The sequence below is a fragment of the Ictidomys tridecemlineatus genome, chromosome 1, assembly GCF_052094955.1.
Source record: "Ictidomys tridecemlineatus isolate mIctTri1 chromosome 1, mIctTri1.hap1, whole genome shotgun sequence".
Classification (NCBI taxonomy): domain Eukaryota; kingdom Metazoa; phylum Chordata; class Mammalia; order Rodentia; family Sciuridae; genus Ictidomys; species Ictidomys tridecemlineatus.
Genome location: NC_135477.1, coordinates 3,881,660 through 4,023,734, shown reverse-complemented (window position 1 = coordinate 4,023,734; position 142,075 = coordinate 3,881,660). Strand labels below are relative to the sequence as shown.

Sequence of the window (142,075 nt, the reverse complement as noted above, 5' to 3'; positions counted from 1 at the left end):
TTTCATTATCGCATAAATTCCATGTGGTTATGGCATATTCTTTATTTTAAATGTTGCTGATATTCTGTTGGGGATACTGTTCAAGTTTTCTTTTCTTGTGCTTTGGACTAGTTATCAGGATAAGTACAATCACTGGATCCTATGTCTGTATTGAATCAATCACCAGATCCTATGTGTATTGAATGTCACCAGATCCTTATCATCCTATGATAAGGATGGCCTCCTAAGACATGTGTTGAGATGTATTCCTTCTCTTTCATTTCTGGGAGAGATCATGTAGAATTGGAGTTATCTTTTTAAATTATTTAGTGGAGATCACCCATAAAACCATCTGGGCCTTGAAGTTCCTTTTATGAAAAAGTTTGAAATATAAATTCAAATTATTTAACTTTACAGAACTGTTTAGACTACCTATTTCATCTTGTGTGAGTTTGGGCAGTTAATTTTCAAGATTTGATTCATTTCATCTGAACTGTTGAATGCATGCCCATAGAATGATCCTCAGCCTTCCTTTTCTGTGCCTTTGATCTCTGACAGTGGTCTCTTTTCTTGTCAGTCTGGCTCAAAGATGAACAGTATTTTTTTTTTAAAAAAAATTTTATTATTGGTTGTTCAAAACATTACATAGTTCTTGACATATCGTATTTCATACATTTGATTCAAGTGGGTTATGAACTCCCATTTTTACCCCGTATACAGATTGCAGAATCACATCTCTTCATTGACTTTTTCCTATTATTTTCATGTTTTTGATTTTAATATCTATTCTTACATTTATTATTTCCTTCTGCTTGCTTTAGATTAATTTTTCTAGTTTTTTTCCTGACTTTTTAAAGTGGAATCTTAGATTATTGACCCAGGGACTTAAAACATTTTTTTAATGTATTTAATGCTCTGCATTTCCCTCAGAGCTACAACTTTGGCTTTATAAAAATGGGTAAGCAAATTCCAGGCTGTCTTCTTCATCCCATGAAGTTAAAAGCACTGCTGTGTGCCTACAGAGTTGGGCTGGGGAAGGGCCCAGAGTCTGCAGATGTCCTGCACCATTTATTTCTCTTCCTGTGGCATAATTGTGATATTGAGTGTTGAAGAAAAAGTGAAATTATATCCCGCACACTCTGTTTATTATGCCGTGGAATAAATGCATGTGTATTTTGGAATGACAGCTGTAAAGTACTGCAGTTTGACCACTGCCTTTGTTTACTCAGAACCTCTCATGGCTGGATGAGGGGGTGCTGCCTCAGTGCTGGTAGAACGAGTTTCTGACTCCCGCGAGCTTCCAAGGAGCTCCCGAGGGCGCTCAGTGGTTGTGAGACCCTCCTCTGAGACAAGTCCAAACTATGCAAAAAATCATACTTGATAATGATGTTAGGAAGAGCTAGTGCAACAATTTGTCCTTGGTTCTCTTGAATGAATTCTTGAATGAATGGAGGCTTCTTTGGAGTACCCCAGTTCTCCTGGGCTGTGCTCATGCTGTGAACTCCGAGATGGGGCAGTGGTCAACAACCAATCACCAGTGGCCTCTTCACCACTATCTAATTTGTGGGTGGATTTCTTTTTCACTGTGGTAAAATATACATGACAGAGAGTGACCATCTCAACTGTTTTTAAGGGTAGAGTTCAGTGGCACTGAGAGCATTCATATCCTTATATGTTTATCACCACTGTCCATCTCCAGAGCCTGCTCATCCTATCAAACTGAAGCTCTGTACCTATTATACACTAATTAGCCATTTATTTTTCTCCCCAAGCCCTTAAAACCACCACTATACTTTCTGTTTCTATGAATCTGAATACTCCAGGCACCACTTACATGTAAAATGGCACTAGATAATATTTGCCATTTGTGTTGGCTTATTTGACTTAGCATATGTTTTCAAGATTCATCTGTGTTTTGTCATCTTTTGGAACTTCCCTCCTTTTTATGATGGAAGAGAATTCTATCATATGTCTATCCATTCTCCATCAATGGCATGTGGCTATTTTTCTTCTTGCTCGTTGACATCAAATCATCTAATTTCTTTCCAGCTATAGACATGTAGCAAAAGGTGCTTCTGTGGCCTTTTAGCTTGTGTGAGAGCTTGGATCCTACTCTCAAGTGCACTGAGCACACTTCTGCATGTCACCACGCATGTCACCATTGCATGCCTGTGCTCCAGAGTCGTGAGTCTTGATGGACATGATGGAGCCATTGGCACCACTGGGGACTCGCCCTCTCTCTTCCAAGATGCCTTACTGTTGGGAACGGGCCATACGTCTTAGATGTGTTGGGTGGGGTAGTTTTGAAAGCAACTGTACAGACTTAGGGTTCCTAAGTTGGTTCCTTTCATTAACACTTGGAGTTTTGATAAAAGAGTGTTTATATTGGCTGGAAATATCCAAGTTTGCTCATTTCATAGCCACTCTGAGGATTCTTTGGCTTCTCCATACTTTGTTTAGTGCACACTACCAACTATCCTTCATGTGGTTCTGTTTGTGTGTATCTTTTTCTTCAGAGTGGAGGTTATGGGTTATTTTGAGTTTTTATTGAATCCCCAGCACAATATCAGTGCTACCTCATTGCAGCAGCAGGAGAGCCAGGAGGACGTTGACCACTATGGTGGAGGTGGCAGGCCTTTCCATTGAGCAGTTGAGATGAGCACAGTACAGGAGTTGAAAGGCTTAGAGCTGTGCAGGGTTCCCAGAAAGAGGATGAGCTAGAGGAGAAAGAGAAAGCATTCTATTTTCTAGAAATTTCCCTTTTCTCTGGCATGTCAGCCCTTCCATCTAAACTCAGGGGAAGGTCATAGTCCTCCCCAAACATCTCCACAAAGTTTGTCCAACACTTGCCAGAGCCTCAGGGCATCCTGTGCCATGGGCAGGGGAATGAATCTTTCCCTTCTGTCTTTTGAGCCAGAGTGGGACATTCCTGCCTTTCCCCGGGAGTCTCTGGTTCTTCACTTCTTTTCTTCGTGGTTTTTGTAGAGCCTAACAAGGTTCTCTTTCACTTTGGAGAAGTTTGAAAGATTCTTAACTGACTGGTGAATGAAAGCACTGGACAACAGTTTGAGATGTGCAGCCATTAAACAGGCCTTGCAGGCTGGAGTGTCGCTCAGAGGTAGAGCTTGCTGAGCATGCGTGGGGCCAGGGCTCAATCTCAGCACCACAAAGACACAAGAAGGCTCTTGTAGATGAATGCTTAATGAAACAAAGCAAATAGTATTCCCTAAGAAAACAGGCTCTACCCCTGGATGCATGGTTTTTAACCTTTGTAGCCACCATTAGCCTCCTGTGTTTACGTTCAGAAAACATGGAAAGAATCTTTACCAAAATGTAATTGCTATTATTAACTTCTTAAGGAAAATTCTAGATGATTAGATTTTTTTGACTTGATCTTTTGAGACACTCTGCTTTGTTCCTACCCCTCTGTAACAGGCCCTGCTTTAGGAAGCAGGCTCCATGTCTTTTTGATATCTGGGGTGGCGCAGAGGCCTGACCTTGGTTGGTGGTTATTGAAGGGTGAGCGAGTAACTAAGTTAGCAATGGTGGAAAATGACTCATTAAGGTTTAAAATTCAGGGAGGGGGCTCACGGCCCATGAGAGGCCATGGCAGGCCTTACAGCTCACACCGGGTGACAAAGGTAAATATGATCTCACTCCTGTCATCCTGGGGAGGGGCCACCCACTCTGTTCTTGAACGCTCCTTGCTGGTGAGATGAGCCCCTTCCAAATATCCCCGTGCACCCACCTCTTTCTGGAAGTCTGGGGCAGGTAACTTGAGCTCACGCTTGACCCAGGTTTATTTTACATTAAGTTGTTCTCTTTTAGAGCTAATTTAGCAACACATATGCCCTTTCTCAAGATTTTTATCAAGTGGTGGTGAACTTTTAACAAATATAATAAGAAACATTTCCCTACCTGGAGACCGAGGGAGCTTGCCTTGCAGTTTGACCCTGGGACGTCTTTCATCTGGTGGCTGTTATGAGCTTTATGAAAAGCACATGGCTGCCCTGCTCTACCTTGGTAAAGAACAGACTTTGTGTTCCATTAAAAAAATTGTTGGAGAACCACTTTCAACCTCGAGAGACGGTGGGGGTGCCATGGAGGGTGACGTTTGGGGGACAGGGAGTGGAGTGGATGTCCCCTCTCACAGTCATGCCCCTTCCCTCCGTGGGGCTGGAAGCCGTCCAGAGAGGGTCTGGGGCCCATCTCCATGAGGGTTTTGAAGAGTCCATGCCTTAAGTCCAAGGAGACCCAGGGGTCATGGTGAGGCGGCAGCAGCACCTGAAAGAAAGACATTTGTCCTTATGGGAATGGCCAAGGGGAGGTGAGGACGGGTCCTGAAAGTGTTGTCAGAGTTTTCCAAATGCTAGAAGCTTTGGGTAAGGGGCGTCCGCCCAGCCGGCTCCTAAGGGTCTTGACTGTGTCCTCCGTCATATTGTAGCTTTTCAACAGATGTTCATGGTGTGTCCTGGGGTCCCCGCCTTGTTCAGAGTTTGCCCATGGACAGAATGAGAGGGAGGCCCCACCTCACGTAGTGACACTGCAACACAGTGCCCCACAGTCCTGGGAAGGGACGCAGCCAGGGCCTGGTAGAAGGCCACAGAAGGGAAAACCGGCGGAGGGGCTCAGGAGCACCAGGGAGGGAGGCGCCGGGAAGCCTCTAAGAGCTCAGATGGGCCTTTTGGAAAAGTTGCGATTTAAGCTGGAAACAAAGACAAAGCATCCCGACTATGTGACAGGCACCATCCTAAGGTGTGTGTGATGGCTTCCACCTCTCTAAGGATGAGCAGTTGGGAAGAGTGAGCTCACTCGGGTTCTGGGTGGCACCCAGTCACAGCGGGTTCTTCGGCACACGCGGGCTTGGCCCAACCCAAGGGCTAGCTCTTGTCCTATCTTTCTTCCTCAACTCCTTTGTCTTGCTCTTTCCTTTTCCCCATCTCCTCATCATTCTCTCCTGGGCTTCTTCTCTTTCACCCTGTTCTTTCCATGTTGCTTTCTCCAACATTCCCTCAGATAACCTGGCATCTTCTGGCTGCTTCGACATTGTCTCTCTGATGCCCAGACCTGGTCTCTGAGCTGCTCCCTTTCCCCAGCTTCAGTCCTGTCCACCAGACACCTCGGCAAGTCTAGAACTCACCTCCTCAAGCCGAGTCCCCTGGAGACCTTTACATTTTGGGAAGCAGCTCTGCTCTCCGGCTAATGACAAAATCACAAGCTCAGAAGCTGTTCTGTGTGATTGGTCCTTGTCCTTACCGACAATTGTCAATGTGCTGGGGCTTACAGAGTAGGGTGGCAAACCTTGGCTGTATGCTTACCCAGTGCCAGGCACTGTTCGCGAGCTTTGCCTGAGGCAGGTTCAGAATGAGCAACAGAGGGTCAGAGAAGGTGAGGAAACAGCCATATCCACTGTGGGTTTGGGGTGGTCACCTTTACCCACACCTGGGATGGGTCACAGCTGTGGATGGGGTCAGAACCTCCCTCCTGGGACTGTGCTGTGGCAGGTGTGCTTGGCACAATAGGGCATGTGCTGTAGTGTCGGGGGAGATGCCAGGGGCAGCAGGTAGCCAGGAGGCCCGTCTGCCCTCGTGCCCTGTTGAATTTCTTAGAAAAACAACTCCTCCTTATAAAAGTACATGTTTATTATAAAATATAGAATGTAGGAAAAGAAGAGGCAATAAAAATAAGTTAATTAATCATTCACTGAGATTATTAATAAACATATAGTAATATAGCCTTATAATATGTATATAGTATATATTATGTTTGTATCAAAATAGATATTTATTACATATACAGTAATATTTATAGGTGCATACATGACATATATGATATTTATACATATGTAACACATATGTATAAATTTATCTATAGTCTATCTTCTTGAGATATATTTTATGAAAATAAGGTTACAGTTTACATATATAAATATACATAAGCTTTTACAAATATAGTTTTTTTCTAAAAAGTAACATCAATATCTAGATCATTTAAAGTTCCCTTAGACATTGTTTTAGTAGGTAAAACGTTGTACATTTACAATAGGTCTTTCTCATATTTACTCAGCTCTTTAATGCTGAAAATCTAAGTTGCTTCTGAATTTAGCTTCCATACCTTCTGCCATAAATGGTCTTTTTCAAGTATTTAAGTCTTTGCATTTTTTTAAGCTCAGGTTTGGTTCATAATAGTATCACTGTAGAACTGCTTTATTATTTCCTTAAGATAAACTCTCAGAAATGAATTCAAAGTGTCTAAGATGTGAAAAATCTTAAGATCTTGTTACATGTTTCCAGATTGCACCTTTTCCATGACCAGTAAATGACATTTTCCTAGTTTACAAATCTGCCAAAATTTTGTTTCCTGGATTTTGAGTGAGGGTGTGTGGTTTTCATATGGTAATGGGCTGGGAGTATTCTTTTGTGAGTTGCTTGTTCATGACTTTTGTCCATTTTTCTATTGGGGTGTTTTCCTTTTTTGACTGTTTTTTAAGGGAATCATTTTAATTAAGACTTTCGGGAGGCGAGAGACAAACAGGCTCAAAGGATGCGCGGGGGAGATGGGCGTGAGGAGGGTGAGGTCTCAGAGAGCCCACGAGGAGGCGGCAGGGCTTCCTGGGAGCAGCCGGGTCGTTCTGCAATCTGTCGCTCTTCTCCTGCTCTGCAGGCACCCCGGGCCCTCTTCCTATTATTCTCTGATGCTGCTCCCTCCCCTGGTTGCCTCTGCCTTCACCCTTGGTAGCCACCAGCCCACCTTGTCTTCCCTGCAACCTCTCAGCTCCAGTGCCCTCCAAGGCCCTGGGTCTCCAGGACAGACACAGTATCCTGTGCCATCCTGTCTTTCCCTCTTCTAGATGGGACGGCCATCAGGATCAGTGACCACCTTTCTGTTCCTCAAGCACCAGGAAGTGGGCTGGGATGAATGTTGGCATGTGAATGGACAAGGGTGGACACTGGGCAGTCACAGCTGATGGGAAGCCTGGTTATCATAGTTCTAAAAACACTAATTACCATTTTCATATTTAAAGAAAACAAATCCTCAGTCTAATCCACCCTCTGATGATGTGCGGGGACCCCAGGCGTGTGCCGTGGTAGACGGGCTGGGCAGTGCAGAGCTGGGCAGAGGGGCTGTGAGTCCTGCAGTGCATGCGTGAACTCTGGCTCCCCCCTCACTGTGTGATGGCAGCTCGTGAGCTGCCCTTGGCTGGAGGCTCCTCTCTGTGAAGCGGGGCTGATGGAGCATGGTCTCTTGGGATTATGAGGACGCATGAGACCTGCCAGGCGGGGGCTTCTCATGGGTGAGACAAGGCTGGCGCAGGTTAGAGGCTCTTAGCTCGAACATGCTGGTGCTGTAGACGCTGCTCAGGGCGGGGAGCCCCCATGCGTGGCAGACCCAGGAGAAAAACACGGTCATGTCCATATTCTGGCTGTCTCAATTCTGGACAGAAAGCAACTTGATCAGCTCTAGAACCAACCGCCCTGCTACGTAACGTTCGCCTGGCTTCCAAGGGCAGCCCCTGTCATCACAGCACGGTGGGACACGACAGGTTCCCTTTCCCTTCTTGGCGCTTTCAGAAGATTCCGGCCGCTACCATCTGAGTAGGAAGCAGAACTTGAAACTCACTGTATCCTCTTAGGTTGGTCACAGCGAGTAGGACCTTCTGTGGGGTTTTGGCAATTGTGTTCTGTCACTGCCGAGTGTGGTAAGCTCGGCCCTGTCTGCCACACCTGTGGCCACCAACCCCACATAAGAGAGAGTGGAAGTGAGATTGTCCAGCCTGCGCTCTGAGAAGGGTGGCTGCCCAGCATCTGCTCAGAGAGCAGCCCTGGTGACAGATGCTCTTGGAAGTTGGGAGCTGGCTTGTCCAATCAGCCAAGCTGGGAGGGAGACTTCCACGTGGACACACTCATGGGACAGTCCCAAAGGCTGACGTCCACATTGCACGTGCAGGAAGCTCGCTTGTGCAGCCTGCTGTGGGCTGGCATAGAGGCATTCGTCCCTCTCTTCCTAGAATCCAGCCTCTGCTGCATCATTCTGAACGTCAGCTGATGTCCAAGATCCCTCCCAGCTCTGTTGGGATTGAGATGTTCCTTCTTGAAGCAAGGGGCCAAACAAATTGCCGCTGGGGCCAAATCTAGCTTTCTGGGCTTGCTGTACTGCTCATGATCTAAGAATAGTTTTAAAATTGTTGGGAAAAGGAGAGTCCAAGAATAATAACTTGTGACACATGATACTCATACGTGACATGTTGCCGTCAGCATGTTGCAATGACAGATAAGTGGCTGGATGGACATCTTGCACCCCAACCTTGAAGACATGTAGTATCTGACCTTTCCCAGAGAGCTTGCCCACCTGTTTTAAACTAGGAACAATTCTTTGAAAATGTATTTTTGTCTTTGAAATCGACAATGGCTAGTCAGCTTTTTATTCATCTTATAAAAAGGTTGAAAAATGGTTTGGGGCCACAAGAGACCTGGTGGATAAGTGTATGCTCAATACTGGTGACGAGGGGGTCTGGGTCTGTTGTTGTATTCGGTTATCTTTTTGGCAGCACCGCGGGCTTTGCTCCTCAGATTTCGGGGCTCTGTGTGCCTCTCAGGGCCAACCGTGCTGTGGAACTTTGTAAGGCCTGCTGATGTGCAGGCAGGTGTGTGTAAAACTGCTCCTGATTCTTGGTTGTTCTCCAGCAAGGCTGGGAACACATGCTGAGCCCCTGGAGCAGAACTGCCCTAGAAGGGACCGTTATGGGGGGCTCTTGTCCTGCAGAGTGAGTCTGACCACACAGGAAAGAGTGTGGGCTATGGAACTTGGAAACTCCAAGTACAGGGCAGGCTCTCAAGGAGCACGTGCGGGTGTTACGGAACGGGAACTCTGGGCATTCTCTAGAAGCTCTAACAGGTTCTAGGGAGGGAATTTGGCAAGGATCCTCCAGGGACTGTTAGCGCCACACTCCTCTCAAACAGACCCCAGAGGGAGAACTGACTCATCTTTAAAGGTTGGCTTGGAAGCTCAAGTGGGGTCACTTCCAAGGAGCTTCTTATATGCTGTGCACAGAGATACCTGCACTACATAAACAGACAACAACCCTCCCCTTTTGTTGAGAACAATTTTTAACTCAGAAAACTTGCAAAGCTAATACAAGGATCCCTTTACCCAGAATCCCCAAAGGTTAATATTTGAGTACATTTGCTTATTATGCTCTTCTTCTCTAAAATATTACTATTTTTACCGCTTGAGGATAAAGTGCAGACACGATGTCTCTTTTTCTCTAAATGCTTCAGTGTGTGTGGTGTACGAGAACTCTCACATGCCCACGGTGCAATGATCCACGCAGAGAACTCAGCACTGATGGAATAATGTGGTCTAATCTATGGGCCCTGCTCAGATTGCACCCATTCCTCTGCCGATGTCCTCTACGGCCGACTCCTCTCCTTCTCATGAGCTGGTCCAGAAGCCACGCCGTACTCCGCTGTCCTATCTCCTGGGCCTCCTTTCACCTGGAACTCTCCCTCGTGTTTCTAGGTCTCTCATGACTTTGACAGCTTTGCAGAGCACAGGTCAGTAAGTGTGCAGAAGTCCCTCTTCTGGTCAGCCTGCGACCTCCTATGGCTCAGTTCAGGTTCTGTGTTATTGGGGCACTCTAGGCAAGGAAAGTGACGCATGGCCCCGGGGCATCTCAGCAGGAGAGGATGTCTCTGTCCACTACTGGTTATGGGAATGTCCACTTGGCTAGGCGGATCTGCTGGATTTCCCTACTGCACAGCTATTTTTATTTAGCTGTTCTAGTTATTAAGTATCTTGGGGGTGGTTCTTTGAAACACTATAATCATCTCTTACTCCTGGAATTTTCCCCACTAGTCTTAGCACACAGGCAGGCTTCTCGCCTGAAATGATCATTCTGTTGGCCACCCAATGTATGATTTTTAAAAACCCCATGCACATTCCCTCTGCATTTAGCTAGAATTCTATATTCAGGAAGAGGTTTTCTTTCCCAGAATCTGTTCTTTTTGATCCATCTGTATTTGTTCTGACTGATGGCTGCTTGGTCTGTTGTGTGGGCTATTATCATGGATCCTGTGCTCCAGGGGTCCTGGGTTTGGCCTCTGGCACCCTCTTCCCACAGGCTCTGCTGTCCTTTTGATATTCTTCCTCATTCTCTGGACGCTTCCTAATTTCTGACACAACATGACATTCTGCGCTTATCTTGCTCTTTCCCTCACCAGCCTGGAAACCAGTTGTTTCTCCAAGAGAACTGGTGTATTTTACTGGAAACAAACAGTTAGAAACAAACATCTGGGCTCTGGGTGTGCCAATCACAAACATTCAAGACCTTTTCATAAGCAGATAGAGATAGGAAACCTGTGTGCTTGTCTGCTACTTACTTACCAATCTATCTGTCCATCTGACATTCATCTCTGTCCATCTATCAATCCCCTGTATATCTCTACCACCTGTTATCCATCCATCCATCCACCATTTATCTCTGTCCATCTGTCAATCATCCATCCACCCACACATCTCTCTCTCTCTACCATCTGTTCTCCATTCATCTACCCATCCATCTATCCATCTAAGCATTCATCTGTCATCTATTTCTGCCATCTAACAACCTATCAATCACCTATATGTTTATCATCTATTTATCTATACATTGATTATCTAGACATCTGTCCATACATACTAATACCTCCAAACTCCAATTCACTCCCACAAAGTCCCTTCTAACCTTCCTCCTTTCCACTTTTATGAATTTATGGAGCAGTGAAAAGCCTGGCTGTCATTATTCACTATCAGTTTACCTATTTTCTCAATCCGAAGATACACAAAAAGTAAGTAGTTTTAGAATTGCAAACCCACACCACCATGAAAAACAAAGTGACTAATTAGAATTCAAAAATTTTTACAATATTTTTTCTGGTTTGATTTTAGTCCAACATGCCAAAGTATGAACCCAAGGCCTAGTTCAAAGTTACTTTGGGTTAGTTCTTCTCTTTTTCTTTCTTCAGATGTTATGTCATTTACTTGTAATGTGTTTAGATTAATTTGTTTCTGTTTATATTTATATGTATTTATACTATATTCGTGTTTTTCTTCCCTTTCTTGTTCATTATTTTTTTCCTGAGTGTGAATTCACACTTTTATAAGAGCCAGAACTACAAAAACGTTATTCTTTCTACCTCCTTCCTTCCTACCCCAGGGCAGGCCAGTCCCACCAGTTAATGGCTTATCCTTCCTGTCTCTGTGCAAATGAGTAAACAGTGAATTTTATTAGAGTTCCCTTTTCTTGAACAAATCATATATATACACACACACATATATATATTTTGTTGTTGTTGTTGTTTGTTTTGGTACCAGTGATTGAATCCAGGGGTGCTTAACCACTGAACCACATCCCCAGCCCTTTTTAAAAAATATATTTTATTTTGAGCCAGGGTCTCACTAAGTGGCTTAGAGCCTCTCTAAGTTGCCGATGCGATGCTGGCTTTAAAACAGCCATCCTTCTGCCTCAGCCTCCCGAGTCACAGGAATGACAGGCGTGTGCCGCTGCACCCAGCACATATGTACCCTTTTTGTCCATTCTTTTTCCTCTTGACAGGGCCCCTTGAGCCTCCCCAGCAGGCACAGGGAGCTTGCCTCTGTGCAGCCGCACAGCTGTCTGTCAAGTGCACAAGCTGCAGTCCAGTCAGCCGCTCTTTTCCACATGGCCATTGGGTGCTGTCTAATACTTTGAATGCTGCGATCAATAGCCTTGTCTATTTCTCTTTTCATACTGCTGAAGGGGTATCTCTAGGGTACCTTCCAGAAGCTGGATAGTGGGAGCAGAGGGTGAGCATGGGAAGCTTTGCTAGCTGCTGCCCCATTCCTCCTGCATGTGCATGTCCACCAGCAATGCATGAGGGTGACCTTCCTAGTGTCCCCCACAGAACACATCATACTCCCAGCTCTCATCTTGGATGGCCGAGGGCTGCCCCAGGTGTGTTGTCAGTGGCTGGGAAATGCATCCTGGACGTGCTATTGTGCCCTCCTTTTCTGTGCTGTTTGCACTCAAACTTGGACACAGGGGCTGTGCTGACCACTAGTGCTCAGGACACTCAGCCACAGTCCCCAGACAGCTCCAGATGGACATGCCTCCTATCTGCTGCTGGGCTCTCCCTCCCCAGAGACAGGCCTTTCCAGCCTAGGCAGATGGAGGGGATGGGCAAGCCCACAGCCTGCTGGCTGGGTCGGTTCCCCAAGGAAAACCTTCTGCAGAAGCAGAGATGGGCAGAGAGCTGGAAGCATGCAGCCAGGTGGACCATTCTCCTAGGTCCTGCCTGGTCTGAGGGGTAGGTAAGCTGCATCCTCTCAAGCCTGCTGTGTGGACCTCATAGACATTCTGGACAGCTCTCCCAGTAGGAGCCCAGCAGTTTGTGCTGAAGCACTCACCTTCCCATGTAGACAGGAGCCTAGAGGGCCTGCTGCCACCAGGGAGCTAGAGGAAGGACCAGCTGATGGGATGCATGTCCAGCGGTGGACAGAACTGTCCCCACCTAGGAAAAAGGAAGAAAAATGGAACAAGTGAGGCCATTTGAACATCTCTGCAGTGCGAGGCTCCAGGACGTCTTACAGGAAGAGCTTCCTCTTATAGGCATGTCCAGTCAGAAGCAGGTGTAGACCTCTAACACTATTGTCTTAGGAAAGTTGTAAAAGACCACGGCCTCCATGCAGCGGGTGCCAGCTGGTCTAACCCAGAGGAGGAGAACAGGAGGAATGGAGAAAAGATTGCAGCTGCTTCGTGTCTGTGGTCTATGGGAGAACAAGTAGGAGAGAAATGGACTAACTGCAGACATTCAGATGATCTAATTAGTCAGGAGGCATGACGTGGCTGCTGCCGTGGCTGACAGAGTGTGTCCCATCTTCCAGGAGGCACTAACACACACGGCTCCATGCAAACCCCCGCCAGGGACTCTCAGGGTGCTCCCAGAGGGAGACCTTGACCAGGAGGTATTCCCAGGTTAGTTTCAAATGAAATCAGAAACTTATGAATATGGGTTTGAACAAACAAAAAATTCCAACTTGTTAATTAATCAGAACATTAAAAAGGTCACTCTCTCAAATAAAATTGTCAAAGAGAAAATAAAAAAGTTAAACATGGAAATTATATAAAATAATTGGATGATATTCTTCTGCATTAAAAAGGTATCACCAAGGCTAGGTTGTGGCTCAGTGGTAGAGTGCTTGCCCAGCATGTGGGAGGCACTGGGTTCAATTCTCAGCACTGCATATAAATAAATGAATAAAATAAAGGTCTATCAACATCTAAAAAATATTTTAAAAAAGACATCACCAAAGTAGAGACAATTTTCATTAACTAATGTGAGAGGAGAAAAGGTATTTTTTTTTTAAACTAACAATCATAACTACCCTTGTACAGCTGGTTTCTCTCCCTCTTCCCCTCTCTACTCACGCTAAGCACTGTATGCATGCCGTTCTTTTTTAGGGCAATTGGAAATCCCTATTCCTTTACTAGTAGCAGAACATTCTGAAGCATATGGTGCTCTAGGTTGTTTTAACCACCCCCACTAATGCACATTTAAGTCTTTCCCATGTTTTTATAATCAACAAGTAGTGCTGCAGTAGGAATCCTGTTTAGATATTTGTTTTGCAATGTGCAGATATTTCAATAGAAATGTTATCTAGTTCTGTGATTATTGGGTCAAAGGATGTCTGCATTTAAATTATTAATAGTGAATGCAGATGCCTATAAAAAGATGATGTTGCTTTAAATTCTCACCAGCATCCTGTGAGTGTACCTGTTCCTTTATAAAGTCACCCACAAAATAGGTTCTGTTTTTATTCCAACTGATATATGAAAAAATGTCAGTATATTATTGTTTAAAATTGCATTTTTCCTGATTAACTCATATGACTAAACATTTTTTGATTAATTTTTTTCTGTGAATTATCTGTTTATATTTTTTACTCATTTATGTTTCTTTCTTATTGACTCATAAAAATGTTTTATTAAGAATAAGTATTAACTCATTCTTGGTGATATATGTAGATAAGAGTCTCAACCTTTAGAGATTTGTGTGGTCTAGTATATATTTTTTTTCTACTTGAATTTTTATTTATTTTGAATGCTCTTTATTTTGACAGGACCTTCCCCAACTCCAGGCAATATAAATGTTTCCCTGGTTTTCTGTTTTTTCTTTTTTTTTAAAAAACTAGATTATTAATCCCCTTACAATGTATATGGTATTAGGGAGGGATTTGAACTTTATTATACTTTTCCCAAAGGAGAGTTGACTTTCTTTGCAATTAAAAAAAAGCTGCATAAATAGAAAGATCAATAGTAGCCAAGAAAATTTAAAAACTTTTATGCCTCAAGAACAACCAGAAAAATTAGAGTGAAAATCAGAAGCATGAAAACACCCTTGCTATAAATTCAAGTTACTACCATGAGCGATCAGGAAAGGCCAACCCAGGATGGGCTGGCATGACAGGCCTGAGGACAGCAAGGGCCCCGCCCAGGCCCAGGTGGCCCCCATGAGGGTCTGCCAGGCACTGGGAGGGGAGCTGCCTCTGCCTTCCCATGGGCCTCTCTTCCGGGCCTCCTGGATTCTGTGCAAAAGCAAACGCCCCACAGTCTCCACGCCACGTTGAGAACTTGGACCTGCAGGCAGAGGGGCGAGTTAAAGGACTCTCTGAGGGACCCCAGAAGCATGAGAGGACACAGAGGTGGGCAGACGTCAGGAGTCTGCAGAGCTCTCGCTGCTCGCACGGAGACGTCCTGCAGAGGGACAGGGCCTCAGGCAGCCGGTGCCCACTCAGGTGCACATCCCCGGTGTGCACAGGCCAGTCCTCCAAAGCTGTCCTTCACTCCACATGGTCAGCTCAGGGCCTCCTCTGGCTAAGGGTCCTGCAGACCCCATCTCAGGAGTGGGCCCCCAGGTCAGGTGGGTGCTCATCTGACCCTCCATTGGCTCAGGGATCACTCTTGCTCCCATCTGTGAATCAAGGGCGGTGTGGGATGGACACCCTGGGGTTGCACACTCACTTTTGCTTCCCAGCAGGTCCCCACGAGTTACCCCAGCCCAGCACAGAACATCCTTACAGTCTCCATATCCTGGGGCCCCCACTGACTTCCCTGGCTGCAGCTTGGGAGAGGGCCTGAGCCCAGGCCAGCACAGGGGCGGGGGGCTGCTGGCTGGGCCTGAGCCAGGGGGACACTTACTTCCAGGTCTGGCCTCTCTCAGTGCCTCCTCCTCCCTAGGCCCGGCCAACAGGAGTGGGCGAGGAGACCTGGCCACAGGCTCTCTCCCTGCATGTGGGTTGGGGCCGAGGGCTCAGGGCTGAGGGCAGGGCAGGGTGAAGGCGGGCATGGAGCAGGGCAGCCCTCCCCTGAACACCACTGGGTGTTGACTTGGAATTTGTGAGTCAGGAGGACCCCAGGAGTTCCAAAATGGAGCTGGTGGGAGGGCCACGAGGAAGAGGGACAGGACAGAGAACTCAACTCAGGTGATGGTCAGTGAGAGATGATGGAGCGCGGCCCTCTAAGTCCGAGGACAAAGTACGCATTTCTGTAAGTGCCAGCATTTTAGTGCTCTTCCCTCAGTTTAAAGGAGGTTATTGAGCATCTACTCTGCTCCCTCAGGTACTGGTCAACAAAGGAGCTGTGAATCCCGTGCTCACGGAGGGTCAGTAGTCCCCCCATGTGTCTGTCAGTCCCCAAAGATCACTGACCCCACCACTCACCAGGGCCAGCAGGTGCAGGCAGGCTGGGGAAGCAGACAGACTGACCTGCCACTGCCCAGGGACAGGGCTGTCCCCAGGCCTGCCTGCTGTTTCAGAAGGTGCAGTGGGACCTTCATCCATGGCCGCAAGCTCCTTTCTTCCTGTGGCTCCTAATCTTTTAAGACATTGCCAAGCATTGAGACAAACATATCTTAGACAATGTAGGTAAGCACAAACATTTAAATAAAAAATAAAAATTCCTCTGGAGCACCACGCAGAGATAAGGAGAGTTGGCATCACGGTGTGCACACATCATTCCAGACACAGGTTACGTCCACAGAGGACTGTGGGTGGGGTCGAGCAGCTCACGCCATGGTTGAGCTTGCTTCTTTCACGTAATGGCTTAGCGATGATAATGCACACTCATGCTCCTCTGTGGGGCCATTTTTAAAGCCACTCTATGGTACCCCTTGCCTGTGGGCATCCATCAGGCCCTCCTCACAGTGGAGCATAATTCCTCACAAATGCATCTTTGCCCCAGCTGTGAGTTCACTGAGAACGATGCCCTACTCTGCTGTGCCCCCGACCTTCACCCAACGTCGACTGGGCAATGATATCAACAGCCAGCAATCATTGAGCAGCTCCTGGGTGCTGGATTCCTAAGGTGCCCCTTAAACCAGTAACCCCAAGAGCAACCAGAGTGCCCTGGGTCCGCATCGGGGATTCCAACACCCAGAGCTCCTCAGAGCATCGGGTGGCTCCAGGGCTGGGCAGGAAATGAGTGAGATGAGCCCAGGACTTCCTGTCGTGCCAGGAGGGAGGCAGTGTTCAGAAGGCAAAGGGAGAGGGCAAGTTAGAGAGCCCGGGGGCCCACTCAAAGAGCCCCAGTGGCCAAAGCGGGACCAGTTTGAACCAGAGATAACATGGGACTTACAGCTCAGGGTGTCAAAGAAGCCTCTGCGAGTCCAGGCTGACACTAATAACTGGTCTAATGCACAAGTCGGGGAGAACCCCAAATAATGCACATTGATATTCTGCCCTTCAGAAGGCGTGTAGCTGCCCACTCTGGAAGTGCGGCCGATGTCACGGAGCAGGTGCCCTCCACCAATACAGAATGGAAAGGGGGGAAGGAGTTTCACAGCACTATCTCCACCAGATCATCAAGGCCAACGCCGAAAGTCAGCAAGCCCTTCTCAAGTGCCATGTCATGACCACGGTAGCCCAAAGCCCATAACCAATCTAATAATAGAAACCTATCAGACCACTGCGAATGGAGAGTCTTTCTGCAGAGTATCTGGCCAGCCCTCCTCAACACTGTCAGTCTCCGAGATCAAGGAAAGTCGGAGCCATGGCCCTGCTGTGGGGAGCCGAGCAGGCACAAGGCTAAACATAGTGAATCCTGGACAGAAAAGGGAATCAGGAAGAGGCGAAGGGATGCGGGGAAGCGTGGGCTTTGCTCAGTGACTCTGCATCATCACTACGCCAAACGTGCCACCCCCTGGGAGATGCCGGCCAGCGGGCAACCGAGCGGCAGTCCCTCTGTGTACTGGTGACTTTCCCATAGGACACATCTAGGCAGAAGTTTTAAATGAAGATTCCCAAAGGTGCCCTTCATCTATTCCTCACATAATTGGCCCCAGTGTCCCGTGACTTGTGCTTATGAGGATGTGAGCTCCGAGGGCTTCCAGGCCAGCAGAGGGCTGAGCCAGGACTGAGCCGGCGGCCTGGCTCCAGAACCGTCCCCCAAAGGTAACCGCTCAAGACGTGTTTGGGGAATGAGCAGTGGGGGGGATAGGAGCCCCTCACACCCAGTTTATCACACCCAGAGCTGCCTGGGCTGCCCACATTAGCCTACTGGGAGCTCCAGTTGGAAGAAAGCTAAGCTAAAAATATGTGCACCAGAAAATACGGGCATGTGAAAAAGTGGAAATGAAGTTGTTTTCCTTCCCGAATTAATATGGAACAATGAGCAGATTAATCATACTTTTGGTTTAACAATTTTTCCAGTTGCCATAGTAACCCAGAAGAGGCATTTAAAAATACTTTCCATTTGACCTTGTTCTGTTTGATTGATGGGTGTGGAGAAGTCTGGGCCAGGCAGTGTGGATGGGTCCATCCCGGGGCTGGCCACCAGAGGGCGAGCAGCGCCCTTCGCTGCAGGCAGGCGGTGTGGGGAGCAGGGGTGTTGCCAGGGCCTGGACTCTGGCTCTTCTCTGTCCTCCTTCTTCTAGAGCAGGGCACTCCCTCTTGGTGTCCCAAGCACACGGTGGGTCACTTCTGCAGGCCATTAGCTCTCTGCCTTTGCTGGCATGGTGGCAAGGCCTGCTGTGAGTGGGATGTAGGACAGTTAGGGCCACCAGGCTCCTCTGCTCTGACAAACCCTGCCTTGGAGAGCTGGCCTGTGTCCCTGGGCCCAGGACCTCCATTGTCACTCAAGCTGGGCTGACAGCTGGCCTGCCTACGCTGAGGGTGGCCATGGACTTCCAGGCGTGGTGGAGGGCACAGAGGATCCAGCAGGTCTGGGGGGGCTGCGGTCACTGCTTTCCTCCAGGCACAGGTTGGCCCTCGGCCTCCATCTCTGGCCTGCAGCAGGAGGGGAGTCTGTGCAGCCTCTCTCCTGGCAGAACTGCCTGGAAAGGAGCACTCTCGGCCCCTTGGCCACTGGTTCTCATGGCTGCTTTGTAGCTCCCTTGTGGGGCTAATGTGCCTCGACACACCTGTCTTCCTCTGTCCCCATGAAGGGTGGCGTCAGTGGCACTCTGCACACAGTCCTGACCTTCCACAAAGCATTTTAATGGATAGTTTCCACCCGGAAGCCATAGTTATACCACTTATCACATTTGTTGTGACCTATGACTTGGGATTTCCTATAGTCAAATGTCTTGTCCCCCCGACAGGGGCCTTGTCCCAATGATCAACAGCCCTTCTGGTCCCTGCTCCTCAGCTCGCCTCTTTCCAGACCCGACACTGACCTGCCCCTCCCTGAGCCCCAGCCTGGGCCAGAGGGCCCTGCTCCCCTAGCAGTCCCATACACTCAGCTTGTGCCACTGCAGCCTTGGGACACGAGGACCTGGGTGGGAGCACAAAATATGACCCAGAGCGGGTCCCACCTGCTCACCTTGCCTCCCCAGGTCTGTGTGGCCCAGGTGGCCCTGGGGTGGTGGCAACATGAGTCTTCTGTAGCTGCAGGATGCAGGGTCCCCAGCCCCAGTCTGCCCACCTGGCTCTCCCGCTCTGCAGAGCACATGCTCCTCCTTCCTGCTCTGGCACTCTCCACCTTGCTCCCCAGCTCCCGTGGGAGAAGGCAGGACACTCAAGGTCTGGGGAGAGGAGACAAGTATCCCCCCTTCAGAATCGGTCCTTAGAAACGTTTCCTTCCAGCGGCTGCACTGTAGCTCAGTGGTGGAGCGCTTGCCTAGCATGTGTGAGGCACTGGGTTCCATCCTCAGCACCACATAAAATTTATATATATATAAACAAAATAAAGACATTGGGTCTATCTACAACTAAAAAATAAAACTAGTTTCTTTCCAAGGACTGATGCCAGCCTAGTTAGGCCTCCCTAGAAGCTTTATATTTTGGTGTTTAGTATTATTATTCACTCATCAATATCAACAGTCGGGGTCACTAGATAGGTGGTAGGTGTGGGTGGCGGCCAGTATCAGACAACGTACTTTAGTTATGTATGGTAAATATTTAAAGACTCCCCTGTGTTTTGATTGGAAAATGGGTATTACTGGGCAATTTAGTTTCAAAGGTTTCTCTCTAACGTAAGACTTATTAAGATTTATGAGGTAGCTGCCGTGGCCTAAGTGAAAGTTCAGAACAATAAAACCCTGGCACTGCCCAGTGATTCCGCCATCACCATCCCATTAGTGAACAGGGGCTCTTCTCAGTCTGTTATTAAGATTCTCTCTGCATGAATTAACAGCTGGGCAACACTGCCGGAGAGGCACGGGTGCTAGCTGAAAAGTCAGTTTGCGGGTTTCTTTTGCTGCAGTGGTGGCGGAATATTTCTCCAGGCCACAGAGGAAAGAGCTGAGGCCAGTTCCGCTGTGCATGAGTCGCGCTTCCCAGCAGGGCCACTAGATGGTGCACTCTGAAGTTGCAGGGACGCCCAGAGGGCCTTGGGAGTGCCCTGGAGAAAGCTCATCTGGCCTGTGATGGAAGCCTGCTTTGGTTTGGTAGTAATTTCAGGCAGGGTGGTGAGGACCTGCATCTTGGAAGATTTGCTTTCATTTTCACTCTGCAAGGCCTTTTGCCCCAGCACTTGCAGGCAGCTCCCCCGGGGTGCTGGAATTCTGTCTAGAACTCTGAAGGGCATCCTTTCAGGAGGTAGCTTGCATGAAAAGATGGAGCACGTACATGGAGGGGGGTGTGGGACAGGAATCAAGGGAGGAAAGAAAGAGATGCATTCAACTAGAGCTCAGCTGCTCTGCAATGGTCCAACTGTATCTCTTCCTCCCCCAAAACCTTGTCTGAGTCCTAAGACCAGCATCCCGGAGCATGGCCTCATTTGGAGATGGCATTTCTGTGGATGTGATAACTGGTCGAGAGGACAGCATGCTGACCGACGCCCTCTTAGGAAGATGGCTGCGTGAACTCAGACTCACAGGAGACTTGGGGACTTGGCCACAAGCCAAGGACCTGGGGGGCCAAAGAAGCTAGAAGATTTGAGGAAGGAGCCTCCTCTAGAGGATTTGGAGAGAGTGTGGCCCTGCAGACGCCCTGGTGCCAGGCTCCCAGCCCCTGGACTCTGAGAGCATAAGCTTCTCTTTCAAGTACCGGTTTGCGGACCTTGTTCTGACAACCTCAGGAAGGGAATGTAGGCACAGAAGAAAGTGACAACAGCAGCCTGCAACTGGGAAAAACACTGACTGTGTGGCCCGCTGGAGACACCAGTGGCTTTCAGGAGTTGGGGTCTGGCTTACCTTCTGTGCCAGTTGTAGTGATAGGAGAAACTGTGGTTCCTGCACACAGTGGTGGCTCTGGGTTGGCCCAGCTGGGCTGGTGGTGGGGGGAGCCGCTGAGACGCCTCATCCTGCAGGGTGGGGTTGAAGAATGAGCCACCTCCAGTGCCCCTTCCATGGCCCGCACCCTCTCTTTATTTATGGTTTTCAGAATGATTTCCTTGAAGCAGGGATGTCATTGATCAATGGGAGAGCAAGAGGAACTTATTTCAAATGCCTTTTAAATTCAGCCCAGAATTTGGGAGCCCGGGAACTAACGACTTAATGCTGTGTGTTAGGAGAGTGGCGGGAATGCACGGATGCCTGGCCAGTTCTGCAACTTGTCCTGGCAGATCATGCCCCTGACCTGTCCCGGGCCTGCCTGGAGTCCCACGTTCAAGAACAGGAGGAAAGGATGCAGGTTTTGAGCATTGTCCCTAGCCCAGAGAGCGGTGGTCCCACCCGCCCTGCACTGTCCCCACCTCAAGCAACTGATGAGGGCACCTGGGAGCCTCGCCTTCTTGGAGGTGGTGGTGGGCAGAACAGGGCTCACTCTGCGGCAGGCGCTGTCACCTAACTTCACCTGCTGTACCAGGTGGTGGGAGGGCAGGGGATGATGGTCTGGTCTGGGTCTCTTCTTTTCCTTTTCCACATTCCAGGGGGGTCCTGGCCCACTTTCAATACGCCATCTCCTCTGGGAGGCGGCAGCAGGCCCCTGTGGCTCATCTCCGATGGGCTGAAGACTATTCACCACCAGGCATTCGACATTCTCGTGGAAGACAAAGCAGGGCATTCAGGTGCACCTCTAGACCTCAGCAAAGCAGCACTGGGTTCCTTCCTCCAGGGGGGAGTGGCCACCGAAGTCAGCGGGTCAGAGGAAAGTGGCCATCTGCTGCCCCAAGCCCCCACCTGAAACCGTGGGACAGTGGTGGACTGGCTGGTCTTTGCATTGTTCTGGCTTCCGGTAAATATTAATGGGTGGCTTTTTATTCATTTAGCTTATGTTTTTGAAAGATGGCCTCAAACAAAAAGATCATATCTGTATGTTGTGCTTTAATTTATTTTCACCTTTTTTTCTCCTCTGGAGACCCCTAGTGTATCCGCACTTTGTTTACCACAAATTAAGCCGGGGCTGATTGTTTACCAGGCTGCAGGCCCCTGTGCATTGCTCCGCACTTTCCTCCTTCTTCTTTTTTTTTTAATAATCACAACCTGGGATTCATTTGCAAGAGGCCCTAATCTGCATGAGAATTATACAATTAACTTTTGATTAACCACCTAGTTCTTTTTGAAACCACAGTGTATAGGATACTCTGCATTTAAATAATTTTCCTTAAATTGGGAGCAGGCCTTTCATTAAGCTGGTGAGTTTGACTAAACAACAACATTTGGAGATAATCGGGGTCAAAACAATAGGCGGGGAGGCAGGGCTAGAATGTCATCTTTAAATATAACAGTGGAGATAAAGGCTCCCAGATTGTGCCTTATCAAAACACAAAAAATCAAAGCCCTCTCTTGTCTACGGGAAAATGCAGAGGCCCCAGCGATGTCGGCCACCATTGTGTAGCCCAGGCCGCAGCAGGATTTGCATTCAGGGGGCCCCGTCTAACACACATTACATCACGTCGCGCACTTATCTCCGAGTCTGACAATAATTATCGGGAAGAATATACTCAGAATGACTTTTTTGTGATTTTTATGCTTCCTCAACACAAGGAAGGGGAGATAACAGCATTAGGAGGGCCCGAGCCTCTCGGAAGACTCTCCCAGGAGCTGGGTCTTCGATTAAATTCGCTATGCCACTCCGGTGCCGCTGAACAAGTGGAAGAAAGCCGGGAGCCTTTTATATAGGGTAATAATAGTCCGGAACACAGCCCTCACCCAAAGATAAGATCCATTGTCGAACAAACAAAGGAGCTGATTCCACATCGCCCGAAGAATATCTATGAGCAAAGTTTTAAATCCTCTGTCTCTGCTCCTCTCCTTGCGTGCACCTTGCCCCTGCTTCTGCAAGATGGCCCCTCTGAGGGGCTGGGGAGGGTGCTCTGGGAGCCTCCGCCACACAGGGGCCTGGGAACGGCGGGTCATTCAGTCTTGGAGGTCGTTGAGGGTCGAGTTAGGACTTTCTGAGGCCAAGGTCACACCTGTGAGTCTCATATTCATTTCTTTCCCAGAGTCCACCAGCAGAGACCTTGATCTCGGATGCTGAAGTCCCGGGAGACTTGGCCAAGGCGGGAATTAGAAAGAAGCAGTCCAGAAAGGGACTGTGTCTTTGATCCCAAGCTTTCTGGGTCTTCAAAGTCCTCAGGTATTTATTTTTTCCTGAATAAAAAAAAAAAAATTATTCTGCTTCCTTCTCCTTACAGGAAATGATAGGCGACCAGTGTTAAGGATCCAACGACAATCCAAATTGAATTTAAATACTGATGGAATGCCCCTTATGAAAATCAAGTTCAGTACTGCCAAGGAGCTATTTTTCCAAATTTGTTGGCTCTCAGAATTGATGAGATCATAAAGCAAATTCAACACCATACCTGTTTTCCTGAACCTGGGGTGGGTGTGGAATCATATCCCCAGAGGGAGCGAGATATGGGATACTAGGAGTGAGTTTTCTATGATTTAGAGCAGAAAGCTCGGTAGGATTTTTGTTCCTCCCACCAAACTGAATTAGACTGGTTCAGGTCTGGTCCATGTGAGTCCTGTTCTACCTGCTCAGCTCTCCTGTTTCATCCACCCAAGTCAGGCCTTTCCTGTGGTGCGGGCTGGGCTCCTGTGGAGGCTTTTCCTTGCAGGCAGGCTCTGACTGCTATGTTAGAGCAGGGGTGAGGCAGGGGTTGGGGCAGGGTTCTCAGGCATGCATGGATTGGGAGCGGGGCCCAAACCCACGGAACAAAGCCACCATTCTGCCTGGAAGCAGCAGAGTCCTTGGTCCTGAGCATGCACAGTGGGGGATGGGGCAGCAGAGGGCCCTGCTAAACCCACGGTGTCCCTGGGAGACCTGCAGGAAGTCAGGAGGGGAGAAGCGAAGGCCTGTCTTTTCAGGAACTGCTGTGTGGCCTCTGGCCCTTTTCTTCCCTGAGCCCCAGTTTCTCCTTGTGGCTCACAGGGTTTCTCATGGCAAGTGTATCGGTTGGCCCTAAAATCCACCTAGGCAGCACTGAGAGGTCTTTGTGGAACTGCTTCTGTGCAGTGAATTGGTGCCCTAGTGGTTTGGGGTGGGAGGAGTGGGGTGCACTGTGGAAACCTTGCCTAACCTGTTGGCCAGTCAGAAGGCTAACCAGCCAAGAGGCAGCAAAGGGCGGCTCACCATGGGACACGGGGTGGAGGCCTGAGTGACACTGGACCCTGGCCGGGCTGGTTGAGGCCCCAGTGAGGCCTGGAGGCTGTCTTCCTCTGCAGGCACGAGGAGCTGGGCGGAGCTCCACTGCTCAGCTGCCCATCTCGGCCTGCTGCAGTGGCTCACGTTAGAAGCCCAGGCTAAATGTCTTTTCCATCAGAGCTGGAGGAAGATGGGCAGAGGCCCAGTGGAGGGCCAGTGTGCCCCTCGGCCTGCTTTTGTCCTACCTGCAGTCTGATTTCCATAGACCCACAGAAGGACATTCAATGGGAAGGGCTCTCTGAAGCCATCTGCACCCATGCCCCCCCCCCCCCCCCCGCTCAGGGACTGTGTCCCCAAGGGACTGCCAGTCCTTCCAAGCTGCTATAACAGAATGCCACATACCAAGTGGGGTATAGACAAAAGCAGCTCATTTGTCACAGTTCTGGAGGCTGGAAGTCAGGGTGGAGAGGCAGCAGGTTTGGTGTCTGGGGAAGACCTGCCTCTGGGGCACAGGTGGGACACTCTGCTCCATGCTCTTGTGAGGGTGGGATGAGAAGCCTGGGGCTGTTTTATAGGAGGACTAGTCCTGTCCAGGTGCATCTACCTCACACCCCAACCACGTCCGGGGGGGCCCCACCTCCCAATGCCATCTCATTGAGTTTAGGGGACCCAGACATTCAGGCCACGGCGGGGGGCCTCCGTATGACCAGGCTGGTCAGTCAAGCCCCCGGGGGGGTGGCCCGAGGCTGCCAACTCCATCTTTTCTGTGTGCAGACACAGGGCCTCCACTGCAGAGGTGATTTGTGGCCACACTTCAAAAGAAAATGAGGTGAGCACTAAAGTCTGATTTTCAAAACCTTCTTGCTTCATCTCGCTGATGTCATTTTTTCAAACAGCGAAATGCAACAAACTCAGTGTGTGACTCTGGATTCTCTGTTACTTGGTATTGGGATTAATCATGGGCGGGGAAAGTGAAGTTGTTATTTTCGGGCTTGACCATGGCGTGCACTCTGGTCTCTGTGCACGGGAGGCTGTGTTGCTGGTCTGGTGTTTGATACTGGGGTGCTGTAGATAGAGATGCCAGGGCAGCTGGGCACGTGGCTTTGACCTCCCTGCTAGGGGCGGGGCTCCCATCCCCTGGAGGATGGAAACCCAGCAGAGGGTGTGGCCCGTGCTGAGCCTGTGATTTAAAAAAGGCTTTGCAGATGGTCCTTTAACTAGTCTCCATCTTACATTATAAAAAGCGAAAAAATATAGGAAGGGTAAACTAGAGATAGGAAGATTACAGTAATATAGCTTCTCAGCAAATTGATTAGCAATTATGGCTGGTGATATTGTTCATTTTAATTGTGTTTAATCTCTATTTTGGTAATAAAGATTATTGTTTTGGATTATGACTTTATCCTACTATACTAATTACTAACTTGTGAAATTAAAGTGTATATTTTCACATCCTGAAAAGAATTCACAACATGCCCTTATATAATAGCTTCCTTTGCTGGGCAGCTGGTTGTTTGGGGTTGTTTCACCCTTGACATCCTAGAAGGGCTCAATTTTAGCAAGGAGAGTAATGATGTTGGGTCTATTTACTAGGAAATATAGGTTTTTTTAAGTTTTTTTTTAAAGTTGTGTTTTTCAGGGAATGAAAGAAAACAGAAGATATTGCCAGAAATAAATCTGAGAAGCAAGAGAACCAAAGTGTGATTTGCATGGAGGATGGGTTTTTAATTTTAAAGGGGCTTGCACCCTGGAGTCACCTCTGCCAGTGTTGACCAGGCTGCATCAGGCAACCCCCTTCCCCCAAGCTGGTGAGCTTCACTGGTTTGCTCTCCTACCTGCGGCAGGTGCCTGCTCTCCTCCCTCCAGAGACAAACTTCCCAGGGCTCATCTATTAGTTCTGCTTACATTTTCCCCACCAGCTTCTTGTATGCAGGAGCCTACAGGTGGAGCCCCCTCCCCACCTTCTCCTCTGGCCCCTGAGAACATCCCTACTCAGGAAAGTCTCCAGGGACCAAGATCCCACAGAGCTGTTTTTTCAGACCTCACCCAGGGTCTCTGCAAGCTCTTGACGTCTCCTTTCTCTGTCCTTAAATACCTGAATTCCCGGAGTTTCCTTCTGGCCCTGCACACGGCCCCATCCCCACACAACTTTCTAACCTGTGCATGTTTTAAGGATGTCACGTGCTGAAACCACTGTAAACAAACAGGAGTATTTCCCAGTCTTTTTTTCTTGATTGATAAAGACCAAGTGTTGGGAAACTTTTGAGACGTGAACCAGGTATTCAATGCTTCAAGCTTTGCAGATCTCTGGGGCCACTATGCCACCCAAATGTCTCTGTCTTATGAAGAAATCAGCTGTGGGCAGTATGTGAATGAGCAAGGGTGGCCCATGCCCACAGAACTGTGCAGGCAGGCAGTAGGGAGGATTTGGTCCTCGGGCTGTAGCTTGTGATTAATTTAATGTCATAATGGAGAAGCTTCCCTTTGTCAAGCGAGTTTACTTTTGACTAGAACATCAACAGCTGTCTAATACTCGAGTCCAAGCCTTTCTTACTTCATTTCCAGTGAGATTGCGCCCATTTATAACTTCACTCATTCACGAGAGGGCTGTCCTACTCAAGGACATCGTTAAGAAGTAAAATGCTTTGCTAACTAGAATATCAGGTCTTACGGAATTGGGCTGGTGGTTTTGCTGGTCTGGGTGTTTCATCAGCATGTGGATGACATTGCCTGGGAGTTAGTTGGTGTGTTCTGAGATGTAGAGTTCTCTGTGGATTAGAGAGTGTCCCCTTGTCCCTTGGCCACCTGGCACCCACTTCCCTCCTGAAACTGTGAATCAGACTCATCCTCAGTTTCTAACCAGGGTGGGTCCCCCATCAAAGTCTCAGATGCAGAGGCTGGGGAATGGCCAACCCTGAAGCTTGCCCTGTATTTCACAGCCAACCTGAGGTCGTCTGGCGAATCGCCCACCAGAGTGACTTTCTTTACACCCACACCCAGTCTGCTTGCCCAGGGCACCCTGCAGCCAGGACATGTGCTGAAGACCCCAGGATCATTGCCACACCCGCCACGGAGCTTTCTCTTATTAATGGTAGTTCTGTTAGTTTCTTGCCATGTGCCTCCCCTGGGTGGGTCTAGAGAGTACACTCTTAAATGTCCCAAAGACTGATTTCATCATCTGCCATATTACCGTCCAACACAGTGTCAGTACTGGGCTCACCTGTCTGCTCCCTGTCCCCCTGTGTTTCTTGGTATTTCTCAGAATTTGAAACAGGTATCACAGTCACTGACCCAAGAACTTGTACTTAGACCCTTTGGGGTAGGCTGAGAAGGTTAAGCAGCGGGGGCTTCGTGCAGCCCCTATCCCCACAGTGCATCAGAAGGTTTCTTCTTTGCACCATGCCACTTAGTAAGCACCTTGCCAATGGTCTCTGGAGGCCAGGCTGGTGCCAGAACTCCAGGGAAGGGAGCAGAATGCTCTGCCCCAGCCATCCTCTGACTGTGGAATTACAAAGCGTCACATTCCTAGTAAGTGTAATCCTACAAATTCTCTGAATGAAGAGCACTGAGCACAGGGGCTGGCAGCAGCGGGTGCTGAGCAGGAGCTCTGCCCAGGGCTTCTGCAGCCAAGACTCCCCTCCTCCCTGAACCCGCACACGTGGTGGGCGCTTGGGCTGATGTCCTTGGAAAGCCCTGCATGGCCCCTTTGTTTGGGCAATTTGCATTTGCTAGACAGTGGCTAAATGTGTGGAATCCAGGTCCTAAACACATTTTGGAGACATCTTTGGAGGACATGGCTTTTCAATGGGCTTTTGTGCTAATGGCCCTAAGCTAAGGGCTGTGGCCTCTCCAAATATGGTGGTCAGGGACTCACCACTATTTGGGAGAATCCTTTGATTTATTTTTCTCAGCACTTGTGCCAGAACCAACTGCACTACAGGCCATCTAATTGAGACTTGGCAGCAGACAGCCCGGATCAAAGGCAGCCCAAGCCCAGACCTTGGATCCCAGGCCAGTGGGCACTTAGTGCATCTCAGGAGCAAAGCGCCCCGTCGGCTTTCCAGGGGTTCCTGCCAGCGCTGCTGCCTCCGCACCCCCACTGGCTGCTCCACGGGCTGCTTCACCACCAGTTCCAGAAGGAGCCACTTGTGAGCTATTGAAGACAGCCGTGAAGTGCCCTGGTGAGTACAGTGATCCGGGGAAGAAGGAGGCACCAGCGGGGAGGGCGGGCACTCTTCTGCACCGCGAGTCCATCAGCAGAGCACCCAGCCTTCCAGAAGTGGGCGGGGGGGGGGAGGGCTGGGTGGCACAGGCTGAGGAGTCCCCCAGGGAAAAGAGCATAAAAGGAACATTTCATAAGTTCACAGGCAATGACTCTCGGATGTTTACTAACCCAAGAACCCGATTTCCAGGGAGATCAAAAAGGGGGGCTAACAGAAGTGCAAGGTCATCAAGAGATGCTTTGCAGATTAAATTTGTCAAGTACTTCAGTTGGACTCTTTTTATTCGGTTTGGACTCTCAAGCTCCTTGTGTACACAGAGCAACACACACCACCCCACGCTCCTGTCAGGTACACGGAGAGGATGCCCGTCCACAACCTTGAGCAGACATGGACTGGGCTGGGCAGGGGCAGCCTTGAGGATGAGAGAGTCAGAGGTGGCTCTGGGAGGCTGGTGGGGGTGCTGTCCCCAGGTGAAGATGAGTGGACACAGTCTGCTGCCCTAGTAGGTGCTGCCTAGGGAGCCCAGGCTCGGCTGGGGAGAGGGCAGGGAGCTGCCTGGGAGCGCCTCAAAGGTCTGGTGTTCGCAGCTCCCCAAGGGATTGAGCAGGTAGGTGGCCTTGGGAAGCTTTTCATCAGCAAAGAGTTGGATGCTTCAGAGGGAGAAAGGGTTCGGTGCCACCTGACTATGCTGGGGCTTATCCTGCCTGTGGGTGACCCCAAGAGCAAGCACCTCAGCCGTCCCCTCCGGCTCTCCATGGAAACCGAACAAAAGCCAGCTTCTCTTGGATCCTTTCCTAAGGCCACGGCGAGTTCTCTCCGCACCCAGGTGGGGACGCGAGGGGCAGCTCTTCTTCTCTTGTCCATTGGAGTCTTCATTTGATCTCTCTTGCTTTTCCTGGCCATACCCACGGCCTGACTGTGACCCGGTGTTCTCTCTGCAGAACACTCCAGCCACCAGCTGCCCGTGCAGGGCTGCAGCATTTCCAGTCACCACCCTCTCAAGCGCCCCTGCTTCCCCAGGCCTCCCCCGCCTCCAGGGCAGGTGCAGCGACACATGCCACTCAGAGCAGATTCTGGTGGCTGCGTACCCAACTGTATGTCTTGCTTGTCCTATGTTCACGAAAATCTAATGTTCTCAGGTTTCCCCTGTGCTACCCCACCTGGTTGGTGCCCATCCACCTCCAGCTGCAAAGGTGGCCTTGATTGATCAAGGGCGATCCTGTCCCTCTCATGCCTGACGGGCTGGTATGGTCATGTGACCCGAGCCAGACCTGGGAAAGGCTTGTTGGAGACTTCTGGGAAGGCTTTTATGCTCTCCTGGAAAAACCTTTAGAAGTGACCTTCTCTCTCTTCCTTTGGGTTTTTGGTAATAGCTTTATTAAGGTATACTTTCCACACCATAAAGTTCACTGGCTTTAAGGGTATAATGCAATGAGTTTTAATAAGTTTGCAGACTTGTGCAACCACCACCGTAATCTAATTTTTAAAGCACTTTCATCAGCCCCCACAGAACGCTGGGTCCGTGTGCAGTGCCCTTTCCCTCCCAGCCCCAGCAAGCACTCATCTGCACCCTGTCCGTAGATCTGCCTATCGAGGACTGTTCTCACAAATGGGGCCCTGCTCACGTGCTTGTGTGTTTGGCCTGCTCACCTGGCAAGCTTTTGAGGATATTGCTGTTATACCATGCACATGTGTTGGTTCATTTCCCCGCAAGGTTCAGGAACAGCACATTTTGTCTATCCACTCATTTGTTGACGAACATTTAGGTTGCTTTCCTTTTCGGCTATTAGGAGCATTACTGTGAACATTTGTTAGGCAGTTCTTTTTGTGGATATGGCTTTTCACTTCCTCTGAGAAGGCATCTAGGAGTGGAACTGCTGAGCTCCTCCAGAGCAGCTGCACCTTTCACTCTCCCATCAACAAAGGGGAGGGCTCGGGGTGTCAGCCCCTCCCGAGGCTTGTGGTTGTCTTTTGGATCATGTCTATCTATGTGGGTGTGAAGTGATGTCCCACTGTGTTTTTAATTTGCATTTCACAAGTGAACAATGATTTTTAGCATCTTTTTTGATTTTCTAATTTGGAAAATTGGGTTATTTGCCTTATTGTATTAAATGAATTTCTTATAAATCATAAGTCCCTTATTGAACTTATTATTTAATATATGTTCAAATTTCTTTGAGTCAGGGCCTCAGTTTCTTGGTTTGTTTTCTGCCTTTTCACTTTCTTATTGGTGACTTTTTTTTTTCAAATATTTATTTTTTAGTTGTAGTTGGACACAATACACTTATTTTATTTATTTGTACGTGGTGCTGAGGATCAAACCCAGGGCCTTGCACATGTGAGGCCAGCCACAACCTCAGCCCCTTATTGGTGACTTTTGAAATGCAAAAATTTTACTTTTATCAATCGTGCTACTGATGCATATCTAAAACAAGACAAGACATTCTGCTGAACTCGAGGTCACAGACATTTACTCCTCGGATTTCTTCTAGGAGTTTTCTACGTGATTCATCCATTTTGAACTCATTATCTTTTTGTATGTGTTTAATTATTCCAGTACCACTTTTTATAAAAATATTCTCTCCTTCACTGAATAATATAGAATCTATATGACAAATAAGTTGGCTGTAAACCAAGGATTTAATCTTGGTTTCTCAGTTTTGTTCTGTTTATCTATAGGCCCATCCTAATGCCAGGATCAAACCATGTTGCTTACTGTCTCATGTAGTGAATTTTGAAATGCAGAATTGTGGATTGGTTCAGCTCAGCTTTTTTCTTTTCAAGATTGTTGGGCTATCCTGGGTCCTTTACACTTCCTTATGAACTTTGGGGTCAGCTTGTCAGTTTCTTGGAGGGATGATGGGGAAGACACCTGAAACTTTGATACATGTTGCATGGAATCTGTACAGAGCTCTTTCTTCTTCTTATCACTTCAAACCCTTTTTCTTGGGAGGGCACACCAGGGATTGAACTCATGGGCACTCACCCACTGAGCCACATCCCCACTGAGCCACATTTGTATTTTATTTAGAGACAGGGTCACACTGAGTTGCTTATCACCTGGCTTTTGCTGAGGCTGGCTTTGAACTCGTGATCCTCCTGTCTCAGCCTCCCGAGCCGCTGGCATTATGGGCGTGTACCACTGCGCCTGGCTCAGTGTTTTCTCATTTTGAGTTTTAAGAACTCTTTGTAAGTTATGGGAACAAATACTCTATAATAAAGGCATTTTGAAAATCTTTTCCCCCAGTATGGGGCTCGCGCTTTTATTTTCTTTGCAGTGTCTCTCACAGAGCAGGAAACCACGCATCGTATTTTTCTGTAATGGAGTGCACGTTGGTGTGGTAGCTACACAGCCATCGCAAACCCACAGTCACTTAGGTCTTCTGCTGTCTGCCCTCCGGAAGCTTCACGGCTTTGCAGTTGACGTCAGCTTTGGTCCATGGTGAGCTTGCTCTTGTGGAAGGTGTAAGGCTGTGTCTATTCACTGTTTTTATTGAGTGTGTATGTTGCTACACTTCAGCACGTTGGATAAAGACTACTCTTCTTGCACTGAGTCCCCTTTGCTCCCAGAAGGTTCCCTTTTATGTTCCCGTGGATCTGTTCCAGCCACCTGTCTTGTCACGTGGATACACTTACCTGTCACTTCGCCTTCACTGTCACTCTGCCGAGCCTGATGGTGAGTCTCCTGGTCCCTTGGTGGGAGTCCCCCACCTTTGTTCTTCTATAGTATTGTGCTGGCTCTTCTGGGTTTTTTGCCTTTTCATATACACTTTTAGAATCAGTCTGTCATCAGTATTCACCAAATAATTCCCTGTGATCTTGAGTGGGCTTGCTTTGGGTCTATAGATTAAATTAGGAAGAATCGACATTTTAGCACCATGGGTTTTTTTCCTATCCATGAACATGGAAAACCTCCCCATTTATTTATGTAGTTGGATTTTTTAATGAGTTTTGTAGTTATCCTCACACAGATCTTCTATGCACTTTGTTAGATTTACACCTAAGTACTTCATTTCTTTGTGTGCTAATACAAATGGAGTTGTGTTTTTAAGTTTAAATTCCAATGTCCTTTGCTGGCCTATAAGAAATTAATTGTATGTCAATCTTGTGCCATGCAACTTAGCTATAAGCACTTCCAGTTCCAGGATGCGTTTGGTTGCTTTATTGGGATTTTCCACATGCCCTCACTTCCCATAGCTCTGTAGCCCTGTCCTTGCACGATAGTTGCCTGCTCTGGTTGCTCCTTGTCTGTGTTCTGCATCACTTGCTAGCCTTTGGGGGCCAGGGCTTAGCTGCTTCTGTGTCTGACTCTCTCACAACCCCTGGCATTGTTTTTGCAAGGAGAAGTTCATATTTTACATACAAATGCAAAATTACTTGAGTGATTACTACAAAAACTGGATTAGATACTCTAATTTTTTCTTTCAGAAGACTCAGAGTCAAGACTCTGAGACCAAATCAGTTGCCCATTTTTTTTTTTTAAGCCTTGGAACTTTTTGCTCAGTGAGTCCACAGAGGATTCCTTTGAATGGTGTGAGATGGAAGGACCCAGAAACTGCCTTCCTCGGGAAGGCCTCTCCTTTCCATCCCCCAGCCCTAACTCTGTGCAGCAACACTGAGAGCCAATGCCTCTGTTTCACAGATTGGACCTACTGAGACCACCAGACTTGTCTAGGTTCACATGGCTAGTCAGAACAGGGTCAAGACTGGAACCCACTGTCCTGAATCGCAGGTCAGGATTAATTTCTGTGTGGAAATCAACCCCTAGCTATCGTAGTTATCCTAACTGCATGCATAAACTTACGCCCCCTCTCCTGTGTGTCTTGACCTAAACTATATTCATAGCGCCTTATGGTGAGAGTCATGAGAACCTTAGAGGTCAGTGTGACATCGTAATTTTGTACTTGAGCACCCAAAGATGACCCTTTTGGAGAAATATTCACAGGGAGGAGGTGGTCTGAGTCCTTGTCGGGGTGGCTGCAACACAGGAGTTGAGGGAGACCAGCTTCTCCCTCAAGTAAAGAGCGTGGGGAGGGCACGCCCCTCTTTCAGGCGCAGGGGACCTGGAAGAGATCTCTGGAGGGCACGAGCCTGAGCCTGGTGCTGTGTCCCGCCAACAAACGGCTCACGCTCAGCTCTGGGTGTGGGCGGTGTTTGGACTCCACATTTCAGTCACCGTAAAAAGTCAACGGGTCTCTGCTCATCGGGAGAGATGTCTTCCCTTTGACCCAAAAGACCAGGGATGGGATTCGCGGCAGAAGGGACTTCGCTGTCAAGCAGTTTCCCCTCAGTGTGTGGAGATGCTCCGGACTCCCGCTGTCTTCCCTGAGAGTTTCCAGCTATGGGCCCTCAGGGGGAGATTGGGGCGCATCTGCCCTCACAGGAGCAGCTGACTCCCGCCCTGGAGGTTAGGTAGGAATGGAAAACAACTGGCAGAGGGGAGGAACCCGGGGTGGGCGTGGGGAGCGAGACTCTCGAAGCATCTGGTACATAGTAGGTTCTCAAAATCATGTTTGTTAAAGGGAAGCTTGAAGGGGAATGTCCAGCTGGGCTGTCACCCTCGAGGAAGGAGCCCGTGTTCTCCTTTTGCCCCGTTTGTCATGCCAAGGAGTGTGGCGGACATTTGTCAGGGTTTCAAGTGTACCTTGCATTCTGGGCTGGATTAAGTGATACTGTACTCTTCTGAGAAGTCTATTAGGGCATGCCACATCACCCAGAACTTAAATGGCTTCAAACACCTGTTTCATTATCTCTCTCATGCTAGGCACGACTTTGTTCAGCCAGGCAGTTCTTCTACTGGTCTCACTTGGGATGTTTCATGCAGATGCATGGGGATCATGATGGGAAGGGGCTCTCTGGAGGCTCGGTGGGGCCCCTGACCTGGCTGGGCCTCCCTGCTCTTCATATAAATGCGAACATCATCTTTCCACCAGCTTCCTGGGGAGGCTTCTTCTGTGGTCTCTCCAGCAGGGCGGCTGGATTCTTTATATGGAAGCCCTGGACTTCACTTACTTAGACTCTATTGTGTTTATCTTTCTGATGTCCCACAGGCCAAAGCAACTCATGTGACCAAGCCCAGAGTCTGTGTGGGAGGAGACTACAAAATGTCAGGCCTACCAAGAGGCAGGTACAGGGCGGCGTAGGAGGCGGGCAGTGGAACAGCCTGCCGAGGCAGGGCAGGAGGGGATTGCTGGGGTGAGGTGAGAGGGTGCTGCAGTTTCCCTGGGGCTCTGGGCTGGGGAGAATGGACTTGGGGAATGGGGAGAGGCGAGGCTGGAATGGTGCTGTCGGCAGTTGGAGAAGGCCTTCCTCTGCACGTGATGCTCTAGATGGAAACCAGTGGAGGTGTCCAGGCAGGGCCACTCAGCCCGGCATGTGTGTTTGGGCTTGCTCATGAAGATGTGGATGGAGAGAGATTCCAGGGGAGACTGGGACATGTTGGGAGTGGTGGCAGAGATCTATGAGTAGAAAGATGAGTGCAGACCTGGGGCATAATGGGGATGAGCTTCTGGTTTAAAGACAATTTTGGAAAAGCATCTACAGGACTTGCAACTGACTTGCTGGAGGAGCTGCAGGATGGACTGTGCGCCTGTGGGCTGGGTCTGGACACCAGCGTCTGCTTGCTGGCAGGTAAATGCACATGGGTGAGCTCAGGTTCCAGGGAGAAGTCATGGGTATGATAAAATACAGATCTTCAAAATGAGAAAATTATTCCTAGTGGTTGTACCAGGTTAAAAGCCTGGTGAATGCAACTTAATGAGAACCCTAAAACAAGAAGAGACAAAATGGAAATTTGAAAATTAAAAAAACCCCACAATTTTAATAGCAGCCCAACAGGCCCGGCATGGTAAATGCCAGGTCCCTGGGGATCATCCAGTGTCGATGGGGTGATGGAGACCAGTCTTGCCCATGCTTCTTTCTCCCTAGTAGAGAAGCCACAGAAACGAGGACCACGGTATTTAAAGGATGCCTGTGAGTGGTCAGCCTGCGGTGGGGGTGGGAGGGAGGACAGTGGTTGGGGCAGAGGCCATACAGTTGTGGGGATGGCAGGCCACGCCATAGATCTGCTGGGGGACAGAAATAGCAGGGGGCTGGGGGAGTGGGGGTCTTTCTCTTGGATCCTGATCTGCTTTGTTGATGAGGCTGGACGGAGGAGGGCCTGACTTCAGGCCTGTGCCCTAGGGAGCCTCTGGTTTCACCCTTTGTTTCCCTCCCTCCTGAGGAAGGGGGGTCGCCTGGATCTGCGGGGTCAGGGGCCAAGGCTCTGATTACTCTTCTTACTCAAGTTGCTGGGAAGGGCCTTGGGAAAGTGGCCCAAGGCCTGCCTGTTGTCTGTTGTAGCTGAAAGCTTGTGCCTGGTTCCCGAAGCCGCTGCTCACCCCAGCAGCAGGGTCCAGGCCCCAGGGGTCCTGGGCTGTGACGTAACCAGATCTTTCTGGGGGAGATGAAGGCTGATTTGCAGGCTTGGAGAATGAATGTTTAGGAAGGGCATTGCCAACGACCTCTAGACCCATCGAGGGCTGATCTGGAAAACAAGAACAAACCATGGGAGTGCTGTGCACGGGACAAGGGGGCACCCCACTGTGTGGTCATGGAAGGAGTGCACCCTCCCAGGGGTTGCTTTGGAGCACCAGGGGCTTCTTGCCCAGCAAGCTTGCGTACCAGCCCTAGTCCAACACAACTCATCCACAATGCCAACTTGTTGCTGATCATCTGTGTTTCCAGGACTCTGTTACTGCTAATGCTATGACTCTCTGTCTTTGGAAATTTTAATTGATAATTCTAAAAGTTACTCTTAAGATTGGCTCATTTTAGGCAACATTAAATAATTGTAACTTTATACGACAGGAAGAGCTCAGCTCATGCTGCATTTGTTCTAAGGACCACCAGCATTGCTTTGTCCTTAGTCTTTAGGTATTTGGTACCATTGTCCCATTTTACAGATGAGGAAAAGGAGGCTCAAAGAGGTTAAGTTATTTACCCCTGGTAACGTAGTAAGGAAGGAGCTTGCATGGAACTAGGAACTCTGAACACAAAATGGGCCCTTTCTTCTAAAATTATGGTTGGTTTGGTTTCTGGTATTCAGAAGTAAAAGTGGGAAATAAACCTCTGAAGGTGAGAATAGCAGTGTCTCTGCTGGAACCCAGGGTCTCTTTGGCACATACTGAGGTGAGGCCCAGTGGTGAGGTGTGTCCACGTCCAGCAGGTCCCCAGCCTCAGTGCTGGGTCGGGTGTGTGGGTTTGGAAAGAGGGCTGTTCCTGAGGTGCTGTCCTTTGGTTTGGCTGCACCTCCTGTCCTCTTCTAAACCAGCTGTGGTGGTATAGGATTTCTAGGTACCATGCCAGTTGTATCGTAGCATCTGCCTGCCTCCTCTTCCCTTGTCTCTGCCCAGCCCCGTGGAGCAGAAAGTGGCCTCAGAGAGGCAGCTGGCCACCCCGAGCCTGGGAGTGCTCAGTACCCTTTCCTGTTCTTGGCAATTCTGAGCATCCCCGCCCAGGTCTGAAGGTAAGACCGTGGCTCTCAGCCTGGGCACACTGCCTCTCATGTAGGAGGAGAGAAAAGCCTGGCAGGGGTTGGGGGACTGAGTCTGGTTTTAACAGCAGGGTCACTTTACAGAAGTGACCGGAAGGTGCAGGAGGCGTGTGCTGCATAGAGAGGAGGGAGAGACGACCCATGTATGTACCTGTGTGGCCAGGCATGCATGCATGAATACACGTGCACACAGGCACACATGTGCCCATGTTGCAGTGGAGGAAGAGGGGATGAGAATCGGAACCTTGGAGGTGACGAGAAGCCAAGTGGCCCTGGGATTGTCCAATGAGCAGAGGACTTGTGGTGAGCGGGGATTTGGAGGTCAGCTAGGGCGGCAGGAGGTGGACTTGCAAGCAGGAACACTTGGATGATAGGGAAAGGCATTGCCAATGACCTTTAAACCCAGTATTTGGGTGGAAAGTGTAGAGTTCCCAGGTGTTCCCGCCTAGAGGAGCAAGCACTCTGTGCTGTGAATTTTAAGTTGCACTGTATGTTGTAATTGCTAAGGCAGCCTAAATACACTTCTCGGTGTGTCATAAATATTCAATATGGGGTATGATTATTTGAACTTTATAAAATAGTTATTTATGTTTAAACCTGTAGTCAAATGTACAGAAAACACAAGCTTTTGAGAAATCAGAAACAAAAAAATTTCTTAATGGTTTTTCACTGTTTTCCAGAATGTTTCCAGTAAGTCCTGATAACTCTTAACATTTTTTTGGGGGGGGGGTGGGGAGCAGAGGAAAACATGTCTCTGGCATCCGTGGTTTGTCTGATGAGAGGCCTGAGGGGGCCTGTTGTGATCGACTCTTGCAGGAAATGGCCTGTTCCTATACCTGTGTCACAAACACTGGATGCAAATCTGGGATAATACTGCGCTGCTCTGACTCCAAACCAGCACTGAATCCGGGTAGTACTCTGAAGCAGTTCGGCACTCAGTAAGTCAGACATCCCGCAAGAGATCTTATTTCACTCTGTGCATCACGGTGTTAAGTTCCAGACAGTCAGATGACCTTTCTCCTGGATCCTCCATGGAAGCAACAACATTAGATTTGACTGTTTTGGAGGAGGAAACATGTAACGGAACCATGCTGACAAGAACTCTCATTTGGATATAGAACTAGGCACACTGCTTCCAATGAATGTGAAATAAATCCCAATGTGGCACGTGCGTAAATATGGAGCAGACAAAGCCTTCTGAATGGAGGCTGCAAACAGGACAGTGCCTGTCGTTAATGGCCGGCCACATGAAATGCTCTTTGAGAACACATTTGCACAGGCACAGACTCGCGAAGGTCTGATTCTAACTCCTCTTGCCACCTGTAAGGCTTGGCCAAATTAAATGAATACATGGGAGACCTGTTCTGCTCAGCGCCGGCAGTAACTGCCTCCGCTGGATTTTGCGGCTTCCTTTTCTGAAAAGGTTTGCTGTGTCTTCATGCAAGTGGTTGTCACGCTTTAGAAAAATCACAAGCAGCAAAAAAGTCAGAATTGTCAGTTCAGAAGACGCTGCTTGTTCCACTGGGTACGACCGGGCAAGCCGTGCTGGCAAATGATCTTCAGAAAAAACCAGAGGCGGGGAGCGGCGGCGGAATGAAGATGAAAGGGGTTGCCGGCTCCGTTCCCACTGAAGGCTGGCCGCGGAGCCTGCAGGAGGGTGCCGTCTATCAGATAGGTCATCTGTTGTGTAATGAAGAAGAGAAGGCAGCGACAGGCGGGAGGGCAGGTGGGGCTCCCTCTCCAAGGGGCAGAGAGAGAAACAGAAAGCATGCCCCTTGTGAACTGCCCACCTTTAATTTACTACCCGCAGCTCCGTAGGCTGGGCAGACTCAGCCAGGGGAGGGCGTTCGTGGATCGGGCTGTAGGTGCCCCTGAAAATCTGCTTCTCCTTTCTCTATGCTTTGATTCACTAGGAATTTGTTTCTCTTGGTGCAGGACATCTTATTAAAAATGACTGACATGCCAAAAAATGTCCTAATCTCGTGATATTTATGTTATCTTCTCCTGTATCTTAGTCTCTGTGTGTCGTGTGGTTTGAGGAGGAGGAGGGGAATGGTGGCAATACGTAGCAGCACTGTTCGGTGTATGTCTTTGTCAGGGAATTTCTGTCTCGTGTGGCTCTGCTTACAATGCATAGTGCTCTGGTTTCAAAAAATATTCCAAAGCTGCGGGCTCTATGGAAGCTGATTTATGAATATCCAATTTAAAACCTACGTGGCCTCATTGATCTGTTATGCTTTAGTTCCTACAAGGAGGTTCAGGTGGCGTCCTGATTTTACCTACCGCCAGCCTCTGCTTGGAACTGCTGGTCAGAGCAGCCCAATGGGGCTTCTTCAGGGTTGGGTGGAACCTGGGGCACTGCTGACACTAGCATGAGCCCCAGGAAAGGGACCAGGAACGTCCATTCACAGGGGAACTGAACCTCGCTCTCCTACCTGGTGTGCCAGTTAGGGATACACAGTAGCAGCCTTTAAGCCAAATACACTTTGGCAAAATGCCCCTCAATGAGGAATTGTTAAATCAGATCTTTTAAGGAACACACAGCGATTGAATGAGCCAGGCTGTGGCTCCCAGGGGGTTCTGCTCCTCCAGCCAGCCTGCTGGAATCAATAATGACCGTTTGTGCTCAGTGAGAGACCAGGAGTCATCCTTCCTGTATTGACTGCTGGGGTGTACACCACCTCGCCACTGCCGCTGGGTAATCAGTGTCCCCGAGCCGTGGGCTGGAGAGCCATGGAGCAGCACCTGGGCGCGGGCCTTGCCATTCGTCAGGGGCCTGAGCCCTGGGGTGGCCGGTGCCGTGCACACACACGCACATCATTCATCACGTCTGCTCTCCTTCACAAGCAATCTCCTGGAGTATGATTCTTTCCTTTCTGCTTTCTGACATGCAGGCCTGGCCACGGCACCCAGCAGTAAATATCTATCTTAAACAAATTGCTGTCAGTGCTAAGTCACCAGGGACGTTTAAGAGGGAATTAGGAATTAAGAATTTGTGGTGATGGGTAATAAAAAATGGATTGGTTTATTTGTGTGGCTCTGCAAATGTGTGCACTAAAATGGGTGGAAAAGGCTAAAATAAGACAACAATTATGCTTCTGAATAGGTCATACCCAATTATCTGGCAATTAACTTGCTTTTTAAAATGGTGTGTGTGTGTGTGTGTGTGTGTGTGTGTGTGTGTGTATTATCTGTGTGTGTTACTAAGTGTCCTATATTATATGTAGCAACACATTCACATATTTATATACCATGTGTATATATTAGAGTTGGAAAGTTAAAGTATATAGATTCTGTAAGTTTCAGTGGCAATAATTTGATTATCCAGTGGTTTTGCTAGGTAAAAGTGGCCCATCAAAATGCCTACTGGTTAAATATGCTGGGTGGTAGCTTAGGTTTGAATAATTAAAAATTCAAATTGAAAAAGTCAGATATCCACATTTTAGGATTTAATCTTTTTGGCAATCTAAGAGGAAAAAAAAAGTTAACAGAGGCTAAATAGTTTGGTTATCCCTACTGTCGATGCCCTGAAATAAGAAGATTACGATGTTTAAAATCAGGCTTACAGATGTATTTCTACTTTTTAAGCCAGAAAACCCTCTAAATTGTTAGGCCTAAATTCTTTAATCTCCCTGCTTAAGCCAAAAGGTGAGCTCAGGAAAAAAAATCCACTATTTTCAACCCTAAAGAGGAGCTTAGCGATGCTCCAGGAATCGATAGCCTGGTTCCACTGCTCACACGGGTGAGGGGAGCTCCGGGTCCTGGGGCTGTGGTGGGCCCCTCTCAAATGCATTTCCTGAAGCAGCTCGCAAAGCTGCGCAGACGTTGGCCTGGCTCTGGTTTATGTCGAGGAAGTCCAGGGGCAGTGGGCTGTGAGCCCTCTTTTACCCACAGGGACAGTCAGGGCTTGTGTGACACTGCCATTGTGCAGCACCTTGGGGCTCCCAGGACCCGTTGGCATTGCAGGCCAAACCGTCCCTCCTCTCTGTGCCAGGCACCCCGCTGACAAACTTATTCAAAACTATTCATGAGGACAGCCTCTTTTTTTTTTTTTTTAAACTATGTTTGCAGCTTAATGGGAAGCCTTTGATGTTTTGACCAGATGGGTTAAAGAACTGTGGGAATCCCAGTCCCTGAGGAAGGGCTGATTAGAAAAATGTCCTTGGGGCAGCAGAGGCCCCTGGCGTATGTCTAGTTCTGTACCAGCTGCCCTGGGGGAGAAGCCAGGGGTGACCGGCAGTGCTTCTGGGAGTCTGGGGGCTGCTGCTCTTCCCAAGGCCCCTGGGCTGGGTTTTTCCTGCCCCAGAGCAGCTCACTTCCTGGGGGAAGGTGGTAGTTAGGACCCATTCTAGGCGTTCACCATGACAAGGGTCTGGACTGGGTCTCCCTGATGCCCCTGAAGGAAGAGTCTTAGAGTGTTTGTGTAGTGACCTAAGAGCCGACAGACTGGGCCCAGATTCTGTCCACACCTTAGTGACCTGTGTGGCTTGTAAAGAGGGGGCAACCAGACACCACCTGGATGTCCTGTCCTGGTCACTGTGGAGAGCTCCGTTCTGGTCTCTGACTCCCAGGGATCCTGGGGCAGCAGGCCAGCCAGGGGAACAGGGATGGACTCTGGAAATCTCGAAGGAAGAACATTCAGTTTCTTTTGGGGATTTTGTCAAACCCCCGGAAGTCTTCTCTGGGATGAGTGAGTGAGCTTTCCCGGGAAACGGGAGCCAGAGAGCCATGTGTCACGGTCTGCATCCCAGCAGACGTAGCCTGTCGGATACACTCAGGGAAGCTCCCTGGGGCTGCTTCCCCAAGTTCTGGAGGCCAGAACAAGATGAGGGTCCTGGTGAGGGCCCACTTCCAGGCCCACAGCGGCCTCTGCAGGTGTCTTCAGGGGGCAGGGGGAGGAGAACAATGGCCGGGCGGCAGAGACAGGGCAACAGGAGGGCCATCGAGAGACAGTGGAGGTGGAGAGGGAACATGCTCGCTGGTGTCCTCAGAGGGACACGGAGCCAGCCGGAGGGGAGAGAGTCCATCCTCATGAGCTCATCTAACCAAGATGGCCCTACAGTGGCCTCGCCTCCTAATACCACCACGTCCTGTTAGGGTTTCAACATGTCAGTTCTGGGGGACAAAGACACGGAGTCCTCAGACCTCACCCCCAGAGAAACTGAAAGGACAAGGACAGTGGTGCAGCCACCCCACGGGCTCAGACCCACACTCTCGGGGTCCCTCCCACTCCAGCCTGGTACACACGGTGCAGAGCTGCTTGTGTCACAGCCTGACGTCCTCTGGGTACCTCCATTTTCCTCCCCTCTGCCACAGTTACATCCAGTCAAAATGCTATCTTCTAGTCCCTCAGCCCCTGGCCACCCCAGAGTCCTGCATGCTCACCTCTTCCTGGACTCTGGAAGCGCCTCCCACAGCCTCCCAGCTCCACCTCCCACCCCCATAGTCCTGTTCCCACAGTGCAGCCAGGGTGAAGGTGGCCGGTCACTCCCCTGCGACAAGCCTTGTTTTAGGGGTGTCCTTGTGTCTGTGTAACACCAGGCTACACGTGGCCCCGAGGCTGCTGGCCAGCTCTCTCCTCCTTGCCTCGACATCCCCATCTCCCGAATGTCCTGGGCATCTTCTGGCTGCTGCTGGGCCCTCTGCCTCCTTGCCCTGGCTAATGCAACCTTGAGGTCTCCAGCAGCCTCACCTGCTCTGGGGAGCCCTCTTGCAGCCCCTGCACTGGCTGGATCTGTGGCCATCCCAACTCTGTCCTGACCACAGATTGCATATTTTTGCTTTATCCTTCCTGCAACCAGCTGCCCTGGCCTATCCTGGCCACTTTTGAAGTGTTAGTGCCCAACAGTGCCCAGGACACCCCAAGCTGCTGAGCCGATTACTGCCAGAGTTCATTCCAGCCTCAACACTCTGGAGTCACTGGGAAAGAGTCTTTCACTCAAAGTTTCTTGGAGAAGTCATTTTTGAATGACAATAACTGTCATAAAATCAGTTATTTGTGAAAATAACTTTAAAAACTAAAATTCTTCACTGGAGAAGAAAGTGAAACTGGGCAGTTTAGGAGTTGAAGTTGGTGCACTGGTTAATCTCTTCATTCATGATTGGAATCCAGAGCATGAGTCCTCATCCCACAGGAGTAGCTGGAGAGCCCCTGGCCTCTGGCCCTCTGGGGAGGGGAAGCTGTGAGCCTCTGTGACTCCGCCTTGGTTCCCACATCTGTAGAAAGGAGGACAGAGTGTTAGAGGGTCCCTTGGTGCTCTTCAACCCTGTTTCTGTGTTTTTATGCTGTTCCAAAACAGAACAAGTATTTCCATGACCTGGGTAGTGTCCCATGTTCTAAATCAAAATACCACCAGGCCCTTGAGAAGCGGAGGCGCTCCTCTGTGTCGTCTTCCACCAGGGCTCTGCTGGGCCATGTGCCATACAGACGGTTTTTCTTCATGGAGTGACCACTCAACTGCCTATCAGGCGGTTTATCCCCTCATCACAGATGAGGAGTCTGGGGCTCAGAGAAGTTTCACTGCCTGCCCATGTCTCTGTAGGACTCAAATGGTGGGACTGCCATCCTACTGGTTGGCTCCAAAGCTCTGGTCCCAAGGAACAGGATTCTGTCACCCCCACATATCTGGGGTTCACTGGCTAGGCGTTTTCTGAAAGGAGGTGCACCTTTGGTCACATCTTCCATGATTGTGGCCAAGTACCCCCACCGGGAGCTGGCGTGGGACTGGGGAGAGGAGATGAGGCTTGCTCTGCATGTCCCAGGAGCTCACCCGTGGGAGGGAATGGCGGACAGGTGGACTTCGACAGTTCCAGGAGTTCAGAGGGGCCAGGACCAGCACAGGTTTGGTGGGGCCCCAGGGCAGGGGAGGTTCACCTGGGCAGCAGGGAAGGCTTTGTGGGAGACAGAGAGATGAAGAAAGATTGGGGAGGATAGGTGGACCAGGGAGAGAGCTTCCTGCATCTGGGTAGGAGAAATAGTGTGCCAAGGCCACCAAGAGGGGCAGTGACAGTGACTGACAGCCCTGTGCTTGGCTAGAGAAAGCTGCTGACTGATCCTGCTTCCCTGGTCCTAGGAAGCCCCGGAGCACCTGTCCTGTGTGTGAGGTCTGTCGTGGGTCAGCCTCAGGCAGGGCAAGGACACGGTTCTTATGCTGCAGGAGTGCAGACCTCTGTCACCCGGGAGCCATCCCCAGCACAGAGTCCTGGGCCCCTCCTGAGTTTCCAGCCCACAGTCTGCTCTTGAACCACCTCTGAGGAGAAGGGATGCAGGAAGTCCATAGGACTCAGGATGAGCACCGGGCACCATGTGTGACTCAAGGTTCCAGGGGACACGGGGCCCATGGTTGCCTTCCCCGCTGCTGCACTGCTTCTCCCCAGCACAGACGCCTGTCTATTTGTGTGGAGAGCCTCCTCCCTTTTCTACTGCCTGGGAGAGATAATACTATTTATGTAACAGAATAACAATATTAGTACAATATTAATAAATTCACAGATTAATTTTATGGATCTTATACATAATACAAATACTATTACAGATGGTAATAAGATTTCACGCCCACAGGTAAGGGGGTGGCCAGAGAGCTGTGGAAGGCGGCTTCTTAGTTGTCCCTCATGGGGATGGGATGTGCCCAGGGTGAGGGGCTGGAAACACAGGGCTTGCCTGTATTTGGGATTGCAGGGAGCAGGCCCCATTCACGCTGGAGAAGGAGCTGGTACACCAGGAGCCCTTTCTTGCTGGGGCTGTCCTACTGCTGGCTCTGGGTGGCAGTGACAGTGCAGTGACCCAGCTGCTTTCCTTGAGCAGATCACTAGCAGGGCCAGGGGGAGGTCGAGACCCACCCCACTCCTGGGCAGGCTGTGGCCCTGGGGCAGGGGCCTGGGAAGCCTGTCTCTGGCTTGGCTATCCTAACTCCTGTCAAGGGGACCAGCTGGGCATCCTTCTCCAGTGCCCCAGAGCCACAGAATGCAGCCGGCAGCCCAGCTCTGGAAGGCCGCTCCCTGCCACATGCTGCTCTTGCCCCTCACACCCCATGGGGGCACCTGCATCTCTGGTTGGGCTCCTCGACACCCTGCTGGGCCTGGGGACGGGCACACTTGCAGTCAGTGTGCCTTTCTGCAGGCCCAAGGGATCCACAGAGCTGGGCTGAGCCCCAGAGGGTAGAGGAACATGGCCGTGCTCACGGGCCACCACTGGGACAGGGAAACCTGGGGGTGTGTAGGGGATGGGGTGCCAGGAATTTGGCAAGTCAGCTCTGTCATGGTGAGCGGGGAGGCTGGTGACTTTGGGGTTGGACCTGCCTCCCTCAAGTGTGGAGAGGAGACGTGCCAGCTTTGGGAAGGGAGCTGGAATATCTCAGCTGTGTGCGAGGGGACAACTGTCCTCCTCCTAGGACCTCACATGACCTGAGAGTGAAGCTCTGGCCTCTGACCCTGGGGGCTTGGCAACCCCTGGCTTACTGTATGTGGCAGGGGTGACAGTCAGAAGTGTCCTTGGACTGGGCACTTACCCCCCTGTCAGGTTTCCTGTCTCCAAAAGGGATCACAGGTGTCCCCAGACTCAGAGGCCCCTGAGAGGCAGTCTGCCCAGGCTCAGGCTCCGGGTAGCTGAGCTTCCCCCCGGTGTCTGTCTGTGTGGCGCTCCAGGGTCATCTCGACTCACCCAACTCTCCACACTCCCCGCGGGGAAGATTTTGGATCAAATGTGTGCATCTCTCACAAAATACTGAATTACAAGTGCTGAGTTTTGTGTTACGCTATGTGTATCTTTTATTTAAGTATCGCCTCATGGAAAATACAAGTGCTGTTTGTGTGACCAGATAACCAACAGTGTTGGGAAAATGCTAACAAATTATATACGGTCAGGACCGACCCAGAGAAAAGAAGAAATGTTTATAAAATTTAATAGACTGTTTCCACTGGAAAGGTGTTCCAAATAACCTCGTCGTTGCCCCCAAGTCACTGTCACGATTCATGGCCTATCAGACAGCTTCAAGGCTTGGATCCCAGGAAGATCCACCTGAGTGAAGTACTACCAAAGATGAGAGTGGCTGTTCAGAAGAGCCCTTGGATATGTCAAGGGTTTAGTTAATGCAAATCAAGCCAGGCTGGTGATTGTGGCATCATGGAACCAAGATGCCCACGGCCTGGACTTGCGGGATGCTGCTTCCCACAGTGGACTGCCATTTTCTGTTCTGGACTCATCTCCCCTCTGGGCTCAGCACAGATGCTCCTGGTGGCTCCACGGAAAGAAGAGACATTCTTAGACCCTGTTGCCTGTGGGAGGAGCAAAGTTCTGGACAAGGTGGTTCTTCAAAGTTCATCTGCCTGGGTGCAGAGACGGGCACAGTGCTGCTCATTGGCCCTGTCTGCCTTGCCCAGGCTTCAGTCTGGGCTCAGGAACCAACATGCGTGCTCTTTACGGGGAGCTTCATGCTGTGGTGGCTTGTCCCTTGCTCCCCAGTCCCTCTGACCAACTACCACTGATCTTCTTAGCCTCAGCTCAAAAGTCCCGTTGTTTGGGACTTTTTGACAGTGTCCTGCCCCCACCGAGCACACTCATGCCTCTGCTCATGGTGTACAGTTGCTGGTCCTCTGACCCCTGGCCAGGCAACTCTTCAACTAGCTGAGACTTTGGGGCTCTTTGTGGGCTTCGAAAGCCAGCTGCGGTCTCTGGGGGAGCCATCTCCAGGACCACAGCAGATTCCAGAGAACAGCGCAGGGTCCTGGGCTCCTGGGCACTGCACGGTACCCTCTGTCAGGTCTCAGGCTCACCCAAAAGGAGAGGCAGAACTTAAGGCAGGACTTTTTATTTTTTTAAACTTACATAAACTGTGAAAGTTTTTTATACAACAAAATGAAAATAAAGGGTAAGTTATAAATGCCACCCCCTAATAGGACAGCAGTTAAATTGGAGTTGTACATCATTGACCACCATGAGAAACTACTTTCATAATTGTTTTAATTTTCTCTCTTGGTGTTATGAAGACCTTTATTACACACAGTTCTGTATTAGCACCTTTATTTGTAATGAAACAAAAGTTGGAAGGAAATTGAGGTTAAAACATGGCCAAGCTTCTGACGGCAGTGAGTGAAGTAATAGCTTGAACCACAAGAATTCAGCCCAGCCCCGGGCTCTCACAGGCAGATCCTGGGCATCCGCCTTCCTTCCCTGGGAGCCCTCATCTGCCAAGGAGAGGCTTCGTGCACACGGGACGCGCCCAGGCAGTTGTGGTGAACATTCAGAAAGGTGGACCTGAAAGTTCAGTCAGTGATGCTTCCATTTCTAGGCCAGGTGATTGCTGGTGAAGATCTCCTGGATATCTTTTCCTCTTATGATAGAGAAGACCAGCTCTTTACTACAAGACAAAAGAATGTCCTTTGGTAAAACTGAAGTTTCAAAGATATTTTTTTTTTCTTTTAGCAATCAAAATGAGCAGTCAGATTTTCAAAATAAAAAAAAAAAATCTTGCTTTCCTTCATTTTCAGTAGAAAGATTTTTATGACATCACATTTTTCTTTGAGACTCTTTTGCAGTGGAGGACAGGGCAGCGCATGTCAAGTGTGAGTGTGGTGGAAGGGGACCTGGTTGTTCATTATCACAGCGAGCCTCTCGGAATGAATTCAAGGGAGACATTATTGAGGAACTTCTCCCTCCTCACCAGGAATTAGGTGGGGTTGTCATTTATAAGCTATTGTGTGACAGCTTTAGAGAACTTGTTTTTATGTTTCATGGAATCTTCTCGGATGCCTGTTCCTGAAGACTGAACAGCGGGAAGCCTCTGTGGCGAAGGTTTCAAACAGAAACCACCTCTGTGTCCCCCAAATGGAGTGGATGAGTATCGGAGCCGCCGAGAAACTAAGACACTCGAGATTATTACTTGAGGTCAGGAGGTTTCCTGCTAAAAATCTCCCACTTAACCCCGAGGGGACTGGACTCAAAGCATTTTTATCAGAAGGCTCTGGAGTCAGGGATCCGCTTTGACTGCTGGCGCAAGGCTTCTGACCTGTGAAATTCCAGAGCCGCGTCTGAAGGAGGCTTTGCTGAGCCATGCCAGCCCGCACCGGGCCTAGGGACCTGAAAAGGCAGTTTGTGTATTTTAAGGGCCTCGTAGAGCGGGCTCCTGGCGCTGATAAACCATGTGATGTTTGGGGCGGGGGCATCATTAGCCTTCCTTCTGACAAACTTGAGCTAGAGAGGCACTGTTGTTCTTGTTTAGCAGCCAAACTGCAGTCGGGTGATGACATTGTTTATGAATCAAAAGCCGAGGTGTGACCTGGGTGTCTTGGGACTTGTCAATGGATTCTGACCCAGTTCCGGGGGAGGGTCTGAAGATGGCTCAAAGCCGAGAGAGCCCCTGTGGAGCAAAGGGCTAGCAAGGAGGCGGCTCTCAAAAGGAAAGACAATTATTTAGATGTAAAAGCTTTTGTAAATATTTTTAAAAAATCAAACTCTCATGACTTTGGAGCCAGGCCTCAGACAATTCAGCTCCCATTTGGTGTCTACATTCCTAATGCAAATAACTGCCACACGTCATTCTCAGATTTGTGAATTAACAGGATTGCAGTTCCGTTATGAATGGAGGAAACGGCGATTGATTGGACTTTGGATCAAAAACTGGATCAACGGCTTGTTTGCTTCCCAGTATAGACCTGGCTGGTTGCAGGGGTCAGGGTGAGTTTCATCCCCCGGCTGCCACCTGGTAAGCCATGGCTTAGGCAGGGGAGAGGTTGCACCCTTGTCATGCCGCGGGTCCCGTCCCTGGTGACCTTTCTCTCATTCTTAGCGTTAGGAGACAGTTCCTATCTTGCAGAAAGCCTGACTCCAGATTCAGGACATGGAATTTTGCCTCAAAGTGGACAATGACAGAATGATCCTGAGCAACTTCCACTACACCCCTGCTCAGGTGTAGTGGGGAGGGGTGATATGTAGTGGGGCTCAGCGAGGGTGCGGCTGTGCAGAGCATGCTCCTCGGTTCTAGAAGACGGCCTCTCAGCTGACGTGCCAACAACTGGCCCGGAGGCCGGCCAGGTGGGGAGCTGCCTGCAGTCAACTTTAGTTTGCTAAGTGATCTTCATCTTTCACTGCATCTTTTACTCCAGGGCAGTTGCAGAAATCAGACAGCCTGTTGTGATGTGTGTGTGTGTGTGTGTGTGTGTGTGTGTGTGTGTGTGATAAAAACAGGAAGCCTTTCTTTTTACTTTTATTTATCAATTATCTCAACATCTCAGATATTTATGAGCTTTTCACTATTTCAGGAGATCTGCACTGACCAAGGATGGCATAGTAGGCTCGACTGGCCTTCTTGTGGCCAGTGGGTTGTGGGGTTATAAGTGAAGGCTCTGGTCAGGGTTTGCGCTGCACCGCCATCTTCCTGGCACTTTTTTGCTGACCATTCAATGGGACAAGGAAAGACAGGATGAGCCCTGAGTGGCAGCTGCCCAGCTGATGCCGTAGATTTGGTTTGAACCAAGCATCAGACAGAGCGAGAAGGTGGGGAAGCCTCTGGAGGAATTTGAGCACATCCTGCAACTCGGCGTTAGTTGGTGTGGTCTAACTGAGTGCGCTGGAGGAATTTACTGCATCATGGAAAGTTCTGAGGTCTCATGAGCAGGATAGGGGTGTGGATCTGGAGTTTTCTCTCTGACCCAATTTTGCCCTGCTGTGTGCATCTTTGTGCCGAAAATCACCATGTCCCGGGCCTCCAGGATTTCACCTTTTTGTCCTCAACAGTTTGATCCACAAAATTGCACCATTGTGTGGGCATTTGTCTGTTTACCATAATGAAGGCAACTGGATTTGTAATTGTCTATTAAATGGTCTATTAAATAGTGTCATAGCTAGAGGGACCTCAGCAAAAATAATTCAGCTTTCAATGCTTCACAAACTCCCTCCTCTCACACTGTTTCATGGCCCTTTTTTGGGAAGATAGCTTCCAGCATTTTCTTCTTTTAGAAAAAAATCTCTTAACCTGAAGCTATTCTGGTGACTTTCCCTCCCCCTGAGCTCGGCTCAGCCTCTCATGTCACTCTTGCCTTCCCACTGGACGGCACCCCCAGATGCACCTTCCACCTCCGTCTGTTGACCGCGGCTTTTCCTTTCTGCCATGCTTAACTCCACTTGCCATGGACAACCTCTTAGGATTGGTTGATGGGTCAAGTTCTCCTCGGCTCCACTCCGCACGGTCCCTGCTCTCAGCTGAACCAGCAAGTTTTCTTAGAGGCCCATTTTACATTTGTATAATCCCCAAATATGAGTATTAGAGGGATCTGAAGTGGCTGCTTGTCTGGCCTGTCCCCACTGAGGCAGGAGCTCCATTAGTAAACTCAATATGCTTTTAGGTGACATGCAGATGTACATTAAAACCAAAATCAGGCTGGGCATGGGAGGCTGAGGCAGGAGGATTGTGAGTTCAAAGCCAGCCTCAGCAACTTCGTGAGGCTGTTAGAGAGCAACTAAGTAAGCAGCTTAGTGAATTCTGTCTCTAAATAAAAATAGAAATAAAATGGGCTGGAGAAGTGGCTCAGTGGTCAAGTGCTGCTGGGTTCAATCCCCAGGACCACCACCACCACCACCAAACAGTCATTAGGAACTCGTCATTCACTGTTTACACGTAACTATAGCCCATCACATCCATGGTTTCACACCTGAAAACAGAGGATGAAACTAAAATAGAATTTTTATTTAAAAAAAAGTCTAGTACATTTAGTGTGGGACCTTCAGTAACTACTGTGAAGTTGATTCACAGAACACTCTGAAGGGACGAGAGGGACCACGTAGGACCCCACTTAAGATGAGGGCTGCTGCATCTTATGACCCTGGAGAGCACTAGGTCACTGGTTTTCGAGGTCAAGGGACTACCTAGAGCTGTCAACGTGTGGCCCCTAGAGGACAGCTGGGCTTCCTGTGGGCACAGGGGACGCTGAGCAACCTCCCGAGGCCCAGCAGCCCTCCTGGGCCTCCAGACATCCTCCTGCGTGGTGAGTGAGGGTGGTGAAGGGGGTGGCTCTGGACTCCCTGCTGGGCTGGCCGCGTTCACCGTGGTCCTGAGTGACCCATTGCTCAGGCTCTCCCCCGGATTTCCTGCTTCTCCACCGGGCAGGGCCGTCCGTCTGCTCCGGGACAGGATGGCTCATGGGGACACTCGTCTGCGTTGGCATACATTTCCCCCTTCTGATGCGCTCCTCCACTAAATCAGCCAGGGCTCGCCAGACCCTGTGGGGGACCTGAGAGCCAGCTTCCTCCTGGCAAACAGGACCCCAGCTTTTGGGAGGACAATTTCAGAACACCAACATATCTGCAGGAGCTTTTCCCTGGTAATTCTTTCCTCCTTCTCTCATGATGGGGGGGGGGATGTGATCCTGTCATGTGATGCTGTTTGGGCCAATCAGACGGCGAGGAGTCCCCCAGGCGTTCTGGAACCTTGGCGCTTGGTAAAAAGCAAGAATGAAGAGAGAGGCCCTGCTACTCGGGATGCTATTTGGCACTGCGCCTGCCATTTCCACCAGGAGGGAAGACCTGGCCCGCGCCCTGAAGGTGAAGGAGGAGTACTGCGAAGCCTGGCTCTCCACACACCGTGGAGTCCCGTCTCTGGGAATTCCTGTGTCTGGAGATCTTGTTAGACAGGCCATCAGGGCCCTTATGACTTGCACCCCTTTTTATTTTTATTTTTTGGGAGCTAAAAGTCTTTTTTTTGTACCAGGGATTGAATACAGGGGTGCTTTACCACTGAGCCACAATCGCAGCTCTTTTTTTGTGTATTTTTTAGAGACAGGTTCCACCGGGTGCCTGGCTTAAAGTCTTTTTAATAAAGCCTGGGCCCTGTTCTCGCCTGTGTCCTGGAAGTTGCTGTGTTCTGTCTAGGGGAAATGTTGGCTGCCGCTCTACGCTTCCTTGTTTTCATTTCAAAACTTGCAGACCTGAAGGGTGTACACAGTGGGGAGGGAAGGTCCCGGACTTTCTGACAAAGATGCCCTTCTTCAGAGGTGGAGGTCTTAGGAAGGTTGGCTCCCCACCCTGGGGCTCCCAGTGAGGCCAGGATTCCTGTCCCCAACCTGCCTACAAGGGAACCCCTGCTTCTCTGTGACCCCTGGGATGGCTGGGGATGCCTGTTTTCTGGTCACCCCCGAAGCTCCGTCCTCTGATGTGCACTGCCAGGAGGGTAGGAGCACGCAAGTAACGGCTGTCCTAGAGGCCTGCCGGCCTAGCAGGAGGGACACCTGGAGTTGGGAAATCCTGAGTCCACGGAGCAGGATCTACTCCTGTCACACCATCCTGTGCAGCGTGCCACCGTCTTTGTCTAAAACTCGGCTGGCCTTGGAGCTGGGTTCCCCTCAGAGTATCCTTAGATGGGGGCAGAGTCAAGCCGCACTCAACAAAGACAACCTAGGATCTGAGTGGCGGCTCCACATTTGTGACCATTGACCAGCCTCAGCCTCCTCGAGCAGCCATGAGGTTTGCCCAGGTCATGCAACATTAGGAGCCTCCTTCCGGAAAGATCTTCAATGGTGATGTCGCCACCTGCCTCTTGCTTGGTGTTGCAAGACACCACTCATTACCAGCTGGGCCTGGGTGGCCTAACTCAGCATTTCAGACGCTGCTTTCTGGAACCCTCTCGTGACTGAGCAGCTGGGGGGTGACAGCCGTCGCTCTCCTCATCCCATGCTGCAGTGTCTGTCCGACAGTGTACTCATCAGAATTTATGGTATAAATTTGTCCCCAAATTATGTTTTTCCCCTACTGAAGAGTTCCAGCAATGGCATGGATTTTCCTTTCCTCCATCACATTTTTGAAAATAAAACTTTTACTTACTTTGGAATACTTTTCAATATGCAGAAAATTTATAAAAATAGTACAGGGAAAGTCCTGTTGCCCTTCACCCAGCTCCCCCTGTGCTCCCATCTCACGTGACCCTGGTGCGTTTGCTGAAACCAAGATGGTAAACTCTGGCAGAGGGACTCCTCATCAAGCTACAGGCTTCATTTTGGATTTGCCCAGTTCTTTTCTCACAAACCTTCTTTTTCTTCCAGAATTCAACCTAAGCTCCCAGGTTGCCTTTAGACTAAGTCACATTTAATTTTATTTTTGAGACAGTTCCTTTTTCCCATCCTGTCTTGAGCACACAGTTTTCAGTCCTGTATCACATTCGCCTTGTGGCCTTCTAGCCACGAAAATGTCATTCTTGTCATTGAATGGAGAAATCGTCTCAGATAACGTGTCTTTAATGAAGTTCCCAACTTCTATACGTATCTGCAGTGCTGGTGAAACTTTGACAAAATTTGAAGACAGTCTGGGCCATGTGCCAGATCTTCAGTTCAGTTTCAAAATAAAATTTGGTGAAAAATTTTCCCTAGAGAGCAGTGTGTATAAATCCTCATGAGTTAAAATACTTTCTCTTTGCATGCAAATTTAAAAATTTCCATATTCCTTCTTGTTTATGGGCTGAAAGGTTATGAGGGAAATGGATTTGTATTTTTATCCGTTCTGTGAAAAGATTAACATATGCTGTCTTTAAAATGCTCTTAATAGTTTTTAATATCCGTAGACTTTCCTATATGATTGTCTAAGTAATCCAATTGGGAAATTAATTGCTTGAGCTCATAGGTTTCCATTTCCAAGTCCTGGGCGGGATATCAGCATGTAGCTCTGCCTGATGGCATCTGGAGACAGACCTCTTCTTGGAACTGAATTTTGGGACCACAGGCTCCCGCTGTGATGTCCTGTGCCCTGGGTGGAGGCCGGCCTTGACCTTTGATAGTGTGTATCCCTATTTATGCTATGTCCACATCTGGCTTTGTAAAATCATAGGATGAAATAACAAAATGAAAGGGAGGTCTGTTGTGGATCGTTTTGTTTTGGTGACAACGCATTAGACCTGGCAGATTGGTTTCTCACCAAATCATTGGCCCTTTTGTAGGGTCCCATGTATGTCAGTACTTCATGTCGCACAGAACCGCTGCAGATGACACTTGATAACGGGATCCTGGTTGATCTAGTCCCGATGGGTACAAATTAATGCAGCAGCCGTGGGCACAGCGGAGCCTCCCAGCGCTATTTTAAAGTACATGCATACATGCACTGCCCCTGCTTTGTGTGTTTTTTCTCCCAGTGGAAATTCCCTTAAGACACGGCACACGGGTGTTTGACTCTGGGGCAGGGTAGCTTCTTTCTCTGTGGACCCCTAACTGAAAACCCACTTCCGCTTTGGGCTTTCTCGGACTCCCCTTTTGATACAACTTCTTTCTCCTCAACCTCCTCTCAGCACCCAGACCCTTACCTGCTGGCTTCTGGCACACGGCAGATGGTTCCCTTGTTCCCCACCATCTTCTAAGCAAGGGCCCTCCCTCGAGCCCCTTGGGGCTAAGCCCCTTGTGGCTAAGGCCAGTGCATCCTGTGCACAAGCCCCTTGACTAGAGTAGAGGCACGTTTCTGGAGGGTCTGCCCTGGGCCGGATGCCCCACACTCCCTCCGGGATCTCAAGGATCCTCTGCACAACTTTATGAGGCCTCGATCACTGTTCCCATTCTGCATGGGAGGAAACAGGCTCGGTGAGAAATTGAACAGCTGGGTCACATGGCTCGTCGTGGGTGAGCCAGAGTAGACCCCACAGTTGTTAGGATTCCAGAGTCTTAACTTCATTTCCTCTTCCAGGACCAGACCTGCGGCCAGACAATCAATGTGGCCCAGTGAGCCCACAATAAATATTTTTCACTCATCAATCTAATGCTGTTTCTTAAGCAAGGAGGAATCTACTCTTTTAAAGTACATTGTGAGTGCATAATGCAGTCTCCCAGTCTATTGTTTAACTGCCCCATGATCTTTGAATGACTTTATTGTATTACCTACTGTCATTCTTACATTCTGAAATTGATTCTGGAGCAGCTAAATCTTCCTTTGAATGGAATAATATTATGTTCCACTGTTGCCAATCTCTCTCGGTCCTGCACAGGCAAAGAGGAAGTGTTCTCAGCCCCTGGAAGTGACTGATCATTTTCACTAGTTCATCAGGGACCTGGACCACCCTCTGTGTCCCCCGCCCCCCAGGTTGTAACTTGCCCCGCTGCAGCAAAGCTGCTGTGGAATTCTTGGGTTTCCCAGGACTGAGTTACTGCATCCAAATCAGGCTGTGGTTTGGGGCATCATGATTTTGCAGGGTTAATGGGGCATTCCTGGGGACGGTGGGAGGGGAGAAGGAGGAAGAGTGACTAACCAGGCTGAGGGTGCCGTGGTCTCCAGGCCTCTGACTCTCGGGTGGCTCTCTCAGTGGGTTAGTGGGCTTGAGCTGGGGTCCTTCCGTTCTTGACTGTTTTTATCTTTCTTTACTCATACCTGGCTGTCTCTTGGTGATGGTACTTGGCTGGCTGACCCTCCGTGGGATGTGCCTTGCTAGCACCTGGCAGGAAAGTACAGGAACAGGAGTTGGAGGACTTGGCAGGGCCCTGGCTGGGTCACAGGAGGCTTAGGGGTAGCCAAAGCTAGGACAATGTCCAGGAGTCCTGACCCTTCCAATGTTGAGGCTCAGCAGGTCTTGGTAGTGGAATTAACTGGACCTTAATGGGCATCTCCATCTCCCACCTTCAGCACAGATATGATGGTCATCCTGGAACAGCTCTGGTGGCTTGGTCACCTCTGAGCATCGCAGGCAGGGACAGACCTCTTGGGGTTCCTTGTGTTGCCCATTTCTCCCTGGTCTTATTTTCCATCACATAAACTATTGACTAAGAGGATGATCAATTTGCTCATCTTTTGTCCCATTTCCTCTGATCCATTGGTGCCATATTTGCTGAACTCTAGGCTGACTCAAAGTGGGACCTGCCAAGTCATAGCCATGTGGTGGGGCTTCCAGAGTGTCACTGCATTTAGAAAGAACTCTCCCTGGCCCATGTCAAGGCTTATTTAAAAAATCCCCCCGACATTTTACCTTGGTTAGTGAACTCTTTCTAGAAGGAATCTGCCTCTAGACTCCCTGGGCAGCCTCACTTGCTCTTGGTTGGGATGGCACTGTGGCTCTTGGCTTCCTTTGGAGAGAGCCTGACTCCAGTTAGCCTTGGGGTAAAAGTCAAGACTTATGCCTGTAAGCCTTCTGGTCTACCTCCAAGCCTCTCAGGCCTGCTCTTTTATCTTCATATGTCTCCCACACAAGGCACCCCAGAGAGGTTAACTGACCTGCCTCGGGCCTCAGGTGGGAGCTGGGAGAAGGCCTGGGGTCTCCCCTCATCTGCTTCTGTACTCATGGCCTTGCCATACCTCTGAGGACAAAGATATCTTGTGACACCCTCTGTCCCTGCACCCTGGGGTTGGAGAGATACAGGAAGATGGCACCAAAGAGTTAGCCCCACTGTTCCAGAGGAGCTGGAGGATGGTCCGTGTCTGGAGGGTTCCAGCTACGACGCTGGCACATGGCTAGGGATGTTCCGTAGAGAGACTTCACTGCAGGTGCTCCTGGAGCTGGCCCGTGTGTCTGTGCTTGGCCTCCCGGGCTCCTCCTCTGCCTGTCCTGGTCCTCTCCCGCCAGCTGTGTCCTTCCTTTTGTGAGCACACACTGCCTCCCTCCCCTCTTGGAAGCCTTGCCCTCTTCCTTGCCCACACTCTTCTCCCTGCAGGAGGGTCTGTGGTCCAGTCGGGTGCTGCTGAGGCTGGCGGGGAGGAGCTAATCCAGAAGAGAGGGTGCTGGCCTCCAGGGAGCTCCACAGCTCCTGGCCATGGACTGTGTTCCATGTGGAAAGTCAGAGAACTTGAGCGCAGAACGAAATATGAATGCAAAATGTAAAAAGGAAAAATTCCTGGGGATGCATTTGCCTAGTATCACGCTAATAGAGCCAGACAGGTCAGCCTGCAGGTTCCGAGGAATGAGAAACAAGCTCCTGACATTCAGTGGAACTGAGGCCCAGGGCATGATCCCCAGAGGCCAGAAGGTCACAGAACCTCTGACCAAACTCTTCTGCTCGCTGAATCAGCATCCAGCCAGGTCACAAGGAGGAGACGGGGTGCACTAGGAGGGCTGGGAAGAGAAGACGGCACCAGGGCACGCCACTTGGGGGCAGCAACTTGGAACGTTCACACTGCAGGCTTCCCGTGCAGCCAGGCTCCGGCTTGGCATCGTGCACATTAGCAAACGACATCTCAAATTCTAAACAGTGTAGGGGAGAAATCCTATTTTAATATCCGTCCAAAGTTTCCATTTATATTCATATTCAAATTTATCTCTGGAAAATAATCCATATAGTTAAGACTCGGGTGAAAGTAATTGATAAAGCATAGAAATCACAGCCAGGGTGGAATAACCCTCAGAAAATCACAGTATGTGGGCCATTTTCTGAGTGGATGACACTGGGCTTAGAGTTTATGCTGGGAGTATTTGAGCTAAATTAAGTCATGAAAGAAGATAATACAATGCACCATCATTTTAAAGTAATTTAATCACGAAAACTAAAAATTTGGAAGAAAACAGATATTTTACTTAATAGAAACCATCTGTACCATACAGTAGGCAAATTGTGTAAAAATGAATAAAAGTGTCTCGGGAGGAGAGTGGCTGAGCACCGGCTTATGTAATGAAGATGTATATGTGCCTCTTAGCATTTGCATTGTCTATTAGAGGAGGTAAATCGCACAGAGTATAAGGGAAACAGTTACAAATTTTATTACTGTCATATGACTGGTGACAAATGCAGCCATGGAAATAGTGCCTACGAGACGGATCTGTGCGCAAGTCCAAGAGGCTCTCCACTTCCAACCAGTCTTCATGGCTACATTGTTACTGAGCGAGGGTCACTAGGACTTTTTTGTCTAGTTACTATTGCTTTAGTGGCTGCTGCCCACGAGGACCATCTTTTAACTTGTTTGGGCTCCAAGTGTGCCATTTGATTTGATTTGGCTCCGCCGGGAGGCAGCTAATTTAAACACTACTGCAGAGCCTTCCTGCCGGACTTTTGGCTGCCAGGATGCAGGCGGATGGTCTGGGAAACGTTCCTTTGCTCCCTCTGACCTGTATCAGAATGCATTTATTTGACAGGATACTTTTGTTCCCGGAAGAGGGGCTGGCTCGCTCCCTCTCTAAAGCTGAAGGTCGAGTGGCCACATTTTTCAAAACAGGCACTTATTTCTAATCTGCAAATTAACTAAATAATCACAACTGCTAATTATACAGTATCAGGCCCGGACTACGTAGGGCTTGAGTAATAATCAGCTTTTTAAATTAAGTTGGTGACAACCACTATTAGCTGCCATGATTTAATAATCCCAATAAATGTGCACATTTTAAAAAGGGGAGCAGGGTAATTTTTTTCCCCAGCATTTGCAACTGAATCTGTTAATGAAAAGAGAACACAACAGTTTTATGTTACAAATGACGCCATAATAGGTAAATAAAAGGGCTCCTCCAGACACTCTGAAGGACCGGGAGCCGTGAATATGAATCAGAGACAGAGGCAGAGAGAAATCTGAAATCAAGTTTCTGTTTTTGTGTGTTATGATGAATTAAGGCCAGAAAGAGAATCTGACTCCTTTTGTATATTAAGTATTTTGGGGCAATAAGAAACAGATTCCATTAACAAATATGTAAAGTAAAAATGCCTCCCTTAAGATTTAGACTTTGGCAAATTTAGAACAAATGAGGCACAATTTCCTACCTCATGCGCCTGCCTGTTTTACCTCATATTCCTCTAATGCATGGGTTCCCGCAGCTACCGCGCAGGCAGGAAAGCGCCCTGCCCTGGGGAGGGGAGGGGAGCCTGGAAGGCACTCAGACGGCCTCTCTGCATTTCTGCAGCCTCCCAAGAGGGGGACCCAGACTCCTGCAGGGCCCAGAGAGGACCCTCACCCTGCTGGGGACACTCATCCTCTTCCTCTGTCTCCCCATAGTTTTCCTTTATTTCTTTTTCTACTCCCCCCCCCCTTTTTTAGTGGTCAATTGAAATTTTATGGCTAAGTTATTTAAAAGAGACTATAGAAGAATTAAATGAGGGAAGGATGATGGAAATGCTGGGTTTCTTTTACAATAATTACTCTTGATAGCAATTTGAACTAATTTGCATTAAAAACACCCATTTAACCAATCTGCTGAAAATGGGGACTTATTGTATGCTGTTTTGTAAGAACTCAGGACTCTTTTCTCCTAATCTGCATTTAGTTTGAATTATGAAAGCGGCATAGGTCTTATTATAGTCGTCTCTGCCGAGCGGGGCTGAGGCTTGTCCCAAGCTACCTGGATGGTGCTGTGGCTCCGGATGTCATGACCAGCGAGTCCTTTCTCAGGATCATGCCTCACGCGCAGTGCTTTGCATGCTGGGAGTAGAGGGCAGAGGTGGTGGCTCCTTGCTCAGCATGACCCTAGTCATTATCCCTTATCTTCATTTCTTGTTTATCATTACAGGAGGAAAGTTATTAACAGAACAGGTTACTCTCTCCACTCTCCAAGGCCTGAGAAACATACACACATGCAAATGGACGCTATTCTTAATCAGACCTTCAGTAAATAGCGGCAAGCTCTGAGGGCATGTGACCGCCTCCATTTATTGCTGGTGACAGATGATGGTGCCCTTCTGCCACCCAGACCTGGTCAGGGGGGAGCTGGGAAGAGGATTCTGTCCCCACCGTCCACCTCTCTTTGGTTTTCCTATACTGTAACTGCTGATTTCCTCACATTTTTATTTCAGAAAAAGAGGTGGAGAGCCTCGCCTGGTTATGATTGGGGACCATTTGGAGCCTTACTGCTTCTTTCTCTGGTTTCTCCTTTTATGCCATTTTTTCCTGCTTGGAAACATTTGGATCTGAAAGGGGCTGAAATTCAAAGCAGGCTTTTTTGTGGGCCTGGCAGGAGTCAGAGTGTCCAGGAGGTAGAACCTGGTGTCCAGAGGCCACCGAGTTGGAATTTGATGACTCCCCCAAGTTGTCCTTGTACAGATGGGGACACTGCGGCTCCTGAGGGCAGGTGTCCACTCAGTGCAAGCCAGATGGAGAGCTCGGCACTTTCGGGGTTTGCCTTCATGTGTGCCCCATTCTCTGCACTCATACAACAGGCACCGACACGGTTCTGAGAAGGGAGTGGAATTTCTGGAATTTGGAGTCATGGCTGCCATCAGCTGGAAGCCTTGTCAAACTCCTATGGCTCCATTTTGTCTGTCCCCTTCCAATTGTGTCTCGCTCTCTTCCCTTCTTTCCTGCCTTCTTTCTGTTCAATTCTTTTTTTTCTACCTCTGGTTTTCTTTCTTTCTTTCAAGCAACTTTCCAATTCCTCAGGCCGACCCCCCTGAAGTCCTCAGAGGGAGCAGACGGGCAGGTTGGGCACAAAGCCGAGGAGGACTGTGCGGGGTGAAGGCTGCCTCTGGGGGAGCAGGGGCAGCGGGTACAGAACCCGGCTGCTCCTGGAGGTGAACTCCTTGCCCTGGCCTCAGGCCAGAGAACCTTCCAGCTGTGGGGACCCTGAGAGGCCCAGAGTCCTGGGTCCCAGAAGGAAGGGGCAAAGGCAGGCAGCTCCCTCCAGAACAGTAGGATGCCGGGTCGCGTTGCCCCTCTCGTGCACAAGATGGCACTCTTGAGCTTTCCAAGGAGCAGGGCGCTCAGCAGAAATGTGGCTTCCCACCGCCCTGGTGCCTCCTTCCTCAGAGGCTGCAGAGGAGGCAGGGGGAGGGAGGAAAGTTGGAGGCCCCCTTCCTGGTGCCCCCCAGCCTGGGGGTCCTGCCTCGCACTCCCCCTGGGCGATGCGGCCTTCTAGAGACCCTGCAGGCTGAGCTGCTGCTCAGTCGGTGAATGCTGGTGTGGTCCTAGCCCCCGCACAGCTGGACTCTCAGGCTTTGTTTCCTGAATGGGGACAAAGGAGGAAGAACCGTGAAAACAGCGGGCTTCGGCTGCAGAGCACCACCAGCCCCGGAGGACAAGCTCTCTGAGGCCCGTGCTGTGCCAGGCTGTGATCTGATGAGGTCCTGCACTTCCTCACCTGGTGCTGGTCCACAGCTGTGCTGGCAAAGGGTCCATCACAGGGTCTTTGAGAGTCAGGAAACCCCCTGCGGCCCAGAACCCGGAGCCCTTCCCTGGGAGGCCCTCCCAGGCTCCCTGCTGGGAGGAGAGACTGTACCTCCCTGGGCTGTGATTAGCCACCTGTCTGCCTGTGAGCATCGGAGGGCAGGGACCTGCCAGGGCCAGATGTCCGCCAGTGAGGGGCAAGAGCTGGCTTCCCTGCAAGGCCATGCAGTGAGCTCGGCCCCTCCTGAGACCAGTCACGTGACTCAGGGAACACAGAGAAGGATTCTGGATGCACAGAGGAGCTGGGGAGCTGGCGGGGGACCGGAGGTGGTGTTAGGCTTGAGGCGGATCCTGTCATGGAGGCGAGGGTGACTGGGCAAGGTGTTGTGTGTTTGTGTTTGTCAGCCACGGAACGGACAGCCTGTAGGCTGCTCACCCCTTGCAGCTGTCTGTAAAAGGATGAGGAGGATCAACTTGCATCTGAATGGTGGGCACAGCGAGAGTGAACCATACCCTGTGAGACCACAGAGTCACAGCAGGTGCTGGAAAAGGAGCTGTTTCCTGCAACTTTTGGTTTAGCATATCTGAGTACACATAAAACACACACACACACACACACACACACACACACACACGCGCGCACACACACACGATCATGTGCACGTCTATATATGTGTGTATCTACCAGGCCCTGGAGTCAGACAGTTTGAAAAGCATTGACAATGGCTCTGGAAGAGCAGGAAACAGCGTGCCCTTTGAGTTCCATTCACCTGCACCACCTGTTTGCTGTGTGACCTTAGATATATTGATTAACCTCTCTGAGTTGACTGGGGTCCCCAGGATGAAAATAGCCCTTCAAGATACAGCTGGGCTGGTATGGTGGAGAGTAGCTGAATGTAGCCTTGCACAGAGTGAGTGCTGTGGGCTTGAGAAGTTTTTTCCCCTTTCCATCTCTGACATTTACTGGATCTTTCCTACCATGCCTCCCTGACCACTCTGCTGTCCAATCTCTGTATCCAGGACCTCTGTCAGGGCACATGAGCTACATATTTCTTTTTGTAGAATTAGTGGACACTGAAGGCCCATCATAACCATCTGCTCCCCGTCCAGGTTCCTGCTGTAAAGGGAACTCTGTCTGAGAAGGTGGCGCTCAGGCCCAGGTCTGGCACTGCTCCCGGGAACTCCAGAGGCAAGCGGTGCCCTGGGCCTCAGCGTTCTCATCCGAATAGAGAATTTCATTCAGAGAAGCTTTGGCTGAACGATGAGGACACTGGCTGGGCTGCCTCAGCCCCCGTCTGATCCGACAGAAACTTTTTAACCTTCAAGAATGTCAGCCGTTATCTCTGGAGTTTCCCTATTAGTTTTATAATCAACTTCACTGACCAACTAAGAATTGATATTCAGCCCAAGTACAATCCTGTCAAACCGCATGGTTTTAACTCTTGGGCTGACTGCTTGTCCTGTGCTATTCCAGGTGAGCTCCGACCAGCGTGGCCCCGGCCGTGTTGGCCGAGTTGGCCTTCTAGGACGCACAGAGACCTTGGCAGTGAGCGGCGGGAGTGCTCTGTCACACCAGCCACGCGGCGAGCAGGAGCCAGACGCACTCAGGCTGGTTTCGTGGATGCAGACCTTCTGGGAGCTTCATCCCTGCCCAGAGCGCGGGGGCAGCGCAGGGTGGGTGTGCGTCCAGCGTGCAGGTGGAGGAGGGATGTGGCCAGTGCGCGGGGGCAGCTCCGTGTGACCCAGGTAGGCTCCCCGGGCTGTGTGTGGTCCTCTCTGTCGGTCCCACACCACGGCCCACGTGCTTCCTTCTGCCTGAGAGGACTCATTTCCATTTTCTAGAGCAGAAGTGGCTTCCACTGTCGTGCCGTTGGCGTGGGGTGGGTGGACGGGCCCACTGCTGCGTCGCCTTGCTCACAGGAGCAAGACCTGAGCGTCCAGGCTGCCTCACCGTGTCCTCGGGAGGCCAGTCTGTCCTCCTCTGCCCCCTCCTGAGACCTGGGTAGGGGGACAGCCGAGGCAGGATGTCCTCGTGTAGCCCGGGGACTGATGTCCATGCTGAAGCTCACCCTGTCATGTCTGTCAGAGTCGGGCAGGTGCTTTGGACCTGGGGACCCGAGGCGGGGCAGAGAGGTGGCCTTGGGTATGCGGAATCATGTCGGCGGCTCTTTAACTCATTACTTTGCCCTCCAGGTGGGTCTCTCCGAGCCCCTTTCATGAGCTGTACACCCTCCATCTGAAGGCACAGCTCTTGGTTGTGGGTGCCCATGGTCAGCTGGAAAAGACCCCAGGGGAGCAAACACAATGAAACTCCACACGGGATGTCGCAGTGGACGACGTGGCCCCGTGGACATGGCCCCATGGACGTGGTGTGGCCCACGGGCCACGCACTCCCCATTCTCTTACTCACTAGGCCCACGGCCGTCCTTCTCTAACTGGTCTTGGGTGTTTACAGTGTGTGTTTTACAGCTGCAGAAACCCAGAGTCAAAGTGGGACGCACACCTTGGCCTGTGTGATCCCGCAGTGCTTGCTCTTGTGGGCCTGTGGTCATGATGGATACAGAGTGGAGATGCTGGACCACAGGGGAGGGCGATGGTATCGCAGCCCCAAGACCTAGTGAATGGACATCTGAGCTGGGTATTGAAGGGTGAGTAGGAGTTGTCAAGGTGTGAGTTTGGGGCAGAGAAGGGACAAGTGATTTTGAAATAAGGAACAGCAGGTTAGGGAAGAGTGGTTAAAGTCAGGAGTGCAGGGACTTGGGGTGTCTGGAAGGAAGGAAGCTGAGGGCTGGACAGATTTTAAGCCAGAGGACTCACACACATTCTCTCTTCTTCTCCCAGCCTCACTCGAACATAGCCGCTAGAACACGGCAGCCAAAGGACGGGAACAGCCCGGATGCTCCTCGGCAGATGGACAGGTAATCAGCTGAGCCCATCCCGACGGGGCAGCACTTCCCTGTGAACCAGAGCGCAGCCGCGTGCTGCCCGCGATGGACCTCAGAGACACCGTTAAGTGAGAGAAGCCGGTCCCAAGGGCCTCTTGATTTGTGACTCTACCTCATGAAACACCCGGAGCAGGCAAACCTCGCAGAGGCAGGGGCTGCCAGGGCTGAGGGAGGGTGGGGAGGGCTCACTGGGAGGTGAAGGGCGGGTCTGGAACCAGGGAGGAGGGATGGATCCGCAGGACTGGGAGTGTCATCACTGCCACCAAGTTGTCCTTGAAAATGGCTAATTTCACCTGGATAGAAACAAGCTCCCTGTGCACCGCGCTCCTTCAGTGGTCAGAGCAGCAGTGTGGCCGTGGCCCTCTGTAGGGCAGCCTGCGCCCACCCAGCCCTGATAGCCAGGCCGGTTCCCCTTGGAGGCCACCCTGCAGACCTCCGTCGAGGGAAGACTCTTCTCCCCTGGAAAGTGGTTATTCCAACTTGACCCACTTGACTCTATAAATCACTTTCTTGAAGGCGAGAGAATAAAGGGCGAAAGTTACTCCTTTCTTGCTCTTGTAATTGCTGGGATCAATAGGCACGATTGATTGGAATTGAGAAATAGTCTCCAGGTAACATTTAGGAAGAATCATTGAGACGGGCACACTCGAAGTGACCGTCTGCTGCCCTCCACGGGGGGGACAGCCTTTGGGATTCTAACCACCTCCGCCAGCCGAGAGGCCAGGGTTGGCAAGGCGGGAGTGTAGCCTGCATGTGTCAATCATCTGGAAGGGCCCTGGTTGCTTCTGCTTGTCAAAGTGGCAGTCAGATGGTCATGCCTTCAAGCCAGCAGAGAGGCTTCCACGCCCTGACCCCAGGCTGAAGGACAGGGACAGTGTGAGGAAGCGGTTCATCCCTGACATGCTGGGGAGGAGTCACAGTGCAGCCTCTGAGCTTGGGCTGCCCTGGGTGCCCTGCTTGCGCCTGTCCTTCAGGCAGAGACTCAACTGCAAGGTGGTGAATGTGGCCACTGCATCTAGAGACGGAGGCCCTGTGCACCGAGTCTTTGTCTGGGGCACCAAGCCGGGCGTCGTGAGGCAAGGATGTGTGTCCATCATGGGGGCGGGGAACAGCTGGTCTCAGAAGAGATGCCAGGTTCCAGCCTACTACCTGGGGAGCGATGCTAAGGGAGAAAAAACTGCTGTTGACTCTGAATATCTTGCTTTGGTTAGACAGCTCATCAATAGGATTGGGGGACGGGATTGATCTTTTACTTATAATGCAGAACATTCAATGGATGGCAAAAATGCTTTTAAAAGGGGCCCACGGAACACTTTGAAAATATTAATTAGCGTGTTGAAGCATTCTGCATAGCATATCATAGTGAGACTGCTCCAGGGGGTTGCTTGGGATGAATTATTAATAAGAATCCCTCTCTCCCTGCGCTTCCCACCCTGATGGTATGGGCGTTGGCGTGGGTGGGGGTGTCTGTTAGACTCATTTGCTGCTCATTGTATGCAGTGGGGAGCAGATTGTGCCACTGGGGTCACACGTGTGTGAGGCCCACGTGTCCAGAAGAGGAGACACAGCCCAGTGCACCAAAAGCACCCAACCAACAGCAATGGCTAGACAGAGTCACTGCTGTGAACAGCTGTGCTGGGCTTGGTTCTGTGCACGCCGACCGGAAATCAGATGGGCTTGGCTTTGGGGTGTGAGCTTAAGGTTTCTTAAGGATTCAGGTTTGATGGAGAGGATGGAGTTCAGGAAGCAGCAGCTTTTTGGAATGGTCAGAGAAATCCCAGTGGCTTCCTTCCTCTGACCCCTACTCTGCCCGTGGGAGCGGTGAAGACCCTAGGCCCTTCCAACCTGGCACCACCGTGTGAGCTGAGCAGCTGCACGAGGCTGTGAGGCTCACCCACATGTAGTGCCCCAAAGAGCCACAGCTTAGGGTTCCAAGCTGGGGAGGTCTGCACTCCCCTGTTTCCAGGCCAGGATTTGTAGAGATGTAAGCAAACAAGCAAAGGCGTTTTACTTTAAAATCGCAAACAGATTCAGCCCAAATCATAGATGTGCTTGCAGGTGTGCAGCCCTGAACAGTGAGGAGGGGAGGCAGCTCTCCCAGCCTCTCTACATGGGTGATAGGCCAGAGTGTCCTCTGGAACCCCTTCCGCAGCTCCCAGTCCCCTGGCTTTTGTTCCTTCCTCCCCCCTCTCTTTCATTCTTAGATTTTATGGACATCATTTTTTTTTTTTTAGCTTTAAAAATTATGTGCAGGTATCAGATTTCTGAAAAAAAGTAAAAAACGGTTTCTGTGATGACCGGGGTGTTCAGCACAATGGGAACACGGGAAGGAAGGTGCAATGGAAGATTTTCTACTTCAGTGTCATCGGTGTCTGCTGTTTGCGGGGTGTAACAGACACGGCCGCCCAGGTTCACAGTGAGTGGCGGGCTGGGTTCTCTGCCTGTGATGACCTGCGCAGGCCACACCAACGTGTTGCCTCTCACAAGCTCGAGGTGTCCTGGACTGTTTTGCTTCCCCTCCGGGAAAACCACGTACCACAGCTTACCTGGACGTTTCCTGCTGACCCCTCCTGCAGCGGGAGGAGCAGATCGTTAGCAGGGAGTGTGGTGGAGGGAGGGCAGCACGTCTCTGGGGTCTCTGAGTCAGCCCAAGAACCCCTCTGCTGCCATGGGGCGGTTAGGACAGACGGGCTTCTGGAGGCGGTCCTCAGACACCTGCCGGGATTACTGGTCTGTGGTCAACTGAGGACTATTTTAAGCAGGTGGATGACCTCTAGACCTTCAGAGGCAAACTTCTCTCTCTCCATCTTTTTCTCCCAGTGTCTTTCCCTATTGGGGTCGGGGGGCAGGGGTCGGGGGAGACCCAAGGACCAAAAAACAAAACACAAAACAAAAAAATCCCCAAGCCCTTCACAACTGAAGAGCTCTAAAGTGTCACAGCCCTGGTGTGATATTATTTTATTTAATCCATGTCATCAGAATTAAGTCCAGTCCTCCAAGAGGAAAAATTCACTCTGCAAACTGTTAAAACAGTATCTGGCCTCCTCCCGGTGGCCTCTGATAAGGTACTTGCCTTCTGGAGAGTGTGACAGGGTCGGCCAGTGGCAGGACCTGCTGTGGGGTGCTGAGCGAGGACGGGAAAGGACACGGCGCCTGCACTGGGCCTCGCGGTGCCACCTAGCTCCCGGCAAAGGCATCTGCAGGGCGCAGAGCCGGGTTCAGAGGGGCCTGCTGGAAATTTGGAAGTTTTATTTCTTATTTATTTTTTGGAGGTGAGGTAAACACCCCACGCTGCCAAATCATAAGCAGAAAGGAACCACGTTTGGCTTTTGTTATCGGCGGAGAGAATTAAGGTTATTTTTTTCCTTGACTTTTTCTTCTCTTTCTTCCCCAGCCCGCGCCTTGGCCGGCTTCCAGGTCAGGTAATTACATTCTGTCTTCCTAAATCCCCTCGCAGCTCCGATTGGGCAAGCCGCCCCCCACTCCCCTCCTGAAAGCCGATGTGCGGGGTGCCTGGCATCTAATGGGGTGGCATTCCAGTAGTGGGTCCCAGGTGTCCTGCCGAGGTGCCCTGGCGCCTCCTGCGCGGGCGGGCGTGTGCAGGGAAGCAGTATTATTTATTGCTCTTTTCCGTCAGCAGCTGCCAGCTCGAAACTATCTCTGAATGACATTTTAAATATGAAGGCCAGGGTCATTAGGATGATTAGAAACAAGGGTCCATTTTGTTCACCTTTAGAATTATTGGGTGGCTGAAAATGGAGTCGCAGCGAGAGGAAGGAGAGGCCTCCCGCGGCCCGTGCTCAGCTTCCGTCAGGGGCACCTGGGTTTGTTTTCTTTTTAATTCGCTTTTTTGTTATCTCCTGATTAAAATTAAGGAAGATTTGGCCTTTGTTCTTGCTTTCGTTTTTAAAGGATGAATGGAAATAGGAGAGTTTTCTCTTTGTCGGCATAAAATCCTATCACCTTTGGAAAGAGTCTCAAATTCAATGCCTTTTAGGTTAATTCTCCATATATTCACTGTGCATGCTCCATGTACCAAACCTTCCTGAATAGCTATTTGGCCACATAAGCATTTATTGTTTTTATCTTTTTCATTAATATTTATTTTAATTATGTACATCAAGGTGCTTTTCAAAACCCAATGGAGGTGACTCCTATAAAATAGTATCTGTATTGAAAACTGAAGGGGAAGATAGCATGCCTGTTTGTGCAATATGCAATAATGTCCTTGGTCAAGAGCTGATTTTAGTGAAAACTGAGTTCCCCATTTGTTCGATTGAAATAAATAAGCACCACAAAATAGAATTTAGGAGATATATCTAAAGAAAAAAAAGAGAGCCTCTGACACATGAAAATCACTTTTTGCTTTAAAGAGAACCATCAGGTAAAGACCCTTTCCCTGACTGCCACTGCAGATCTAGGAACCTGCACTTCACCTCGAGCCCAAGGCCTCCAAAGAGGGCTCCATGCTGCTGCCACCGGAAGGGACCAGGTGGCTATTGTGCTTTGGCTCTGCCTGAGCTCTTCCCCCCCGCCCCCCGCCACACCTTTGAAAAGCACCTTTAATTTCTGTTTTCTGCTACCTGTGATTTTCCCAGCTCTGCAACCTTCTGCCACTAGGTGCCACAAATTGATGGCACTCTCCATTTGTGCAGAATGGCCAAAGCCACACTGAGGGACAAGACTATCTGCCTGACATTAGGCCTCATCATCCTGCATTTAGACAATAATTTATTTTTCCCTTTTCCCTCCCCACAGGATCATTCCTTTACTGCACAGTCAAGGCAAACGTGAAGTACCACTTCAACCTGGTGCCCTCACTGGGGCTTGTAACTCTAGTGACTTGCATTTTTTCCTAATTACAGGAAAAATAGCAAATTGGCACACGTTGGGAAGTGGATACACCCCCTCTGATTTACAAGGAAGAGTGTGGGGTGACTTTATAGCTCAGGAATTCAGTGAAATGAATTTATGGTTAGAAAAGTTCGCGTGCTTAATGTGACGAAGGTACTTTAACTTTTAACATGCTTCTCTGGTGAAGCTGAGTGGGACTCACAGGGAAGTGGCTGTCTGCAGCTGCTGCAAATGGATTTATCCCCAGATAACAGCTGGAGCTGCAGACCAAATTCTTGGGAAGAGACGGTTCCTTAAATGTGGTGCTTGCAGCCGGCCGTCTGTGTAGTGTTTGTGCACCTCCTGCTGTGCGTGTAAGTGGGGGACTCCATGGCCCAGCTTCCTGGGCAACTGGGGTAATTCTCCTCTGCTCACAGGACCTGTACTGCCTCAGCACCACATGTCACCAGGATGGGCAGTCATCTCTGAACTCCCTCACGGGAGTGCTGCAGCTCGTGTCAACTCCTTTCTCAGCATTTGTGAAATCCTTGAGTCAAGTAATCTGTGTGTGACATCATGGGGTCGGTGTCCATGGCAATACCAATTTTTGTTTGGAAAATTTTATTTTGAGCATCAGCTGAGTATTGTGCATGGTGAGAGGATGGAGTTGCTCCCTTGGGGCCGTGTTTCTGGAATGGCAGAGGCACATCCCACCCTGATGCTGCACCGGCTGGGTGCTACCCTGCACAGTGGGCTGAACCCCACCCACACTGGCCCACGTGGACACGCATTTCTTCCTTCAGAACGGATTCCTGAGCACCTATTGTGTACAAAGCAGAGCGGGTAAGACAGAGCTGGCCTCCACCCTCCTGATCCACAGTTCACTGAGAGAACTGGAGTGTAAAACAAGGATTGCAGAGAGGTTTCCCGCTGCAATGGGCACCAGAAAGAAGAGACACAAGGAGTTGGAGGAAAAAAAACAGGTCACCTGCTGTGGGGTGCCCCTGGGAGGGGCCACGGGGAAGTGGAGGCCTTTGACCCCCAGCCCTCTCTGCTAGGTCCGTCTCTGCTTCCCGCCTGCTGAAGGAATCTGGGTGGGCAGAATGGAAGGGGAGGAGGCCCAGGTTTGTCAAAGCATGAGGCTCAGCAGGGTTCAGCCGCCATGGAAGCCTATCCCTCCCCAGGCGACCAGGCCAGCTGGCCAGTGGGCTCTCTCCCACTGAGGCTGTGCACTGTTTGGGGTGCGAGAGCTTGTGTTGATTTGTCCCTGTCTTGGACCCTGCCATTATGATCCATGCAGTGCTCCCCCTCCCCTGGCTTCCACGCTCAGGGCAAGTGCAGATCCCCACTTGGCAGTCTGTGCCCACCTTGCCCCAGCTGTACCCTCCTCCTGGATGCTGCCCTAAATGCATGAACCCAGGCTGCGCTCGCTGCCTGCAGTGGGGTTGGGTGGTCCATCTTCTTACAGCTTCAAGCCTTGACGTTTGGGTTTGCTCTTCTTGTGGGTAGTTGGGCATGTGGGCAGGGAAGTCTCAACTCTTCTCTCATTTTGTAGCTTTCTCCTGGAGAAAATACTCACAGATGAATTCCATCTAAAATATCAAGAGAACATATTAACTCGCTTTAAAAGATAACTGCATTTTATGAAAATACTTCAGTTGTTTCTAATACAATTTAGAGATTAAAATATTAAGATAAAAACTCAGAGACAGGGCTGGGGTTACAGCTCAGGGGTAGAGCGCTTGCCTAGCATGTGTGAGGCATGGGGTTCGATTCTCAGGGCCACATACAAATAAATTAAAGTCCATTGATAACTAAAGAAAAAGTAAAAAAAAAGAAACTGAATATTCCTTAAAAAACAAAAACAAACAAAAACCCTCAGAGACAGACAAACAGGAATGACACAGAACTCAGGAACAAGGAGGTCTGTCACGAGTGACTAATTTCCTTTTTCTGTGATTCCAAGGATGTTTACCGAGCACACACTGTGAGACAGGTGCTGTGACAGCCTGTCCCTCTGTCCATCCCTTCCTCTCTTGCCCTCCCGCCCCTCTCTCTTGCGTGGAGCGTTGTGGGGCAGCCGTGTCCGTGGGGTGGTGCAGGGTGCTGGGGTGCTGTGGTGGTGGATGTGGTTCCTGATTCTGTCAAGCACAGCAAGAGATCTGGGGGTGAAGACTTGGCCACACCCACCTGTCACAGGGGCCCTGGTGCAGCTTCTTTGGGGTGCAGAGGAACTTCTTCTGGGAGCCTCCCCAGCAGTGGTGGAATCTGATTTCGGCCTTGAAAAGTGAGTGGGATTCTGCCAGAAGGCAAGGGAGGAGAGGGCCCCTGGACAAGGAAATGAACGCAAGGCCCAAAGATCGGGGCCAGGCCTTGTGTCTGGGTCTTCAGGGTGGCTCTGAGGGCAGCCCTCTGCTGAGCCCTCTAGAACCTCCCATGAACCCCACACACTTGCCAGCCACTTGTATAATCCACCCGGAGTCTGATTTTGCTCTTTTCGGGAGAGTTACAATTCTATAAGCAAACACAGGTGCACGTCAAGGTCTTCACCACAAGAGTCCACGATCCTGGGTGAGAGGAAGGGGGCTTTGGAACAAGGGACCCTGATGGCACCTGCCAGCTCACGGAGGAAGGCAGCACAGCAGGGAGCCATTGCACTGACCCAGAAGTTCATCCAGCAAAGGTCTGTGAGACCCTGACAACCGGAGTTGCATCCCACCATCCCGCCATTTTAAGTGAATTTGTGCCTCAGGGAGAGGGGGCCTTCACTAAGATTTGCTCTGCCCTTTATCATGTACTGGGCTGTACTGGACTTTGCAGGGAGATCTTGGTAGAATTTGCTTGGCATCCCAGAAAAAATAACTTTCACATTTGGTTCACATTTAAAAAGATCACGTTCACCTTAGTTGCTCCACCTTAATACCCAAACTCACGCATCTCTCCACCTCCGTGATGAGCTGAAATACTTTTCATTTTCTTTCCTGTTTATGTTTGATGCCAGCCTGTGCCTTGCGTGAAGGCTGCTCCCGCTAGCTCTGTCTCTACCGGCACTACAGTCTCAGCGGTTGGGCCTTCTGCCGCTGCACAGGGGGAAGGGCCAGCGCCCCCAGGTGGCAGAGCCCTCTGCTTCCCGGGTTCTAGTCCACTCGGCACAGCTGCACTGCCTCCATCTTGCAGGTGCCTCTCCCTGGTCAGAGACAGGCGCTGGGCCTTTCTGCACCCTGGACTACACTTGGGGCTGCTGGATCACACCCAGTTCACACAGAACCTGAGCCAATCCCGAGCCAGCCAGCCACCAGGCTGTTCTTCGATGTTGAGTCATGAGGGCTGCAGAGAAGCAGCCTGACTCTTCCCACGGTAGCTTGGCCCTGATGAAACATTGCCATCTGCAGTGATGGGACATTGTGCACTGAGGAAAGCAGACCTTGCGGCTCAGGCATCCCGTTCTGCCGGCTGTCAGTGACCAGGTCTCCCCCACCTTCTGTGCCTCCTCCCCACGTGGAGCCAGACAGAAGCCAGCAGGAAGAACGTCCAGCCTCAGACTGGGTCCACCTGGTGAGCCACAGGTGTGTCAGACTTCACACTTCCAATCAGAGCCTTCTGCTTCTAGAGGCCGGGGCTGCCCCTGAGTCCTGGCTGGGCATCTTCTTTCCTGGCTGATGACCAAGGGGATCCAGACCTGGACACACCAATGATGGTCTGCTCGCTTGGCCCTGTGGGCCACTGGGTGGAGGAAGGTGGAGGGAGGCATAGGTGCCACCAGCCCCGGGTGCCACAGCAGTCCCCAGCAGACTTGTGCCCTGTGCTGAGGGGCGCGGTGGCTCACAGGTGTGTGGACGATGAGGCTTGAGGCGGCTCTCCAGAACCAGCAGGAGGAGGCACTCTGTGGGGTGGAGCCACTGACCGTGGGGACAGTGGCCCTTCTCAAGCAAGGACCCATCTAAGGGGTCAACCATGAGCAGTGAGGAGGATGGTGGTGTGCAGAGCCTTGGCTTCTGGGAACACTGCAGCTTCTACAGAGCAGGGCGCTCGCTGGGGAAAGGAGGCGGGAAGGCGAGGGCCCAGAACCCTCAGTGTGAGTGGGTGGCATCCTCCTGGGTTGTGGGGACAAAGTAACATGGGTACAGCCATGCCCCACTCTGACAGCTGCCTGTTTGGTGACAGGAACCTGCTGAGAGCATGGGGCTCCTGCTTGTTGAGTCAGGCATGGCAATTGTCACCTCCAAGAAACCCAAGGAACAGCAGGGTTTGTGTTCATGTCATTCTGGTGAGTATTGTGGTTGGCCTGAAGGAGAGGGGCTAGGCTGGCTTCTGTCTGTCCCTGGGGTCTGTTGGTCCCAAACGAAGCTGTCTAGTTGACACCAGTCTTCATCTATCAGGTGTCTGCTCTGTGGTTGAGCACAGGGGCACTGAAGAGTCAGAGACAAAGGAAACCTGCCCCTGGTCCCTGGTCCCAGGTTTGGAGGGATACTCATCTGGGCAGGGATGACTCAGTGCAGTGGGTTGCAAGGGCAGTGGGTGCTGGGTAGTTGGCCAACTCAAGGTCTTTGCCTTGTCCTAAAATTGGGGATTGGGCTACAGGCCCTCACCCACATATTTCAAAGCAGTGCTTGACTCTGGAGGAGAGCTGGTTGACATGAAGGAGTCAGGATAGAGTGGGTTTCCCACTATTTCTGATGGCCTCCTTCCGAGGCTCAGGGAAACGGAGTGGTAGGAACCCACATGTCAGCTGAGTGTGGTGACACATGCCTGTAATCCCAGCAACCTGTGAAGCTGAGGCAGGAGGACCTTAAGTTTGAGGGCAGCCTGGACAACTTAGGAAGATCCTGGGTCTGAGTAAAAAATAAAAAGGCTGGGGGTATAGTTCAGTGGTGGAGTACTATGTTCAGTTCAATCCCCAGAAAAGAAAAAGAAACCCATGTGTCAGCTCGGGTGCCTGGGTGGGTGGCCCAGAGCCTCTGCAGGGAGCAGGTTCTGCAGAGGAGCTGAGCATCAGCCCCCTCCTTGGAGCCAGCACAGGGTGTCACTGACCAAGACACGCACTGTCACCTCATCCTCCTTGGAACTCAGGACAGAATGGGAACTGTGCGGGTCAGGAGGGTACTGGCTGGAAACCCGAGAGCACACTGTCCTCCTGGCCATTCTTGGGGTTGCTGGGCTATCCTCCATGACTCCCAGGGTCTTGGTAGTCCAGGGAGAAGGAAGAGAAAAGAGAAAGTGAAGTTCATGGACCATCAGCTGGTCAGGAGGCACAGAGAAAACCAAACCAGAGTTTACCCAGGGAAGGTGACTTGAAAAAGATCACAGTCCTGACTTTTAAGCCTGGACAAGATATGCTTACTGGTGACAACACGCAGCAGAAATCAAAGCGGAAGGGACAACTCGACTTGTCAGGATTTTAAAGAGTGTGCCCGCTGAATGACACTGGCGGTGTATTCCAAGAGCTGCATGTGCAGGGAAAGGCTGGACTCCATGCCCTCGGCATGCAGACCACAGCCATCCCTGATACCATGAAGTATTTGAGAACAAGGAATGTAGTCCACAATGACAGGGACAGAAACAGCCCTACAAAGAGTAGCCCTGCTTAGGTGCTACTCTTCAAAGTGAGCAGTCCTGGGGTTTGGTTTTGTGAGCAGGTCAATGTTTCCAATTTTTCTGAATTTTATCATTCACTCATTTGCTGTCATTGTTTTTCATCAGCGGAGGTGGCCAGGAATGCCTGTCTCTTGGGGGGGCCGGGCGTCAAGTCTCTTGAGAGGGATTTAAAACAGACCTGCATTGTTCTTTCATAGGTGGGCAGGTGAGACAGCAATGTCCATCTCTTATGGATCACGATTTATACTAAAGAATAAGAAATTTTAACCTTGGTGCAAGAATCAAATTGCTCATGAAAATAGCGGAGTCTTCCAAACTCCAGCACAGATGCACCATCAGCAACGTTTGCACACACACAGCCGAAGTGCTAAAATTCTAAGGGAAATAAACATTCGGCACATCTAGCACGTGCCTGACGGTTGACGTCTTGGTATTGGGGTTTTCCATGTTCCGCTAAACTTCATCATGATCTTTTTGGGAAGAGCCAGCTAATTTTCCCAATTATGCCGACACTCCCCCTCCGCTGCCCGCTCCGCTGTCCCCTCCGCAGTCCATTCTGCGGAACCGCTGAGCACGGAGCTCAGGCCTCTCAGTCTCTCAGGTGAAAAAGGAGGCTCCCTCTTGGGCAGCGCGGGGCTCTGGGGAAGACAGCTGGTAGCTCTCAGTCAAAAACGGACGTCCTGGGTCTCAATCGCCTCGTCGTTGAGGTTCAGCTGTCCCCGGGAGGGCTGGACCAGCGCGTGGGCCCTGGCTGTCTCTGGGCGCGGGGACATCCTGGAGCCTGCGTTTTCAGCTCTTGTGGTCACCTGCAAACCAGCGCGGCCCTTCCCAGCTCTCGGCCGCCCTCCCGCTCGCGGTAAGGCCAGCCAGGTGCACCCCGGGCGCGCCCCTGGGGAAGCCCGAGGCCCAGCCACGCCGCCAGCATACACGCGCCCGCTGCCCGCCGGCCGCCGCCATCGCCACCGGCCGCGAGCGCGCGTTTCCGGCGGTTAATTAGAAGCCGAGTCGGTGGAGCCCCGCCCGGCGTCCCGCGCTCCGCCCGCCGGGGGCGCCCTCCCTGCCGCCCGCCGGCCCTTTGATCGCCCGCGGCCCGTGGCCCGCAGCCCATAGCCCGCGCCGCGGCGGGCAGGTGGCGGCAGCGGGGCGCGGCGCGCTCGGGCGCACGGGTCCCCGGGCCGCGGCGCGCTCCCCGCCACGCTGCACATCAAGGCCCGGCCGGCCGGCGGGCGCCTTCATTAGCAGCCTGAAATTATAATATTATGTTAAAGAACAAAGCTGCTCCCCAGAAAAATATGTGCTGCATATCTGACAAAGATAAATTGGATTATTCAAAATATTCTTGATGAAATGTTACATTTTGCAACTAATTATCAATCTGTTTTATCTGCAGACCAGCTGGGCATTTTTGTGCATGCAAGACCTGCCTTCGCAATGATCTTAAGATGTCACTGTAGCGTTTACATCTTTTATTTCAAGATTTAAATAACTAGGAAGTTGCTAATGTAATTCACTGCTGAGAAGAAAGGCCAGCTCCTTGATTTCTTTCCAAAGCCATCTCCTCCTAATGAACTTCTTTGGACTGTGAGTAATGAGGCTTTATTCAAATAATGTTTAAGGAAGGCTCTGTCAGTGTAATCTCTTAAAAAAGGGACCAATGTTTAATACATTTAAAACATCTCTATTCATATGATATTAGCCTGTGCAAGCCACTCACAGTAGCCCTTGTGGTGAGAATTGTGCTGTTCCTCCAGAGGCGGGAGCACACACACTTGTGGCCAACCCTCTCCTGGTCACAGAGCGCAGAACCCAGCTCTCCTTTTTGTGTGGTGTTTTCTAAAGCTGGTATGTTGAAGATACTCTGGGCTGATGTAAACTCACCATTAAGGAGATTCAGCATTCTGCTCTTGTCTCCCCATCAAAATCTCTCCCCTGTTCTATCTTGGGGATTGTGTCAATATAGTTTTCTTGTTTTGTGAGCATTTTCTGGTTTGAGACAGCACAAAAGCGGAATTAGACAGACTCTAGGCCTTTTGTACTTTCCTAGGGGAGGGGGCCGGAGGCCACAAAAGGCACTTGGTCTATGTGTGTGGCAGTCGACCTCCAGGCTTCCAAGTGGTACACTTGGCATCCCCCATTTAGATCAGGGAGAGTCTGCGGGTGCTGGTGGACAAACACACTCGGGGTGCTTTTCCCACCTGCCCTGGTCCTCATTCGGTTACTGTTGTGATAAATATAACCATATTCCCCCTCTGCTTAGCAATCTCACTTCTTCATCTCAGCAGAGGCTCGCTGCATACGGCAAGGCTGGGCTTCATTCCCACTGCACAGATGAGCATGCTGAGGCTCTAGGAAGGGCTGGTGGGACTCACTCCAGCAAGTGCCAAGGACTCCGGGGAGGCGGGGCTCTGAGCTCTCGGCCCCAGCCCCACCCGGGTTCTGAGTGCCGCACTTAGTGGAGGATGAAAGATGAAGTGATGGGAGGAACATGTGGGGAACCTGTCAGAACTGGATTTCCCTTCTCAGTTGAGAGGTCTTCAAAGTGGCTATGAGAGAGCACACCCAGGAAAATCAAGCAGCCCTTTCCCTCTGAAAATGGCAACACACATCCTCCTTGCTTTCCTAATTGATATCACTGTGACTGCTTTTCCATAAAATTATCCCCAGACAGGTTCTCAGAGCTGTCACTAAGCCGTTTGAAACCTCACACGGAGCACATCTTGTGTGTGCCCTCTTCTGCCTACCTGTCTTAGGCCCGTCCTTGTTTGGCGTGGCTAGACAATGTCTTTTGTCAGATTGTGGAGGTGACCCAACTCTGTGCCTGTGATTTGAGCCCTGGGCATTCCATTTTGGCCTGGCTTTGCCAGTGGTCAGATTATAAAATAGAGAGATTTGAGGAAACACGGCCTGACTTTCTGAAGCTCTTCCTAACCCTCCCTGAGGAGCGTCGTGCTGTGTTACACTGCCTGCTTCCCACCCAGGGGCGTTCTTGGTGGGGATCTGAGGCTGTCTGGAGCCATCTGGCCATTGCCTTTCCCAGTTGGCTCCTGGTCTTTTGTCCAAGAGACTTTTGGGCTCCCCAGGTGATGCCAAAGCTCCAGGTGGAAATTTCTCTGCTGCAGAAATTAGAATTTATAGTTCCAAATATTGGGCCTTGCTGCCTTTTAAGAAATAATTTCTAATATGGGAATAAGTTTTATTTATATTTTAAAAGCTATAAATAGTTTTTATTTTCTGTTCCGTAGGACAGGTGTGTATGTGTGTGTATGTGTGTGTGATGTGTATATGGTGTGTGTGAGGTGTGTGATGTGTGTGTCCACTGAACAGTGTGTGGCACAGGAAAGCCCTAGGAATGCTAATGCTGGCCGTGACCTTCCTCTCTACCCAGAGGGTGCCTCTGCCTGGCCTTTATTGGTGCCCTGTGTGTCTGGGTCCGTGGTGGTGCTCTGGAGATTCCCGAGGAGCTGGAGAGCAGCCGGGAGCCTTCTTCTGTAAGGGCCAGGTATTCTCAGGTTCCTGCCCAGGCCCTGCCGTTGAAGACTGAAGACCAGCACGGGTGTGTGGAAACACACAAGTGTGGCTACATGCTCACAAGTTTATTTATGTGTACTGAAATGGAATTTCATAGACTTTTTATGTGTCATGAAATATTATCATTCATTTGACTTTTTTCTGCCCTTGACAAATGTAATACACACTCCCAGTTTGTGGCTGTGCAAAAGTGGAAGGGCCTGGCTTTGGCCTTTGGGATGTGCTTGCCCACACTAGTTTTGATGGGGCCCTGGTCAGTCCAGCCACACTGCCACCTGCCATCCACCACACTGTCCTTGGCGCTCCTCTCTGGGCCCTCCTGCATGTGACCACCCTGCTTCCCTTTCTGCAGGGTCACTCTTGAGTATTTGGATCCCTCCCTCCTTAAGCAGAGGGGCTTAGCTCTGGCCCCGCTGCTGGCTGGAGCTTGTAGATGCTGCCAGCGCTCAGTGTCAGGACGGTCCTCGAGCAGCCTCACACCCCCATTGGCACTTGAGCTTGCTCTTTGATCTCGACCATCTGCCGTGAGCAAGTTGTCAGAACATTCTTCTGTATGTGCAGGGTGCTGTTCTTAAGAGGCCCTGTGGTGGGTGAAGATTGTCTCCAACCCCTACAGCCCCTGAGAAAACGGGGCAGAAACAGCTCAGGGTGGGGACTAGAGAGTCTGCCTGGGGGACAGATGGAAGACCCAGGTGAGAAGACAGCCACAGAGGAGGGGGGCAGCCTGCCTGTGCAGGAGCACTCTGCATTGTGCTGAGTTGGCTGCCTTGGAGCCACGAGGCAGGAGGGGCTGGACACAGTGTTCCCAGCAGCCTCCACCTCAGGAGCCTGGGCTGGAGAGGACAGCTGCTCCCTGGAGGCTGTGCAGGCCCAGGCTGCACCTTCTAACTACCCTGGCCTCAGAGCGGCCAGCCTCTCCAGCCTTGTGCTAGAATCAGGATGCCCAAAGCAGTATCCCTTCCCTACAGGTTGCTTTTAAATGGAATCAATTAATTGATTAATTACCAGTCAATCTATTAAATTAATTAGTTACATGAAACTTAAGCCTCCATTTTCCCAGTGGCTCTTCCAGGATTCAGGTGCCCAGCAGCCGCCCATGGTTGCCCAGGTTGGCACAGATGCAGGTGCTTTCTTTATCGTGGAAAGCTCTGCTGGTCACTCTTGCTAGAGAGAGTGGCTCTGAGTGCACCCCCATCGCCCAGGTCAGATTAACGGTGGCTGTGAGGCATCAGGGACCTTGAGGTCCCTGTATCCCTGGGCTTTGCTCTTGAGCCCCATCTTTGCTGCCGCGTACAAGGTCACTGGGAGCCTTTAGTGGGCTGTTAGATTTCATCTAAGTTGGGGAGAACACAGGTAGAGGACAGGGAACTGTGTTTGTTTCTTTCTCTTCTTTGTATTTTATTCGGATGGGCGAGGCACTGTGCTGCACGCGTGTTGACGATGACAGTAAGTAACAGGTGACTACCATCATTTACTGGGTGCCTGCTCTGTGCCAGGGGCTGTAGTTACTGCTGGGAGTCCCTGCTGCCCACCAGCAGGTATAGCCAACGTGCTGCTCATCACAGACAGAGACTCTTGGGCCTAGAGCAGCCCCCGTGGCCCACGGGTGGCAGAGGGACTGGTTCTGATTGAGTTCTCCCTTTGAAGCACACCCTGCCCACATCTCTCCGGTTGGGATAATCCTACTCCAGCGGCACCCTGGCTTGCACATCTCCCCCCAGAGGGAATCAATCAGGGACCCACCTGCAGGGAGAGCGGGGCCTCCACGCCAGTGCCTGGGGCCTGCGCTCTTGCTCTCTGCGAGGACTCTTCATCTGAAAGCTCGCCATGTCCACTTTTTAGGCTGCCATTGTTTGTAAAGTTCTTTGGGACGTTGTCCTCACAGGGCCACACGGTCCTCTCTCTTCTGAGAAGCTCAAGGGCACAGAGCATCTTCACAGAAACCATGACAGTGCTTTAGTTGTGAGCACGAGGATCAGCCCAAGCACCCTGGGAAGCACCCCGGTGTCGTCTGTGACAGGTTTCAGTCTAAACTCCCTGGCCCCAGTGCTGACTCTCAGGAGAAACCAAAGAAACCACTTGGCGATGGCCGAGAAGCCCCAGAAACCCCACCCCTCCTCCAGCCCTCTCAGCTCCCCAGGTGTCCTGAGAGGGTGGCTGTGACATCGATGTGTGCTGACGGTCCCTCCTGGTCTCCAGTGGTCCCTGGGCATGTCCGGTCCATGGTGCTGGGATGAGGGAAGGCTCCATGGCTGCTCTAAAGAAGACTGCGGGCAGGCCCTTCGGCCTGTGAACATCCTGAACATCAGCCCACTCACACGGCCGGGCAGGGGCAGGGGCAGGACTCTGGCCTCAGCCAGTCTTTGGAGAAAGGAAACAAGCTCAGTATCTACTAAGAGATCGGTTTGCGCCCGATTTGGTTTTCATGCTAAACCCTATGAAATGATCTTAAGCAGAAAAATCAATTTCCCAGAAGTCTCAGATGTACACTGTAACTCTTATATTTGAACTAAATCTAGGTAGAGTTAAATAATTGAGCTTGCTCCTTTAAGTGATACAGATGTACTTCACGCTGGGAAGATCAGTGCATGGGAGCTGCAGCTGAGGGTGCCGAATTCTTCAACCCGGGGAGACGAGCCGGAGCCACACCTGCCACAAGGGGAGCTGCAGGTGGCACCAAGACCTGGGCATCTCTCAATCTGGAACAGTCTAGGAAGAGCAGGGGCCACGTCTGCCTCAGAGCTGGGAACTGCCTGTGCTGCTCTCCAGGAGCCTGAGAGGGGGCCTGAGAGGCCAGAGACACGGGCGGGCGGGAGGAGGGAGAGGGACATGTGGCTAACCTCACCACAGCTTGATCCTGTCTCCTGCTGGGGAGACCTGGGAGCCGCCACGTTCTGCAATCTTGGACTCCCATTCTGGCCGTCAGGGGCCTTCCCTGGGGTCGTCAGGCACAGGGTTCCAGTGGCCATCAGGGTCCACAGTCCCTGCCTCCTGGCCTGTAGCTCGGGTTGTGGAGGCAGAGGGCAAGAGTGACAGCAGGTTGTGCAAGTATCAGACTGTGGAAGGCTCTGGAAAGGAGGAGGTGGCTAACAATTGTGTCTGCTCCTGGGGAGCTGTACGGCAGCGGGCCCAGCAACGGGTGGGGACACACTCAGTGTATGCTGGCTTCTGCTGGGGGCTGTCGTGTTTCTGATTCTGACCCCACTGTGCCCTCAGCAGAGGGTCTTCATGACGTGAGGCAGGGAGGGGAAGAGAAGGGAATGAGGAGTTGAGACAAGGAGTGACGGTGGAGGGGTGCTCTGGGCTTGCACCTGGTGTTGTCTGCCCTCCTCTCCGGTCTAAGCCTGCCCTGCTCCAAGCTCTCCTACCCCAGAGCATCCAGGGAGGTTCAAAGAAGCTCTCTGGGACTGGGGACATGGCCTGCCCTGCTGGTCCTGCAGCTCCTCCATCCTCCCCTCTCTACACCCCTGTCTGATAGACACTCAAAACTGGGTGTGGGTACAACTCTGGCACAAGCACCTTCCTGCTGCTGAGGCCCAGGGTGGGGTGGGACTGGGGTTCTCATGCTGGCAAAGTTTGCTCAAGTTAAGAGCAGGAGGCACCCCCAAATGCAGAGAGCATGGCATGCACATTTATTGCTGAGGTTCCAAAGCTGGCCTTGGGTGCAGCTCCACTAAAGCCCAGGTCCCCATGGCCAGGTGATCTGGACAACGTGCCTGGCTCCTTCAGGTTGGAGCATATCCATTTGTCTGCAGAGGGTGTTTCACAGCTGGATGGCTGCCTTGCCAATTCAGAGTACGTGGGTCTCGTAAGGAAGGCATCGATAACCTGTTGTAAGTGTGACATGACTGGTGTAGATTTGGAAGATAGAAAGCAGACTGGGGTTACTGGGAGGTGAAATGTGGTTTTTCATGCTTATAACCGAGGCTCTGAAACCCAAGCTCCCCCTGAGCTTCCATGGCCCATATTTGTTTGCTTATTCTGGCCGCTCTCTCTGACTTGGAATCCCCTGGTGCTCCCCTCCAGCCGGGCCAAATATCATCCATTTAATCCTAAATCACGCATCCAAGGTTCTAGAGCTCTTCTGTCACCAGCCAGCTGTGTGACCTTGACAGGCTGCTCAGATCCTCTGGAGCTCTCCCTGTTTCCTGGTAATGAAGGGTGGGTGTCATGCTGAGGTATGAAGGATGAAGAGCCCTTCCCCACCACAGAATCCCACGACGCCATGGGAACTGGCTTAACTTAGAGAATTTGGACAACACGAGAGGAGCTCCATGGAGACAATCCAGGGTCTGTGGACTAAGGCGGGGACCTAGCAGGTTAATTATTGTTTATTTTTTTATAAATTCTATATTTGGATAAAAGTACACTGGCATGCATGGATCAGTTAGCTGTCATGTCCTTATTTAGTTTGGTTTACTCTGGAAAGTCCTTGTAATACATTGATAAACTTCCATTTGTAAGTGAAGCTTTGACATGAGGAGGACTCTGCTCCCCAGAGAAGGCCTGATCTCTGTGCAGTGTTCTGGCCCCCACAGCACCCCACCTGATGTCGGGCAGCTCTGGTCTGTACCGTGCTGCAGTCCTGGTGGACATCCTTTTTGGCTTTTATCCAGGAGTGAACAGTAAATAATGAAGAAGTATATTAGGCTGAACCACTGACATTTGTATGCAGGGTAGTAAATGTTTGTAGATGAAGAGCAGCAAAAGATTTTTTAATAAATGCTTTTGTGACGGATTTTATACTAAATCATTTCTTGACATTTCGACTAAAACCAACAGCTTAGATAATGGATCTGATGTTCATACCATGCATATACTCTGGTTTGATAAATCCTCCACTAAGAGGACCTCCATGAAGCTGGATTCCCTGGAGGCTGGGAGGAGATTGTATGTGGAATAAATTAACTGGCTCGGGGGAAGTCGGGGGCACCTCGGGAGGTCTGCTCAGGCCTGCTCTGGCTCGTGCCCTGCTGGGCTCTGTGCTGAGGCTCAATTAACAGTCTCCTTGGGTTTTCAGTTTGGGGCTGGACTGTGCTAAATAAACTCAGTGGTTGAGATGACTTTATGGTGGTTCTGTTTTCTGATGGGAATATTTGCTCAAGAAAGCAACCACTGGAGAGCCGGAGTGGGAAACGGAGGTTCTGGCTTGGCCACACTTGGGGAGACCGCTTTGAACAAAGTGCCCCGAATCCCTCTCCTTGCTCATTCTCCATCAGACACAAAACAGGACAAATATGTGGACCCTGGGGACCCTCAAAGCAGCCCAGTACTTGCCTTTGGGGTCCGCAGGCCCAGGCTCAGGGGTGATTTTTGTTGCTCTGAGCTGTGTGGCCATAATGGTGGGGTCTCCCCACCAGGCTCTGCTGATTCCCTCTGCTACTCCTCCTGGGCTTCTGTCCTGCAGGACCATCCTCCTGACTTAGCCAGCTCTTGCCTGTCCTTCAATGTCTTCCCATTGACCCGGGGCAGGTCCATCCCTGTGATGGACGTCCACCCAGTGCCTGGTGCTGTGCCCTGCTGGATAGCACTGCCTACAGTTTTCATGGTGTCCTCCAAGGAAGGTCTGGGTCTTGGGGAGGGTGGGGCTGTCCTGGGCACCTTCGCCCTGAGGTCTTGCCCCCACGAGGCACACAGGGTGTTGTAGAATGGATGCAGGAGGGAGCAGATGAGAGAATGTCAGAGGCAAGCCGTAAATCAGAACAAAGGCCTGATCTCACATCTCACTGTTATTTTGCATGTGTCGTTTTCAGAAATGATAAGTGGCCTCCATCCTGATCCATCACAGTGCAGTAGATTAAGCTGTCCTTTGAAAAAAATTAAAGAGCCTTGACAACGATAATTGCCGTTAATGTCACTCTGGACATAGGTTTACTGATTGATGAGTTTGGAAAATTCACTTCTAAAACAACATTAAATAACGTGATTTCTCAGCCAGCGGGACAGCCAGTGGTGTGGGATGGCCCCGGCTCCGAGCTGTGCAGGGGAGAAGTCACTTCTATTGGGCCGGCCAGAGCTCCCTGGCGAGCTGCCTCCCTGGGCCAGGCCTGGGTTGTGCAAACACTGGATGTCAGCCTGAGGCCCTTGCGACATCCAGGGCCCCATCCGGTCCCCGTTGCAGAGTGAGAAATTCACCCGGCAGCAATTCTGCGCCAGCACCTTCCTGCCCGAGTTTCCCTTTCCCATTTTACACACTCGCCCTCCCCGTTGACTCGCGCCTGGCGGGTTTCCAGAGGTATCGGATTCCAGGAGAGAAAATACACAGGTCGTGTGTAAGGACTACATAGAACCCTTCCTTGGAAACAGCCTTTGTCAGGTGTCTGAGAAACCGTCCTGCCTTCAGCCTGAGTTCATCAGACAGGGCAGCTTGCGGGAGCAGGGCAGGGCCGCGGCTGCCTGGCGGCGGCCTGCCAACTCACCAGGGCAGGTGGCGCCCCTGTCGGGCTGCAGTCTCTCTCTTGCCTCTCTAACTAGGGCTTGGGCTCGCCTGTTGCTCCTTCCAGGCTGAGTGTGTAATTCTATCGGCCTCCCTGTCACTCACAGCTGTGACTCATAATCCTGGGCCCTACTTAAAATACTTAGCTGGGTTGTGTGGCTCTAAAATGACCTCTAGTTTGCCTTGCAACTTGTTTGGACTTTTATGTAATCATAGAAACAAGTGAGGTGAATGCTTTGAGAACATGTACTGTGTAAGAAAACAATCTAAATGCATTCTGTGACAACTGATGGGAAATGTCATGCAGAGGTGGAGGGAGCTTTGCATGTACCTGGACAGGCAGGGCCAAGGAGAAACGTAGCTGCTGGTTAGTGGGCCTGGAGGATGGAAAAGAGGGCTTGACCCCGAGCTTCAGTTTTCTCATCTGGGAGATGGGCTCGTGCCTCTTTTCTAGGGTTGGGATGAGCAGCAAAGGCAATGACATGCTTTGTAAATACGCGGAGCGCGTGGGGTCCTGCTGGCACGCAGCATGGACCACGGGAATGTCAGGCGCTGTCATCCTGCCACAAATTCTTCACCTCCTTCTCTCTGGCCACAGGCTTTTCCTTTGGCTTTGGGAGGGGGCCCAAACCTCTCATCTTGAGTCCCTGAGTACCTGATTCTCCTGGTTACATTTAGCAGCGAGATGTGGCGCTGGCCCCACAGTGAGGCTGCAGAGAGGGCGAATGAGTGGCTGCCTCCTGGGCTTAACTAATTAGGGACAAGCTGGGCTCATCATGTGCGCCACCTGGAGTCCACCACAGCTTCCACCGGAGACGGTCAGGGCTGCCGAAAGCCACAGGCTAGAGCCAGGGAGGGAACAAACTTTCCTGTTGATTGGGGTGGACCAGGCTGTTGCTGACACCCTGGACACGTTCCCACTGAGGCAGCTGGGTCCTCATGGGGCCTCTGTGCCTCCACGCTGGCCCGTCAGCAATCTGGGGCCAAAGACCTAGCTGGCACCTGCAGGTTCCCAGTGTGTTTACTGGGTGAGCGAGGGGGAGGGGCGCACTGCATCTTTGGGAGACACTGTCCACGCATCTCTTCCTGGACACGGGGCTCACACATTCTTGCCCAGCACCTTCCAGGGTGGCCATCAGCCCTGCTCTCTGGGTCTGAGGTGCTTCTGCAGAGGAAGGTGGATTACAGTGCCGTGAGCAAGTGTCCCCTCCCTCTGTGCAGCTGCCTTGTGCCCACTGACCCTGTTTCAGGCAGTGTCGTCCTGCATCTGTGGCTTCCAGACTGACAGCTGCATCCAGGTGCCTCTGGCCTGCTGAGACACGGGCCCATTTTAAGCCAGCGATCTTGAGCAACTTTACAGAATTGTGAAACCAACACCACAGCCTAAGTTCAGGACATTCCTTCAACCTGAGAAGACCCTGTCTGTGTGTGGTCCTTGTCACTCCCTCCCCGGCAGCCATCTTTCTGTGAGAAAGCAGGTGGTGGTGTTGGGATCCACTTGGAGGGTGGCCTCCAGCCAGCAGCCAGTGGAAACCAAGTTCTACAACAACCAGCAGAGAGGGGGAAGGGTCCTGGCCCTGTCAGACCACCGGCTGAGACCCAAGCCTGTGGCGGCCTCTCCTGCGAGCTTGAGAGACCCGGCAGACATCCCTGTGGGGTTCCCCTGGGACTCTGGACCCACAGAGGTGGGTGCTATCATAAATGTCCCTCTTTAAGCTGCTAATTTTGTGGTAATGTTGTCACAGCTATAGAAAACGAACACATTTCTCCTCGGGGACCCACCTGACTTCCCCATGGCCGCTCCAGTCCACGTCCCCAACTCTCCTCCCAGCCCACTGCCTGCCTTGCTTCTGATCTCACCATCTTGCCCTGGACCTGGGCAGTGGCCTCCTGTGGACGTCCCTGCCAGGGTGCCCGCCACCTGTCAGTGCCAGCTGCACCTTGATACATGGAAATCTGTGTAAATCTTGTGAGGCCCCCTACCCGACCCGGCTGCGGAGGAAGGCCAGGGTCCTTGCTTCAGCTGGCAAGGGTCTCATCATCCAGTCCCCACATCCCTCCCCAGACAGCTCGGCCCCTCCTGCCACGCACCCGGGCTCCAGCCACTCTGAACACCTGGGCAGCCATCCTCGGGCATTCTGGGCTGGTCCCCGCTCTGTGATGGTGCGTCTCTTGTCCTCCCAGCCTGCAACGCCTCTCCACCTCTTCTCAGCCTGAAAAACATTCATTCTTCAAAACCCCAGGTCCTAGGTCACCTCTCTTTGGAGCCTTCTGAGGACTCCTGAGAGGGAGTTTGGGCTTCGGTGGCCCACTACTCTCCCGTCTGGCTACCGTGTGTTTCCAGCGGTGTCCTCCAGGGGCCCCCAGTGAGCAGAGCTCTGGATGGGCTTTTCCACGGCTCCTCTTCTCCTGGCCCTCGGCCTCAGCGAGTCCCTGGTGTTGAGCAGACCTCTTCAGCGTGAATAGGTGACTGACCTCTCGATTAAGGGCTGAGCACTGCCACACAGGAGCCAGGAGCCCCATGGGACAGTGGGCCACGGGCTTCCACAGGCCCTTGGTTTCCGGGGAGCTGGTTGCAGGTCAGGCGGAGTGGCAGCACCTGGAGAGGTGAGTTCCAGACTTTGGGGCTTGCTGTGATCTGCTCTGCAGATCTGGAGGTGACGGTTCTCCTGCTCTCCCGAGGTGGGTACCCATGAGATTGTCACCTCTGCTGCCACCTGGAAGTCCCCCTCCATCCCGTGCTGGTGGACCCAACTCTTGGAGAAACACCAATAAAAGTTCAAATGATTCGGAAGACAAGAAGGACCCGCGTGCCCTCCGCGCCCCGCCTGGCCGGGCTCTGAGGCTTCCGCCTTTACTTGCTTTCTCTGTTTCCCCAGGGGGAGTGCCAGCCCAGAGCAGGGGCCTGGGCTGTGAGCCTCTCTGCAGTCTGAGCTGGGACGCCCCTGGGCACTGGGGTGGCTTCTGGAATAACTCCGAGGCCCGCCCTGCCCACCCCAGCCTTCCTTCCTGCCCTGCCTTCTCACATTCGCCCCTGGCTTAAAGCTTCCACTGTCTTCTGTCCCCTTAGGATAAAGGAACATGATCTTTACTTCTAGAAAATTTTCATTTTATCAATTTATCCCATATTAAGGAATTATAAAAATCCTCCCATGTGGATTATCCTTAAACCTAACCCAAATGTAACCCCGGCTCTGACTCTGAAGTCTGAGACCTGGGAACCGCTCTTCCCAGAGCCCTTTCATTTTAGAAGACGTCTCCGGCGTGTCTTCCCATGTGGTACGAAGAGGGACTCCCGCTTCACCGTGGCGGGGACGCTGCTCTGGTTTATCAGGACGTCAGGGGTGTAGGATGTGAAGGTCGAAAGAACCTTGGAGCTGGGTGAGCTACAGCCAGGGGCGTCACCCTCTGGGGACCTTGGAGGTGGAGATGGTGCTGGGTGTGACCTGCTGTGGATGACGATCTTTTGCACCTGGCTCCTGTGGGGTGCTGGAGGCGGGGAGGGGTGGGCTCCTCAGAATGGCTTCTACCATTTCATTTTCTTTGCAGAGGGAAGAGAGGCTCCTCCCATCTGTGTCTGCTGGGCTGTGAGGCTGTCCCCTGGGGGCCAGCTGGTGGCAGTGAGAAACACTCACCAGCCAGGACAGCTGGTGGCTTCCCACCCCACTAACCGGCAGCTCTTCACAGGACCCACTCACCTTCCTGTGAAGGGTCTTGGGGTGGAATCAAGACAAGCAGGTGTGGGGCTCTGAGCCAGGTCGTGGCCGGGTGCCCTGCAAGGTCCCGAGGGTCCATGTTCATGTCATTGCTTCCTGTCACCATGTCAGTGGGATCAGATGGGGTGCCTTTCTCGCTCCTGTAGGGAGGCCACGTGAGTGCGCCCCTGGCCGGCCCGGCACTACTCGCATCATAGGTGTTTCCTAAGATCTGAAAATGACCCTCTGGTCCCCAAGGACACCCTCATTTGGAGTTTTGCCCGCCTGCTCCCTCCAGCACCACACGAGGCTTTTCTCTGGTGGCTCAAAAGCAAACGCTGCTCCTTGTCCGCTCTGGAGAGCGCGGGCTCAGGGGGGGCGTGTCCTTTCAGGGCCAGGCGCGAGTGGAGGAGGTGCTGGGGCCTGAGCTGTGGGGCAGGAGACCTGTGCCACTGAGATGCCTCATGTCACACAGACACGGAGGAGCCCCTCTCTCAGGCAGCCCTGGGCAGCGGGGCCAGGATGGCAGGTGCCGTGCCCGGGAGCACGGGAAGTGGCAGTCGCGTCCCACCTGGGGAGGCACAGGATGCCTCCAAGGAGGGGCAACTGCTGGGAAAAGGGACTCAGTCAGGAAAGGGCAACTGCTCTTGTCTGGTCTTATCAGTGTCACCTCCACTCTGTCTGCCCCTCCTGTCCCTTGGTCCAGGTACCAAAGCACCAGAGCACGGGAGCCTCCCAGAGCGGCCCCTTGTCTGCGGCTCTGCAGAGGGCAGCCCCAGGAAGCACCTGGCTCCACTCTGAGAAGCTCGGGGTGCAGCCGCAGGTCCTGTTCTCATGCCCGCCTCCTTCTCTGCCCGGCCAACAGGCATTTGATCTGGTCTCCGAGGACCTCCCAGATGCCCACAGAGTGGACATATTACAGTCCCGCAGACGGGAGCCCCTCTCACCGTGATCACTGGGTGCCCACCCAGGGTCTCCAGGGGCCATGCAGACAGACCACTGCCACCTGTGGATCTCCTAGATTTCTGCCCAGCCCTCCGGTCAGCCAATGGCCCATGGAAAGTCTGGGCCCCCATTTTGCTTTTAGGGGACAGTCAGCTTCATCTTCCTTTCCCTTTGGCCCGTGGAGGTCCTCTGCTCTCAGTGAGGTTGGTGGCTCTGTGGACTGCAGAGCAGCCTGCTGGGACGGCCCCCTGCTGGTGACAAGGCGCGTCACTGCAGGGTCCTCCGCTGCTCTCCTGGGTTGGACTTCCTCCACCACGGGTTCCCCCAGGGGAACCGGGAGACGCTGCCCCCCCCCCCCCGCCCTCCTATCTCTCTCTCTCTCTCTCTCTCTCTCTCTCTCTCTTTTTCCTGGACTGGGGATTGAGCCCAGGGGTGATCTACCACTGAACTGCATTCTCAGCTATTCATTTTTTTTTTTTTTGAGACAGGGTTTTGCTAATTTGCTGATGCTGGCCTAGAACTTGCCATCTTCCTGCCTCAGCCTCCAGAGTAGCTGGGGCTACAGGGCTGGCTGCTGGGCCCGCTTCCCTTGGACCTTCCCTCTTCCTTCTTCCCCCCACCTCCCCCCGGGAGCTCCAGGTCCCAGCCCCCCTAGCTCCCGCACAGGTTGCCTCCCAGAGCTCCCAGCTGGGTGGGGTCCCACCTACAGCATGGCTGCCTCTCTCCCAGGTGAGTGCTTCTTCTCTCCACGCGAGTGGCATCTTCCGCGTCTTAGCCGCGAGGCCACCAGCACACACTCCACTCTGCCACTGGGCTGCGTTCTGCATTAGCCCCCTCCCAGATTGCAAGCCGGTGACCACGTGTGCCACATGGAGCTGTGGCCTCTGGGACTGGCTTCAACAGTGGTGACAGGAGGTGACCCCTGCTGTCCCTGCTGTTCCAGCTGAGGTACAGAGTGTTCAACGGAAGAGGCTGCACCCTGGGGCCGCAGGAGCTGTCAGAAAGTGAAGGACCCCAGGCTGAGAGGGACACCCTGAGGACAGACTCGGGGGCCTTATGCAGGTAGAGAGAGGCTTCCAGGAGATTAGGATTCGCCACGCAGAAGGCTGAGGGTAATCAGCTTAGTGCACCAGGAGTCGGTTCTCCAAGAAACACAGTAATCCAATAACCTAAGGGACAGTGGTGCTCACCGTTGGTTTGGGGGTCGTCTCAGGAGCTGATTCATTAGTATCCTAGCGGTTACGATGGGGAAGAACTCGGGAGAAAGCTGTGGTTCTGGGGAGCATGGGCGAGGTTCTCCAGGCTTCGGATTGCCATCCAGTGGGGGTGTCTGGGGAAGGTCCTCGTCTCTGCCGTCCAAGCTGTCCAAGTCACGGCTGCACGAGGTGTGTGGCCGGTGCAGCTGAAGAACACAAGACTACATTGCACTGATTTACATCCAGTCTGAATGTCCATGTGTGGCAGTGGCCACTGTGGTGGTGAGCAGTGCTGTCTGGGGCAGGTGTGTGTACAGTTGGCCGCTGTGGTTTGGGACTGACTGTCCCCAGAGGTTCAGGTGTGGGAAGCTGAAGATGTTCAGAAGGGGTGACTCTTTAAGAGGAATCTCCTGGGCTGGGGATGTGGCTCAAGCAGTAGTGCGCTCACCTGGCATGCATGTGGCCCAGGTTCAATCCTCAGCACCACATATAAACAAAGACATTGTGTCTGCCGAAAACTAAAAAAAAAAATATATATATATTAAAAAAAATTTCTCTCTCTCTCTCTCTCTCTCTCTCTCTCTCAAAAAAAAAAAAAAAAAAAGAGGAATCTCCTGGTAGGAGGTGACTAAATCATGGCTACACTCTTGTGGAGGGATTAATACAGGGCTTCTGGTGTTGAATTGGTTCCTGCAAGAACGTGGTAAAATGAGTTTAATTGTCTTAGCTTGTTTTGTCTTGCTTCCTATCATGTGATTCCTGTGTGTGTGTGTGTGTGTGTGTGTGTGTGTGTGTGTGTGTGTTTTGTGTGTGCTCCCAACACAATGCCATCTGCATTTGTGGTATAGACTGAAGTCCTTCCCCTGACCTGAGCAGAGGCTGGTGTCATGTTCTTGGACTTTGAGAACTGTGAGCTGAGTAAACCTCTTTTCTGTTCAAAGTGCCCAGCCTCAGGTGTTGTTATAGCAATGAAGAAGACACTAATACAACAGTAGTATAAGTGTGGAGAGGGGAGAGAAGTAGAGAGAATTGCCCCTGGTGGAGAGGGCTTTTTGAGGGGCTGAATACATGGGGACTGGTGTTGGGGATGATGGGAAGCCACGAAGGGTTTAGGCAGCCGGGTGAAGCACTCAGACTGATAGTTTAAAAGACCCTTCCACAGCTTCTCTCCAATCCAGAACTTGTGTATGGCAAGACCAGGGGAGGGTGGTGGCCAGAGGCAGTTGTGGCGTGTTGGTGTGCAGGTGTGATGTGGTGTGGAACTGTAGGGAAGCTCTTCCCAGGGGCTGTGCCAAGCATTCTATATGCCCAATAACCACACCACCTGCCTGAATGTATTCTGACCACAAAGTCCTCAGGGCTTTGTGATCAAGCCATTGATTGCTGAGGGAGGAGGAGGAGAGAGGTAGAGATACAGGTAGAGGCCTACAGATAGAGACACAGGTAGGTAGGTAGGTAGGTAGGTAGATGGGGAGGGAGAGGTTGAATGCCTGGTTCTCAGGTTGTCTTCTGCAAAAGGAGAGCCCCACGGGGAAGGGCAGCCCTGTAGCGCTGAATCTGTTTTGGTCTCCTGGGTTGTGTAGGGCTCAGGAGTCCACCCTTCCTGCTCAGGTCCCACCCTCTCCCCCTGGGGACAGAGGGGCAGATTGCAGAAGTGGACTCCTCAGCATATAGGGGAAGGTGGCCCTAGGCAGGCTGGTGACGGCTAGCGTAAGTGTCTCCTGCTGCCCATGAGCTGTGTCCCTCTCTTCCAGGCCCTGGAGAGAGGCTGTGAGCAGGCGGGGGCCCCAGGACAGCGGCATTGATGGTGATTCTTACAGAGACTGTGTTGAAAAGCTTCAAAACTGTGGGCCACACACTGAGGAATGAGGCCCGAGGAGGGCAGAGGGCGATCATGGGCTCAGGTGCGGAATGTGTCCTGAACCGTGCGTGGCGAGGCGCCAACTCAGGGAGCTTGTTTGTTTGTTTGTTTGTTTTGCTATAAAACCACTCCCTGCTCTACATGGAGAAACTGTGCACACAGGTGTAACTCCACCAGTGCTGCCCACATTTACACCTCCTCATGTATTCTAAGGGTACAGTCATGGGTGTGGGCAAAGACTCAGCTGGGTGAGGCTGTCCCTGGCAGCCTTACTTATCAAAGTGCACCATGAGGTCTCCTGGGTGGGCCAGAATGTTACAAATTCACATCCTTTAAACAGCATCAGATGAGCATACTAAAAAATTGAAAATTGGGGCTGGGATTGTGACTCAGCAGTAGAGCGGTCACCTAGCACATACAAGGCCTTGGGTTCAATCCTCAGCACCACATAAAAATAAAATAAAGATATTGTGTCCACCTAAAACTAAAAAACAATATATATATATATAAATTAAATAAATAAGTGAAATAAAGGTATTGTGTCCAACTACAACTAAAAAATAAATATTTTTAAAATTATCAAAACTTGTTTAAATTATATTGACAAGTGAAAAAAGCAGGTTATAAAATAGAATGTACAGCATAATCACATTTTTGTTTCAAAAAAGGTAGATATGGCCACGAAAAACAATTTAGAATAATATACCAAAAACTGTGGCTACCATGGAAAGAGTAGAATTATAGGTATTTAAAAATTTTATTTTCTTCCTGCATTTTTATGAATTTACAAAAAATTTTTTAAAAAGTATTACTGCAAAATTAGGAAAAGCCCCACCTTCTGTGTTTTGAGGAACAGCCTGAAGGAGGGGCCTGTGGGCAGTGGGGGCAGAGGGGCCAGGCCCCCCTGGAGCTCCTCCGCACCTGGCTGGCCCCTCTCTGTTGGGAGCTCTTTACAGGTGAACACAGGGCAGGGCGTCTTCAGGGGACCCTTTGTCATCAGTCAGAAGAGCGTTTTCCTCCTCTGCAAGCAGGGAAGTGTGAGCTGGCTGGTCCCTGGCGTGGAGCTGGCCTGGTGGGCAGGGTCCAGGGGGTGCACCCCGTGAGCAGCCAGTCACCCCAGCACTCCTGCTCACTTGGCCAGGAAGCAGGCCGTGTGCACACCCTGCTCAGGAGATGTGGTCTAGGGTGGCTGTGCAGGGCCCAGGGCCTCCTGAGGACAGTGTCAGGCAGCGTGGGCCTGCCCACCCAGTGAGGCCCTAAGTGCCAGACAGAGTCCCCGAGTGTCTCTAGGCCCAGTCTGCACAGGTCCCTCTTACACGGCGCAGGCAGGGGGCCAGAGAGCTGGCCTTGCAGACGGGATGGCTAAGTCATCATCGGAATGAGTCTCTTCTCTCTTATGGCACTCCTGTTTGGTGGTGGGTGGTTCATGATTGGAGAAGAAAGGGATTTCTGAGGTGTTGGGGCTTTCTGGTGAACCCTGAGCTCAGCTCAGGGCAGGGAGGTAACTGTGTAGATAACCAGGACCTGGCTGTCCCTCTGGGGCAGCCTGCCAGGCCTGGTGCTCACTTGTCCAATCTTTAAATGGACAATTTTGTGTCTTGAAGATGGCAGCTCTTGTCTTGTGTTAGTGGACAGAAGTCTCTTGGAGCTGAGTGTCATGAAGAGCACAGGATTAAAGGGTCTACGTGGCTTTGCAGAGCACCAGGGGTCATTTTGGTGGCCACAAGCCCACTGGGCAGGAAACAAGATCTCCAGTATAGGGTGGAGAGGACAGAGGTGTGGAGAAATCAGGACTGGAGGAGAGCGGCAAAGCCAGGCTCAGAGCCGTTCCTGGGATTGTGCCCTGAAGAGGCAGCTCCCAGAAGACCGTCCCTGCTGGTGAAGGCGTGAGGCCACAGCCCTGGGTCTACTGTGCCTGCCGGCTGTCTTGTCCCTTGCCTGAGGCTGGTTCTGGGCCCGTGGGATGGTTCCAGGTCACAGGACCAGGAACGATCCCAGCAGCTCTTCCCAGCTTCGTGTCCCTGGAGGCCAGCCAGCTGAGGACCCATGGACTTTGTTTCTCTTTTAAAAGTCCTGGTGTTAGGGATGGGTACTTTCCACCTTTTTGTGCTGAGATCGTGTCTTCTGAGTTGAGAGATTGGTGTTTTCTTCTAATAAAACAGTCTGCCATTTAAAGCCAGGCCTGGGTGGAGGAAAGAGGCGCAGAATTCATCAGCACGTGCCTCCTGGACTCTGCTCCCTCCCTCAGGGGCCAGTGGCCCCGCACCCACCTAGAAGTTAAGCTGGTGTTTTTCTGCCTCTTATGAATTATTTAGACTTTATCTTTAATATATATTCAGATGTTGATCTTTTCATGAATTCAGAAAGGGCCTTTACCTCCGGAGCCCATTCGCACCGTCTGGTAGGCTAAATGCGTCACTTCATGTCAACACAGGGCTTTGAATCCTCTGTGAAATGTTTTTAATTTTGGCTGCAGCAGTAGGTGGTGATTATTAATATTTCTGTCTAGGTGTTTCCTAGTTATCTTGTAATTAGAAGCTTTCAGAATTTGTGTTCAAGTTTTTGCCATGTTTCCCTCTTCTAGTTCTGTCTCTGCCTCCCAGTAGGGACTAGTGAGAAGGTTGGTGCTTGCTGCTGCAGAGACCTTAGTAAGAGAGGAGCTGGGGCCTGTTCCCGGGGTGGCCAGGCAGTATGGAGCCTGCCGTTGGCAAGCTGAGACACAGCCCAGGCCTTTATGCCCTGTGGTCAGGGAGGAGTGTTGTAAGACGTGACTTTCTGCTTGACGGAAGGATGGAAGGTTCTCCTGCATATAAATCAGCCACACTGGGGTGCAGGGAACACAACTTTATGTCTGAGAATGCTTCCTTCATGATTGGAAATGTTGCACGATCTGTACACCCCAGCTGCTTCTTTGGTTCCAAGGTACTGCCTCTTGACTTCTTGTGGAAGTCATCAGACACTGTTCTCCCTGCAGGTGGGCCTTCGCCTCACTTGGTCAAGATTGCAGGTGACATTGGGCTTGGGATTCACCCTCACTGGAGCTTCAGCAAGTCTGCGGGCTGGTGCGCTGCTTCTCTGGCTGACTGACATCACATGGGGCTGTCCCATGGGATGCTCCCTTGCCTGAGCTCCTGTCTTTTCCTTTTCTTCTGCCTCCCACTTATTCCTTCACTCCATGACTGGCAGAGAGTGGCTCCTTCTGGTCCTGATAATCTACAGAAGAATGCCATGATATCTCCTAAGACAGTGTTGCTGACTGATGTGCAGATGCCAGGCACAGAACCCTCTTTCAGAAGCCGCCTTCTGTGCAGGGCTGGTGTTTGACACTTGGAGCGACAAAGCTGGCATTGTTTTGAGAGGGTTAACTAAGACGGACGAGGAAAGAAATGTGAAGCCATAAAGGATCAGCGCTTCCAGCAAGGATGGGATTCATTTCATGTGTATTCCACCTGCAGCTTCCTTGGTACATGTGTCCAGATGCCAATTGCAAACGGTTTTGCTTTTTTTTATGCTTCTAAATAACCTACTAAGACAAGAACCGTGTGTGCTTCGAGTGTAGTAGTGCTTTATTTAAGGCTCATGCTGCAGTCGATGTATCGATCAAGAGGAATTTGTAGAATACAGAGGCGTGTTTTAATAAGAGCTGGATAGAGTTGCACCAGCCTTGCTATTCCCAGGACTTCGGCAATTGTGAAATGCAACTTCAGCATTTTATTTGGGAGAAGAAAGAAAAGTGGGAAAATTAATTGTGATAGAGTAATGGAGACCACAAAATGGGGGCTCTGATGCCCACTGAATGTGGCAGGCACGGGATCGTGGAGATTCTCTGTAGCTGCTCCGAAATAACTTCCAAAAGCTGCTTCATGCATCAGCTTTTGAGAGAATGTGTACTTAAGCTGCGCGTAATTCCCGTTTCAGGTGGGAAGCAATGCGGGGCCTTGGTCCATTTTGTGGCGGACATTAGCCCTGCACCAGCGAGAGAATGCTTCTTCCTTTAATCACTCCAAGATTAGCCTGCAGTTGCCTCTTTCTGTCGGCCATTTGAATAACAAGCTTGATGAAGCCACTTAACTCCCGACTATTACAGGTGCCAAATAGGGGTACGAAAGAGAGAGAGGCCTTTTACGTGAGCTCACGGTTTCACAAGCCAGTGTCATAATCAGATTCCAGAAATTGAACTTGCAGAAAGTTTGTGCTAGCCTTGTGGATTTTCATTTCAGATGTTGTCAACTCAAGGGCATTTGGACCAATCAATATCTGTCTGTCTTCTCGCACATAGAAAGTTGGCTATTAGAAAAGAGAGGCTTACAGCAGCCTCAGCCAATACCATTAGCCCTAGCCTAAGGGCAGTTCTGTCCATGTGCCCGGGTAGGCACCTGCCCCTCCCCTCCCCCACCATTAGGGAGGCCACTGGGGATGTCATTTGGACAGAGCGGGCAAAGAGCACTTCTTTATTCTTTCTCTTTTTTACACTCAGACTCCCCCAAAATCAATAAATCTGTTCTTTGCTTATTTTCAGAACTTTACTTCAATATAAGCAAGGACTTTCCTTCCAGCAACGAATTGGAGTAACACCATGTCAGGCTTTGGGTGTGTGTGTTTTCTTTCTCTGTTCCAATTTGAAAAATAATTGGAAATAATATCTGATTGATGTTCTCTCTCCTGCTCTCTCTCTTTAGCTAAAGATTTCCTAGATGAAAGACCTTCATCCGGCTGCCTTTCATGATTCAGCACTTGATTCTCTGTTCCACGCAGCTTCCTGTTCCAAATGATTTTGTGAAATGAAGGAAACAAAGTATTGTTTTCATAATCAGAGGGAACTTTATACAAATTGGGTTCATTGACTGCCGGCTCTTATTGCATTGTTCCTGATGTTTCCTTGTGATTTTTGTTTTGCACCGAACAGCTCCCTGGCTGAGACAGAACCCTGGAGCACTTAAGATGCCAGGAAAGAAGGAATTGAGAGTAGGTTAGTGAGGATTCAGGCTATCTCCTGGTGGGTCTTAGAATTTCATTCGGATTATTGTGCTTTTTCTCTCTCTCTCTTTGTCTCGATCTGTTTCTGCCCCTCGGTAGCAGGGACTAATAAGAACCGCAGAAAAACACTAGAATTGGCACTTGCTGTTGCAAAGGCCTTAGGAAGAATGGGGCAGCTGTGGCCCATTCTGAGGGGCACCAAGCCAGGCTGGAGCCAGCTGTTGGCATGATGAGGAACATTCAGGACCACTTTAATGCCAGGGGCAAGGAAGAAGTGACGCAGAGCCCTTGGCAGCCACCAGGTAACTGCAGGAGAAGACTCTGGGACCTGGGGAGAGACCAGAGGCTGGGCACGGTGGGTAGGACCAGCCATGCAGCCATGTCCCCGACAAAGGAAGACTCAATGTTGCAAAGAGAGACGTGAAGGGAATGTTTAATACTGTGGCCCAGGAACATGGCATTTTCTGTGGTTGGAACAATGCAGAATTAATGTGTATCTGCAGGAAATATCATTAGGATTAAGTATTCTTCCGAGAGACTAGAGAATCAGGGGATCCAAGTGGGTTTGCGGGCCTGAGCCAGCCTGCCAGGCTTGACCCACCCGCAGGCAGGAAGGGCGTCCTCCAAGGTAAAGACATCTGTTGGCAGACAAAAGTAAAGATGTGAATTTTCTTTCAATTTCCTGAGAGAGCACAATACTTTCAGTTCTCTCTTTTAATGCGACTCTGGATTGCTTTTTCCCTGACAGTTGCTGTAGAGATAGCGTAGGCTTGCTGCTTGGCACCGAGGCTCTCTTTATTTCATTGTAATTAGCAAGGGTAATTTTCTGGCATGGCTCCGGAATGGTCCACAAGGGGTTTTCATGTCTGAAAGCAGAGGAGAGCTCAAGGTGAGATCCTGAGCTTCAGCAATGAAGACAAGTTCGAATCCGGAGCTAGAATTGTGACACCGGAGTATAGGCTGGGAACAGGGGCTGCTGGGGCCTCGGGCCAGGAGTCCCAGGTGGGCCCCTCCTGCTGTGTCTGCAGAGGTCCCGATCTGTGGAACTGGACAGCACCGCCCAGCTGTTCAAGGCATCTTCTCTTTGGGGGACTGCACTGAATAGGACTTCCGCTTCAAAGGAGATCTCAAATCCCCATTCAGGAGTCTGCTGTTGTTACCTACACAAAGAGATAAGACCCACCAGGAGATAGCCTGAATCCTCACTAACCTACTCTCAATTCCTGTGTACCTGTTTCTCTTACCAAATAGCAAGAGATGGTTTGTGTGTGTTCACCTTTGCACCTTCAGGACCTTTCACTACCAGGCAGAGGTGTCACAGCAAAGCCAGATATGTTATTGAACACACTCGCTGGTTCAACTGAGTTTTGGTTTGGGGAGCGGACTTTCCTAACAAAGGAAGCACAGTGTGGAGGTGCAGGCTGGTGGAGCTCCTTGCTCTGGAGAGGACACCAGCAGATGGGACAGCATGTAGACCGCACGGTCCTTGGACTTTGAGTGGCTCTGGTCTAATGCAGAGTCTGGTTTGCTTGCCTGAACCTATAGGCTGTAGTGCAGACCTCCTCCCAGCCCTACATACCAGTTTCCCCTGTGCTGGGGAGGGGGTGCGGCTTAGTCTGGGCCAAATGCTGTGCCCCATTCTTCCAGTCTTGGTACTGCTTGGATATGCTCATGTGGCAAGGTCTAATTTGAGTCTGATCAAAACAGAGAGAAATAAAGGAAATATGTGCTCTTTAGTGTGGAGCTGGGATGATATGAGCCTGGAAGTTTCCAGAAGCCTAGGTCCTGGCCTCACAGAGAAATTTTCCTGGGAGAACAAAGCTGACCTGGGTGGGAGAGGGTACAGGAGGGGCCTGGCACATCCAGCTCTGAGATCCTTGCCCCCAGCCACCCCTCATAACCTCCCTATTTTGTCCATCAGAATTTCTCTCTTTCCAGCGTGACTGAGTACTAGTTCTGTCATTGCTGCCAAAATGGTTAGATGAATAAGAAACCTCAAGACTTCCTGGGAGTTTGGAAGGTTTGAATTTTTAAGAGTCCTCTCTTTTTAAGATTGTTCCTGAAAGAGGAGATTTCCGTGGTCTAGAAGATAAGGAATTGTGCAGTTCCACGCCGTCTCTGTAAGCAACGTAGACAGGACTGTTCCATAAAATAAAATATTTCAAAATCATTTCTTTGTGTCGATCATTATCAAAAGTGTATGTGATTCTTTGCAAACAAGAGAGAGTTAGCATTAATGAGCAATTTTTACTTAAATTCTTTGCAATATTTTATTTCCACATAGAAACTTCTTAAGCGTAGAGGGGAGTTGCTGCTGGTGCATTTAGTATGTTTCCTCTTTTATGAATGAAATGGATGGACTTGGGAGAAAAGGTGCCATTTTCTTCAATAGTTGGAGCACTGACCTCTTCCTATCCATTGTGAGATACAGCCTCCATTGTGTCCAGAGAATCCACTGGAAGCTGAACCCAGGTGCTTTGGGGTCTCACATTTAAAATTATTTTGCAAATTAAATTCTCTGAACTTACCTCCTGCCCACCCTTTTTTTTTTTCCCTGAGCAATAACCTGAACTGCAAAGCTGGAAGATTTTAAGTTTAAAAATAGAACCACACCCAAAATGCCCACAAAATCAGTCTTCTGGCCAGTCCAGAAGTAGGGATAAGCATGCGGGGAAGACCTCTATCTCCTTTTGTCTGCTTGCTATTCTTGTTTTAGAGGATCCGGCCCATTTCTTTTTTTTTCCATCCTAGAATAATCTTGTTCAGATTCTGAGGTCAAGCTGATACCCTCTTTTCCTGACCGCCCCCCACCTGGGAAGCCCCAGATGGCCCCTCAGCGTACTGCAGCAGGGGTTGCCTTGCATGGCTCAGGACTCCTCTGGGCTGCACACCTTCCTCCTTGGGCTTCAGCTGGGCTCCCAGGAAGGGTGCTCACTTCCTCTGGGATCACGCACTGGAAGGACCAGACTGGGGGCCCCGGAGGGGTCTTCTGAGAGTGGATCAAGCAGAGGGAAGCCTAGCTGGAGGAGGGCCCAGGAGCCTGGTGGCCGGGTCTGACTCCAGAGAAGCTCCTCAGGCACCCTGGAGTCTCTCTGGAGTTTGAGGGAATGGGTTATCTTTGATGCTTGGGCCAGTCTGAGCAGTTGCTGTCACTTCTGTGTCTGGTAACTGAGTCCTGTAGTGATGTGGTGGGCTAGCCCCGAGGGCCACCCTAGTGCTCACGTACCAGCTGCGGGGCCCTGGGTGTGCTCTTTGTGGCCTTCCCTGGGCTGAGGATTCAGGTTCAGCTGCTGCCTTCCTGCTGCATGTGAGATGCGCAGCACACTTGGCTCTTCTACTGTCTGTAAATAGGCGGAAGATTCCAAGGACCAGGTTAGGAATGTCCCGGAAGCACTATCAGGAACCCTGAAGATGGTCACAAAAGCGAAACCAGCTGGAACTTGTGGTGGAGATGATGGGGGGATGAAGTGTCTGAGCCCGGCTCCCTAAGACAGGCTCGTGGCTGGTGAAACCTAGAGTTATAAACAGCCTCATGGGAAGCGGTGGTCCTCCGGGCAGACTGCTCATTTTGTTTATGAACAGAGGGTTTCCTTGGGTTCTGGAGACAGGCTGCATCCTACATGCAGACTTGTAAAACCAGGGTACATGCATGTGACCTGCCCTGTGTTGGTGGGCATGCTCACATCCACAGCCGTGCTGCCGCCTTCCAGGTCTCGAGGAGAAAGAACACAGCCCAGAGCAGGCATGACCGTGGTCCTCTCCCCCTGGACCTGCTGCGCCCAGGGTGGGGCGTGTTGAGATAGAAGGGAAAGGAGGATGGACGTCTGGGAAGACACCCCCAGGCTCTACACTTCTGCTATGGCTTGCATCTAGAATGTCCTCCAAAAGCTTATGTGTTGAAGACCTGGTTCTCACTGTGGCAAGGTCAGAGGTGGAACTTTTAGGAACAGTGATGTACCATGAGAGATCCAGTCTCCTCAGCGGACCACTCTGTTTGATGGACTAATCCATTGGTAGCTGAATGGACTACTGGAGGGGGTACCTAGTTGGAGGAAGTAGGCCACTGGGGGAGCGCATGGAAGGGTTTATCTTGTCCCTCACCCCTTCCTCTCTCTCTTTCTCTCTCTACTTCCCGGCTACCTAAGCTGGGCAGTTTCCCTCGTCCACACCCTTCTGCCATATTTCTTCTTTGGAGCCAGCTGACCATAGACTGAACCTCTGAATCCAAGAGCCAAAATAAACCTTTATTCCTCTAAGTTGTTCTTGTCATGTATTTTGGTCACAGAGACAAAAATCTGACAAATGTGGCTTCTGAGATTATTATTATTTTTAAAAAATGCATTGATTTTTTTTTCTACTGACGTAACTAGATTTTCAAGAGTAAACACCTATAGTACAGAGAAGTTGTTTACTTGTACACGATGATCTCTGTGTGTCACAATCTGCTCCAGCACCCAGGGGGTTTTGGCCATTCCGGCCTTGGCTTTGGCTCTACAGAGTAACCACATCCAACAACTGAGTGTGGGGAGAAAGATCTGGAAAAGTGTGAGCAGGAAGTGCAACACACAGCAGAGCAACTCCATGGCTTCAGTGTTGGCAACGTCACAGGTGAGAAGTGCGGCTCACTGGTCACCTTGGGCACAGACATGGTGGTGTTTGAATGTTAGCCTGAGCAGCAACTCACTTTTATGAAATACCTGCTTTATTCTGCAACAGCTGCACATCCACCCAGTGGTGAGAGACAGTGCAGGGAGGCCCTGTGCCCGCCCGTCTCGGTGGCACCACCTTGCGTGATTTTAGTCCTTTATAACAACCAGGATGTCCACACAGTACAGTCCATTGCTCTATTTGTCTTTACTAGTTGGAGAAGCACTTCTGTGTCTGGGTTGATTCTAAGCCTTCCTGTGGATTTGAGTGATGACGCCACCCATGCTCACTTAGGACAGTCCCTCCATGGGGATCCCTTTCTGTGGTGCTCTCACGTGGGATGTGTCATTGTTTAGGGATCAACTTTTCTTGAAGTCCAAGGCAAAGACAGGATTTCAGGGAGTAGAATTCGCACTCCAGCCCCTCCCCTTTGCACACCCACACAGGCTGCCTGCTGCTGGAGACCCTCCTGGGAATTCCACTGAGGCTCTTTGAGACAGATGTGGAGGCATTGCCCCTCCCGTCTTGCTGCCCGGACCTGGACTTCCTGTCCACCAGCCATCACTGAGATAAACTGAAGATCTCTGGTGTTGAAAGGGCATCCCCATCCATGAGCTCACCTGGCAGTAGCCGTCTCACATTTAATTAGCTCGATGTGTATTAATAATGGAAAATAAGGAAGAGTCTTTGCAAACTATCAGACTTTTGCAGACACCCCAACTGTACACAGAATGTGGTTAATTGTAGTCTGCACTATTTTCTGACCATCCTTCCAAAGTGTATCACATCAAGAGAGATCACGACTCTCGACAGGGGGGACCTGTGGGAGGAAGCAGGCAGCTCTGTGACAGCCTTCCTAGCACCCTGTCCTAAGCCTCTTGCTCTCCTCCTGGCTGTGTCAACCTTGGCTGCCCACAGGCGCTAGCTCTGCACACCCACAGGGGCTCCACTTCCAGGCCTCGGTTTGCTCAGGTAAACTGTGCGTTCTCTCATGTGGGGCTAATGTAGGGATGGAGCTCATGTGCCTATAATAGGCACCTGATAAAGGCTGGTTTTATTTTCAGCTATTTGTCTGTTCTTGAGCATCCACAGGCCAGGCATTTGCTGGATGCTAAAGGTACAAAAAACAAATAAATAAATGCAATCTCCACCCTTGTGAGAGTGGTTGCTCCGACAGTCACTGTGCAGGTCTGCAACTATCGCTTCCCAATGGGGAATCCTGCTCTCAGGAGCCAGGGAGCTGGGGTGTCAGGGGACTCCCTGGAGCTGGTCGCACTGGACACTGTGGCTCTTGGGGTGGAGGCTGGCGGATCTGGGTCTGAAGGGACTGAGAAGCATTTGAGGCAGAGCAGCACCTTGAGCCAAGTCCAGCCACAGGAGGGAACAGGGCCTGGGGTGCTCGGAGGTTCTCCTGAGGAACAGGGCAGTGTGGTAACAGGAAAGCCAAGGCATGGAGAGGTCAGCCAGGGCGAGGGCCAGGGCCCCGGGGCAGTGGGCCTGTTGAGCACGCTGCGCAATGTGCCCCTGACTCCTGGGCATAGCTATCCTCTGCAGAGCTGGGATCTGACATACAGGCTGAGGTTGTCTAGGCCAGGACTTCACTTGTCTCCTTGTACGTGGTTCTCAGGACCCAGGTCGGTCAGAAGCCTGCTGGTTGTGTCCCACGGGGGACAAGCCCAGCTCCAGACACCAGGGACTGACATCAGCCCCTCTTCGCCTCCAGGCAGCTGTCCGAGCCTTGGGTAAGGCAGTTGGGGAGCTGAAGTGGCTGGGTTGGTAGCTTCTAAGATGCCTCCCAGAGCTAAGATTCTTGGATTCCCTACGGTTTTACAAGACCACAAAATGAAAAGTTCACAAATAAAGTGATGGCAGATGCAGCCTGTTGCTGTGGAAAATTTACCCTGCTAGAGACTTCTATGCATGATGAAATTCACCAAGGACTTTGAAATCTAGCTATGTTCTTGACCAAGATTATAGCATCATAGATTCTTTCAATTCCTAATGAATTTGACCTTGAAGTCAGGTTGGGGCTCACACAAATGGGAAGTTGGAAGGAAGCCCTCAAGGCATGTGCTGAGTGGGTGTGTGTTTGGGAACGCCTGTCTCCTGGGTTCCACCCGTGTGACACAGTTTTTCCTGGGCTTTGGGTGTGATGGCATTCACATGGAGGGACTTACTCTTGGTGTTCCCCTCACCTCTCCCAAGGTGGCCACTGGACTGCCGTGCTGACTCGTGGCCCGGGGGTGCCTCCCACCGTTCCATGGGCATGTCCAGGACCAAGCTTGGGACCACTGCAGGAGACTCTAGTTCTCTTCACTCATCTTCAGACGTCTGTCTGTCTTTCAGCCAGCGTGCTCTGGATGGGAGGAGCCCACTCAGGCTGGCTCGGTCCCAGGGGTGCCTGTCCTGCCCAGCTGGAGTCTGATCTTTCCTGCTCTCGCTCTTTGTTGCGTGACCAAGGGTCTCCTGGTTTGCAGGGTAGGGCCTTCTTTTCAATAGATTATGTCCTATAGTTGGCCTTGTAATGTTTCCCATGTGACTACGTACTGTGATTCTGTCGTGGACCCTGATAGCATGCCCTTTGCTGATCTGGGAGTCTCAGATGGCTTTTCTGAGATGACGTATACTGAAGATGGGGGTCTCCTGGGAACTCAGGGATGCACAGGACCCTGGGCATCTTTGGGCTTCAGCTGAAGAGAATCTAATTGTGGTTTTGCATCCTAGATGTGGACAAACAAGGGGCTCACCTGGCTTGCTGACCAGAAGGGGCATGGTGCAGGCAGATTTCTCCAGAATCAGGCTTCTGAGAGTACAGATCTGGCTTCATGTCCTCTGTGAGTCCCCATGCCCCTTAGGCCCTAGAGATGCTCCACAGAGACAACGAACCTGGATTTTGCATTCTGTGTATTAATCCCACGCACCTGTCCGCCCCCCCCCCCCAGCTCCATCCTTTCCAACCCCTTTATGTTCTGCTCTCTACAGCAAAGAGGGAAGAACCCCGTCACACAGTGTGCCACCCAGGAGGTCAGAAGCCATTGACTTTGAAACTAGCTGGATCTACAACAGGACAAGGCTCAGAGCTTTGCTGTCGGGGCTTTCTAAACCTGTGGGACGGTGAGCCTGCCTCCGGGAAAGTGCATGGATGTGCTGGGCTCCTCCCCCTGTCCCACACTTGTCCTCCCAGTGCAGCTTCTGCCCAGCTCCATGTGTCCTTTGGTAGTTCACAGTATTGTATGAAGTCATAGTGCTCATTATAGAATGCTTACGAGTGAAGACACACACAACGAAGCGCTTGCTCGTGTATTTTTCTTTCCATATTTTAATCTACCTAACTCTGGGTGTGCATGTTTTGTTAACATAACGGGAGCATGTCCTGTGCACCATGTGACGTCCCTGTCCCTCTCCTTGTTCTGTGCTCACTTGGATCCTTTTCTACCTCAGCACACCCCCACCAACTGCCTGCTCCAGGGCAGGCTCTGCTTGGGCCATGTTGAAGCCCTTCTCCCCTGTCCTTCTCAGAGCACCGAAGCCTCCCTTGTGGCTCTCCTTGGGTCCTGATCACAAGTGTCATGCAATATTCTCAACCTTGTCTGAGCCTCTGTGGTCAGGAGTCCCTGCTCCTACTTCTCCATGTGCCCAGTAGCATCTGACACCCGGGTAGAGAGTAGGTTCCTCAGCCAGATCTTGGAGAACGTGACTAAGGAATAAACAGCCGACCCATGAGGGCGCTTGTCTTCATTAGTAAGGGCCATCTTGGCCACTCCTGTCTTTTATACTCTCCTGGAAAAGGTTAATGCACTTCATGGTTTTATTTCTGGGAAAGTCGGTCATGGACTTGGCTAACCTTGATGCCCCCGTCCCTGTTCCAGAAACAAACACTTCTAAATTATGGCCATTATTTAAAATGTGCCGGTGCCAGGGCATACAACCTGAGGGGTTTCTCATGCAATCGATCCTCATCTTTTGGACTCTTTTTTTTCCTCCCTCTATCACGTGTGAAGACCAGACCGTAGGTTTTAGGGGCCTGTGACCTCTTCACAGGGTAACCACTTTTAAAGACCTTCTGGCAGTGCAGAAAAAGCCACAAAGAAAATGCATGTATCAGCCGAGTTTCAGAGATCAGTGCTCCCTGATGCGGCGGGGCAGGCTCACACCCTTATTTTTAATGATCTGACCCAACGGAAATCTCCTGGTTACAAAGACGCTGCCTTAGAATTTTAAAAAACCTAATAAATAATTTGTTACAACCGGAGGGCATCACGTTACCATGTTACTTATTATGGAACTAGGATAATATTTAAATTTCTTATTTACAACATTAAAATAAACAGTGGTTTGGGCATTTTTGCAGAGCAGAGGACACGCGGACGTCACTCCCGCCCCTCCCCGGGCCGCGCTGCCCAGCCTCAGCACACCCTTCCTTCCTGCTGGGTCTGGGTTCTTTTCCCAGCTGCAATTACTCCATTATGCTATTAAAGTTCAGAATGTGCAACATGCCCGACCCCTGAAGGCATTTGCCAGTCATTTTTTTTATCTTGTCTAATACCTGTGGCTCTCTGTCTGTGCTGACATTTGACTGCGAGCATTCTATAGGATCTGCCGGTTAGCTGTCCCTTGAAGGCCGCTGGCCTCAGCACCTCTTATGGCCACTCATCTGGCCCCTCTCAGATCTCCGAGGGGGGCAGCAGGCAACACAGTGAATGAAATATCAAGCGCATCAGATCAAATGGCAGCTGCCCCCCAGGTAAGGAGCAGGCTGGGTGGAGGGCTGAGGGCAGGCGGCTGCTGGCCCGGCTCACACAGGGCTCGGACCCTGTTCCATCAAGTGCCCCTCGCTCACGCCCCACTAATTGGGTAGGATTGCTGCCGTCTGATGAGTCATAATTAGGACGAGGCGGCTCCAGTAGGAGCCTTCTCATCGGGCGAAGGGTCAGGGACTAATGACTAGCAGAAGGTAACGGTTTTGTTGATGCCTGTAGTCTCTGTTGGAAAAAAGAAAAAAAAAAAGAAACCCAGAGCTGTGGCATTTCTTCCGGCGGCAGGCACTGCATCTTTCCCTCATTTGATTCAGTGACCTCTCAAGTGCATCATCGCCCCCAGGGCTCGGCCGTCCAGCAACTGTTAAGCCCCTTGGGTTGATAATCTTCTCCCACTTTTGCCCTCAACACCAGACGCACCACCATTAGCTGCAGCTGCTCTGGAGCTCATTAGAGGCGATCGATGGGGAGCGAGATGAAGAAGGCGGCCGCCCTGCGCGCTGGGCGGCAGCTTCCCCGCGTTCCCACGCAGCCTGCCCAGACGGGCTCCCCGAGAAACAAGAAAGGGACCAACGGGATTCCCGAGCACAGGGCGCATCTCCCTTCCTGGTCCCGGGACGGGGCTGAGTGTCCGAGGGACATTTTATTTTCATTTAATTTTCCTGGGAAAATTCCACATGGTTGCCTTTCATTGCTCTTTGAGACTGGAAGGCTAAAGTAAAAATGTTCCCCAGTGAAAGATGAGCACTCCTCCCTGCAGGGACCTGGGGACCCGGACCCTGGTGTTGCCTGTTCAGGATGCAGGGCACAGCGACTGGGGAGCCCTGGCTCTGGCCAGAAGGTGCTGCCAGAGAGCCTGCTCAGTCCTCCTCTTTCCTGTGTCCAGGCACTCACCCGGTGTGCACCAGAAGCAGGAAGGGCCTCAGGGGGCAAACGCTGGAATCAGCTCTCCTTCTCAGTCTTCCGCAAGTCAGTAGCCCTCAGAGGACCTGGGCCAAGTTGTCCCCTGGACTGTGCTTCCCTGCACAGGTCAGCAGTTATCCTAGGGTGGAGGAGCAGCAGTGGCCTCTCCATGTGTGGAGATAGCAAGGCGCCTCCCCTGCTCCTTGTCCTCAGCCAGGTTGGGGCTCTGGTACCAGGTGGGGGTCTCACCCATCCTCACTACCCCGACTCCCTGGACAGGAACAGAAAAGTGTGACCATAGGGAAGATCTGGAGTTGGAGCTGGAGACCACAGCAGCATCTGCAGGCAGAGAACTCTTGGCCACCTATCTTCATTTTCTGGGGGCAGGACCACATGGAAGGAAAGGCCAGCCCCCACCATGTCTTACCAGAAGGACAGAGATGGCCTCAGAGAACTGCTAGAAGTCCAGCAGAGTCACACTTCAGATCCCTGGCTGGGAGGGGCTGGGCAGAGAGCACATCTGGACCAGGCCAGCATCCAGGCCAGGTAGAGATGGGGAGTCTGTTTTTGGAAGTTCGGATTCCCAAATGGACCCAGGAGAGACTTCCGAAAAGGAGTCTCCTGTGTGGGAAGGGCCCCAGTTCTGTTCTGTCATCTGTCCTCTCACAGCAAGCATGGCTGCAGGAAGCCTCCTCTTTCCCTGTACCCTTTATTCTGTGCCTAAAATAGTTGTCTAGAGACAGACCCAAGACAGCTCAAGGGGGGCCCAGAAGAAAAACCCTCCTCACTAGTACAGACTGCGAACAGAGACTTTCAAGCGGACAACCAGAAGTTCTGACCCAGAGCCAGTGTTCTGTGAAAAGAAGAAGCAGCCAGGGAGCGGAAATTCCAGAAAGTTCCTAGTTTCTGTTTTTAACAAGATTTAGGAACAACTTGCACCTGTGAAATCAGAGGAGGCATTTTTTTTGAAGATGGAGAAAGCAAGGCCACATGTAAACAAGCAAGTTCAGAACTTCAAAGAGCCACGTGGGCAGCTGGCTACAAAAGATTGATCCAGTGAAGTAGAAGACAGAGTTAAGGAGACAGGGCAGCCCAGAGAAAGGGGGCAAGTAATAAAGAGATGGAGAAAGCCAGAGATGCAGAGTGCAAGAAATCCAGTGCATGGCCCTGGGCCTCCCTGAGGCCGAGTCACCACTGAGGAACCACAGGGACCCTCAGAGTACTAGACACAATTAATGGAGCTTGAATTTCAAAGATAAAAGGAAACACCAGTCAAGCGTCACTCAGCTCCGGGTTGCGTTCTGAGAAGTGCATTGTCTGATGATTTCATTGTTGTGTGAACATCGTAGATTGCACTCGCTAAGCCAAGATGGCTGTAGCGTCACCAGGCGATGGAATCTCACGGGACCGCCCTGCGTGTGACTTGTTGGTGGTTGAAATGCTGTGTAGTACACATCCAGGCTGAGGAGCAGCTAACCCATAGAGGGAAAAATTGACCCGCAGAGAGTCTCTTTATAACCTACAAAAACCCAAATCCACTTTTACTTTTTTTGAAACACACAGCACACATTTAGTTCCGCTTAAGATTTCCAATGATTTTGTTTATTTCATATTTACCTAAACAATCAATCTTAGGAAAAAATTTTCAACTCTTCGATCATCTGAGTCTAGATAACCAAGAGACTTTTCTGCAATAAATACAAGATAACCTGGGTCAAGGTTTGCAGAGTTTTTACAGAAAATTTTTGACCGAAGTAGCCTCTGCGAGGTCAATGTACTTTTTAAGCTGACACTGAGTCAGCCTGTAAGCTCCATAAGGTAAGGCCTGCAAGGATTTGTGCTGAATTACTAATTCTCTAGCAAGGTGCCGGACACATAGTAGTTGCACATTGCATGTATGTTGATTTGAATTTGCTACAGAAAAGGTCATTCTCAGATTTGTAAAGAACCTGACAAATGTACCAGTTATGTCCCTTAGTGATGAGTGTATTAAAGACCCGCTGCAGTCAGCTATAGACAGATGGAGAGGCCGTGGTGCAAAGAGGAGGCCACAGCAAAGCCAGTAAAGCACACAACGTTCAAATAACTGTTGCTCATATGATTAGAAAGCAACCCAGACCCAAATACAATTATTGAAGAAAAATGCACAAGGCAAGCAAACCATTTAGTATTAATTATCTAGTTTAGCTGTTAAGATAATAGAAGCAAAATTGGCCAATGAGGCAGGAAGAGAATAAATAAATGTGTGAGAAATTTTAATTTTATTTGAGAAGAGTCATTGAATAACATCTCAGTGTTAATGCTAACTAGGAAACAGCACGAGGTTTGATGACAAAAAAAACAAAGATAAAAATAAGCACACCTGAAATAAAACCAAGATTCTCACTTTGTAAATAACCAGAGGGAAAAAGGAGCTAAGAAAAATAAAGGGCAGCAACAAAGAAGCGTTAAGAAATATGAGGGCACGTTAGGAGTCAGTCCAGACACGTGTGTGGACGGCAGATCCCCAGGGCAGGCTTTCAGTCCGGATCCAAGAACAGGGTCAAATTAAAATCCATTGGCGAGAGATGCATCTGAAAGGAAAAGTAGGGAACAGTTGAAAGCAATGGGCTGGATAACGACAAAATGGGAAATACAAATGAAAGCTGGAAGATGGAGGTGGAGGTGATATTTACATCACACTAATGTTTAAGCGGCTGCGGGGGGGGGGGGGGGTGGCTTATTTCCATATTCATTGAAAGTAAGAATCACCACCAATATGCGTAAAATAGAATTACTAGGATATATAAAGTAGCAATAAATTAAAAGTACAAGAAATGGTTGGCAAAGTCATGATTAACAATGTCCCCATAAGAAAAGTTGACATAAAACCTGGACCATACATAAAAGAGCTCACTCAGCATTTAGTTATGTGCAGTGATTTTATGTCACCCAAAGAAAAAGGATAATGTCCATGGTTTATCTGTAGAAACTAACAACTAAATGAAGAAACGAACCACGAGCAAACGAATTAATGGATTATCCTAAGGGACACACTGCACTGGCCATATGCATGGCTACACCAAGAGACACAGATTCAATAACAAAAATATAGCAAAAACTGAAATACAGTTAAAAATTAAAATAATGATTTTCCAGGGAGTTTTAGATCAAAGGAAATGGGCCTTTAATTCTAGAATGATTAAAAAACAAGAACTATAAAAAAATTAAGGGAAAAAGCCCTCAGTCAATTTGGGGTCAAATGCATCATTTAGGTGGTTGGTTAGGAAGCCAGAGTGAATAGCGGTAGCAGACCTCGAACAGCCACCTCATTTCATGATTAAAAATCCAGGGCGCTAAGTTCAGGGACGTTAAAAAGGAAACATAAGACAATGAGAAAGTTTATGAATTAGGACACAGAAAACAATAAACTTGAGGAATTCGAGAACCTTAAAAACTGATTCACGTTCTGATAGATCAACCCCTGATAAATCCGATGTAAGAAGAAAAGAGGGAAAATATCAATAAGTAAAATGAGGAATGAACAAATATGAGGAAAGAACAAAAAGAAGACATTATAATTAACTTGATGAGAATTAAAAAAAAAAGCTCTTAAGAAACAGCACACGTGACTCGGGTAATAATGGCCAGTGAAGCTTTTTTCCTGAGAAAAATGAACATTTTCATGTCTGACTGAAAAAGTGTCACACTTATACATCTTAAACCATGAGGAGAAACTTCAAAAGTTGCTTGGGCTTAATTAGTTAGTTTTGTAACATTTTGGAATTAATCTCTTGGGTCTGCCCTTCTGTTTTTATTTCAGTATTTTGGTCATTCTTCCAGAATAATTTCAGAATTCTTTAGGGTTTGGGGGAGAGGGATTCCAGTCTTGTAAGCACCAATGATCTCCCTGTGTACGAAAGATGGCCAAGCACTGGGAAAAGAGGTCCCCTGCTGCACTTTCCAGGGGTGGCTTGAAGCTACGTCCTAAAGAGGTGAGGGGACTCCAGGCCACCTCCCTGGGAGATGAGGCTGGAGCCTCGGCCGGCTGGCTCCTGGTGAGATGCAGCTGGTCACTGTTGAATCAAAGAACAGAAAGCCCTAAATAATATATGGCAAATCGCAAACACCAGTTTCATAGACCATATAGGTCTAGCCTAGGAATACAATAACGTTTTAATATTCAGACAAATCTATTAATAAAATATACCACATCGGTAGATTAAAAGACGAAAGACCTCAACAAATTCCCGGCAGACACCTGATAAAATTCGACATCAATTTCTGATAAAAACTTAATAAGCCAGGAAGAGGAGAATGGTTCCTTGACGTTAAAAAAGAAGAAGAAGAAGCGAGCGAGGGCCCCATTCCGTTTGTAAGGGTCCGAAGCTGCCGCAGTCCACACGGGGTGAGGAGGGCACCGTCAGACCACCGTCATGACCACCTTGTGTAAGTTCCCCCAAGTGCACTAAGACGGGACCCAGAAACAAGATTGAGGAACAGGCAAAACCTGCCTGCGGTGGGACGGTTCATCTAGAAGCCCTGGAAGAGCATCTTCAAGAGTGCAGTTGGCAGAGCGTGGACTGGAGGCAACATGCTCAGATCAACCACCTTCTTGTGTCCCATTAAAGATTAGTTAGAAATGACCAGATGGCCACCTGATGCCGTGACGCACTGCATCCTAGGAGCACCCCTGGCTGGTGCACCAGGCACGGAGCACTGCGGGTCTGGAGAGGGCCCAGGAGTCTTGAGTCAGTGGGGACGCGGCCCTCGGTGCTCAGCAGTGGGCAGGGGAAACGTCCCCCAGTCCCCCAGGCGCTGGGGCAGTGCCCATCAAAATGGAAAGTGCTCCTCTTACTCCACAGGAAGAACCGAGAGGCTGAGTGCAGGTGTGGAGGGAGGGGAGCAGGGAGGAGGCGGGAGTGGGAGGGCGAGGTGGGGCAGGGAGTGGGGCGCGAGGCCAGGCTGTGAGGACCCCTGGCCCAGCACCTGAGGAGGCGGGCCAGGTGGGCCCCCTCCGCTGACCGTGCGGAGAGCATCACTCCTCGATGAATTCCCACTTCAGCATGTTGAAGAGGTGAGTGTCAGAGCCCTGGGTGGCCCCGAAGGGGGGCTGTGGGGCCTGGCTTCAAGGCCGCAGGAGAGAGCAAGGAAGAAGCCACAAGGAAGGTGACCGAGACCTGGTGCCTAGGCCCCGAGGATTCCCAGCACCAGCCACCCCTCTCCCTGCTCAGCAGACAGTGGGTCCTCACGGAAGCGTTCTCACATCCAGGGTTATCATCTTTAATATGGAAAAACCCTAGGATTCAGTAAAAGATTTTAAAAAATGCCCCCAATCCTGAAACCAGGCAGAAGCACTCGCTAGATAGGTGAGAACTTCCTCGCTGAACACTTGGGGAACGTCCATGCTGTTAGGAGTGAAGGAGATACGCCCTTATTAATGAGGATGTTTTTGGCTGATCAAATTGGTAAAGATCTCTGAGGTGAAGCCTGGTGTTGTAAGGTCATGGAAACAGCAGGATAGACTGACGACAGGAGTTAGACCTTCACATCATCCACCACTGTGGCCCCGAGTCCTCTTCAGGTCCTCCTCTTCCTATGGATGAGGGATTCCTGAAGGGCTGCCTGCAGGAGGCTCCAGTGCTCTCTGGAAGAGCTGTCCAGGGGGAAATGGCCTAAGTACCAGGAGAGGAAAGCGGTTGATAAGCTGTGGTCCGTTAGATGTACTGGAGGACTAAGCAGTCCCTACAAACCGTGTTCTGAGAGCCCCGTGAGCACGGGCAATGGTGTCCCCAGTTTATTAAGCGATAAGAGCAGGTTAGGAAATGTGGGAAGTGCTGGGTTCTGACACGGGCCCAGATGGAGGACAGAGGGAGGGACAGGGAGGCTCTCCAGTCTCAGAAGTAGGAGTGATTTTTATTGTCTCCTTGTTCGTCTCTAACGTCTTGGAACCCACGCTTCGGCACGTGTCCCTTACGTGTGGATCATCAGGATCACGGGAACGAGCTGGGAAGCTCCGGAGGGAAGCAGAGGGGCCTTGCTGTCCCCGTGCCCACTCAGCAGTCCTTCCAGCTCCGTGAAGCTGGGAGCAAAGCCGGGGCTGGGGCTCTGGAGGCTGGTGGTGTGGTGTCCCGCCCGCCCCACGCCCCTCTGGCTCTTTAGGTTTTTCTGTTCTGACCCTTCCTCCACTTGCGGTTCTGGAAAGGGGTGGCTTGCAGCATCCTGCTTTCAGCCAAGGACACTCCCTGACCTCACCCCAGGCCCTCCTCCGGTTAGCCCTGGTTACTTCTGGTGTCTGCCGTCCAGCTTAACTTCCTGAGAAAGCCTTTCCCAGTCCGGGAGCAGCTCTGAGCCCTGGAAGGCCCCAGGGGTGGAGCAGGAGGTGCGGCCCCAGGGCTTGTGTTGGCTCCCAGTTAGGTGTGACTGTGAGCTGACAGAAACCCCCAGTCACACCTGCCAGACTGAGCGGATCAAACAACTCAGACGCCCAGCTGCATCTGATTCCAGGTGAACGACAGGGACCTTTTTCAGTATCAGTGTGTCCCCGATATTGCGAGGGATAATGCGTATTAAAGACGGTTCATTTGTTCACCTGACTTTTGAGTTTACCTGGGTGTCCTTATTTCACGTGGCAAGCCTGCTCCCCGAGGGCCTGCCCTTGTCCACTTGGCCTCTTGCCCCCCCTCTGCCTGGGTGGCTCTGCTTCTTGGGCCCTTGCCGTGGGTGGGGCCGGCCAGGACCACAGTCTCTGAGCCAGCACAGCCATGGCCTGCTGCGACTCTCTGGGTCCTGCCAAGGGGTGCCCAGAAAGTGGCTACAGAAGTTCACAAGCGGCCATTCCCCTCTGTAATCGTTAATGGACACTAATTTTCAGAACCAGGGAAATAATTAAGAACTTGATGAATTAGAGTTGAGGTTGTGGTTTTGTCTGGGAGGACAACGTGCTGCCTGGGTTGGGATATTTCTCTTCCTGTGAGGTTATCCCTATGACTCCACCTGAGGGACACTCCCTGCTGTCCCTCTGGATGTCCTCATGGTGGAAACAGAGCCCTGGAGCAGGCAGCCTGCTTCATCTTGGCTCCTAGCATCTCACCCCTTTCTTCCATGGAGCAGAAATGGTGACTAAAGAAGAGTAGCATCAGCAGCCAGGCAAGGACAGGGCCATCAACACACGACAGACCAGAGGACCAACATCCAGCCTGCACAGCAGTTCCTAGTTAATCTTAAAATGACCAGGGAGTGGACACACTTGTCAAAATCACTTGGGATTGAAGCTGGCGCATTAAGCTGATGTTGCGGAGGCGGCTTCTGTGAAGGCCAGAGCAGGCTAGAGACCGCTGGCCTGCAGTGGGAGGTGCCCTGGTGCCTGTCCCCCAGCAACGGCACCAAGCATGTGCATGCTGTCCAGAGCTGTCCCTCGTGGCCCTCTGACAAGAGCAGGAAAAGCTCAGCCCAGCCTTGTCCTGGCTCCGGAAGGAGCCTGGCTCGCAGCTGTCCTAGGGGCCGCCCGCGTTTCGTTATCCTGCTGGCTTCTGGTTGCCGGCCAGGAGCAGCCAGAGGTGCCAACGCTCTGTGAGGAATCAGATCTCAGAGCAGCTCCTCGCACGGCATCCCCAGCCCTTGGCTCCCAGCAAGCTCTTTGTAAGTTCTGTAAGAAAACGTGTTCCCGAGGGGGTTCCATTCCGAGTTGGCAGTCGGGAGAAGTCCGGACAGCTGGAGTCAAACTTTTCAAGAACAACGGAGCTTGGATCCTGCTCTGCACTGGTCTCGGCTCCAACTTCTGGGGCTGTGGATTTGGAACCACTGTTGCTGGCTGATAATGGACTGTATTTATTGTGCCCAAGGGGGAGCGAGGCATGTTTCTCCCATTGCACCATCCTGCTTCGGAGGGTGGGCCGCCTGGGGACGGTGATTTATGGGAGCCGGTCAGGAAGAGGCTGTGAACATCTCTAAACACAGATCTGTTTTTCACTCTTGGAAAAGTTCAGTCTTTTCCAAGACTTTTCATTCAGAAAAAGGGAGCAGGAGTTCTGGTTAGCATATCCAACCAAATTCATCTCTGTTCTCACAAGATGTTTTCCCCAAATTACTGTGACAATCTCCCCCCACCCCCCTCCTGGCTCTTCCAGTTGTGACTTTTCCATCCGGTGGCTAATTTCTCCTGCGTGGCTGTGCTACTGCTCAGTTAAGGCCCTATCTTTGTTCCTAATCCTTTTCATGGACAATTTGTCATCTTTCTTCTTCCTCTAGTTCCCCTGCATTTTGCTGATGGTGGATTGACAGCGACACTGTACAGAGAGGCAGCAAAAGGCGGAGAAGGCAGCTTGGGTGGAAGAGAAATGCAGTTTATCCTCGTCCAACCAACCACTGAAATGGCCCTTTGGCCAGAAAGGCAGTGGATACTTACATATGGCATTTTCAGTATTGTGCTAATGTGGAAACTGCAAAATTTTAAAGTGATTGGATTTAGGAAGCTGCAAACTTGCTACATTTAATATTTTTGTCTTCATTCATAAAGGCAAACATTTTCATATGGATGGAGCTAGTAATGGCAAGATATTTCTGTAAAGCAGTATAGTATACTAGGTTATAAACTTCCCAAACATTAAAATAAAGCACGTGGGGAGGGACATTAACTCTTTTAGGCCACTTACCCAATTCCCCAAGTGCCCATTGCAAACCCGGGAAATTGCATTGTCATTGTTCCACCCAGGAATAATTTCACTCCAGTGCGTTTCTGCACCATACATAATTCTGTTTCAGGGAGTAAAGATGTTTAGCTTATGTCAGGAGAGTCTGCTGATTGGTTCTGCCTTGCACCGCTGTTATTTTAAATCAGTAGCTGCTGCTGCAAAATCAGATAATTTCTCAGCAGACTTGCATGGAAACATCCCATGGTTGTTTGTGTTGGAGGTGAGAGCTTTCAATTCAAATCATTGTTCCCAGATAGATGAATGTCAGGGGTGATATCGGTGAATGTGCATCAGGCATTTGAGGAAAACCAAACTGAAGATGAAAGTCGAACTGCCAAGGAGTGGCTTCCAACTGTGGCTTGATCCCAAGTAGTAAGGGGAGCTGGGAGCAGGGGACAGAGGCGAGGACCCTGGGAGCGGGGGACAGAGGTAAGGACGGAGGTGCCGATCAAGTTGCCAGGGCCTGTAGCTTTAGACAGAGAGAGGTGGGAGGAAGGGCAGCATTTGGGGTGCAGAGGTGGTCCTCTGGCATCTCTACCCCTCACTCCCAGGGCAGGGGGAGGAGCCAGGCCCACAGAGCTCCTCACTTGAACTCCCTAATACGGATCTAGCCCTTTCTGTCTATCTCTTCCCTGAGTTGATTTTTATGAATAGAAAGTGGTTTTCTTTCCTTCAGGGAAAGAAAATTTGTTAAACGTTTACAATTTATAAGAATATTATATTTGTTAAGTAAAACCAGGAGATTTTAGACTATGGAGAGTGATAATCTCTCCAAACTTTTAAGGTGTACATAATATAAAAATTAAATATCCGTGCCATTGACTACTTTCAGTGTCATAATTACTGAGAGGAAGACACACATACACATAGGAACAATTCCTGGGATCTCTCTGAAGCCCACTGCAATCTCCAGAGCAAAGAACAAGTCGGTGCTTGTCCCTGGGTACAAACTGGAGGTGTTAGTAACAGGCAGCGCCCTCCCATGTGGCATTCCTGGGGTCTCCTCCTCACGGAGCCGGGGATGGAAGCTGGGGGTCGTACTTGGCTGACATCTGCTGTGGAACTGGATTCTCTTGCTTTGAAGAAAGAGCCTGTTTGTGAATAGAGGGGGAATCTGGGGTGGGAGGGGCCAAAGGCATCTGCCCTCATGGTCCACCAGTGTTCTGGGGTTTCAAGCTTAGTCTTCCACTCTGAGCCGTTTTCCTGGCATTTTTAAGGAGCCTTGGGATTCCCGTGCATGCCCTCCCTCCTGCACGCCCATGGATCCTATTACTCCCTCAAAGCTCAGACTTTTGCTCAAGGTCCCTCGGTGTGGAAGACTTGACACAGCAACAACACCCTTTGCTTCCTGGAGATGCATCTTCCTGATGGGATGGAGTGGGCTTCTCAATGTCCTTGTTACCTTTCCCATGCCCGACGGGGTCCCGACCCTGGGAATGACACATGCAAGACAACTGGAAGACTTGTCAATGATTTCCTTCTGCAGTGTTCTGCTACTGAAAGACAGAACTACAGAGAGCTGTCACTAGTGGCTTTCAAATTAACTGGGAGACCCACCCAGAGGGGCTGGAGGTTATTATTGGTGGTGCAGGGAGAGAAGGATGTGTGGGCTCCACAGAGGGCCCTGCCTGCACCTGTCACAGCAGCTCCGTGTGCGAGGTGTCATGTATGAAAATTTTACCTCATATACCTATTGGGAAAAAAAGGATGATAATGGAAGTGTTTCTCTTTGAGATAATGAAAATGTTCTAAAAATGGTTGTGCAATGCTTGTACACATCCATGAGTATACTAAAAAAATCATTGAATGATATGGTTTAACTGGATGAGTTATGTGGTTTGCAAATTACACCCCAATAAAGTTATTACAAAAGAAAAGGATTGAGCTATAATGAAAATCCCATCCCTTCATTTCAAAGAGTGAAGAAAATGAAGCTCAGATAAGATTACAGCTGTTTTTCAAGATGTGGTTTCCCATTTTCATCAAAGATTGTTTTGACTCTGTAGAACAATTTGGGTACAATAATCTGCTTAATAATAGTCTTCCAGCTCATGAGCACAGATGCTTTTCATTCATGTAAGCCTTCTAAAATAAATTCAATAAGATTTTGGGATTTCAATGTACAAGTCTTACACTTATTCTGTTATATTCTAAGTATTTTATTCTTAATACTTTGCAAATGGAATTATTTCTTTATATTATTTTTGGCTTGTTCATTACTAAGTTATGAAACAATTATCTTTGGAAAATTATATTATATCTGCAACCTGGATGAACTCATATTTTGGTGCATTTTTTTGTTTTAATTCCTTAGGGTTTTCATATACAAAATCATGTCATCTTCAAATTGAGAAAGATTTATAACTTTTACAACACAGAGTTTAAATTTTTTTTCTTGCCTTATTGCCCTGGCTAGTATCTCTTCTATAATATTAAATGGAAGTGGTGAGATCAGACATTCTTGTTCTTTATATTTCTATTTCAGTATTTTTATTGCAAAAAGGAGTTAGAATTTTCCAAGTGACTTTTTGTATCAATTGAGATACTCATGTGGGTTTTGTCCTTTGTGTTAATATGGTGTGTTACATGGATAGATTTTCATTTGTTGAATGAACCCTGTAAAATTGAGATAAATCCTATATTATCATGGTACATAATCCTTTCGATATGTTGTTGGATTTAGTTTGCTTGTATTTGATAAAAATTTTCACATATATATTCATAAAGGGTATGGATATGTAGTTTATTTTCTTGTGATGTCTTTGTCTGATTTTGGAATCAGGTTAATATTGGTCTCACAGAATGAGTTTGGAAGTGTACTTTCCTCTTGTTTTGAGGGGAGAGTTTATGAAGGATTATTAAATTCTTTAAACATTGGTAAAATTCACCAGTAATTCAATGTAGTCCTGGGATTTTCTTTGTAGGAAACTTATTAAATCTCTTTATTTATTATAAGTCTATATATATATTTTTGGGCCATTTGGTATCTTTCTTGATATTTCATCTAGGCTATATCTAATTTGCTATATTTGATTATTAATAATATTTTAAAAATTCTTTGGTGAGTTTAGTAGTAAGGTTGCCAGTTAATTGCTGATTCTAGTAATTGAAACATTCTCTCTCTTTTTTGTCAGTCTAACTGTAGTTTGTTTATTTTGTTGATTTTTATTTCAAATAATCAACTTTTGGTATTGCTGATATTCTCCATTATTTTTATACTTTCTATTTCATGTATTTATGCTCTAATCTTTATTATTTTATTTTTTATGTTTGCATTTGGCTCCATTTGCTTGTGAAAGCTACTTAATTTGGAAGTTTAGGTCACTGAATTTACAGAATTAAAATAAATGTAGGCATTCATAGCTATAAATTTCCCTTCAAGTAATGCTTTCTCTGTACCCCAAAGTTTTAGTATTTTTTAATCACATTAAAATATTTTTAAATTCCCCTTATTTCTTCTTTGATGTGTTATTTATTTAAGAATGTGTGGTTCAATTTCTATAGGCTTGTGAATTTTGAAATTTTCTACCATTATTGATTATGAATTTCATGTGGTTGTATTATTTCAACACTTTTATACTTATTAACACTTTCTATTTGGCCTACATGGAGAATAAATATCTCATGTACATTTGAGAAAACATTTATATTTTGCTGTGGTTGAATAGTGTGTACTATAAATATTAGTTCTATTGTTTTATGGTGTTATTCAGTTTTCTATTAATGTCTTGTTTACTTTGTGTCTAGTTATTTTACTTACTATTGGAAAAGAGATATCGAAGTTTGCAAATTTATTGTTGAATAATCTCTTTCTCTCCTTAAGTCTGTCAAGTTTTGCTTCATGCACTTTATGTCTCTGCTTTTAGGTGCATATATGCTTATAATGATAATATATTCTGGAGGATTTACTCATTCAATCATTATAAAATATTATTATTAATTTCTAGTAACAATTATTGTTAGAGTCTGTAAACAAGTCTGGATGGCACCTGGCATTTTGCCAGAGGGAGTGGTTTGTGAAGTAACGCCATCGAGCCATTAAGTGTGAGATTCTTTATTGGTTGACTGCTGTATCTAGTTTATGTTAATTAAGATAAGCTGTGTGGAATGTATAAATACCCCTCTGGTCCTACAATAAACGGCTCCCACTCCTGCTGTATCAATGTACACAAGTTGTTCGTCACCCTCCGGGTTATTTTGCTGCAGCTAGACTGCGGCAAATTATGAAACTACAGTCTATTTTGTTTGATATTAGTGTAGTCATTCCAGCTACATTTTACTATTTTTAGATGTCTTTTTTTTTTGTACTTTCAGATTAGTGTCATGGAATCTAAAGTGTGTTTCTTGCAGAGAACCTATATTTGGATCATATTGTTTTTAAAAATTTATTCTGCCAATACCTGCCTTTTAATTTTAACTTTATTACACTTTTTATAGTTGTAGATGGACAGAATGCCTTTATTTTATTTGTTAATTTTTATGTGGTGCTAAGGATCAAACCCAGTACCTCACACTTGATAGGCAAGCACTTTGCCACTGAACTTCAGCCCCAGCCCTAATTTGTACTTTTTATTCATTTATTTTAAATTAAATTACTGATAAACTATGACTATGACTTACATTTGCCATTTTTCCTGTATGCCTTTTATATTTTTATTCCTCTATTCTTCTGTTATTGCTTTGTTTTGTGCTAGATATTTTCTGGTGTATTATTTTAATTACTTTATTTTTTGGCCATATTTTATTTTTAATTGTTACCCTATGGATTGCAATTGCCATTTTGATTAATAGCAGTCTGTTTCAGATTAATACGAAATAATTTAAAATTTATAAAAAACTTTTCTCCTATTAAGCTCCATCCTCTCCTCCTTTCTTTGTGCTAAAAATAATATGAATTAGAAATTACAAATTCATAATATATATTTATACATTGTGTGCCCATTAACACAGATTTATAGTGATTGCTTTATGCAGTTGATTTTTAAATCACTCAGGAGAAAAATTAAAGTTACAAATAAATTGTACACTCATATGGTTTTAAAACCATATTTAATTGTGTAGTTATCTTTATAAATGCTTTTGATTTCTTCTTGTAATTTTTATTTAAATAAATAAATTATATTTATTTCCACGGTTTTATGGTGTAATGTCTGACATCTTTAATTTCATTCCTAAGGACTCCCTTTAGTACTTCCTATGGGAAATTAAAAAAATAATTCCAATGGATTTTCTTAATTTTTGTTTATCTGGATATCAGTTTCTTCATGAGTTTGGAAGGATAGTTTTGCTGGACATAGAATTCTTGGTTGACTGTTTCTTTCACACTTTGAATATGTCATCCCATCGTTTTCTGGCTTTTTTTTGTGTTTCCAGGAGAAATCAGCTGTTAACCGTATTGAGGATCTCTCGTATAGAATGAATCTCTTCTGTCTTGCTGCTTTTAATATTTTTCTCTTGGTCTTTGACTTCCAACGGTTTGATTAGGAAGTGCCTACATGTATATCTCTTTCAGTTTTTTCCATCTAGAGCTTGTTGAATCCCCCTGGATTGCTCCTCCCTCAGATGCTGGCACGGCCTTCTCTTTGCCTGCACATCTCCTCCAATGTTGCCAGCTTAGAACTGACTTTCCTGACCACTCCCTGAACCTCCTTCGCTTTCCCCTGCCTGTTTTTCCTTTTCTTGAAGTGGTTTGTACTTACCTTTGTACTTACCTGGTGACAAATGTTTAAGATCACAGTTACACAACCAGCATGTTGTGACTCTTAGGTGGTCTGTCACCAGCACATTGGAAAGCATGAGATGTCGCACATCTTACCTAGTGAGAGTTCTAGAAATCAATCCAACCCCAAAGTTGGGAGATTCTTAAACATTTCTATATTCTTTACTGTCCAAAGCACTTTTATCACTGAGTTATAACAAAAACTTGCTATGTAGTAAGGAAGTAATTCAATTTTCTTTGCTATTTTTTTTGAAAAATTGAATAATTATAGATTTTGTAGGTATGCTCTCATATTTAATGAAGATTTTTTTAATAACCACCATTTTCTGAGACACGAACTAGAAGGGTTTTGGAGATCTAAATGACCTTAGGCAGGCAGATATGAAGAAACCAGAAGATTCTATTCCTTACACAGACTCTTGACTTTTAGAACATAAAAAGAGACTTATTTTATTAAGCGATAACACATGCATACATATGTTGATATCACTTTGTATTTATAAGCTCCTAATTCATTGTTGAGAGCAAATATCAAATTAAGAAAATTTTAAAAATTCTATATGCAATTGGCTCATAGAAATATTTGGCTCTGAAAAATTTCAGTTGTTATTAGAAGAAGTAATGAGATTTGGAAATGCTGTGTATCTCCCTTTTAATACCATCATAGTAGGAACAGAAAGAAATCCTTCAGTTTCCTTAGCATTTCCCAAACCTATCTGACAAGGGGATCTGTTTCCAGAAGACAATGTGATGGAATACACTGTGCTTACTTAGCCACGGGGACCCTGAAAAGCCTGGCCCTCTGATCATCATTGCCCACTTCATCTTCTGCTCTCTCCCAGACCCTCCTCAACTCCAGCCCACGGCCTCTTTGTTGCTTCTCATCAGAAACACCCTGAGCAGGTGGCCTGGGGCCTTTGCGGTAGCGGCCTCTTCCTCCTGGAGGGCTCCTCCCTCAGATGCTGGCACGGCCGTCTCTTTTCCTGCACATCTCCACCAAGGTTCCTGCTTAGAACTGACTTTCCTGACCACTCGGCATGACGGAGTAACTCCTGAACCTCCTTCTCTTTCCCCTGCCTGTTTTTTCTTTTCTGGAAGTGGCTTGTACTTACCTTTGATTCATTTTCAGCTGTCTCTCTCAACTGAACATGGGCAGCGACTGAGTCTGCAATGTTTGCTAATGAGCCCACAGGGCCGGAGTGGAGTGTGGCATGCAGAAGGTGCTCAATGATCAATAGGCAGTCAATGAATGAACGGATGGAGTGGTGGATTTTGCTCAAGCAAGATCACATGTAGGAATGCTTCCCCGTGCCAAGCGGGGCTGTGTAGTTTGGAAGGGAAGCAGCTCAGACTGCACGGTGTGTTGATTTCTGCAGGACAGTTTGGCCTTCAATCTCCATGCAAGGGGAAGTCCCCATCTTCCTGTCAAGGTGGTGAGTGGTGCTTTGGAAAAGACTCATCAGGGGCAGGACAGGGTGGAGCAGGGAAAGCACGGACTCCCAAGTCACTTCAGGTGGCATTTATTTACCACTCCAACTAGGGCAGAGAGATGAAAATAATCCCATTAGAGGGGCATGTGGAGCTGGCAACAGTAGCATTGATGGGTGGCAAAGGGATGGCAGTGGATGAGGAAGAGAGATGGATTTAGGATCATTTCTGAGGGTTTCAGCCATATTGGGGAAGATCACAAGTTTGCTCTTGGGAATGCTGAGCTTGATTGACAGGTGGCCCTGCCTGCATGGTTGTTGTTGGAAGTGAGATTTGAGTTCAGCAGGAGGGACAGGGTGGGGCCCACAGACTTGACAGCCTTCCACACCAACTGGTATTTGAGGGTACCAGGGTTAGTGTCTTCCTCACGGTGTTGGGGAGCCAGGAAAACAGGCAATAAGGAGGGTACAGGGGCGTGGATGGGGAGTTAGTGTCCAGTGTCGTATGGGGCTGGAAGTCAGAGCAGAAGTAGGACAAAGATGTGGCTGGACTTGGCTCTGAGAATACGCATGGCCTGGGCAAGACAGAGCAGAGGCTCAGAGGAGCGGGAAGTGTGTCTGGACAAGGGCAGTTTGTGGAACAAGCCTCCTCAGAGCACTCTGTACCTTCCTCTGGGGGTGACCATTTGTCCACAGATCCTTCTCATACCATGATAATTCACTTGTCCTTCCCCACCAGTCCCTGAGGCCCTTGCAGGTTGGGCTTGTCCTCTTCCTGATGCCTGTCCTGTGCCAAGCAGCCTGCTGAGGGAGCAGGGTGAGTGCGGGTGGGTGTGCCTGGATGAGTAGGAGCAGGGTGAGTGTGTGGAGGTGTGCCTGGATGAGTGGGAGCAGGGTGAGTGTGTAGAGGTGTGCCTGGATGAGTGGGAGCAGGGTGAGTGTGTGGAGGTGTGCCTGGATGAGTGGGAGCAGGGTGAGTGTGTGTGGGTGTGCCTGGATGAGTGGGAGCAGGGTGAGTGTGTAGAGGTGTGCCTGGATGAGTAGGAGCAGGGTGAGTGTGTGGAGGTGTGCCTGGATGAGTGGGAGCAGGGTGAGTGTGTAGAGGTGTGCCTGGATGAGTGGGAGCAGGGTGAGTGTGTAGAGGTGTGCCTGAATGAGTGGGAGCAGGGTGAGTGTGTGGAGGTGTGCCTGGATGAGTGGGAGCAGGGTGAGTGTGTGTGGGTGTGCCTGGATGTGTGGGAGCAGGGTGAGTGTGGGTGGGTGTGCCTGGATGAGTGGGAGCAGGGTGAGTGTGTGTGGGTGTGCCTGGATGAGTGGGGGCAGGGTGAGTGTGTAGAGGTGTGCCTGGATGAGTGGGAGCAGGGTGAGTGTGAGGGGGTATGCCTGGATGAGTGGGAGCAGGTGAGTGTGTGTGGGTGTGCCTGGATGAGTGGGAGCAGGGTGAGTGTGTGTGGGTGTGCCTGGATGAGTGGGGGCAGGGTGAGTGTGTGTGGGTGTGCCTGGATGAGTGGGGGCAGGGTGAGTGTGTGGGGGTGTGCCTGGATGAGTGGGAGCAGGGTGAGTGTGAGGGGATGTGCCTGGATGAGTGGGAGCAGGGTGAGTGTGTGTGGGTGTGCCTGGATGTTGGGCGCAGGGTGAGTGTGTGGGGGTGTGCCTGGATGAGTGGGGGCAGGGTGAGTGTGTGGGGGTGTGCCTGGATGAGTGGGAGCAGGGTGAGTGTGGGGGTGTGCCTGGATGAGTGGGAGCAGGGTGAGTGTGTGTGGGTGTGCCTGGATGAGTGGGGGCAGGGTGAGTGTGTGTGGGTGTGCCTGGATGAGTGGGGGCAGGGTGAGTGTGTGGGGGTGTGCCTGGATGAGTGGGAGCAGGGTGAGTGTGAGGGGATGTGCCTGGATGAGTGGGAGCAGGGTGAGTGCATGTGGGTGTGCCTGGATGTTGGGCGCAGGGTGAGTGTGTGTGGGTGTGCCTGGATGAGTGGGGGCAGGGTGAGTGTGTGTGGGTGTGCCTGGATGAGTGGGGGCAGGGTGAGTGTGTGGGGGTGTGCCTGGATGAGTGGGAGCAGGGTGAGTGTGAGGGGATGTGCCTGGATGAGTGAGAGCAGGGTGAGTGCGTGTGGGTGTGCCTGGATGTTGGGCGCAGGGTGAGTGTGTGGGGGTGTGCCTGGATGAGTGGGGGCAGGGTGAGTGTGTGGGGGTGTGCCTGGATGAGTGGGAGCAGGGTGAGTGTGGGGGTGTGCCTGGATGAGTGGGAGCAGGGTGAGTGTGTGTGGGTGTGCCTGGATGAGTGGGGGCAGGGTGAGTGTGTGGGGGTGTGCCTGGATGAGTGGGCAGGTGGGGAGAGGAAGTCCAGGGGACTGGCCCTGACAGGGCTGGGAGAGTTCGACTGTTGTTAAAGGGGTGGCGCGGGCTCTACAGCCTGGGAGAGGTGAGTGTTACTTGGAGACCATGGTGAAGAGATTAGGGTGAGGAGATTGGAAGTGCAGGAAGAGCAGGAAGAGCAGGAAGTGCAGGAAGAGCAGGAAGGTGAAGGGAGAGCGCTGGCTAGGGGTTCTGCTCTGGCCTGCAGGGACGGGCCATGGCAGCAGCCCAGGATTGGGAGGTTAAACACAGCATGAGCTGATGCAGGAGGGGTGATGGGTGTCAAAGAAGGGCCACCAGGGAGGAGCCCAGAAGATGGGGTGATGGCCCCCCCCCCCACAGCCCGGCTGGAGAGGGAGGGGCAGGGGCTGTTGGTGTGTAGGGAGTGTGGGCCAGCTCATGACTTCTTGACCAGGTCCAGTGAGGACGAGGGACGGCGGGGGGAATGTTAAAGATAGGAAAGGTGTGCGTCTGCAGAGGTGCTTCGTCCAGGGTGGGCTCTCTGTGAAAGAGGCGCGGGACAGAGTGGGAGTGAGCACCGCTTATGGGGAGGAAGCACTCTTGAGGGGAACCTAAGTGAGACTGGGCAGGGACTGGTGGGACTGAGAGGCCATGTTGACAGCTGGTTCAACCTGCCACAGGGAGAGCAAAGTCACTGCCAGGGACACCGATGCTGGGTGGAAATGCCTCGCTGACAAAGGTCACCTCATCCGTCACTCTCTGGGCCACCCATAGAAGAGGACTGCAGCTACCACCTCTTTGCCCTGTGACTGACTGCCGACCAGCCCCAGGAAGATTTGAACTTGGACCGAATCCTGAGGAGGCCAGGCAGGATTAGCCCCTGGACTCAGCCCTCCTCCTTCCTCAGTAGTGTGGGGAGGCGTTCCTGATGGGCATCTGAAAGGACAATCTCCAGGCCCACCCCAAGACCGCTGTGGTTGTACCTGGTGAGAGTTTTAAAACAAAGGCTCAGTGGGGTGGGGCTGTGCTGGTGGGTTGGCTTGCTCGTTTCTGTTCAGCTGGGAGCAGGTGCCAGTTCCTGTCCTTGATCAGTGCCATTTGCCTGGCCACTCCCTGTTTCTGCAGTCTCATGCTCCGCCCCCCACAACTTTCCAGGTGTCTCCGTGGGTGTGTGCGGTGCTGAGCCCCACATTTAATGGGTCGTGTGCTGCAGTGATTACTGTCAGCTGCTTTGGCCAGTGACAGGGGAACACGTGCTCTGTAAATGGATCTGACTTGGGCTCTGAATGCAGAGGACAGGAGTGTCCCATGATCAGGAGGTGCCGTGGTGGTGGACAGCACTGGTTTCTCTTCTCTCAACACCAAGGTGAGTGGCTACGTGTGCTCCTCCAGAAATCTGTAAAGATCTGAAATGCAGGCTCCAGCTCACGGGACAGCGTCAAGGTGGAGGAGTGGGCTGGACCAGGGTTTGATGACTGCCCATGATCACGCCCTTCACCCAGGCATGGCGCTGGGCTATGGGGTACCAAGATGGCAGTCGAGCTGTGAAAGCAGAGGAGCACGGTGGGTGACAGTGCTGTAGAGGGTCTGCAGGAGGAGTGGAAGGACTTGTCCTACACGCCCCATTGAGCATGGAGACCCCGGCCTGGTCTCACTGGGGAGGGTGGTTTTTAAGTGTGGTCCCCTGGCTTTTAGTGAGTGAGGCCTGACTTACGCCATCCCACCTAACTCACAGAGGTTGTGTGAGGATTAACTGGGTAAAGGCTCCTCAGGGGGAGCACCAATTACAAAACATGTTTCTTGCTTTCTCTTAAATAGTCCAAAGAATGCCCTCTGACCGATAGACTGGTTTATTTTTTCAGGCTTTAGAAGGCAAAAGATCAGCTAAAAAATTTGTTTCATGAAAAAACGACCATGGAAATCTCCACCTCCCCCGATTTCCAGCAGATCTCCTGGGCCGGCCGTACCACCTTCCACGGGGTTGGCGGGTAGAGGGTGAGCACACTCCCACGCGGCTCCCTTTAGGAGACGGTCTACGGGGCAATCAGCTGTCCCTCCACTGGTTCCAGCCGGGAAAGTCCATGTCCCTAGGAAGGCTTGCTGTCCTTGAAGGCCGTGGAGTCTGAGACCTGACTCTCAACCAGGATAGGCACTCTTTGTTTCTTCCTGTTCCTGCAGCTTGTGACCATAACCTGAGCCCTTAAGTGCCCGACTGGTCGAGGCACTGAGGTGGGTGGCGATCGGCTGCCTCTTCCCATCATCTGGAAGCTCCTGTCCAATGGGACACTGGGACCACTGAGCAGTCAGTGTCAAAACCTGGGTGAAGCCTTGTGCTGAGCCTTCATGCCTGGCCCCTGGAAGCATGTGGAGGGGCACCAGGTTGTTGTCCAGCCTCAGAGCTGAGGTTTTCAGAGGAAACTGGAAAGGTGAGCTGGCGTGTGTCCTGAGAGGCTGGCGTGAGGCTGGACCAGGGCACGAGGAGGTGGGGCCAGGAAGGTACGGGCGGGGCAGATGGGGTGGAAACCCACTGACATGCTGGTCCTCCATCTGGCCTCGTTGAAGATGGTCCCCAGGGTAGTGGCAGGTCAGATTTGTATTGAGCAAGAGAATCTGCAGACCAGGAGGCCAGAGGAGAAGTGAACCCTCAGTTCGGGCGAGGATCGGTGGGGAATCTAAGACAGGGTGGGGTGGAGGGGACAGAGAGAGGGAGTTTCTTAGTGGCGGGTGCAGCGAGGAAGGTGGGGTCAGCAGCAACACCAGCAGAGGGTGGTCTCAGAGATGGGTGCCGAGTGCAGTGGGGACGTGCCATGACAGAAGTCATGGGAGTCCCCAGGGCAGCTGCCAGGGAGGTGGGTGGAGAGAGTTGAACTGCTTCCCACTAAATGTGGCCCGTGTCCAGAGCTCTGGCTCCTGTGACTGCCCTGATTTGGAGACAGGGTCTTTGTAGATGCAATGAGTTAAGATGAGGCCATGCTGGCTCAAGGAGGGCCTTGACCCAGGGACACGTGGCCTTAATCCTGTGAGTACGACTTTAAACAAGGAAGAAGAGGAGGATCTGGATGGGGAGAGGCGAGGCAGAGGGTGGCAATACAGGCACAGCCCAGGTGCCGAGGACTCTGCCACGGTGACCGGGGCAAGGGGAGAAAGTGCCACCTTACCAACACCTGACCCCTGACGTGGGGTCTGCAGAACCGTGGGGCAGGACACGTTTCTCTTGTCTCGAGTCCTCTGTGGGTGGTAGTTGTTATGGCAGCCCCAGGACAAGGAAGCAGGTGGACATGTGGCCTGCGGGAGCAAGCTGACGGAGCTGGAGATGAAGGTCGAGAGTCACCAGCAGAAAGGTGATGAGAGGCGGTCAGAGGCGGTCCTGGCTGGCGGCTGCCCCAGCAGAGCAGGGAGAAGGTGCCTGCTGAAGTCTGGGATTCACTGACACCACGGGCGGCTGAGGACTCAGTGTGGTGCGAGTGACGTGGGGGTCTCACTAAGCTGCAGACCAGCGCTGAGTGGGTGGAAGTTGCTGTCTTCTCACAGCTCCTGCCTGGCGCCTGGGCTGCACCTGAAGACAACTTCAGAGGGTTGGAGACCCAAATGGGGCATCCAGGGAGCGGCTGGCAGCTGGTCCTGTCCCAAAGGCAAGGAGGGAGGTACAGCCAGGAGGTGGCCACGATGCTGAAGTTCAGCCCCAGGAGAACCAGAGAATGAGAAGGGAGAGAGCCTGCAGTCTGCCCCCCAGGAAGGAGCTAGCAATCTGGGGAAGAGGCGGGGCGTGCACGCAGGTGGAAGTGGCAGGACCCCCGACTTGTTGCGAGCCCCAGGGTGGGAAGCGAGGGCAGAGAGGGGGTGAGGGGGAGGCTTCCCCTATACCTAGCAGAAAGCTGAGGACGGGGTGGCTGCCTCTGGGGACAGAGAGGGCACTGAGAGGGTGGACTTGCTGGGGGCAGAGGGGATAATGGGCTTCCTCTGCTCCTACAGAAGCAGGTGTCCTGAGGGAGAAGGTGAGGGAGAGCGAACAACCCCAGGTGCGGGCAGGATGGATGGTCCTCAAGGTTCCACTCCTGTCCCTCTCCCACCTTCACGCTGTATCTGCAGTGGCAGGTGGCGGGGCCTGGAGAAGCTGGGGTCGGGTGACTCTGACTTGGGGAAACAGGGAAGGGCAGGAGCATGGCTGCAGTCCCTGCGCCTCCCCTGCCCCCACCCTGAACCGGGGACCCTGGCACTCGGCTTTGCTGAGGTGCAGACGTTCCAGCCTGGAGCTGTGCCGAGGGCGAGCAGGCTCCTCCAGGGCCCGTCTTGGCTCACCCTGGGGACCCCAGGTCTCACAGTGCCAGGAGGAGGGTGTGGCGACTCTCCGTGGGGTTGCAGGTGTGCAGACAGTGGGGCTGATGTGTGTGGGTGTGGACAGTGAGGCTGGCCACACCTCAAGTTCACGACTCAGGTGGACAGCTGGTCATACTTCCATCTTTTATAGCTGCTGAGCGTCATCAAACCCATCCAGGAGGCCCGCAGCCACTCAGTGCACAGTGATTCTGTTCAGAGCACAGGAGGTGAGGGGCACACCTCCCAGGGGCCACCACCGCTTCCCCGCCCTGCCAAGACTACACCCACCTGAGGGAGGAAGAGGCACTTGCTCAGCGCGAGGCCATGAGGCCTTGCAGTGACCGTGCTGGGCTGAAGTCTGCTCGGTGCCGGGGCGGAGAGGCCACAGCGGTGCACTTCTCGGGGATGGCGTGTGCTCCAGTTGGAACTCTGTCGAATCATAACTCCTCGACAGAAATGGCCCAGCTCCCAAACACATGGTTTATGGTCGAAATGGAAAAGCTCCCAAGCACTATCAATGACACTCTCCCTGCTTATAAAGACATGTGGGTTCCTTTCCAGAAAAAATTAGACTGCTGCCATTTCCCCCCCAAGCCATAAATGATTCAAGTGTCAGGCTCGCCTGGGCCTTATGCAATGAGGACGTATTAACTTATCAAAGAAGCAGACGCATTATGGGCTGCTTGCCGTCCCCCCAACTCCATATTTATGTTTGAAATCTCAGGATATGCTACCTGCACTCGCCTGCCACCTTCCTTTCCTCTGCCGAGATTTATATCCCAGCCAGCCGCGAAAGAGGGACAAAGAAGTAAATATAGTAATGTGACAGATTTATTTTGATTTGTTTTGTGAGCTGGTGGACTTGCACACTCCACATACCTCTCTGTGTCTGGGGTCTGCTGTTCCCCTCCTTGCTTCTACCCCTGGCTGAACAGCAAGTCCAGGGCGTTCTTGGAGGGAGCACGGCCAGGCCGTTTGGTTAACCATGTCCCTTCTTTTCATTCCTGTTTCTGTTGGGTGATCTTTCCTGCTATTGCCCGGCTCCTGGCAGCAGCATTTCTATAGGAGAAACTACTCATTAAAAAAAAAAAAAAGTTCAGTGGCTGTCCTCTTTAAGATTGCAGGAGTCATTGTTCCTGGTCCTGACGTGTCACTCCCAAGGGGAGGGGGGCACCAGACGACCAGGCCAGGGCAGGCTGGGGTGGGCCAGGGCGCGCAGGGTCTGCTGGAGATAGGAGCCTTTGATGTGGAAAGATCGATCCGCGGGTCCAAGGGGACACTTAACCCTGTTGAAATTCTCTGCCAGAACGGAACCGGAGGAAAGGAGGAGTGCTCCGGTGACAGCAGGGCCGCCTGCCCCTGGCCTGAAAGGCAGCACTTAAGGAAAACCGCGGCGCGGGAGATAAGTGGGTGCCGGCCCTCGCAGGTGACGGATGTCAAGGCGCATCATCGGCGACTCACTTTAAATGCTCCCGACAAACTAGCTGACGAGACCCTCACAGTCTGCAGCAACCTCGCAAAGTCACTTAGCGTCCAAGTCCCGGGGTGGGGGTGGGGGCTGGCACTTCTGTTACCTTAAGCGAATCAGGCTTGAAACAAAACAAAAGGTGCAAACCACGGGCAGCGGTGACGGGGATCTTGCCTTCACTTTAGTCTGCTGCTGGTGGAGGGTGGACCTTGCTTCTGTGGAGAGGAGCACTCTGTGGAGGCCCAACCTGCGAAGCATAAAGGCTGAAACCAGGAGGCTGTGCCCAGGCCACAGAGAGCCACGGGTGGATGCTGGCCCAGGTGACATGCAACAGCCGGGACGTGCAGGAGCTGACCACGGCCTGGCCAGGGCCAGAGGCTGAGCCACTTGTTGGTGCATGGGCCAGCCGGAGTGAAGGTGACAGGGCTCAGAAAGCAGCAGTTTGTCACATCTCCCAGCACGGCAGAGGCTCATTCTAAGCCTCACCCCATTGCAAAGATGTCACAATGTTAAAAACATACCTGAGGGTGCCGTTACCACGCTGGGATGTGGAATGACACCAAGTATTAAGGTTACTTTGATGCCGTAACGAATGAGGGGCCGAGCGTCCAACAGCCCGAGTGGGGCAGCAGACTGTGGGGACCGGGTCATTCTCGACAGCAGGAAGGATGTGTCCCGCTATGGCAGTGGCTTCAGCGTCCCATCGATCCCAAGCTGCCTTATGATCGGTTTTCCCTTGGCTTGAATACTCGATATCCTCAGCTCATTCCATGGAGAGAATGTTTAGAAACATGGATTTCCACCAGTGGCCACTGGGAAGCTGAGGAAGACCCTCTCCCAGCACGGCTCTGTCACTTCCTTCAGGGCAATGGCAGGGTGTGGTGTGTCTCTTTGGCCACTTCCCGGTTTCCCAGGGATCAGTGTGACAGGAAACCCCAGGTCAGGACCACAGGAGAATGAAAATACCGGGTTTGAGAAGCTCTTGCTCGCCTCTAGAACCGTCTTCAAAATCTCTCAGAGACCGAGGACTCGGAAATGTGCCCACCTCTGGCTCAAAACCCATGATGAAGAAAGGAAATTAAGTATTCTGTTTGTACCGGGGACGTCTGCTGGGAACGTTCTGCTGGGGAGCAGTGGCCAGGCAGAGGCCACAGCTTGGCCACCTGGACTCCAAGGTGCGGGTCTGAGTCCTCCTTCCCACAGACCTGGGAGGGCCCTGCGGTGAGGCCTCACCTGGGCTCGGTAGGCAGCGGGCATGGTTGGCTGGGCTCAGAGTGCCTCTGGCTCTTTGTCCTCAGTCAAGGGTCCCAGAGGTTGGCAGGTGGCCAGGTGGCCTTGGGACGTCTGGCCTGGGCTGTCCTTGATTTCCTGGGTGGGCACCCTGCTACCTTTGTAAGTTTGACAGCGACAGAATACGTTTGAAAGTAAAACCGATCATTATCATCGACCTTTCAGGAACATGTTTTATCTTTGATACTTGTGATGAGCTTAGCTGCCAAAAATGGCTGGAAGGAAATTAAACAAAACATCAAGAGTAAAATTTCCAGCCTGAAAAACCTGAGATAAGCAGAGTTTGTATCTAACGTTGAGGATTTTTTTCCAGGTAAAGTTTTTGTCAGGTGTCTTCCGGAAAGACTGGACGTCAGTTCCTGCCTTCCCTCTTAATGGAAGTGGGGGGCCTGGGGCAGGGCGGGAGGAGGGGAGGTAAAGATGGGGGTGCAGCTGGGAACAGGGTTCGGCACACATGAACATTGTGCTCGCCATGCCTCCGAATTACCTGTCTGTAGATCTCTTTTTATATGTTGTCACTTTTTAAGAAAAAAATCCATTGATTTTCTATTATGCAAAGTTTATTCTCTGCCTCTTCCTCTCTCTTATTAATGTGCCAATTCCTCAAACAGGCACCTGCAATGCCCGGGTAGGAAACCTGAGCACATGTACCCTGGGCCCTTGTGAGGAGTCACAACACAGCCCCTGTTCTCAGGTGTGGTGCACAGTCCAGTTGGAGAGGGCTGGGATGGATACAGAAGAGATGAGCTGTGAGTGGATGGGGGCAACTGCATTCAGGCTGGTTCAGGACTGGGCCATTACCTCTCCTTCAACTTGCAGGCAGGTGAAGCCAGGTGGCTGGCAGGCATCAGGTCTACCCTCCAGGATGTGGAGCTGCGGGGTGAGGTACGGACACCTGAGCTCTGCCCTCAGGGTGCTGACCAGGAGGGCTTCCTTGACTGTGAGCTTGGGAGTCTAGGAAACTTGCTGTGGGGGCTGCTTGCTCTTGCTGGCCTTCACCGCTCAGGGCTGCCTCCCAGCGTCTGCAGCGAGAGCCACCTCTGTGTTCCCTCCACCTTCCACGAGTTTTGATCAAGATTGTCAGCCTCCCACTGTTCGGATGGCAGGTGCTCACAGAATGCTTCCCTTAGGCCAGGCCTGTCCCAAGAGGGTAGATGTGTGAGCGACCACTGGGCCATGTGCACGGGGAGCTGGCGCCCTGTGATATACCCAGCCATCGCAGCTCCACCCTGGTGGCACTCCCTGGCTTCTGAAGGAGACCCCCAGTGAGCAGATCAACGGAACCATTGCCACTGGGTGCCTGAGACACACCGAATCAAATGTGGTGACAGAACAATGGCCGATGGGTTGAGTGGGGATGCCCTCGACAGAGGCGTCTTGGTTTCATGGATTCTATTTTCAAGAGAAAGCTAGTTTGTGTGAGTCACTACGTGGCTATGCATGGGCACTGGAGCCCTGGGGTTCACCATGTGCTCTTCTGTGCCCGCCTTTGAGGACCAGGACACCTTCCATAGGACAGGGGTGAAAGCATGATGGAGGTTCCTCTAAAGCTGGAAATAGAACTGCTGTCCGACCCAGCACAACTGCCACTGGGTACCTGTCCAACGGACGGGTCAGTGTGGAAGAGACATCTGCAGCACTCTCAGGAAGGCCAGGACAGGGATCCGCCTGCCTGTCCATCATGGAGAGAGGGATAAAGAGCATGGGGCACACACACATTGGACTGTTATCATTCAGGCATAAAGAAGAAGGAAATTCTGTCATTTGCAGTGACATGGATGAAACTGGAGGCCGTAATGTTAAGTGAAGTAAGTAAGGCACGGAAAGACAAGGGTCTCGTGCTCTCTCCACAGGTGGAAGGTAGAAAGTGGATCTCAAAAAGTAGAAATGACAAGAGTGGCCGGGGAGGGGGTGAGGAGTGGGGGGTGCGGAGGGGACACAGGGTGCACCTGAGGGAAGGATGACTTCCAGAGCGGGCGGAGGACTCCGATAACCACGGCTGCTAAATATTTCAGGAGCTAGTGAGAGGATTCTGAATGTTCCCAGAGATGATAAGCGTCTGAGGCAGCAGATGTGCCAAGCCCCAGGTCTGATTGTCACCCACGTGCACTGAAATGCCACAGTGTACTCCACAGACACGTGCAATTGCCAGATGTCCATTAAAATTGAAAACATGTTTCAAGGAAGAGCGGCTGTGATGTGTGGCAGAGTGGACCTGGTCCAGAAGCCCACTGTAAGGAGGGCTGTCTACGTGGCGATTGAGAGAGGGGCTGCCTGGGCTTCCTAAGGCTGTTTGTGTGTGACAGAAGATCTGTTGATTTACCTTGTGCCTGGAAACTCTCTTGAGTTATTGCATTCTTAGGTCAACTCTGTAAATTTGGGTCAGAGACTGTCTTATTTAACGGATAAGAATGGCCGTACAAGAAGCAGATAAATGCTCTGCCCTGGAGCTGGGATTGGGCCCTGCAGGGCCCGTAATGAATGTTTGGTAGCTTGGTTATCATTCTTCCAGGTGATTTCTTCTCATCCTGTTCAACCCAAAGAATTTCATCAGGAGTGGTTAGCCCTACAAAGAAAGGAACTGAGAGGGGCTGGAGACGCCGTTGACTGGTTGGGCACTGAGGCTGGTCTTCCTTGCCCAAATCTGGGTTTTGGCCCCAAACTCCCAGGACCCAGGACTCATCCTTAAGGTCCCGGGACACCATGGAGCAATGGACTTCTTATTGCTCTGCCCATTGCTAGGCCCCACCTCCCCTTTCCTGTGGGGACATGTCTGGACTCAAGGATGGACAGGACATGGAATCTTGGACCTGAATTCCCCAGGCCCCATTGCCCTTTGACCTCAACTGGGGAGATGGACACCACAGGAGTCTAGGCAGCTGGCTGCATCCCAAGGCAGGAGTGCTTGTCCCGCCAGCAGCTCCTGCGTGCAGAGCTATGGGGCTTCCTGGACTGGGAGCCCCTCTTCTTCTCCCTCTTGCTGAAGTTATCCCCGCACCATGAGGAGGGGTCAGACCAGCGGGTGCCCAGCATCTACAGGACTCTGCCATTGTGTGCCCAGGGGCCTGCGGGATGCTGCCGTCCAGGCAGCTGCCTGCTCCTGCCCACCGTCCTTCCCTACAGATAGAGGGGAGGCCCTCCTACCTGGCACAGGGTGGAGAATGGGGACCTTCTGCCTACTGGGTGGCCATCTCCTGGACTGCTGTGCTTTTATACCCTGCACATGATCACCTCTACAATGAGGCTGGACCCCTCCTCTGTCAGTGACTTGTTAGTGGAGGGCCTGTGGTTCCTCCTCAGAGGAGCTTTCTACCTGCCAGCTTTAAATGGAAGGTATGCAGATGCCCCCAGCATCCTGGTTCCGCAGTCTATCCAGTGGTCATGGTCATGTGGTGCAGGCTGGTGGGTGCCAGCAGGTGGCCTTCAGCTCCTCACAGGTGTGGGCAGGTAGGAGTGTGCTCAGCACCAGGTGGTAGGGAGCAGGGCTTGCTGGACTCCCCAGCCTCCCAGGGAGCAGGAGGGCAGGTGGCCAAGGTGGCCAGTGATGGCTGCAGACTTCAGCAGGCCAGGAGGCCGGGCGCAGCACAGTGTCATCGACACCCTCTCAGGCCGCACGTTTGGGGTGTGTAGCTCAGTGGCAGCTGGGAAAACTGCCCTACGGGCTGGTTTTGCCTGTCCTGCAGCCAGGGGGATGGACCTGACACTGTGTCAGATGAAACACGGTTTCTGCCTGGGGTCAGTGCCAGTGATGAGTGGCCCCCGGGAGCCAGCAGAGCCCCACACTCCCCTGCAGAGCAAGGCCTGCGCCCCCGACAGGGAGGCTGGCCGGGTCTGAAGCATCTCCGACGCGAGTTCATTGAGCGACACCAACGTCTGTCCACCTAGGAGAGTGGGCCACAGGAGATCCCTGCCTAGGCTGGAGAGCCAGTCGGGGCCACGGGGAGAGCTCTCCTGTCTCCCCATCACTTAACTAAGGGGAGTGGGACAGAGAGAGCAGTGCTCCAGGGCGGAAGGAGGCGATGCAGGCCTCAGGGGTTGTCTGTGTGAGGGAGCAGACACCCATGTGGCCAGGACCGGAGTGACTTTAAAGGCTGCGCCGTGCGTTGACGTAAAGCCTGCGGAACGGACGTGTTGCAGGGAGGTTGTGCAGGGAGCTGTGAAAGCATCCGTCTCAAATAATCACATGATTAAAAGCAGCTTGGCCAGGTGTAAAGAAGCAAAGCAGATGTCATTAGATTTGGCACTGAGGGTGGACAGAAGGCAGAGGAGGGGTGTGATCCAGTCCAGCATCAAGTCCTGTGGCCCCGCCTGGTGGCAGGCTCAGGGTGACATGGGGAAGAGGGTCAGGATGTTGAGTTTGGACCACCAAACTTCACCTCCCAGAACCAGTGGTGCGTGAGGTTAGCTGCTGAGAGCCACGGACGTTGCCGGGGGCCCTGGGGTGTTGCAGGTCGGTTAGGAGCCAGGGAGGGGAGACCTCTATTTCCTGAGAATTTATTGAGATTTACATTCCATTTCCAAAAAAAAAAAAAAAAAGCCAGTTTCTCAGCCAAGATCCAAAACAATGAAAAAAAAAAAAAAAAAAAAGAAAGGAAAAACAAATCTGTATGAGTCCCTTCTTACAAATTAAGGGGCTCACCCAGTGGCTGCAAGACTTGGCAGGTCCATTGTTCTGTCAGATTCTCTAAGGACAGGGGTGGCACCGCACACCCTCTGTGAAGCCTCACATTCATTTCCAAGATGCATGAAGGTCAACTTAAGGGAAGGCTAAGGGTTGAATGTGAGAATTGCAACTCCAAAAGGAGCTAAAAGAGAATATAGCTGGCCCCTGGCTCCACCTTACCCCCAAGCAACCATCTGTGTCCCTCCTCAGGTCCTTTGCACCTGCTGTCTCTTATGACCTTGCTTGTCAACTCGGCTTGAACAACCTTCTCAGAAATTATGTCCTCAACTGCCATCTAATAGTGCCTGCCTTCCTCTCTGTCCTTTCCAGAGCATAGTCTCACCCTGTGCACCTAAGGTCAAGTTCCCAGCCTCAAATGCAGGTTCCGTGACACTCAGAGGGGCTTCCTTCCCTGCGTCCCTGCAGGTCCCAGTGTACATTTCGGCAGCCTGTGGCAGGGCCAGTGGTGCTGAGCTCTGGTGCTGAGGTCCTTTCATTTATTTAGCATCATTGTCAACAACATGGTGTCTTTCATTTTGGAACTAGTTATCCTTAAAGTCTGTGTGACAAAGACCTGGGCTGCAGGAGGTGTCTTCTGAGGCCATCTGGCCCCCTGATAGACACCTTATCTTACTGCCATGTATTTATATGAACATCCTTCCTTCCCTTCTATTGCAGACACTGGTTTGAAGATGGAGATAGCTGAGGAATAAAGGTAAAGGGAAGACGTATGCACACCACTTCTGTAACATCTAGTTGCTTCTGCAAACAACGTGCAGGGAGTGCGTACCAAGGTGGGGCGACACTAACAGAAAACCATGCAGATCAGTGGAAAAACAATATTCATGAGTTAGAGATAGTCTGCTTGCCCATGTCTGGGCAAAGGCAAGACCTCAGACATTCTTGGCAGGATCTACTAAAAAATTTCCTGGACTCTTGTTAAAAACAATTATTAAGCACTTGGAGATGACAACAGGAGAGCATGAAGCCATCAGGGGGCTTTCTCAGCGGGACACCTGTGCCACTGGACTGGTCACACACTTGTGAAGGGGCTTGGAGTCCTGGAGGGTCAATGTCAAGAGTATCGATTCCTCAGCTGATAGCAGAGAGGTGAGCAATGGAGGTTATGCGCTGCAGCTTTCAGGCTGCCTGGCAAAGGGATCGCCACTCACGACGGGTAAGTTCCATAAACTCTCCTGGCTTGTGGAGGGAACGTGGCTAAAAGTTGTGTGATGGAGAGACGTCCCCTCCTAGCTGGTGACAGGGTGGAGGTTGTGCTGGTCAAGCCTGGACAACTTGTCAGGGCAAGTGCCACCACCCCCTGGTGTGTGTGGCCTGCGTGTCCACTTAGAGGAAGGAAGGAGGCAGAGCAAGGTGCTGTGTGCCCAGAATAATCCAGACCCCTAGAGCCCAGGAGAGGAAGGGAGGTGGAGGATGACAAGTGAGGTGCCAGCTCATCAGCTTGCAGCCCACATGCAAATCCCAGAGAGAAAATCATGTCAAGGTAAAGTGCAGAGAACTCGCTCGGAGTGGACGTTCCCTCTAGCCCTCGGAGCAGCCTTAAACGTGTTCCCAACCTTTGGGGAGGGACGCCTCCCGGCCCTCCTGTCCTCACCTGTTCTCTGTCATCACTGTGCCCTGGCCTCCCCTGGCTTCATTGCATGGGCCTGTCACGTGGCGGCGTCTCATTAGCAGGACGCCTTCTCGGGTTCCTACTTAGCAGAAGATGCTCCCTGACCTGCTCTCAGCGTGCGCTCTGCATTGCTGGCTCCTGTTCCTGATGATTGCTGAGAGTCAGCAGCCTCCGCGGGCCGTGGAGCCGTCCTCCCCACTGTCATCTGTGCGGGATGCTAATTAACGAGGAGGACCCTCCGCCGGCTTGCGCAGGGAGACCATCACAGTCTCAGGGCCTCTCTCCAAAGGCCTGGGTCTTTCCGGAGCCTCCATCCCCATTTCTTCTTCTCCTTGCTCACGAGAGATTGCTGTTTCTTCTTCCCTGACCACAGAGTGGCCAGGGCATCTGTCAGTCCCCAGGTGATCCCCTTCCTCCTTGAACATGGAGGCGTCTCCTCAGGAAGCCCACTCCAGGGCTGGTTCCAAGGCGTGCAGATGAGGTGTGCTGTCCAGGGTGCCCGGTGGCCTGTGTTATCACTGGGCAACGGAATTTACCTACCAGACACTTAGATATATGCAAATATGCAAATGTCTCCTTTTGTCCTTAAAAGAAGACTGATCATGATGACATGCTGCTTCCTACCATTAGAATGACTACTAAAAAACAGGCCAGTGAGCCAGGTGCGGTGGCCACGCCTATAATCACAGCAGCTCAAGAGGCTGAGGCAGGAGGGTTGCAAGTTCAAAGCCAGCCTCAGCAACAGTGAGGTGCTGAGCAACTCGGTGAGACCCTGTCTCTAAGTAAAATACAGAATAGGGCTGGGGATGTGGCTCAGTGGTGGAGTGCCCCTGAGTTCAGTCCCCGGTACCAGAAAACAAAACAATACAAGCCAATGTCGGTGAGGACCTGGAGAAATTGCTGTAGGATTGTGAAGAGGCATAGCTCCTGCAGATGTGGAAGCTCCCCAGGAAGTCAGGAGCCACCGTGTGCTCAGCAATTCCAGAGGAAGAAGTCTGGAATCGCTGAGCCAGCTACTGGTCACACCGTGCTCACAGCCCTATTCTTCACAGGAGCAAAGGGCAGAAGCAAGCCAAGCGTCCCCTGGTGGACAGGATATACAAGATGTAGCATATGGATACGGTGGGACACTTTGGCTCACAAAGGAAGGGGGTTTTGACGCCAGCTGCCACCTGGATCAACTCTGAGGACTCTTGTAAGTGAAATAACCAGTCACAAAGACCAGCCCCTCTACATGCCATTTACAAGATGTCCTAGATTAACCGAGCTCATGGGGTGGAGGGTGGTGGCCAGGGGCAGGGCCGAGGGGACAGGAGTCAGTGATTCCTGGGCCCGGAGGTGTGTGGGCACATGAAAGCCCTACAGACAGAGGGTGGTAGCAGTGGTGGCGGCTGCCACTGAACTGTGCCTTTCCTGATGGTGAAGATGGGACATTTTGTGCTACGTGTGTTTTATCCCGGGTTTTAAAGGACTGTGTTTTCCTAACGACTATGTTGATGAGGATGAGTCAGAATGAGCCGAGAGCGGCTGTGGCCCTCGCCCCCTCTGCCTTCCTGGTTATCAACGAAACCTCCCAGATGGTCCGCTCAGGGCAGGGTCATGGGGTGTCTGGGTGACTGTCCCTGCCCAGGAGGCCCTGCTGGCCTGTCTGGCTCCCGCCCCCGAGTCGCCAGCTCAGCGCTGCCCCGCGGGAGCCAGGCGCGCGCGTGTGGAGATCCATCTTCATTCTGGCACAGCCGCAGCCCGCCCGCCCGCCAGCCCGCACTTGGTCAGCTCTGGTCAGAAATCCAACCTGGTTCCATTTTCAATTTTGGAAGCGTTGCTGCAAATTAAAAACCAGTCGACGACGGGAAAAGCAGAGCGGGCAGCTGCTCTGTCCCTGCCATGCTGCCAAGCCTAAAGGAGCCTCCAGGAAGCACGGGGCCAGGAGGGACGCCGCGGCCCGCAGCAGTGAGGCAGGGCCTGCCGGGGGGCATGGAGCTCCGGGGGCCCTGGGAAATGGCCCCTGCCCCTGAGGGATACAGAGTGGAGGCCTGATTGACGGGTCAAGAGTCTGATGGAACTTGAAGGACAGGGAAGGCACAGGCCCCTCGACTCTCCGTCACTGGATGCCCATCTACCCAGCACAGCACACACAACCGTCGTTTTGATTGGGTGCACTTCCCTTTGTCCTCATCGTCCCTCTCTGACCTGCATAGACCTTCCTCCTCTGATTAACCGGCCCGCCTCTGCTCCCGATGCCAATGCTGCTGAAGGAGCGTGGGTGGGTGCTCGCCTTCCCCCGGCAGGCTCTGCAGTGGGGTGGGGCACGGCAGGGGAGAGTGTGGAGGAAGGGTGCCCAGAGGCAGGAGACCCGAGAAGGCTGGGAGAGGCCTTGGAATCAGGAGTAGTGGGTGTCTCTCACTGTCCAGGGCAAATGCCTGGTGTACTGAGATCTAGGCAGGATCACTGTTGTTCAACTATTCTCACTGCTAAAATGACATTCAAGGATGATGTGTAAAGCTACTTTTCCTGTTCTAAATTAGAGGCTTGCTTTGGGTGTTCCCTTCCATTCTTTATTCACAGATAACTATTACGTTTCTCAGGGATGTATATAATTTCAGGTAACTTAGAGAATCCCATCCGGTTGACATGCTCAGAGTTCCCTCCTTCTGTGTGTTTTAGGTGGCGATTCAATTATTATGATGGCATGGGAAATCGGAGGTATCGTTGTGAAAGCACATCTCTTCTTTCTTAGTTCCTGGTGTCGGGGAGTTGTGACCAGCTCGCAGCTGCTCTCCTGCTACGAAGAGCAGCAACTGATCTCTCCCCCCGCCTCATCTCTGGGGTTCCAGGATGGACGTGCCTATTCTCATGTGTATGTGTGTCCTTTGAACAAGCACTTCCCTAGCAGCTGACTGGGCAGCGGGACACAGGTCTGGGATCTCTCTGGCCTACGCCTGCCCTTCTGTACATTTCTTATAGGCTAGCCGGGGCGCCCGGGGCTGGTCAGCGTTGGGCTACGTCCGTGGAAGCAGAGTGAGGCTCTCATCCTGTGGTCCTGTCTGAAGGAGAGTCTGAGAGCACAAAGGTGAGCCGACAAGGCCCGAGACAATGCACCTCTGGTGAGCCCTGGATGTCAGGGTCCCAGAACAGGGTACGCCGTGCACCTGCTGCCGCCGAGTCCAGGGCAGGGAGCTCCTGAAAGGGGAACCGGGCTGAGTCCCGAGGACAGGAGGTAGTGGCTACAGGTGAGCAGAGGGAAGGGAATGGGTGGAAGACAGGTGGGAGGCCCTCAGGAGAGCGGTGGGCCAGGGCAGGGAGGTACTAGACAGGGTGGAGAAGTGGCAGGAGCAGGAGCTGCAGAGGGGCTGAGGCTTGGCTGTGCTTCCAGGGCTCAGGGAGGCAGAGTTGCTAGGCACGTTCTCATTTTTGACATTTATATCTTGACCCCAAATAATCATCCCGAATCCGCATGGGAGGTTCCTGGGTGATCCCTGGGGCAGAAGTTAGGCCAGTGGGCCTCCCCTGGGCTCAGGGAATGGTTTCCCATCAAGATCTGAGCCTGTTTGGGGGCAGGGCGTGGTCAACTTCCAGT

At 50.9% G+C, this 142,075-nt stretch overlaps 2 long non-coding RNA genes across 14 annotated transcripts; both read left to right on the top strand.

Annotated features, from left to right (window-relative positions):
• The first annotated feature begins 27,749 nt into the window (after window positions 1-27,749).
• Window positions 27,750-82,640, top strand: LOC120885597 (uncharacterized). Of its 11 annotated transcripts, none has more exons than XR_013427008.1 (10): window positions 27,750-28,142; window positions 62,151-63,324; window positions 63,518-63,594; window positions 63,923-66,893; window positions 67,016-67,043; window positions 67,358-71,137; window positions 71,632-72,020; window positions 72,619-72,721; window positions 75,440-75,630; window positions 77,435-82,640. It is a non-coding gene; the product is annotated as an uncharacterized LOC120885597 (long non-coding RNA). The 11 variants fall into 11 exon arrangements; XR_013427012.1 differs by having other exon boundaries at window positions 27,751-28,142; window positions 63,923-66,037; XR_013427009.1 differs by having other exon boundaries at window positions 62,151-62,350; window positions 63,146-63,324; window positions 63,923-71,137.
• Window positions 28,281-38,687, top strand: LOC144367529 (uncharacterized). Of its 3 annotated transcripts, none has more exons than XR_013427015.1 (4): window positions 28,281-31,860; window positions 32,827-33,596; window positions 34,235-34,814; window positions 37,534-38,687. It is a non-coding gene; the product is annotated as an uncharacterized LOC144367529 (long non-coding RNA). The 3 variants fall into 3 exon arrangements; XR_013427014.1 differs by adding an exon at window positions 36,578-36,690 and having other exon boundaries at window positions 28,281-33,596; XR_013427013.1 differs by having other exon boundaries at window positions 28,281-33,596.
• Window positions 82,641-142,075: the final 59,435 nt, after the last annotated feature.